At 30.3% G+C, this 144,179-nt stretch overlaps 10 protein-coding genes and 2 long non-coding RNA genes across 16 annotated transcripts; 6 read left to right on the forward strand and 6 right to left on the reverse strand.

Annotated features, from left to right (window-relative positions):
* Nucleotides 1-10,721: 10,721 nt before the first annotated feature.
* LOC113392963 (mitochondrial transcription rescue factor 1) lies at nt 10,722-11,928 on the forward strand. Its single transcript, XM_026629614.2, has 4 exons — nt 10,722-11,010; nt 11,105-11,247; nt 11,364-11,436; nt 11,638-11,928. Exons 1-4 carry the CDS (start codon nt 10,825-10,827, stop codon nt 11,839-11,841), a joined length of 606 nt encoding a protein of 201 aa, XP_026485399.2. The 5' UTR covers nt 10,722-10,824; the 3' UTR covers nt 11,842-11,928.
* Nucleotides 11,777-20,892, reverse strand: LOC113392961 (DNA helicase MCM9). Its single transcript, XM_064216336.1, is given in 19 exon segments — nt 11,777-13,099; nt 13,212-13,357; nt 13,464-13,593; nt 13,882-14,112; nt 14,114-14,259; nt 14,440-14,549; nt 15,082-15,238; nt 15,395-15,614; nt 15,715-15,821; nt 16,055-16,284; nt 16,442-16,794; nt 17,357-17,380; nt 18,193-18,473; nt 18,587-18,799; nt 19,069-19,203; nt 19,309-19,389; nt 19,611-19,783; nt 20,414-20,540; nt 20,620-20,892. Coding segments are annotated over 19 exon segments (4,053 nt in total). The 5' UTR covers nt 20,683-20,892; the 3' UTR covers nt 11,777-11,973.
* A 2,561-nt stretch (nt 20,893-23,453) lies between these two features.
* LOC113392976 (chymotrypsin-1-like) lies at nt 23,454-25,779 on the forward strand. The gene is made up of 5 exons (XM_026629628.2): nt 23,454-23,644; nt 23,718-23,865; nt 23,939-24,182; nt 24,266-24,412; nt 25,549-25,779. Exons 1-5 carry the CDS (start codon nt 23,596-23,598, stop codon nt 25,738-25,740), a joined length of 780 nt encoding a protein of 259 aa, XP_026485413.2. The 5' UTR covers nt 23,454-23,595; the 3' UTR covers nt 25,741-25,779.
* A 123-nt stretch (nt 25,780-25,902) lies between these two features.
* Nucleotides 25,903-31,980, reverse strand: LOC113393115 (DNA mismatch repair protein Mlh3-like). The gene is made up of 11 exons (XM_064216562.1): nt 31,888-31,980; nt 31,448-31,795; nt 30,964-31,374; nt 30,576-30,897; nt 29,897-30,025; nt 28,544-28,617; nt 28,305-28,475; nt 28,087-28,228; nt 27,771-27,964; nt 27,509-27,628; nt 25,903-26,135 (listed from the first exon to the last, which is right to left on the reverse strand). The coding sequence occupies exons 1-11, from the start codon at nt 31,978-31,980 to the stop codon at nt 25,950-25,952; spliced, it is 2,190 nt and encodes a 729-aa protein (XP_064072632.1). The 3' UTR covers nt 25,903-25,949.
* A 1,697-nt stretch (nt 31,981-33,677) lies between these two features.
* LOC113392958 (glutathione S-transferase 1-like) lies at nt 33,678-53,611 on the forward strand. 4 transcript variants are annotated; one of them, XM_064216409.1, is made up of 6 exons: nt 33,678-33,875; nt 49,316-49,496; nt 50,521-50,579; nt 50,923-51,064; nt 51,560-51,724; nt 53,406-53,611. In XM_064216409.1, exons 1-6 carry the CDS (start codon nt 33,784-33,786, stop codon nt 53,544-53,546), a joined length of 780 nt encoding a protein of 259 aa, XP_064072479.1. In that variant the 5' UTR covers nt 33,678-33,783; the 3' UTR covers nt 53,547-53,611. The 4 variants fall into 4 exon arrangements, with proteins under 4 accessions (XP_064072479.1, XP_026485393.2, XP_026485395.2 ...); XM_026629608.2 differs by lacking the exon at nt 33,678-33,875 and adding an exon at nt 47,630-47,926; XM_026629610.2 differs by lacking the exon at nt 33,678-33,875 and adding an exon at nt 47,648-47,701.
* On the forward strand, nt 36,167-38,477 carry LOC113392959 (uncharacterized). The gene is made up of 4 exons (XM_064216489.1): nt 36,167-36,794; nt 37,042-37,139; nt 37,503-37,590; nt 38,180-38,477. Exons 1-4 carry the CDS (start codon nt 36,489-36,491, stop codon nt 38,468-38,470), a joined length of 783 nt encoding a protein of 260 aa, XP_064072559.1. The 5' UTR covers nt 36,167-36,488; the 3' UTR covers nt 38,471-38,477.
* Nucleotides 53,612-53,825: 214 nt separating the features above from the next.
* LOC113392957 (angiotensin-converting enzyme-like) lies at nt 53,826-68,197 on the forward strand. Of its 2 annotated transcripts, none has more exons than XM_026629604.2 (11): nt 53,826-54,143; nt 54,765-55,172; nt 55,251-55,412; nt 56,417-56,522; nt 56,797-57,132; nt 57,451-57,697; nt 57,983-58,116; nt 59,995-60,232; nt 63,200-63,298; nt 66,281-66,403; nt 67,661-68,197. In XM_026629604.2, the coding sequence occupies exons 1-11, from the start codon at nt 54,132-54,134 to the stop codon at nt 68,034-68,036; spliced, it is 2,241 nt and encodes a 746-aa protein (XP_026485389.2). In that variant the 5' UTR covers nt 53,826-54,131; the 3' UTR covers nt 68,037-68,197. The 2 variants fall into 2 exon arrangements, with proteins under 2 accessions (XP_026485389.2, XP_026485390.2); XM_026629605.2 differs by having other exon boundaries at nt 54,768-55,172.
* A 1,737-nt stretch (nt 68,198-69,934) lies between these two features.
* LOC113393062 (probable peptidoglycan muropeptide transporter SLC46) lies at nt 69,935-91,691 on the forward strand. Its single transcript, XM_026629756.2, has 8 exons — nt 69,935-70,198; nt 84,603-85,480; nt 87,875-88,034; nt 88,914-89,015; nt 89,634-89,771; nt 90,050-90,133; nt 90,387-90,543; nt 91,060-91,691. Exons 2-8 carry the CDS (start codon nt 84,620-84,622, stop codon nt 91,313-91,315), a joined length of 1,758 nt encoding a protein of 585 aa, XP_026485541.1. The 5' UTR covers nt 69,935-70,198; nt 84,603-84,619; the 3' UTR covers nt 91,316-91,691.
* A 2,209-nt stretch (nt 91,692-93,900) lies between these two features.
* LOC113393019 (uncharacterized) lies at nt 93,901-97,560 on the reverse strand. The gene is made up of 5 exons (XM_026629712.2): nt 97,322-97,560; nt 96,471-96,770; nt 95,931-96,142; nt 95,243-95,392; nt 93,901-94,436 (listed from the first exon to the last, which is right to left on the reverse strand). Exons 1-5 carry the CDS (start codon nt 97,329-97,331, stop codon nt 94,350-94,352), a joined length of 759 nt encoding a protein of 252 aa, XP_026485497.1. The 5' UTR covers nt 97,332-97,560; the 3' UTR covers nt 93,901-94,349.
* A 5,030-nt stretch (nt 97,561-102,590) lies between these two features.
* Nucleotides 102,591-106,297, reverse strand: LOC113393059 (uncharacterized). Its single transcript, XM_026629755.2, has 4 exons — nt 104,886-106,297; nt 104,729-104,803; nt 103,309-103,456; nt 102,591-103,221 (listed from the first exon to the last, which is right to left on the reverse strand). The coding sequence occupies exons 1-4, from the start codon at nt 105,003-105,005 to the stop codon at nt 103,055-103,057; spliced, it is 510 nt and encodes a 169-aa protein (XP_026485540.2). The 5' UTR covers nt 105,006-106,297; the 3' UTR covers nt 102,591-103,054.
* A 370-nt stretch (nt 106,298-106,667) lies between these two features.
* LOC113393061 (uncharacterized) lies at nt 106,668-109,202 on the reverse strand. The gene is made up of 3 exons (XR_003368467.2): nt 109,046-109,202; nt 107,869-107,972; nt 106,668-106,786 (listed from the first exon to the last, which is right to left on the reverse strand). It is a non-coding gene; the product is annotated as an uncharacterized LOC113393061 (long non-coding RNA).
* Nucleotides 109,203-111,767: 2,565 nt separating this feature from the next.
* LOC113393060 (uncharacterized) lies at nt 111,768-118,650 on the reverse strand. Its single transcript, XR_003368466.2, has 3 exons — nt 118,497-118,650; nt 112,442-112,559; nt 111,768-112,058 (listed from the first exon to the last, which is right to left on the reverse strand). It is a non-coding gene; the product is annotated as an uncharacterized LOC113393060 (long non-coding RNA).
* Between the last annotated feature and the right edge of the window lie 25,529 nt (nt 118,651-144,179).

Below are 144,179 nucleotides of genomic sequence, written 5' to 3' on the forward strand. Positions count from 1 at the left end.
TCACCATCATACACCCATGATGTTGTTCTTATTTAGAAACTATAACGCCATGCCTAATGAGCTAATCTCCACCATGAATGATATGATAATTAGTGGATCGTATTCAAATTTATATATTCAAAGCAAAGTTAACACTCTACCCATTTCGTTCGGAAAAGATAAATATTCTGATCTGAAAGGAACTGACTTAACTTTGTACAATGTATTGAATTTAGCTTGTGAAAAATAAATAGCCTGAAGGCGATAGTATTATTTACAAGGTAAGCTCACATTCATGAATTGCCTACTTGTGAGGTTGGACTGGATTTCACTCGATGACTTGATTGGTTTTGTGCAAGCAAATCTCTGTAGGTTCCACTTAAATCGTATACCCCCAAAAAAAAATATTGTTTTGGTCTGATTTAAAGAGTGACTAAGCCAGTAAAACTACTTGCACAAGGGAAATAACATGTAGTTCCCATGCTTGGCGATAAAAGGGATGAATTTTTCTCACAATTCCATTTTCCAATTCTATTTGCCGTTATTCATTAACAAATATGATTTATACAGCCTTCATCATTGTTACTAAAGAATTGTTACCTCCTGTTGATTTTTTGTTTAATAGATATTTAAAAAAAACATCCTGACAAAACATTTGTCGTGTGTCACCATAGAAAATAATGGAGAGAAACGCATTCTATCCCTTCGTGACACTGATATAGGTGTAAAATATGCACTATCACAATTAAATTTATAGACCTTATGTATAAAAGCATAGGGGTTATAATAAAATAAAAAAATATTAGCTCATACTAGCCCCTGAGGAATAAATTATAGTTTCAGATAAATATCTTATGGTCGCTTCTACCCGCAGATTTGTCCCCTCGGAGCAACAATAGCAAAATAAATGCCACTCAAGAGTGAAAATTGAATTAACTCCAACATTAAGCGGGAACCGAGAAACGTCACGATGAGTTTTACAAGTAACCGTCGTTTTTTATTAAATTATCAAGTATAACAAGTCACTTGAGATGAATTAATAAGATGGGGGTTTTGTCGTTGTGACTTTATAATTACCTAAAAATATTTAAAAAATTTATAAGCGTTTATAAATAGACAATATTTTTCCATTGTTACAAAATTAACCGTTAGATAATATTCGTTTTAAATTAAGATCATCATTTGTTCACATTATACAAAATAAAGGTTATATTCTTAATTTGCTAAATTACTCCTTTAAATGTGACACCTGATGGTACTTAACATCGTCATAGCTATTGTATAAAATAATAACCAGTTCTGACTATATAATGAAACTATTAGAAGAAAGATGTGCTACTTTGTTGTTGTTGTTACACGCACGTCACACACACATTTAACTTAACAAAAATACACTATATAGCCAATAAAGTATTAATTTGTTTAAGCATACAGCTATTTAGCATTTTTATTCTTCAATAATAACATTTATTGTACATGTACATATTATTATGCAAGAAAAACTTATATGTATACATTTTATTTGTTTCTTTAAAACAATTCCTCTCCTTTCTGAGAGTTCAATTATAAGTTTTTTTGTTTAAATATATTCGATATTTATATGTTTTATAAAGCTTTAATCCGTTTCAAAAACAATTCAATTATAATTTAATAAAAGCGACAATAGGAACCAATCGGCATCAGCTATAATAACCATAAGCGTTAAACAGTTCAACGGAATGGTTCATAAAGATGGCGATGCGCACAACAATGAAGCTGAGGACATTCAGAGCCAGTTTTATTTTAGTGTGCAGTAAACCCGCCTACGACATGACACTCATGATATCCTGACCTCCGCCCTCCATCTTAAACTTTATTGGCATCTACGAACCCTAAGTTATAAACAATTATTTAATCTGTGTGCAGTTGTTTACTTCGTTTCCATTTTATATCTTAAATATTATTGGAAAAAATATATTATAATTTAGCTATTATTACCATAATAATTGAGTTTTTTTTTATATTACCTTTTAGAAATATTTTATTAGTATATGCAATTATATCGAACTGGGCTATTATAACGAAAGGACTGGATAAACTAAAAATATAGTCGCCGTTAAAACCCAAATATATTATGACTGTTTGATTAGAGTAAGAGTACGTGTTTAATGGGTTGTTAGTGAAAATAAAATGTTTATATTTTCCACTATAATTATTTGAATGTAATAAATTAACAAAATAACTTAAATCCCAGATTCATGAAATATTTATTTTTGTATGGAAAACAAAAGTAGTGCAGCAATATGTTTTGGATTCGTATTGTATTTTGATATCGTATGGAATTTATTCTAACACCATGGAATTCAAAATATACTTTTATCGAGTAGGTTCTGACAAGCATGAATAAATGACATATAACGCTGCCAACGATTCAAAATGTAGATTCCCAGTATCTGAAGCTTAGTATCTTTTTCTTCAATCACTACATCATATACGAATTTCTCTATCGTGCATGAAAATCATTCCTTTCATTATACTACGACAAATAACTTGCCCCGGGATGTATTGAATTTGCGGAGTCGGAAACTTTGTGTTACAAGTTTATATTTCCTTCTTGCGTTTGTGCCATCTATATGTCACTGTTTCTATCAAATTTATCAAAATTATGCTGGACATACAATACATAATAATTTGATTCTACGATAGTCAAGTTTCTAGCTATCAGATTATAAATCACCGCAACAGGTATTTTCTGAAAATTAAACATAGTTTTTCGTCTGAAGATTTTACTCTAAAATATGATACTATAAGAATAATCAAAACATACTAATCGAACACTATTAATGTCAAATAGTTATCGAACATTCTTAACTGCGCGTTCTACTTCCTTCTTATTCTACCTTTGTTAATTGTTATATAATCCTAAATTACAAAACATTTGCATCTCAAAACATTACCCATATTCGCAATTCAGTGCGCACAATCATTTGAATTAATCGTGACAAAATAGAATTGGCAAAAATATTAACTTATAAACTAAACTCACGGGCTATCTTTGTATCTACACGCCAATACACATTTGATAGCGATTCCTGGTCGAGCAAATCTGAAATGCATTTTCCAGATTCTACAGAGTCAATTTTAAGTGCTGTACCTCCCGCAATGCAGTTGTTATGCTTTGGCCACAATCCAGAAACGAAATTGTATATAAAAATATACATTCAAGAAATCTTTTAAATGAGATTGCAAAGAAATATTAAAGATTAAAGTTATATTAAGAATTCAACGAAGCTGGTCTGGTTTAAAAATTCAAATTAGAGTATAAAATTTAACATAACCTCTTATTGGCAAACATGCAAAAGTCATAAAACTGTAAAAATATACCGGATTTACTGGAATGTATCCCGCAGAATATTCCCGCTTAAGCCGAGTTAATATTCCAGCTTAGTATGAATCACGTGAGTCGGTAAACAATATTCTGTTCAAACCGCATGTCAATTACAGATCTGTCTGCATCGATATTATTCATGTCCTTAATGCGCCCAATTTGTCTTTCGGTTAACATGAAGGAGGTAACTTAAATATCATTACGGGATCGTCATACAGAGGCGGTGGTTTATTGCCCGGAGTCGTTTAACTTGTTTAGTTTTATTGGCCTTAAGTCGTTTATCGTATTAAGTCACTCCGTTTGTTACATTATCTTACTTTCCGTAGGGCGTTATGATAAACTGAACAATTTCAAAAGCATTAAACTTCCTTTGATTAAGCTTCTACAGTTAAAGTTACTTAAGATACTACTTTATTTAGTTCTTTTATATTTGTTGTCGATTCGAAATATAAACAATTATATTCGAAAATCGTATCAATTAATTTTGATAGGATTTGCCAAGAATACCAGTGTCAACGGTTCATAACTAATTGATAACGGACAGGCAACGCGCCAAATGCACGTGACACAAAATCAATAATCCAATGATGGATGGTGCAGAATTTTAATTAAGCTCACATCACCCTGTTAGCTGACAAAATGAGCTTATAATGGCATACATCGTATACGGATGTTATCTACGCAAACGAGCCTTTACTCATAATAAACATTAACAAGGAATCTTCGCGTGTTAGTATTAGATAGTAAATAAGCAAATTGTGGGCTATAAGTAATTTAAATTTTATATAGTTCAAAGTCCAATATATTTTATAATGTGAAATTCCACGATATTCTAATATATTATCATTTGACAATGATTTTATGAGCTTACATAAAACCTTTTTACTATTGCCACCGATGATTAAGAGTACTTTTACTGGTTCATTGACATAAAAAGGGGTCGATATGAGATCGTTTCTAAATATAGAATTGAGAAGACTGAAAGCGAAAACACAGGGTGCGACGAATTCCGTTAACGCCTAAAGATCGCCCCCTGCGAGGCGAATGAATAACCATGAAATTACTCGTAAAACTTACATTAGTGAGGCAGTTTGTGATGTCCCATACTCCATGTGGTTCACTCGTAAATTCATAACATAAATTCTACTTAAATCCGTAAAAAATTGGTAGGTATATATTTGCCAGAGTTTATTATACGAACTATATCCTTTTTTTGTCGTCAAATCTTATTTTATAAATACCCTCAAACACGTACATCCCGTATAATTAAAGTTACTGTTTATACGATCTAGTTTGTTGTTATGCAGATTTATATGTTATATCAACTTATAACTTTACAAGCCAATTACATCACCCTATATTTTTTAAGTTCATTACAAATAAGTTTATGATAGCCAATATTTTCTACATCGTAAATAAAAACTATGTCCTTTTAATATGTTTAAATACTAAGACAAATTCCAGTATGACACTGACGTTTTTATTAATCCTCTTAATTTTAATCTTTAACCTAGGCTAAAAATATATCCACAATTGAAACTAACATTCTAATTTAACTAAAAGTTTTTATGGTTGTAATTTAAAAATAAAAGATTTAAATTACGGTTTCGATATTGGTAAAACAGATAAAAAAGCATGTCAACAAAAAAAAAGTTATCTTTATTCAATCAAAATAACAACCAATTCCCGATGAAATTCGATCATTTAAAAACCAACATTTTATAAATCGACATCAATGACCATCATTCGTAATTGGACGGTTATTTTTCATCATACGTTTCGGCTTCTTAGCTGTCAGCCGTTTTACAGTCCAATGGTTACACAAAGCAGACCGGGCACCGTGACATGATGAGGTGTCACCTCCGGATGATAAACGATACGCCACCTCGCGCGGCAAATGAGAAATCTAATTCTCGACTCCCGATACTTCCTTCATCGAATAACTAGTTGTTACGTAAGATGAGGAACATATTAAATTCATATTACGTAAATATGATTCTCACTTTGTATATTTAAAGAACATATGAATATAATTATGTTAAACTTTAGTTGAAATTATAGTACAGTAATATCCACCTTTTTCTGTGCCATAGACATAGTTATATATTATTGAGAATAGACAAACATGTTAAGCTCAAGTGGAACAATTTTTTTTGTGAGCGTGCGAAGTTACTTATTCTTATTATAAAAATTAGCTGTAACTTAACTGCTATACAAAAATTTTATGAATATAAGTAAACAGTATTCATTCTTTTTTATTTATATTTTAAGGTTTATAATCGGATGCAGCGTTTGTTTGTATTACAACATATTATAACAAGGCAACGTGAATACCGATGTATTCATAACTTCCGTCGTCGACGGCCATAAAGCATCGTACACTTGCATTGTTCAAGAATGCGATTTTAATAATGTAACTTCATCGTGTAACTGAGGAGAATAGGAACAATGATATCATTCACTTTTGATAACGATAACGACTCTATGATTTAATTATCATGCTTCCTTTAACTACATGTGTTCATTGTTCACGTGTACTCGAATATACTGCAGCTATTTAATGAATATTTTATAATATAAAATAAAAGATTAATAGAAATTATCTTTAATTTAAAGTTTTTTTTAAACTTCGACATTTATAATATACATTATTATACAATATGTCTCATCAAAAGTTAAATATCTAGTCAGTTTATTTTTTATATTATGTACATAAATACTTTATTTAGATTGTATAGATAATACTGATATTGAGGTATAAAGGTGGAAATACTCGGCATCGTAACTAACCATAATAATATTTTATTAATTTTGGAATATTTTTCTCGTAAAATTCAGATTTACCAAAAATACTGGTAAAACAAAGATCGCGAGTTCTAATTTGTGAAAGTATAACTAAATTTTATTAAATCTTATATTTATTATTATATTTTAATTTACAGAATTGTATTTAATTCAAATTCAGCCATTGATTCAACTGGGAAAACTAGCATGAAACTCAGTAATTACTTTTTTCCAACATTTGATATATAAACTTATGTCAGTTAAATACAATTAAATTTATATAATATTATCTGTCTGTAAGTCTGCCTAGCTTCAAAATCACCCAAAATGTAATATGTCTTGCTGTATTCTGGTTAAAAAGGTGATTGAAATCTGAAATCTTAGATCCCGTGGTTGGCGTTGGTTGCATTGACAGTGTAACACGTGCCCTTAAAGTTTCAGTATATAGGTATATTGGCGAAAGACCACTGACCATTGAGTTACCCCATCTCCGACCTTAAAATATATCTTTTTTAAATGTGTCTCGTGGATATTCACTGCTGTGTGGTATCGTGGAGAAACTGAGCTTGTCCTTAAAAAGTGGCTGCTTTGCCCAGCTGTGATAAGCATTTTTTTTAAGCTGTGATAAGCACTTTTAATTTAATTTACTTACAATATATTATTCAAAAGCCCACACCCTTTTCGCAAAATCCGGTTATATTAAATCTTAACTACAACAAATAAATTGCTTAGGCCATTCATTGGTAGGTATTGTATAATTCATTTAGTGGACAATGGCTATGGTAAACAATCACGCATCTGGCTTGACTGATTAAATATCCAATTAAAAGGCGAACGAAGTCTGAATTAGCCTACTGTTCACTTCCTTGTGTGTGTCTGAAAAGGGTACAACCAAATTAGCATGTGAGCTTTTGGTTTAATCACACAAGTTCACATCGTATAATTAACTGATATTATTATTTCCAAATAAATAGTTTTAAAACGCTCCAAATATGCAGTCTTCGTAAAACTGACAGAACTACTTACATATCAATTCATATTATAAGCAGTTTGAATTTAAAAGGTTTTTATATGATATCATTATCTTGATTATGTGTAAAAGGTATTACTCAAAATACTAATAAAACTGTACGTTAAAGACTCTTTTAAACGGCAGTAAATTTAAGAAACCCGCTCTACCCGCAAGTCGTTACTTTGCAAAATGCAAAGGCATAGACGGCAATGAACTTTTTAAGTGGTAAGTCTGAAAGCCGTCCTTGCATTCATAATAAAAAGCCTGAAAAGAAATACGTATGACGGTTATACCTTTAGTAACAGTTTTTGGTATTTCTAAACTTATAAAATTATAAAAAAATATGACTACATTGCTTCTTTCTAAAAACTTAAGTTTTCGTAAAATTATTTATCGATATAAATATAAATATTCAGTAGCATCAGAAAGTAATATTAAAAGCGATATTTTTTTAATTAATACCATCCAGTTGCATATCTATTCCACCCACTGCCATGAGCCATCAAACGGGACAAAGCTATAAACTGTGTCAAATTAAAAAACCCTTTGAACCCGCCGTGAACATAATCGTATACTAAAATAAAAAAGATCGTTACGAATTCGAGACATGTGTCCACATGTTACTAAGAGACAAACCGTGTATAATGTGATAAACTATAGCTGCGTACCGTTGAGACGGCATTTAATTACCGTATTTTAAGATCTTGCTCTTATTTTTACACCGCATAGTGCTGACTTAAAAAACTTTTGAACGTTTTTAAACAGATCGTGATTGTTTTTCAAACAGCTCTTTTATCTTCATTTAAAAATCGAAGCAGATTAATAAAAAATTATGACAGCTTAGGAAACTAAAACATTAGGAACATTATTTTATAAATAACGCTCGTAAGTTTTAGTTATTGTTTGTTTAACCAAATTTAAACAAATAATCCGTTTGAAAAATAATAATAATACAGCAATAAATATACTTTATTGAGGAATAGGTACATATATAATGTATAAGAACATAAATGTTTTAAGATAATAGGGATCATATCATTGCAAATTACATAAACGATAAATGTTCTCTGTCACTATTCTATTGCAAAAAAAATCATTTAAATTACACTATCAGAGATGTCTCGTGTTTACTATGGAACGTCTTCCCGTCGCCAAGTCAAGATAACCGATATACATGCAGTAAATTTGTGCAGCTCGTCCTCTAAAATCACTACATACCATTTTTAACTCTATTTCATTACTATAAGTATCATATTAGCAAAACAAAGTACTAGTACAATGAATTATATTGAAGGTTTGGTGTACACGCACGCAACAGTCATACACGAATCAAAAACGCTCCCACGTCTTCGACATGCACGCCCTAAAATGACTTAGTTATTGACACTCTCTTAAAACAAGAATCAAATAAATCAACTTCTGTAAAATAATACACAATTGTGTTGAAACAAACATCCACTATAAATATTATTATTAAGTTTATTAATTAAATATGTATCCATTAAAAAACACACATAAAACACACACAACCAACAAGCATATCAACTCATCAAGATGATTAAAAGTCATATTATAATCAATGAAATATATATATAATATATGTAGATATTATTTTAATTCATTTGTCACAATGACAAATAAATTGTTTTTAATTGAAATATCATATTTATTTTTGAAAGGCAAATAATACCATATATCTTTAATAATGCTAAAAATATCTATACTAAAGAATTAGTTACTCCATGACGTCGATTTCAAAATTCCTAGACAGATTAGTAAAGGCAGAAGCTTGGGGGAAAATACAGCTACTGCAATAGCAGTTCGCGCTCCTTGAACTGCAGGATTGCACGTCAACCGCGCACAAAGATTCAGCAGATACCTTGACGGGATGTTGACACTTGGTATTTGGGTTACTTTTTTCTTTCAGTCGGTTGAGGCAACATCCTTGGTCTCATACAAGTCCGCTAGTCATGTTTACCTCTATGAATTGATATATGATTATGATTCTAAGGACTGAGGTATCCCCAACTCTGCAGGATGCACAAGAAGGCTGTTTATATCCTGATAGGTACAGCAATAAAACGAAAATCAATAAAGTGACGAGAGGAAACTTATAACTAACGCTAACCCTCTGTGACAAGGGCACTCATGGTCATGGTCTACCCTAATTTATATGCATTTAATAAGAAATTAGAATCCCATTAAAAAAGGTATTTATGCATTTAAAAGTAGTTATAAATATAACCCAGTGAATAATTTCGAAATGTGAGTTCATGTTTTGAATATAATATGCATATTAAAGACTAATAATATTTCCAAAATAGTTATAGTACGACAAAAATGTTACCTGCTTATAAAAAATTAGGCATATTATGTAAGCATTTCTTTGTTTTTATTTCTTACCTAAGACTTAAAAGTATTTCATAGACAATTATAACTTTAAAATCTGTGTTGTATTCGATACGTAAGTGATGGTCAGAATGCGTCCATTGTAACCGTTACGTGAACCAAATGTGATATTGTAAACAAAGGGAAGGGGTGTTTACCATCAACTCGAGTATTCTGTCTATAATATTGTTATGGTAAGCATAAACATTTGTCTATTAATAAATCGTTACATATACCTTTTTTATTATATAGAATATTTTTACTTAGGTATTATATACAGTACCTATTCTATTATATTATGTAACAAAGCATAAATAATCTTACATGCAAATTAGACAAAAATGTTTGTATATAAAATATTTTACACCGCTTTAATTATTTATTTAGTTAACAATAATTGTATAAAGATACTTAGCAATTGTTTTAATAAACATCCCATTATAAACTATAATTTTGAGTGTCGGTGAACCAACCTAAAGCAAAGACAAACAAATATTTGATACCTATCTTGTTTTGTTTTATTTTTGTAAAAATATATTATAATAGGAAATTCTTGTTATTTCTACATAACTAAATTTACTTTTAATAATGATGATGATGATGATGATAAAAATGAGGTTTTTTTCAATAAAAGGAAATCTTGAACAACTGAGTTTCATAACAATTATCCTAGTGATCGGATGTTTTTTTTAATTTGTATTGAAAAAAATTTTTTTTTTTATTTAATTTAATACGCATCGATACCACAATTTCTTCAATAATGAACTTTCTATAAACGCAATGAAAATTGATGTTTTACGACATCTAGTGAAGAGCTGTAGTATTAAATATATGTGCGTATACTTAGGACGTATTAATTAAATATAAATACTCGTAAATAAAATTGTAACCATAAATTGCTGTTTTAATTCTTAGATAAGTTATTAGTTTTGCAATTATAAATATAACGCTTAATATTAATTAACGAGAAAATGTTTCTTAGAAGATTGTACAGATACAGACAAACTATTCAATTATTTATTTTTTTTGTTATAAATCAGGCGTATGTCTTGTTGTTATTTAACTATAAAATAGTCCGCATAGCATCTGTTATTAGAATTCTGTGGTCGAGCAGTTTTTTGCCTTATTATCAATGTTACGTTTCGGTTTCTGACATTTAACAAAGACTACATAGTGAAATGTCAATACACACTTGTCATTTTTCTTTTCAAAAATCAAAATAATATGTAAGAACATAGGTTATTATTAAAAAATATCACAATTAAGACTTAACTATCTAACAAAAATAAGCACAATGAATATTATAAGGAGACAAAGTCATATTACCAGTAATATATTTCGTGTAATCGTTAATGAAATAAGAACGAAACCACAAATTATGAATTTTTCTGAATGTAGTAAATCTTTAACTAATTCTAAATTGGTTAACTCGAAACTAATTAATTTTTCCTATGATATAACACGTTCTAAATCCAAAAAGGTAAAACTCTTGTTTATAAATTTGTCGTAAATTTAATTCATGTGAACTGAAAATGCGCCAATTTAGCAACATAAACAATAGTTTTTTTTTTTAGAAAACTGACGCAGATTCTGATGATGAGGCCGAAGTTTTTGATGATGATATTTCATTGTCAAGAGATTCTAAAGTTGTTAAAATAACAACAACATCTTTAAGAACTGATGCTGTTCTTAAGTCCGCTTTAGGAATAGCGAGAAAGTAAGTAATATATGTATCACCTAAATAAATTTATTGATCACTAATTAAACTGACTGTAAAATCTTTTTAATAATGATCCTTGGGCTCTTAGTATTTAAATAATTTAAAATTTTCAGCAAAATTGAAAAACTATTTTATGAAAGCAAAATCAGAGTTAATGGTAAGAAGATTTTGAAGAAAAGTATGCCTGTAAGTTTTTTTTTATATAGTAAATATAATTAATACAATGGATTACTGGTAAAACTGTATAGAGTTTACCAGCATTTCTTTGATTTTGAAAACTAAATATGAATTTTGATATTCAAAAAAAAACATAAGCTATGAGATGATAGGATTTTTTATTGATTATATATCAACATTTTAATTATAATTCATTTAATAATTTTTAAGGTACAAGTGGACTATGAATTAGATGTAATTAAAAGTATTAGTCCAAAAAACCCAGAACATTTGTATATATCGAGAGTTGAAATATTAAATATAGTGGCAAAAGAAGAGAGCATCATAGTGACAGCGAGAAGATTTAAAACACTCCTTATAGAAAATTATGAAAATGATCCTTACAAACCATCTACATCAGATGAAGATCAATAAAAATTGTATTAAGCAATTTTTTATTTACAATAATAGACAAAATGTATAAATACAACTAGAATAATAAAACTATATACATTAATATAATCTTTTCCATTTTTTCAACCATGATACAATAATTTCATTTTCCTTCTATATGTCTAAATCTATATCACAGTCGGAACTCTCAAAAATAGATATTTGAGAGCTTAATCCTGATGATTTTTGACTTCCTGAAGGATTGCTTAATCTTTTATCATTTGTATTCAATAATTTAACTGTTTTTTCTGTAGACGCTAAATTATTAATTTCACATTTTTCTCCATAAAATTTATTAAAGTCATCTTTTGCCATGAATTCAAACTGTTTTAGTTTATTTGCTGTTGTATTTAACTGTTTCTTATCATGATTTATTTTAGACTCAATTTCCATGTTATTGATATTGGATTTTTTTTCTTTTTCTGCAACAATTTCATTTTGTGATTTTTTTTCATTTATACCACCAGTATCTATATTAATGTCAGAATTATTGAGAAAATTAAAATCAATACCCAGTTCTGTAAACACATCATTTACACTAGGTACTACTTTTAAGATTTCACTTTCGTTACAAACATCACTATCAGATTTATTACTATTGGATTTAACTTTTTTATTCTTTTTTGTATTTTTTTGTTTTTTATTTCCAAAAAAACTAGTATCAATTGTTACTTCTTTTCGTTTTCGTTTAATTACTTTTTTCTTTTTGCTGTCAAGAGGGGGTTCTTTTTCAACTTTGTTTAAAGTAGCATGTTTCTTCAAGGTTGCTGCCAATTTATCATGAATAACTTTAACATTTGTATTTTCCTTGTAATTTCCATGCTTCTTATCATTTCTTTTAGCATCAAAACTAGGATTTTTCTTGTTAAAATATGAACTAGTTACAAGTGAGGCTGAGAGTGGTATGTTATCATCTGTGACATCATCATATTTGACAAATACCTTAAAGTTTTCGTTATCAATATGAGTTTCTAAGGTTTTATGATCTACTTGAAGCAATTTTCCATAGTAAAGCAGCTCTTCTCTCCAAATATCAAATAAACACATTTTAGTCAACAATTTCTTTGCTGTGCACAAATAATTAAAATCTGGATAGTCTAGGAAAGTAGAATGTAAAGCATCAACTGTATCTTCGAATGTACAGTCTTGCATAGATAAGTCAACTAAGGAAATTGCTACAATAGCATCTACTGGTAATATATTAGTTCTATACATAAGGCGACAATGAGCTTGTGATAATCTGTAATGAAATTTTATTAATTTAACTTTGTAATCTTCAAAAAAAACAGTATATAGTTATACATTCTTAAATTGTAAAATCTCATTTATTATTAAGTAATTAACTTTTTTACCTTATTAAACTATCAAGCATTCTGACAGTGGTTCTAGAAGGATCTCTGTATTCTGACTTTCTCTGCATCATATAATAACACTGTAATATTGTATTTGCTGATTTTGTTATCTCAGTATGTCTTGGTCCTATTAATCCTATGTACATCTAGAATTATTTATAGCATTTTTTTTATTAATCTCGATAAATAAAAATGTTTTTAATCACAGTAATTTTAATACTATATATGCCTATTTTCATCAAATAAATTTACCTGAAGCTTTTCAATACTCCATTTCTTTTTTGTTTCTTTATGATTAGCATCACCGAAAAGTATGTAGGATGATACTAATTTGTCCCATGTTTTGTTTTTTGAATCCAACAAAATAAATATCAAATCAAACCTGTAAGAATGTTGATAAATTGTAAACTGTATACTTAATAATACTGTCATAGATTTTATTTATAATCAATATATGGATATAGTAAATTAAAAATCAAAACTCCATTACTGTACTAGTTGGTTACTTAAATTATGTTTAAATTTCATAATTGAACATGTCTTCTAATTTATGTTAGAAACTTTTTGAGATTATTAAGTAAAATTAATTAGTAGGCCTATTCTGAATATAAGATATTGTGCCTATATTAACTTATTTCTGGATTATGTATTTATAAAGAATATTATTTACCTACTTAACAACGGTGTTCCTAAGGATACGTTGACACTGAGTGGCTCATCTTTTTGATACTGCCCTTTCGGATTACACGCAGCTATAACAGCACAACGGGTGTTAAGCTTGCATACAATTCCAGCCTATAAATTAATTTATAATGACTATGTTATTTAGACTATGTATTAAAAATATGGAGATAAACTGGGCTTCTTAAATTTAATCTAATTAATTATAATATATAATTGCCTTTGCCACTGATATGGTCTGTTGTTCCATAGCTTCATGTATAGCGGTTCTATCATGATCTCTTAAATGCGATATCTCGTCTATGCAGCAAACACCACCATCAGATAATACTAATGCACCAGCTTCTAATTGCCATTCACCTTCCTCCTAATAATTAACAAATAATGTACTTTTTAGAATTATAAAACGAATGAAAATAATATAAGTAACATAGAAAAAAAATATTTTTAAGACACAATTAAAAGCAATAATATTCAAAAATTTGGCTAGCAAAAAACCATATAGTAGGTAGGCAATTAATTTGAAAGCTTTGAATATCACACCTACTCTAAGAGCGGCACATGTGAGTCCAGCTCTTGTACTGCCAGCTCCTGACGTAAACACTGATCGGGGGGTTAACTGTGCACCCGCCTTTAATAATTGTGATTTTCCTGTACCTGAAATTAAAATCGATGAGTTGATAATTACCAAAAGCATAAACACATCTATTTTATGAGTCAAAGTGACTATTACAAAAACAAATGTATGAAAACGACACACATTTAAAACACTTTTCACATACATTCATAAAAGTAACAAAATAAATACATTCTATAGAACACATGTCACAAAATGGGCGGGGCAATCTCGTGTAGACTATAGCCAGTCCATTAATGCCAAAATATAAGTATTTATTAATGGTCAACAAACACAGTCAAAACACTACATTTATGTTAAATGCAATATTATAACGAATCAGCATTTTTAATATTTTGTTTTATATTTTATTGGATAGCAAAGCAACTAAATGGGAGAGCAGATATATTTGCAAATTGCATGGAATATGTTAAACTTAGGTTTTTTGTCTTTACTCCTACTTTAATTTAAATGGCTTAAAACTAGATAGAAATAATATGATTTGTATGTATATACACAACATAATATTCATATCAAGATAAAAAAATAAATTGATCAAAATGTTTACTATACCAGGATCTCCAACAAGTAACAAATGACATTGTCCTCTAACATGTGTTGCTAGTGCCTCATCAGATTTTGTTTTGTTACTTTCACCTTCTGCCTGGTGATCAGAACCTGTTATAACAGTCAGTAAAACAGCTAGCTTGACTAAATAAAGACCATATACCTAAAATATAAAACATGGTTTAAAACACATACAAATAGGTACAATAGAGTATCATTAATATATATTATATATATATTAATAATAATCAATAATTTTGATTAATATGAATTATTACTTTTACAAAATATACATATTATTTAGCTATTTGCAACAGACCTGAGGACAAACAGATCGCAGTATTTGATCCCTGCCTTTCAAAGGACACTGTTCATACTTTCTCCAAAAATCATCAAAACAGTCCTTAATGTCAGGTGCCATTGCTATGACTTCTGATCTTTGAGCATTTATAACTTCAATATAATTGGCTTGCAAAACAATTTCTACCTCTGATTTTTTATTTTGTACTGCAGGACGCCATCGTCGCCTTACTATTCCACTGTAAATATAAAAATAAATACTGTCTTCAAACTGTAACCATGTCATATATTATTTTATTTTGTGACACATTTTTCTGTTTTGAATTTTATTAAACTCACCAAATTATTATGTCATCACCTGGCTTACAACAGTCTACCAAGTCATCTTCCAGAATAACCCACATGGATCCTGGTATTGTTCCAATACTGAGTTTGTTAACTTGTTCCTTTAAATTTAGTCACAATATGATTAATGCCCTGATTGAAAATTAAAGATACTCAACATTTACCACTTTATCTATAAGTGTTGTTTGTGGGGTGATTATTATTTAAACACTACCAACATTTTAATGTGACACACAAACTCACTTTTAAATCCAAAGCACTTAACTGAAGTTAATTTGTAATACTAAAACTGGAACATATTTTAAGAAAAAAATGATAAACAGTAAATATTTACTTGTATTTTAATTTCTTGATAATCTTTACAATGCTCTCTAGAAACAAGATTGATTTGTGTAAATGTAGAGCATTTACATCTTGTTTCAGTATTTCCACACTTTGATGGTGCTTTTAATATATATCGGTATTCAAAATCTGCTTCCACAGAATTTTCATATTTGCATTTCATACATACATATTTCCTTTGATATTCTAGCATTTTTGCCTGTGTTACACGCACCACAGTGCCTTGAATATACACAAAAAAAAAATTAGAACAAATTATATTTAAAAAATACATATGAGCAGTGAAGGGATTATTATAACTTTATTTTATTGATATGTAAACTAAATGTAGTTAATAAGTAGAAATCCTCCATATATTAAGTTAATTTAAAATATTTACCTGTGACTTTTAAAAAGCATCCTAAATCCACATTTTTAGGAAATATTGTCCTATGTAACTCAGGACATACTGGTAAACCAAAAAATCTTGCATGTACATTTCTTTTTAAATAACTGAAAGGTAACTTTAAAACCGTGGACTTGTATTCTTCTTTTTCTAAAATATTTTGTTGAACTTTTAATATATCTTTATTACAAGCCGGTATAGTATCTACAGGACTGCATAACACCTTGTCGCCAACATCAGGATAAGTTTCGAAAAGTTTTAAAAAGCTATAACAAGAAAAACATGTGTAAGAAAACAATATATAAATATTTTACAATATTTTTAAAAAAACTTACTCTATTTTGATACTGTAATATCCTAGAATGTCATGTTCCGATAATATATTTATGCAATCTTGTAAATGAAACGTCGTGAGATACTCGATTATCATTGTTAAATTAATTTTAATATAATATTTTTCTAACAGTAAATCCAATTTAACAATATTTGTTTTCAAATAAGTCAGTCACAGTCAGGACATTGTTTTTATACATAAACATTGATATGAAGAGATTAAAACCAAATATTATGCATTTCTTGTTAAAGTTCCAGGTCCTATATCAATTTCTCACTCAGGATGTTTGTTTATTTATTTTAAAATTATATATATTCAATATAAATTATAGGTAAACAAAGTTCCTCTAAACTCTCAAAACTTATTGAGGTATTTTTAATTTTAATTAAAAAATCGACAATTGACAGCCTTGACAAGCATAACAGCTGACAAGTGACAACTATGAACTAACGTATTCTTATTAAGAATCCGTCAAAAATGCGTCAATTTGGAATTCCACCGCCATAAGCATGGCATTAATGTTTCGAATATAATTTTTCGGTTTGGTAATTCTAATTCAAAGCTGGTATCAAAACTGCGAAATGTTTGATCTTGGTTTACTTAGAAAATGGTTGAGGTTTACCTGCATGATCGTCTTCAATCAATTATTTTTATTTGATCGCTGAGCATATTTGAAAAAACTATATCATTAAATAAAACAGCACATAAAAATCGCATTTGATATTTTAAAAACGAAAAAACTCGAGAACACTTTCTAATGACTTAGAAGATAATGTTTTAGAATATGTTGATAAAAATGTAGTATGACCTATGTTAAATAAATATTACAATACATTTTACGAATTTTAAAAAATCAAATCAAGTCAAAGTATTTTAAATCTTTTCTTCAATATTTCAACTTTTCGGAAAACAGCCTGGAGCGAGAAGAAACGACAAAATACTCGCATAGTTGCTCTTTTGAAATAACCATACCTATTTACAATGATGTTAGTAGTCAGTGTAGTCACAATCATGGTTCAATCTATCCTGTGATGGAACCTGGACCTACATCCAGACGATTTTTTTTCGATAATTATTATTTTAATGAATAATAAAATTTGTTGATTAATTTAGTCTTAATAAACTTTTTAAATTTCTTAATTGACAAATTTAATATAATTTCCGGTATTTTACAATATATGCATATACCATTGCCCAAAAAATTGAAAGATTTACATGATATATGTTTCTTAAGCTTATATAATTCATTTCTACTTATATAGATACCGGCAGTGGCCCATTCTGAGAACTGTATTTGATTGCTTTGGTTTAAGGTTTTGATCTGAATTATTAGTCATTCATTAGTTGTATATTTCAAATACACCACAGTTAGTATTTATAGAAGTGTTAAGTAATATTTTTTAAATAAAACAATACAGTTTTTCTCAAAAATTATGATTTATTTATTTACTTATCTTGTATTTTACTGTATTCTACACATCGAGATGGATCTGTTGGGAAGTATTCTTGGCATTTCGTCATAAGTCTCTTCAAAGCCTGAATGTATTTTCTTTGTGTTTCATCATTCATTACATGGGCGACATTTTTGGAGAAAATTTTTTCACGACCAGTACGAGCGTGAATTCCAACCATAGTTACACCAATGGGCCATGGAGCATTACCTATTGCCATTTGAAGATATGCATCGCTTGCCTAGTAAAAATATAATACACAGAGACATTTATTAAGGTTACAAAATTATATTAAATTTATTGTTTATTAAGTACATTGTTATTTATGATTTCAGTTTATGTTAATAAACTTACCATTATGTAATTTCTTTCTAATAAATGTTTAGTTATTTCCATAAGACTATCACAAATGTCTTCAGGAAGAGTTTTCTTTTTCAATTTCCTCATTAATGGTTTTAGATATACTTGTGTCTGTGTATATGTTGCTCGTACCATTTTGTGTTTAGTTGCAGTTTTTTCTGAGGCATTTGCAGAATTGAGCTGTTGGCCCCACAATTTTAGGAGAAACTGTAACATTAATTTATGATTATAATTTGAGTAATATTATACCTACTTATAGATAAGTAAATCAGACTGATAGAAAAATAATATTTATATTATACATGCAAATAGATCACAACTGATAAGTTATCAGTTGGGATTACTCACTATATCACTTTTTGTTCAAATAAAAAATATTGGGCTAAAGATCCACTGAAGATTTAATCAAAAATAATTTCAAGGAACATCTTATGATTTAATATATGAAGATTATTTATTGTAATACTTGCACTTACTTGTAATAATGTCATTATTACATTCATATCGTGATTTCTGTCACCTTGTCCCATAGTTTTGGCCATCTCTTGGATCAAGTCATAGGTTACAGAATCATCAAACTCATCATCCTTCTGAGATTTCTCATTATCATTCTACAAAAAAAAAATATTTTACCACATAGATATTATACAATGTCATTAATTTTATGATATTATTATTAAGTAAAAAAACACATTTAATGATTCTTCAGATATTACCTGTGTGCCCAGAGCTAATATTTCGTTTAGATAGGCTTGATCTACTTTTTCCATAGCTTCTTGAAAGTCATTTCTGAAGCCCTGAAAGAACACATACTCATATAATTATTTTGTAATTTGATTTTTATGGTACTAAAAACTATTGACACTAACAACACTAATCACACTTGCCCGTGTAGGTGTGTGTGTGTAGTGATTAAAAATTACAACTCCAACAAAAATTTAATTAATCAACTACCATTGATGATAGTAAACAATATTGAAATAAAATGACATTAGAAGTAATAATATAAATGAATTACCCTATTTGCTTCAGGTTCTTGAATTTCTATTCTACGTAACCGCTTAAAGGATTGAAGTTCACTTTCACCAAACAATGCAATTGGATGTCCTCTTTCTCTTAATCTTTTAATTACTTCAAATCTTGGCAGGGATACACTTTCTGTATGTTCTTTTTCATTTTCTACCTTATTGACTGAAATTGTACATTCATATCTTGAGAATTGGTTTCATTAGGTGTGATGGTTTTAAAATAAAATATTATCTCAGTATATATTGTTAATTCTTTGTTTTATATAAAAACAAATAAATTAAAAACTATTCATACACAAGGAATTTCAAGAATTTCAGTATAAACAATATATTTTTTATTATAGTACAATATTTTATTCTTCAAGAACAATATGAAATCAAAATAAGTACTATTATATAAATTTACTCTAGGTGCAGTTACTTAAAATGACAATGATTCTTGGGAAACTATTTAAAAAATTATAAGTAGTTTTAGTTCATAATGCTTTGCAACTGCAAAACATCTAAATTTGTACAAACCATCAATAACTAAAAGAGTACCCATTTGAAACCATTCAGGAATTGTGACCATTTTTAGTTTTGATCGAAATGAATATGCTTATATAGAATTCTTAATTAAAGCTTATTACAATATTAGATATATGTTTTTAGATAATGATCAGACTGTACTTGGCAGATGATACTAAACTTTGACAAGGAACACCATTTTTCTGTGATAAATGCATATTTGTATGATAAAATGTGATAAAATACTCTACTAAAAATACAATGTAATATATAAAGCCATCCCAACCTTTTTCAACATCCTTTTTTTCCTCACTCTCATCTGCTTCGGTGTTATTTGAATGATACTTTTTAAAGTATTCTTCCTGTTCCTTAGCTAGAAGATCACCCCTTTTAAAATATTTCTTTGTTGGATTCTATAATTAATAAAAAAAAATGTATTATGTCCAATAAACATATAAGATAAATCAAAATTATCATATGTAATGCACATACCAAAATATTTTTTTCTTCTAGAAGTTTCCGTTTTTTAGCAATTTCTGCTTTAAGAATATCCATATTCGGATCACAAAATATAGCAAATAAAAAGTTTGGGACATATATTATGGGCCAAATAAATATATTTTTAACTTTAGCCTTTGAATGAATTTGATTTTTGTATAGATACAGATTTACAGAATGCTATTGTTTATTTTCGTCAAGAATATAATACAAAATGAATACAGTTGAAAACAAAGTTTTTGTTTTTGTTGAAATTACAGCATCAATATATGAGCGTACTAGTGTCAGATGAGAATTATGACAGTTAACTTGACATATCGAGGCAACCATAAAACAGAATCAGTGCTATCGGAGCGAAAAAATATTGGCTTGCAATTTTAACATTCTGCCTAATAGCAAGAGCTAAATGGTTTAATTTTTAAATTACGTCTTAAACCCAATCGGTAAAAATTGCTTTCCCCGGAAAAGGTTGAAAAAAATTGTATTCTTCTGCGTTGAAGATAAGACTACAAAAAACTTCTAAATAAGAAATAAAAATATATAAATGATTTTTACTATTGGACTACTTCCAATACTATCAATTTCAATATCTATTCGCCAAGAAGTTCCACTTTCTATTTCAGATTTCCATTAATTAATTGATTATACAATTTCTTGAAGCCTCGCCTGGGAAAAAGATAACAGCTCGTAGTTACTTTCTTTAATTTTTATAAATATCCCTGTTTATTATATTAGTCTATTCCTTTTATTATCTGTAAACTTTTGACATTAGTATCAGCGTTGCAGGACTATCGATAGTTTGACTATCGATAGTTGACCTCGAAAACTATTCAGGATATCGATATTACTATCGATAGTAATTATTGATCAATACTATCGATAGTATCGTATTGATCAATACTATCTATAATATCGATAGCTCTCCGTGAACAATACTATCGATAGCGGCAATACTATCGATAGTATTGCTTACACCTTAACTATCGATAGCCTATCGATAGTGGACTATCGATATGCAACACTATTAGATATAATTTACATAATTTATTTCTGCTTACCTCCACTACACCACAGTAGGCTTAGCGGTAGTTACAAATTATCTTCCCTACCGCTCTTTCCGCATTGTGCCTCATTTTCAATTTAAGTAATTTTCTTAGTAAACTAGGTTTTGAAAAATAATGTCTGTTACTTTTATTGACAAATTTTGGAATATTCTGACACCGGAACAAGTTATCTACTATTCAATTCAGACAGCCCGGTAAATGTTGTAATACTAAATTTATCTAGTAAGCGTTGGCCATTTTTAAGATCAGGGTCATTCCAACAGAGTTTAAAATTTGCCCCATTCTTTTTAGGTAAGCGCAATGAGATTGTCTGATTGGATTAACAAAGTTTTATTTTTCAGCGAATTGAGTTTTAACGACATGGGTTCGTAAACAGCATGAAGCTCTTTTCGTGCGATAAGGAGTATCATTGCATTTGCTTTCACGCCTGCCTTCCTAATAATCTGTTATCATTCTAGATCGGGCCCAACCATGATCTGCAGCATCCGTTATCAGATAATTTGCAATTTGTGGAATATAGATGAGTGAATTTTGGTGAATTGCTTTCTTCCACCAGAGCAGTTCTGAGAGTATCTCTTGGAATCTGCTTTGTTTTGGTATATCTCGCAGTTGATTGCAGTATATTTGAATTTGATGACAGTGCAGCCTGCCAAGGTGAATCACAAAAAAAATCGTCTAAGAAAATGATTATTCTAATGTCCTTCAATCTAAACTATTCAGCTAACCAATCGGTTAGTGATGCAAACACTTTTGGTGCACATGAGAGGTCAATGGGAAGACAAGTCATTTGGATAATCTTTCCTTTATATATTATCTTTAGTAAACGTCGATGGTCCTCCGACACTAGCATATGAAAATATGTTTAGGTTATATAACAAAACTGACCAAGTAGACTAACTCTAAGTAATATATGGGCACTAAACAATCTTTCACGGGTTTTTAAATTACATATTAATGTACATTCTTCCTGTGATGATAATTTAGGTAAATTCCTATCACAGTGCGCCTCTAATTTAAGTGGACCATCTAAAGTATCTTTTGTAAGTTGAATAATGTGTGATATTTTAACTAACATGACTTATAGTGATAACGATAACTTACTGAAAAAAATTATCATCTATCGTGTATTTTATTAACAACACGAAGAGTTTAAAATCACAAAGAACTAGTATTTGATAATATAAATTTATACCTATTTGTAATATAGACATTATATTAGCAAATTATAAAGATATCAATTTCAATTGATTTCATTTTATATTTTTTAAAGCAAGAAACAGAAAAATAATAATTTTGAAATATCTATAAATTTTACCTGTTTTGTTTTAAATAATTCGATGGACATTGTAGACAATTCGTATAATGCTTAAGGCAGCCTGCAAGACTAAAGATAATCTTTAGTTACGTATTTCAAATGGAAATTTTGGAAGAAACTAATTAGTTATTATACTTGTTGATAGGGCATTGTGCAAATCGTCTGGTACCACTCACTCAAGGTATGTTCATGAGTCATAATATGACATCTAAGTTCCCAAGGCTAGTGGTGAATTGGCAATGTAAGGAATGCTTCTTTTGGTGCCATTGTCTAAGGGCAGTGGCCAAACTACTTACCATCAGGTTTAAATCATTTGCTCGTCCATTTACCTATACCAAAAAAAGGTATATTAGCAGAACAAAATTATTTTTGAGAAATAGAACAAAGTCGCAAGACACAATTAGTTTTTCGGAAATTATGCTTCTAAGTGATTTATTTTATCAGTTTAATATCAAATAATTGTACTGCAATAATCAGATAAAAGCTGAGATTTAGGCAAGATTTTTAAGATATCGAATAAATTGAAATATAATGAATTTGTAATTGCTTAAATAATCAAAACAGTCTTGTAAACAATATTGTTAAGTGAAAATGTATGGAATATTTTTACTTATTTTCTGTTTTTTGTTCGACGCAGAAGGTAAAGTTTATCTTTATTACAATAACTTACATGTACGTGTCTGCTTGTTTACGACTTTTTTTTATTATTGTAGGAAAATTACGAGTAGTGGGTGGTTCGAAAGCTCCTCCAGAATTTGGGAAATTCAGTGTATCGCTTCAAAATATTACAGGGCATCATGTCTGTGGTGGTGCTATTATTTCACATAAGCATTTGGCCACAGCTGCACACTGCGTATACAGGTACGTCACAGATGCATCACAGACCAAAATTAATATTGCTATATGTCTTATGTTTAAATGTATCTTATTTCAGAGCTGATGCAAAATATATAAAAGTTGTAGTTGGAACTACTGATTTGGACTATAAAGGATTAAAATACAATGTAGAATCAATACACATTCATGATTGTTATAACTACACCCTTAAATTAAACGACATAGCAGTTTTAACAATAAATGGGTTATTTGACTTACGAAAAGTAGAGATGATTAGACTAGATGAAAATAATTTAAAGGAGGGAGAAATTGTTCAGTTAACAGGTTTCGGAGCTCAAAAGGTATCGTAAACTTGGGAAAGTAACAAAGTTTTACATATATATATATATATATATAAAAAAATGATCTGAACTTTGTTAAACAGCCTCACGAAGAATCAAGCCGGAAAATGCACGCCCTGAATTTGACAGTATTCGATCAAAGTATTTGTCAATACGCCATGCGTTACACGCGAAAAGTTTACGGTAGTATGTTTTGCACATTTACAAAAATTGGCCAAGGAACATGTCATGTAAGTTTATTTATTATAAAGTTTTCAATGTTTTGAAAAATCTTTATCTTTCAGTATTTAATAATTAACTTCAGTGAAATAAAATAAAGAGCGATAAATTCCACAACGGTTAGTGGTTATATCGTTGAAGAATCTAGATTAAGATAAGAGATTAACGTAACCATACATTACAAATAATAAGACTAAAGTTGCTATAGCCTCTATATAATTATAGTCACAGAAATATAGATCTACGCAATTATGAAGACAATTTCATGATGTGCTTGCTAAGAATTAAATATCTGATATAGTATTTCATTATACGTTCAGACATTTTAATATGCGACCTATCGAATTATTTTTGAAGTTTTACTTCTTTTGGTTATGAATAAATTATGAGCATGAACTTTTATAATGCCGGCACACAGGGTGACATGCAAACTACATGATGAAGTTGTTCTCTAAAACCTTCAATAAAGTGACCAGTCACTCGAAATAGACAACTTCACACCTTTTTTTTAAAAGTTTATCTTATTACTATGTTTTGATTATAGTATAATAGTAGTATTGAAAAGAGAAGAAATTACATTTATCATCATAATTATTATTACAATATTATAATTATTTAGTACCGTACAGTTAAAAACTATTTTTAATAAATACACATATCCTTTTTTTATTTGAAATTAATTAGCCTACGAATAGGAAATAATCAGAACGTACAGTATAAACTGTCAAAATTAGGTTCGTGACTGCATCTATTGATTAGTTATTAAGTATCATCATCATCATCCTCCTGTCCTTATCCCAATTTTATGTCTCTGTCTCTATGGGGTCTCTGTCTGACGTCATCTCACAAGTAACATTATTTCTATCCATATCGTCTTTCACACAATCAACGTGTATAAAAGTATTTCAACTGTGTCGCAGAATTATCGATAGTATCAATAGCTTTTCGTGAGCAATACTATTGATAACGGCGATACTGTCGATAGTATCGCTAGCTCTCTGTAAGAAATACTATTGGTAGAAGGGATACTATTGATACTATCAATACTCTCGCTAACACCTTAATTATCTATAGACTATCGATTTTGTATCGATAGTGGACTATCGATATGCAACACTAATTTCAACAATACAATTTATATTTCTAGGGAGATTCCGGAGGACCCCTAACCAAGGATAATAAACTTGTCGGAATAGTTTCATGGGGGATACCTTGTGCTGTTGGATTTCCAGACGTGCATACAAGAATATCACAACATGTTAAATGGATTCGTAAAATCATAGATAAAAAAGTTTGTAGTTATTGCAATTTCGTAAAAACAAATCTACCTCATAAATAAATATAAGGACAGATTTGAATATTTTATATTGATGTTAGGTGTAGTAATAAAAACATTTTTTCTTTTTTAATCATGTAAGCATTTAATATTTATTTTAATATCGTTATTCCTATTAAGACATGCTTTTTTTAAATTCCTTTAATCTGTTTAGGTTTACCTATAAAAAAAAGAAGCTAAATATCGTTTTTAAAATAAAATTTAATTTTGCCTCAATGTAAGAATAAAATAAGTACCGTATAAGTAAGATTATTATTCGGTATTTCCATGATAATTGCCATAACAGGTCGACCATGTGCGCATTGAAAAGGAGTCTTGCAATTTGCGAGAGCACCGATCATATTAACACAGTCATCTTTAGACAACTGATCACCAAACTTAATTGCATATCTGCAAGCCTATTTAATAAAAGCTGTATATTGACGATTCAATAATATATGTAAGATCAATAGTCTACTGCTAACTATTAAAAGGTATAATTGGCGCGCTATGAGAATGAGATGGATCTGTGTCAAAGTACCTACATATACAGGGTTATTGGTAATTCGACGTATTCCCGTTAGGAGGTGATAGGGGTGACTATTTGCGATAATTTTAACCCCCATATCCATTTTTGAGTTATCACGATTTTTAGATTTTTTCAAAATAAGTCAAAATTGCAGCTTCGAAAAATTATTTAAAAAAAAGTTTCTATTAAAATCTACTTTTTTCTTCTGATTTATAAAAACGATTAAACACTGGATATTTTTCAATATTTAAACAATAATTATCGGTCCAAATTTAAAAATGCGAGACGGAAAACGATATTATTTCAATATTTTTTTTATTTTTTTCTCTCAAATATGCCTCAAAAACAAAAATGGTTCACTTTTGCATTATGCATATGGGGGTTAAAATTATCGCAAATAGTCACCCCTATCACCTCCTAACGGGAATACGTCGAATTACCAATAACCCTATATATATACTGGCAATTCTCGAGGGAAGGAACGTCAGTAAATAATTTCTAAAAAAAATTTGGTATTCAATTTTGAAAAAGGGAATAAAAATTAGCAGAGTATGTTCAACTGCGCGAATTATTTCGTGTAATTGACTTTTATAATATTCACCTCTCTTTCTAATTTAATAATAATCTTATCGGTAAAATAACAAATCATCAAATTGCTAAAATAACGCGATAGTAAATAATGCGCGAAAATCCACTGTAACAAAGAACTAATAACGTCTCGCAGATTATAAATGCGTAACGTTACTACTTGTTTGTTATCCGGACGCTACCGCTTCCGTGACCGGACCGCGCTTGTCATTTCCATAAGGTTGGATGGTCCCAATCTGATAGCGCACTGATTATATATATAACTATTTTAGTAAGTTTTACTTTAAAGGTTTAAATTAATTATATAAACACATTTGTTGTTACTTATTAAATATAACACGTTCTAAATTTTTTTTTTCTTGCGTTCAATGAACTCATTTTTTCCTCATTTTCATAATCCGTTGGGTCGGCCATTCCAACATAATTTAAAGTTTAGGTACAACTGTACAAGCCACGGTTTTCCCATGTTACGGATGCACGATAATGTAAAAGCTGTCAATATCTTAACTCAGGGTTGCTACTGAGAATTTAATGACATAATAATCCAATAACATAGCTCGGCATTGGCAGTTTTATACACCAGCCACTAAACTAACGATACAGCCATATTTTCCAATAATATGAATAAGAAACCAAATATTTGTCACCATTGAGTTACCTATTGTATGTACTGACCTCACTAAAAATAAGTTCCATTATACACTTTGGGTATGAAGAAACATTACCTCTGCTTGATTGTATTAAATCAATCTGTTCAGAGATAAGCTTTTTAATAGCTGTGAAAATAATTTCCGCCTGAAACGTGTACATTTTAATCGAGTAAGAGAACGATTGAAAATAGCCTGTATTTTGCATGTAAATTTCTTATAAACTATTGACAAAGAAGATATAATACTAGTTAGGCCTGGAACGGGTGACTGCTCTTGGCTATCCTTACCTTTCTAGGATTTTTACCTAAAATTGCTTCCGGCACAGCATGAATTAATACATGCTTTTCAGCGAATGTCCACTGTAATCCAAATTGAGTAAATTTGTCTTTATAATTGTAAAGATAAAAATAATCATCATGACTAAGTTTCAATTGAAATTTCTCGAATGCGACGCTTTTCCATTTGTTTCCGTCGAAATAATCTAGGCAAGTAAATATTTGTAAATCAATAAAATAAAATATTTTATATACAAATATTTTTTGCATTTCAAGCTAGAATTAGATGGGCTTTCATAAAGAAAATCGCAAGCAGTAACTAAGGTACCTGATAAGTTCCTTTCAAGTCTTACTCTCTCATCTACAGCATGTTGATCAAATAAAGTTAAAAAATGGGATGATTTTCCACCGCTAGAATATCGACTTTGCATTCTAGCGGCTATAAATTTCTTATCTACTTGTCCCAATATCTGTAACCGAGAGAGTTGATTGCTTATTTAGCTCACTTTTAAATAAATATAGATATATATGTGAGGTTGTGCCTACTTGGGCTTGCTGCAATGATTCAGAACTAAATATCAAATCTGCATTATCTTTGTTGATTTTGTCATTTACTTTATTTAGGTTCTTAGAAACAATTTCTTTCACATTTTTAACACGTGGTTCGAATATTTCAAATTTATCGTGAACATCTTCTGCAAAATGATTGTAAATAGCCTAAAAAATAATCACTATCAGTCAGTATTTAAGAAAAACAGTAAAATAAAAAAGTTTATAAATCTTACGTCTTCATAATACTTTTCGTCATCATTATAATCAGTATTTTTTTTTAATTTTTCCTCGAAAATTTGAGACATACCTAAAATAAAGTTATGTTAAATACCTTATGAATTTATTGTGTTATTTTTATTATAATTAAATTGATTCCTATCGTTTAATTTCTAAATACCTTTGGGTACAAAACGATGACGACTTTTTAGCTTAAAATCCTTGTTATTAGCCTGACTATTGAATATTGGCAGTGAAGGTTGGTTATTATCTAGTTTACTGTCATACCATACTATATTTGATCCATTTCTTTGTTCACTGTTTAATGTTAATTGATCGTTTTGATCTTTGAGAATATTGACAAATTCATTTCTTCCAACATCGTCAAAATAAAATCGAGTACAATTGTTATTATGTTTCGTTATTAAATTTATTTTCTCATAATCAAAAAAACTAGTGTCAAATTCGTGTTCAATATCTCTCATTTCAGTACTATTTAATATAGCTTCACAAAATTTTAAAGGTTCTAGTTCTTCACTGTTTTGCGATTTAGGTGTAAAAATTGATGCTTCGTTTTCAATTCGTGTTAATTCTTTACACTGTACAGTATCCTCAATTGAAGTTGATTTATTTATGATATGATTACTTAAACTTAAATTAGTTGTCATTTTTACTGAGTATGTTTTATTAACTCCATCATTGACACTATATAATGAATTCAAAATATTGATCGTGAAAGTATTTTCAAAGTTCGAATTCATATTATTCAACGACATTTTACTAATTATGCTATTTTTCATATTATGAGAATTGTCAGATTCACTATACGTAAGGTTATTTTGTCTCATTACGTTTTTATAATGAAGTTTATAGCCATCGTAATAATTATTACATTCTGTTAAAATTGCAGATTTTAACAAATTTAATTTGTTAGCTTTCTTTTGACGTTGATTTTTGTCCGCATAAGCACTTGGACATAAAATTGGGTTCCGGTGGGATAAATATTTATGTGATTTGCGAATAGAACATTTTTGAATTATTCTTCTATTGTTATGGCTGTCAAAAGTGGAGACAATTTTTTTGCCTGAAAAAAATAACTGATTCACATATTGTTATATTAGTCTAATAGTGATTCAAGCTTATTTTCAGAAATAACTCAAAACACTTATAGCTGATGCTGAATAAAAAAAATGACAAATGACACTTAAATGTAATTATATTATATAGTCTATGGATATGAATGACATTTGACATATCCTCACTTGTTTATAATTTATAAACTAATTAAAACTAAGCTTTTAACTATGCAACTAAGCCATATTATTCTGAAAAAAATATATACGAGCTCATGTTAAATGTAAACTTCTTACAGGAGTCGATACTTTCTTCAATAACATTGTTTTGAGGATCTGTAAATATATTGATGGGATTTTTTTCTTTATTCTCGTTAGTTTTTAATAAATCATACGTTGTTTTAACTTGTTTGGTCCTTGAATGTTCTAAAATTTTAGATTTTATATGCTTATGTTTTGCTTTTTTCTTTCTCATTTCATTTTGACTATTTATATGAAAGTCTATGCATTGTTTTTCATTAGGCTTGTGTATTTTAATATTATTGAAATATTTTCTATCAAGTATACTCTGAACTTCAAATGATAGCTTCTTACATCTCTTCTGAATAGTTTTTGTTTGCTCTTCAAACTTCTTTAAAAGAGGTTCATCAGAAGCATGTAATTTAATATTTTTTTTTGGATTACATTTTGTATATTTTTTTTCTTTTCTTAATAGATTTCTTGTATTATTATTGTTTTGACGTTTTATTAAATTGGTTTCTGATTTATGCGACTCAAACAATTTACCATTATTAAGTTTTTCGTCTCTTTCATTAAACATTAAAAATTGCTTAGTTTTCTCTAAAATATTTTGTGCATTATTATTCAATATATTCTTTTTTTTAACATCTCTTTTTATGTTTTTACCTATAAAGTTACTTTGTTTCAATATGAAGTTATGTTATTTTAAAAAACCTTAAAATTAAATTATGGATACCTTTTATACCATTTTGTAGTTGTGTTATATTGGCTTTTCTCTCATTTTTATTTAATATTTTCTCCATAATTTCTTTGACTTTTTTTCTTGTGTCATTATTATAATCTTCATTTATTTCTTCTCTAACAACTAATGGCTTTACTTTAATGTCTCCATAGTATAAGTTTATTAATTTTTTAATGAGGTTATTAACTTCTTCACAGTTTTTAAATTCAACAAAAGTTTGTCTTTGATTATAGTTAAAATCATAATCATAGTTAGGACACATTATAAAAATAAAGTAAAATGGAATTTTACAATTAAAATTGTATTCATCTGTAAACTATATTTAAAAAAAAAAGTAAAAAATAATGTATCAAATGTAAGCAGGAGCATATTAAATATTTACCTTTACTTTTGTCTTGTTGAAGTTTTTCCTAGTAAAATTTTCATGAATTTTTATATGTAGAAATGTTTTTGAAATAAATCTTCCATTTAAAAAAACCCATTGATACTTCTTCGATACCAAACAATCCTTACCAATGTATGCTTTCACCTTATATTGATTTTTTTCTACTTGAAGATCTTTTAAATCATTCCTATTTATTTCAAAAAGAGACCACAATGTCTGGTATATATTCCTATTTTTATGAATTTTAAAAATAATTTCATTTTTAGAATCATCTCTGAGGCTAAATGAGACATTACAATGAGCCAACGATAGCTGCTCTAGAGCCAATTTGATATTGCTTAATTCCTTTAATAAATTTATAGATTTTCTTTGAATATTAAGATTGTAAAGAAAGCCTGAGATTTCTACCTAAAATCGTTATTATGTTAATTAGGTGTCAGCAAATAAACTAAGCAAAGTTTAAATGTAGATAGGTACATACAGTGGTTCCTTTAGATGGTCTTGAAGTTGTTAAAATAAATTCTTCTACACTGCCTTTACAAAACTTCTTCATCCAGGTTTCTTGCGAGTTTTTAAATTTTGAAGATATTTTTACATGTTCAGAAACTTCTATAATACTTGCCAAAGAAATACCTTTGTACCCATATTTATCTGATGTACATTTTAGGGAAGTGACATCTATGAATTTGCTTGTAACATATTTGTCTCCTAAAAGCCTAAAATTATCCTTAGTAATACCTATACCATTATCCAGCACTTGGATATATTTATTGTCTATGCAAACTCTAATTGCTATCGAAGTAGAGTCTGCATCAAGTGAGTTATAAACCTACAAAATATTAGTTAATTATGTAGATTAATACTTAAATATGTATTTTAATACTTAATTGCGTTAAGTAATAGTATTTTTTTATTAATTACCAATTCCTCAACGACTCTTTTGAAACTGTTTATATATGTCGAAGCCCGTAAAAGGTTTTGATTCCGATCAGATATTTTCTTTAATAACGCCATGTTTTACTGATTTGTGATCGTTGTCTTTTGTTTTATAAGCAAAATATGCAGTTTATCTTAACTTTCAATAAGGATTACATTTTAACGTAGAAAATAATTAAAACAGTAATAAGTATTATAATTAACTACATATGGATATATTATTTCCGTATAAACTATAATGTAAGTAGGTATTAATATTTAATAATCTCTTATGTAATTTATCACAATTATCACACTTCACAGTCACGGAAATATTTTGATTAAAATTTGTTTTTTTTTAAATATATTTAAGAATTAAATAGAACAAAGGTATCGTTATTCTATCGACCAATCTTAACCTAGTTAATATTTTTTTTTTCTTACGTATGAATATATTATTTCTAAAATTTATTGGCCAAAAATTAAGAGTTTTTTTTTAAAGTATACTTAAAAGTTAATTATTTTTCAAATTTTATTTAAATCGCAGTAAACTTTTTTAGGGGCAATAAGTGCACTGTAATAATGCAGCTCCATTATCGATATTTTGCCGAAAGTGGATAAAGTTTCGAACAACAGAATGACTCATTCATAGATTTTGGAACATAAGAAAAGTATTTTTAATAACGCTAATACTTTTTTTTATCATCCTCCTAATTTTGCCGTCCCTTCTAATTTGCCCACTAGCCCCGAGCGCACGAATTAGAAGTTATAATCGATATTCAAATTTGAAATCACCCTTCAAATCTCAACAAAACTAAGTATTGCTACTACATGCTAGTTGCCTTATAGTAAGATTTAAAAATTTCACTGAAACAACTGATTTCATGGCTTAACTGGTTAAAATATAATAATAAAAAAAATAGATAAATATTTTCATATTTTGTAATATATTTAAGTGAACCCAATTTTAGATTTATGGTGGCATTTTTATACCTTATTTATTAAGAATTATACACATATTATATTATAAATATATATATTTTTTGTTAATAAAACACATTAAGCAGATATCGTGGTGGAATCTCCATATCCCTTTATAGGTTGTTATATTTTTATTGACTTTATAGTAAATTATCAGGCTTAAATATGACACTCAGAAAAAATATAATTTGCTACAAAAAAGTTTCCTATAATCGTTTTTGAACAAGGAAGAGAGATAGCATGAGATACTTTCAAAATACACGTTATACTAGATGGCCTATCTCAAAAGACGAATACTTGGATTTGCATATAGAAGTGACATTTAAAAATATATTAGGTAAATTAAAATATACCATTAGAATATTTACGCAAATACTTATATAATTTTCCTAATTCCTATTTTCCAATATACGAGTAGGTTACGGTTAGTTACGTTTATATGTACACAATAGGTACTTTCTTGAAAGAAAGATATATTATTGAACACAGTTTCGCTTTTATATTATATATTATTAAGTATAACTATAATTATATTAAATATTGTAATATAATAAATTTGTATAGTACATTACATACCTATTCTTTTTTAAATACTGTTACCATAACATCGGTAAAAGTATCCTCACCCCAAATCAATCAATAATAGAAATAGAACATTAATACTTCATGCATGATACGACTTCACTAATGGTCATCGATTGCCGTTTCAACCCTGAACTCGTAAAGGGGCTGAAGCGGTGTTTGAACATTCAATAGTCAAAGTATGAAACATTTGAACGCTACGCTATCAAGTAATATACTAACTATAAACTTTTTAATTGATCTGATCTATTTTTTAGTATAAATCATGTTTCATTAGTTCAAGTTAAATTTATTTATAGTTTGTTTAATCGAACAAAAACATTAGTGCTAGTTAATTCAATGTCAATAAATAAGACATATTTATCGGTTTTACATATGATGAACGTTTCTTTGGAGGAGGAAATCAAATTGTTTTGGGAATATGTGAAACGGTAAGTTTTGTAAAGAACTATTTTAGAGCACATTTTTTTGCAGGCCGGTACTGTTAAAATACAAATGAAAATGTTATGTCTATTGACTTCGATTGGCGGATGAGGTGTAGGTACATACTCACTAAAATAATTATAGCCCTATTCCAATCGAAGTAGAAATAAAGATAAACAAACCTTAAATTTATTTATTTAATAATTGGTAATAACTCAGCTATATTGTGCACTACTAAGAGTCTATGATGAATATATCTTTATTTATAATACAACTACTTATATCCACTTTAATTTTACAACCAAAATTACGATAACAGTTTCGTTGACGTTCAGAACGACATTTTTTGCAAATCCATAGTGAATATCATAGATTAATTAAGCTTTCGACCAATGATATCACCTCAATTTGCTTTCAAATGTTGTTCATTTGGCTTTTCTCCTCTTATGGTTGCAATAGAGTTTAATTAATGATTAGGGTTGTAAGTAAAAAGCCACAGGGATTCATATTTATGTGATACCAGAAAATTGAAATACACGATGAAAAAAAAATTACCTAAACATTTTTTAAGTAATTTGTCATGTAAAGTTAAGTCCATAAAGATACATTCCCAAGTTTTATACATAGTTGGAACGTTATTTATACATTTTAATCGAGAGGAAACTCCCATAGATGAACATTGTCAAAATTGTTATCCATTCTTTATTATATTTTGTCGTAGTCGGAATTTGAATGCGAACAGTATTATTACTCTTGCGTCGATTCCTCCCAGATTACGAATACATATATGACTCAGATTTATGTATCTTTATTTACATTGTTATAATACGAGCTGCATTGTTGGTCAGGGCAATCTGCATATTGTGATTTATTTTAATTAACGTAAATAAAGGACGAGGTCCAATTCGCAGGCGTTTTTATTTATTTAGTTATGCGGTCGGGCTAGTAAGCCACCTGATGGTAAGTGGTTATCACTTACCAATGCACATAGACATTGGCGCTGTAAAAAATATTAATTATTACTGTGTTATGGGCATCGTGCCTGTAGTTACCGCTATATTTTAAAACATTTATTTTTACTAATTCTAAATAAAAACTGATATCGCATAGTTTCTTAGAAAATATATACATAGGAATTTCTTTAAAAAATCTTCATTTAAAAGAATGAACAAAACTTTTTATTTTAAGGCAGACAAAGTATTTATTTGGCTTCTAGCTTCCATTCAATATTATCTTAACTTTTACAAACAATGCAATTGGGTAAGTGAAACGTTCAAACACATTGAATATCATTTTCTTAAAATATTGATGATCATTTAGATAGTCCTGGCGACATCTGATAAAGAGACATTGGTGACTAATGTTTGAAGTAGTGATTTAAAAAAAATACTATATATATTTTTTAATAATGTCAATTTGAATAGTAAGAATTTTAAATACTTACCTAATTATTCATTTTTAAGCTATTGAGACTATTTCTTGATACAATTATCTTTATTTGACAGGAGTAGACAAAAAATTTTGATTTTCATTTACCATAGCTTAAATAGCTATAAACGGCCTTGAAAAGTTTTTAAGTGTATAAAAGATATTATGTTACATCATATGTTAATAATCATCAGGCACTCAGTAAATATGAATTAAAAATGTTATTTATTTTTAAATATTATTCTCTCTACTGTTACAATTATTTAGACATCACAATGATACTTGTAATTCTTATTAAATAAATACTTTAGCATACACATGCTATAAAATTAAGTAAAATCTCCTTCTCTTTAATTATTTAGGAACCAAAAATCAATCGTAAGCGATGCTCATTTTTAACGCAAGGATATTATGGACTACCATATTTAATTTTTGTGTTGGTTATGCGTATGTGTGTATAATAAGTTATATATTATGTAGACAACAATTCAATCAACAATTGTTGACCTAAGAGACATCATTATGGAAGTCCTATGAATATCGTATAAGATTTTGTTATTTTGCCAACGATTAACAGAAAAACTTCCGACAGCGACGATTTTTTTATTCTACGTTGACATGATTGGCTTAGTCATCTTATAATGTATGTAACATACGAACACGCTATGTATGCCTGTATTTGTCTCATTGTATAGAGTATTTACGATCAAATATTCCATATTAATTTTGCTATGAATGATAACCATTTTGAGTAAATTCGAAAAATCTTACTTGTTTACAATATTGTACGATTGTATAATTATGACAATGAACAATGTTTGTTAACAAGAGTAATGTAGTTCTTGAAAACAGTTTTAGACAAAAAAGCATTAGATATTTCTAAGGTTTGACAAATTTCTTATCTACCCAGTATAGTAGTCATCCTTATTGTTGCAAAACAATGTCCTGCCGATAAGGTTGAAGAATTTTCGCCTCTTTTAAATGGTATACCTATAAATACTTTAAGAAAGTGTTGGACTACATCATTTCTGTCTCAAATTTTGGATAGTCAAGAAAACAACACAAAAGTAAGTACAATTTGACTTTTGAATTTGAATTTGACTCTAGGATTTTTAATCCTCGAAATATGCAATATATATATTTTATTATTATTCGTGATAGAAGTATGTTAGCTACTATTTATTTTGTTCCAGATGCTTAAACTTTTAGCTTTCTTGATGGTAATAATATCAGTATTATCAGCTGAAATACCATCGCCCGGGATATTTAATAAAGATGACACATATAAACCTGAAATTGAGGAAGCAATTGAAACCCATTCTATTCATAGTAAGATTACAAACTTAGAACCAGAACATCACCCAGTATATCGATCAGAAGAACATAAGGATAAAGGTCGAGCAAGAATTGAGCCAGTGAAGCCTAGAGGGCCTATAATTAAACATGATATGTTAGCTGATGAACCTGTTGCAGTACCATCTTCAGACATTAATAGAAACGTAAGTACGCCCATTAAAATGTATTGAGCCCTACATACAATCTCGCTAGAGCTATCTGAGTAAAAAAGCGAGCGAGCTTATAGACATTTCTTGTTAATTTTTTTTTTTTTGGAACTTTATTGTCAAAAATAAGAAAGGTCTGTGTCAGCGTTAGAGAGGCGATAAATTGGTAGTTCGATGGGCATAAATTTGTATTTAACGTCCAATAACTTAGCTTTTGAATTTTTATAATTTGATAAAATTGCAGGATAATTATGGTTTCTCGGGACCAATGGAAGTGGCCTATCCTGATATTCCGTATGCTCCTAGCTATGGATATAGACACGGATACGCTGGACAAAATAAGTAAGATTTCTTTAATATATACTTGAATGTTCATATTCGTAAAATGCAAAGTGACATGGTAATTTCCTCATATCGTAAGAAAACAAAAATTGATTTTAAAAATCAATGATTATTACACGACTACCCAAAAGAGGAATGTTATCTATTCAGGGTTCATGCATGAATGTATATGGGATTCTTTGTTCCACCAAAACTTTTTAATGTCTGAACAGATTAGGATCGTTAGAATCCTTGCATCATGAGTGTCACTGGCTCTGTGTGTGACAAATAAATAATTATAATTAATACACAAATAAATATAAATAAAAAAAAAAAAAATTTTTTTCTAGTTTTTTTTTTATATTACGTCTGATTTTGTTACAGCTATGATGTGTATGGAATTAGTGATGATTTGATGGAACCAGATACTTCATCTTTTGGACTGCTTTGGAGCCAAGTACCTGATTCTAGGGTATTTATATGTTATTTATTTTGCATTGATTCTTTATATTAATAACTAACTGGTTTTGATGTAGTGACTATATTAAATTAATACATATAATCAAATTGTAGTGTCTGTTTGTAATATTAAAATAACCGCGTTTAACTAAATGTATATGTATGTAAACACGGTACATATACCAAAATATTTTTTTTTTAAATTTTTGGCCGTCTGACTGTTTGTTCCGGCTAATCTCTGGAACGGCTGAACCGATTTTGACGGGACTTCCGACGGAACTCCTTATTACATCAGAAAGCTGATGTAATAAGTAGTAACTTAGGCTAAATCAATAACTTTTTTGTTAAATACAAACGCGCACGAAGTCGCATGCACATCTAGTTTTTTCATAATTTCAGTATTCATTGTTTATGATTGTATGTATGTGGAAAAAAAATCTTAGTCATTTCTTAGATAAGTAGAACAGATGTTTAAATAAGAATTGTTGATTAAATATTAGTCACCATACATATAGTGTAGACCACGTAAACAAAATAAACCATTCTTAAAAGTGTGCTATTCAAATTATAATTGCCAAATTTATGAATCTATTTATTTTCAGACGTTGGTGAACTACGCTGGCAGGACTATCAGTTGGGTATTCAGCAGCATTTTCGTCCTAATGCTCGGTTCGTTCCTAACCATTGGACTTTGTACCTACACTGATCTGTGCAGGATTACGTTTAATGGCGTTGGTCCAATTCATGAAGAGATGAGATCCCTTATAACCCCAGAACGCTTGGAGAAAATTAGTAACGCTGCTGACTTTGTAAAAACTGCGATTAATAAGTATCAAACCATTCAACATGTACCCGAACCAGGTACAAGGAAGCGACGTTCAATCTTCTATTAAAATGTATTTAAATAATTATAAAATAAATATCTGCTTTATTACATATTATTTGTCAATTTATACCTTAAATATATACTCATGTTTTAATACAATTCTGTAATGCTATAATCTATGCTCATAATTATACTAATATATATACTGCTGAGGAAGATAACAAGTTCTAGAATAAATTTATTGCTGTCATAAAGACAATGTACACTTCGCAATGAAAGTGACTAAAGTGTAAAGTGACGTGTAATCTTAAAATAATAAGGCATTAGTAATAACTCAACAACGTTTGTAAACATAGATGTACATATATCCCCTTAATTCCATAAAAAAATCGCTTAACATGAACAAAGTTCAATCGCGAATTGAAATATTAGCGATTAAAGTTGCACTCTTTAATCGTTTTTGAGGTAATGATTAATTAACAAGATAAAATTGAAACAAGTAACAACTTCTTTCACAATGAAAATAAAAAATTAATAAAAATGTTAATATAATGTTTAGTCACTTTATTCTAAAGTAAACTTTTAGTAAACATTTGTGTAAATACGATACAACTCTTCATCTCTATATTGAACAAAAATTTAATAAAAAATACTGATCTAAAGTCGAACTCAACTATTATGATTTATTACAAAAAATAAATGTGCGTTGTTCCTTCTTCTTTTAAATAATAAAAAAGTGTCACTTAGGGTTTCTTGGAATTTTAATGAAAGAGTGTAATTTAAATATTGTATCATTTGCAATTTTAATGATTTTTGGAAATCACCTTAAATTATAAATCGACATAATTATGAACGAATTAGTAAAAAGTCTTTCGTATTTATTGAATGTCTAATAACTTTTTTAGTCATTCTTTAAGTTACCAGTAATAGGATTATATCCAAAATTATTTGATATTATTTAAAATGAAGGTTAGTAATGTTCATGTCGAAAAATATTTTGAATAAATTAAAAATTAACTGGTTTTGTAATTTTACAGATATTAAAAATTGTAACACTTGCTTCAATTTTAACGATTGTCCGTGGAACCAGATACGCATATTTTGATAATAATATTATTAAATACGAAGATAGACCGATACAGGTAAGTGAATTTATTGTATAATTTTTTACCTAATTTTAATACCGATTCATGAATTTTAAAAAAAGCCCAGAAGGCTCTTCTCTTGAGGAGAACATTTGTAGCTTAACTTAACTATTGCGGTTGATTTTCATTCAACACATGCAAGTTCACTTATGATATTTTTCTTCAACGCCGAGCTCAAGATGAATTATAAGAATAATTTTAACCTATGAAAATTCACTGATGCTTGCCTGGGTTTGAACCGGTTGAAATTCACATGTTCGAATCATTTTACCACGTTGACTCTCGACATCAATGCTAAATGTGTAGCTGAAAATTAATTTCACTGCGCGCTGATTGCCATATTATTATCATGATATATCAAGCCTTTTATAAAAATCTGTAAATTTACATAATTTAAATAAAATTACACTAGACTATAAATATCACAATATATGTAGTAAGTCACATTATAGTAAAACCTTGATGAAACTATAATTAAAGTAAATACAATAATATGAAAGAGTTGTCGTTTCCAGTTGTTACTCATGAAAATTACTGCCACTGATTGGCATTTTCCATAATCGCTTATACTACTCAAACATCACGTCAATTTAGTAATCAGTATAACAATTACTCTCTTAGAACATGGTACATTAGGAATGACATAAAAACTGGTTTATATAGACGCATCTTACGAGTCTCTATTTCAATTTATAAGATTTTTTAAAAAAATTGCATCTGCCCGTGGCTTTGATCGCGTTTTAGGGATTGGTCATTAGGTAATAGGCATAAAAAGTTGCATTTGTTCCATCCTTTGTTTTTGTTTTGGGAGTTCAAGCTTGCTTTGTACCAAATTTCGTCAAAGTTGGTTCGATGGTTTGGCCGTGAAAGAGCAACAGACAGATAGAGTTACTTTAGCATTTATAATATAAATAGAGACAATCTCTAACTTTTATGTACATTGTACACATATATCAGTGGCACTATTCAACAATATGAATATTTAATCCTCGTAGAAAATTCTCTCTTTGAAGAACGTTTTGGAAAAAATAAAATATTATTGTTCTAATAGATTGATTTTTTATTTACTGTAAGAAGAAGGAATGTTTTTTTTTCAAATTTTCTTTGAAGGAATGATTTTTTTTTTCAAATAACATAATTATAGTGTAGTATATAAATTGTATATTTATATCTCAAACTTTATACTTAGTCAGTAACTGAGTATAAAGTAGTGGCTTACGTAACGTATCTATAACATTCAATAATAATTTGGGGTGAAACACTTATTTTAGATAAAGATTAGACATTGGTGAAGGTCACCTAGAAATTATTTTTATTTCCTTAGATTGCGATTTTGTCTCTTTAGTTTTATACATAGAAGGTTAAACAAGTAACCTTATAAATAAAAACTTGCTTTTTAAAGCCGTCAATTTTGACTGTGTAGTTTCTACCGAAAAAATTCTGTATGAACGAAAAATCTGAATTACGGCTGAATTGGCTTATTTTCTATATTTCCTAAATAACGTAATACGTTATTGATTATATCAATATTTTTACACTCGCCTTTAATCGATCGAGATTTTGATATTAAATATGTGTATTTTAAATTTTTGGTTGGTTATGTTTTCACATGATTTTTCGAATATTTTGTGTAAAGATATATTCCTGGTTTATGCTATTTTATCGAATAATTATTTAGCATGAAATGTATAAATATAATTTGTTTATTTTTATTTTAGACAATTTCATTACCTTATCCTTATCAAGAACCTAAAATAATGACAATCGAAAAAAGGTCACCGAATTACGCTGCCTCAAATTTAGATGTACTCGTATCAACTGCAACGGCCACAGCAATGGCAGAATCACAACCAACTCCAACGCCCATAGAACCAAGTCCATTACCCGTAGAAATAACTCCATCGCCCATAGAACCAAGCCCATTGCCCGTGGAACCAACTCCATCGCCCATAGAACCAACTCCATCGCCCATAGAAACAAGTCCATCGCCCGTAGAGGCAACTCCATCGCCCATAGAAACAAGTCCATTACCCGTAGAAATAACTCCATCGCCCATAGAACCAAGCCCATTGCCCGTGGAACCAACTCCATCGCCCATAGAACCAACTCCATCGCCCATAGAAACAAGTCCATCGCCCGTAGAGGCAACTCCATCGCCCATAGAAACAAGTCCATCGCCCATAGAGGCAACTCCATCGCCCATAGACCCAAGTCCATCGCCCCTAGAACCAAACCCATTGCCCCTAGAACCAAGCCCATCGCCCCTAGAACCAAGCCCGTTGCCCGTAAAACCAAGCCCGTTGCCCGTAGAACCAACTCCATCGCCCATAGAGCCAATTCCATCGCCCATAGAAACAAGTCCATCACCTATAGTACCAACTCCATCACTCATACTACAAAATCCATCGCCCATAGAAACAAGTCCATCGCTCATAGGAACCATTTACCACATTGTAACAGTAAGTGTAAAAAGTTTCTTTTTTCATTTTATGAAATAATATTTCATATACTATGATGTAACCTGTAGTTTCCGAAAAATTATAGGCAATTGACCAATAAATTATTTTCACTACGAAATTTTTAACTAAAATAGAATGATTTCTGTAACTATCATTTTTCGTTTAGAGTTTTATAGAAAACTAGCAAATAGGTCGCTTGAATGAGCGGAACATGCGGAACTAGCAACTGCTTATTATATTTTATCATACATTTCAAATATTAGATTTTTATTTTATTCCTTTGCCTGTCTTCATCCATAAAAATACTACAGTAATTAATGACTAAGTGTTACCATTAGTAAATAATCACAGCATATTCCACATGGTATAATTTACCGCAACGACTTTTTTATATTTCACAAATGTTATTATTTTTGTTTACAGCTGTTCACCGGTTTCGTGAAAAGGATTATAATGAAAGTCGTCACCAACATAACTATGTTTATATTTCGTTTTTTTAGCATATCGACGTTGCACCTAATGTCACAGAATTAAGTTCCTTTGAAACTCCAGGACGTCTAAAAAGAGCGACTAAATTCCTGGAAACAGAAATTAAAAGATTGAAATATGTGTAATATTGTAATCTATATAAATATAGATGTAGCCGCCTAGTATTGTTGTTATTTAAAAAAAGTTTTTTAGTGATTTTTAGTTATTATTCGTAATTATTTATATAAATCCCAAATCCTTTTCGATCGAAACTCCATGTTAAATGTAATTTAATTTAAATCATCCGGTTTGTTATAATGACATAGCATACATCTTTCGTATTTATTATGATTGGTATGAATTTTGAAATGTTTTAAGATTCATTATTGTAATTCTGACCAATTTCGGCAATGGCGGCCGATAATCTCAAGGGAGACAACTACGCCGAACTTATAGTGCACAAGTATGTGTAATCACTCGTGCATTCTCTATTTCCTCACTCTGAAACTGGACTGGAAGGCTGGAGACGTTCATATCATAGAATCGGACGTAAGATCCGGACTGAATAATACATTTTAATACGAAGAGCAAAATTATTGATTTGTAATTTATACCTAGCAATTAGTTTATATTCTTTGATAAAAAAATAAAAATAACAAGACAGTTGCGATTTAATTAATAATATAGAATTAAACACTTATTCCTACTACAATATATAAATACAAAAATATCTCTTGTATATATGTACATATCTATTCCGAATTAAATCACTGAACCTATCAATATATAATTTGTCCATGTGGCAGCACATGGGCCTTGGACCTGAATAAAAAATAGGCAAATAAATTATGTAACATCGTCAAGAAAAAGAATAATTCCAGGGAAATTAACAAATTCTCAAAAACTGTGTAGGAGTTTGTACGTCTTGTTTTAGTTTGACTCATCGGTACTATTAACGTTAGAATTATTCTCGTCTTCTCCTCAACGTTTTTCGAGTAAACTCACTTGATGGGTATATCGAAATACTTAAGCGACTGACATTTTATGTATCTAAAATATCTTCAGAAAATTCACACTGTTAAAAAATTTATAGCATTGTTGTTATGTTTTAAAAATGGGAATTAATAATGAATTGCCATATATTACTCAAAATTAACAAAATATTATATTTTTGAAATATGTGTATAAATAAGTAATTCGAAAAATTATAGAAACAATAATTTTATAAATAAAAATAGCGAGAAACAATATTTTGTGCGATGAAAACAGTAAGAAAAGATCGACTGGCAACCGTTGTTATAATGTTATTTTACCCGAGTGAATTCGAGGAGGTTGTACTTTATAAATCAATATCGATTTTCCACTAATTCAATCCGATAGTATAAATATGGTTTGATTATATCAGATATATGAAAAAAACTTAAACGGAATAAGCATTTTCACGCTGATATCATAAACAATTAGCATAATTAACATTATTATCGGTAAATGGAAATTGCATGTAACAGACTGATTTTATATATTATCTGGATAATCAATTATGACATTTTACTAGTGATAATTTTAATTACTGTTTATTCAGTAGTACGTTTTTGTTTATCATCTTGCAGTTGCGGTCGGCTGTTCGAATCCAGGGTTGGGTTAAAACTTTAGTTTTATTGTTAAGATATTCACTATACCTTCTAACTTCTAATAATTCTAACTCCAGTAAGAATACAGAGAGCACTTGCACACACGCATACCAATGTCTCCTGCGCAGTTGCTTAATCTCTGTTTTGATCAACATTAAGATAATAAATATTAATAGCCGATACTTTAACATAAAAATGTCCAGCAATTTTTCAAAATTATTCTAGCAGTAGCAACTCTAAATAAGTAAAAGGTTATAATAATAGTCAATATTCATTTTTTTTAAATTGGTTATTGCTTTTGGTGACCTTGAATACAGAATAATTGATTGGGAATTTGTTTTCAATCGATTTATTTATTGAGTTGGCCCATTAGAGATTACTCTAATGGGCCAACTATACCTATACCTAACTATATATGGAAATGCATATATGGAAACAAAACCTGTCACGTTAACCAGCCCAACGTGGATCAGCGTGGCGGAATATATTCGAAACCTTCACCTTAAATGGAGACATCATTTCTATTTAGGCAAAGTTTTTAGTTGTTGTTTATTTTAATAACAAAGATGTAAGTACCAATTGGTTTTTCGAGTAACATATGTTAAGACTCGAGTTTAAATAGCCTTGCTTTTATATGAATGTGATGTCATTCTGTAAAGAATTATTTTCGTCCTAGTGAGTCACGAGATAACAATAACGCCAGACTGGCACATGAATTTAAATAAGCATGTTGAATTGAATGCAAAATTGTCGACAATGTAATCTTAAAGTGGAATAGAATCTGTGAAACTTCCTTAGTAGCAGACGTGTATTGATAAAAAGTTCACGTTATTTGTATAAGTTGGAAAAGGACAAAATCATTTATGTAATGCAATTCTCTTTGTGCGTTTCATAAGAAGTATGTTAAACTTTAAACGATTCGAACTTGCAAGCGTCGTAAGCCGTGTTTTTTAAAGCGTTATTCAGTATACCTATAAATAAAAAAATAAAAAACAATAAGTTAAAGATAGTAAAAATGTTATTTTAAATGACAATGAAATTAAAATATATAAACAGTCAATGTTACATTTATACGGGCTGTGTCATTGACGTCTTATCTTGTGAGCAGTGCGATACCACATGTTTTTACTAAATATTTACATCAGTTGCAATTTTGCATTGTGAGTCCGCGGTACACTTACCGTTTAACTCTTATCAAAATACCGTCACGTCACGAAGAATTGTTAATTACAAAGATTTGACCGTTATCACGATTTTATCTTTGCGGATAGAGAAGCGCATCATAATATCAACAACCAGTCACACATGAGATCAGCTTCATTAAAGACACGAAATGGGGAACTCGAAGAGTAAAAAAATGAAAATTAACCAAAGTGAAACGCAACAAAGTGAAGAAAATAGAGAACGGATAAATTCTATTAAGACCGAGTCCCCCGATGTTAACGTTAAGAAAAGCGGTGACATTGAAACGATTTCTGAACAAATGGAGGAAAAGTGTACCGACAACGCGAGCAGCGCGTCGACTGTAGAAGTTTTAGATGATAAGTGAATTAGTGCCAAACTTAAGTTACTATCTGTTAAACCACTGCAATCTCGAACTAGGTTACTATTTTATGCATTTCGGTAAATACTTTAATGTAATGGTTTTATAAATATACTCATTTATCTCCAAAATTGTTTTATTGTAATAGAATTTTTTTTACGTTAGAAATGTTTAATCTGCGATATATATAACAATTATCCATTGTTAGTCTGTTCTAAGATATATTTAAAAAAATAAATCAATTTTCAATTGACATTAACCTGAATATATTTTTTTAATAATTATTAACTGTTTTGAATGTTATGTTCGTGAACGTTCTGAGTAATACTGTGTGCTGTTTTATTAGGTTCAATAAAAGTAGGATAAAACACTTATAAAACACGATATTTACAATGATGTTGTATTTTCCATTTATTTGTCGCGTTTTTATTGCTTTCTCGAATAATAGTAGTTATTTGCTAAGATGTTTTATGATTAAATTATGACAAATTATGACAAAACTATAAATTGGGTATATAGGTGCTCACGGCATATTGCAAACTCTTAATAAGTAGAAAAATAATAATGAATGAAGTACTGGGATTACTGATGATGGAACTCTCCTAGAAAATTTAATAGAACTTTTTTATCAATGCATCACTCATTCTAGCTGATAGTGTATCTGACTTTCCATCGACCTTTGTACATTATTGCAATATTGATTGCAAGGAAGTAAGAACCTTGAACGAAATTATATATCTCATTATACAAACAAGAGCTATCAAAGTATAATTGCCATTGTCATATTATTTACTTTAATCGGTAGGCCTTTAAGCACAATCGCTTGGAATTTAGTGTTCAATGGCAGTAATGGTCACGTTTAGAGGCTTCATTATTGTGACTCATTAGTCCAATAATAGATGATCTCTTCATCTAATATATCCGATTTTGTTGCTCACGCAATATCGTTTAAATTAATTATTTCCAGAAACTACGTAAGATTGTTTTTAGTCAGATAAAATGAAATTTGTTAATTATCTTGTGTTCATACAAGGATTATGTATGACACAGTTGTCAAAGTAAAGCCTAATATTATTTTTTTAAGTGTTCAAATATTCACGGAATAGAGGGAACATTGATGTTATGATTTAATTATAATATGTCCCAAGATATCGGTGGTTAGAAGACGTGTATCTTATCCGATGGTTCTGTTTAGGTATAAGCATATATAATATTAAAATAATTGTAACTTCTCGGGGGTCCAGTGGCTAGCTTATAGGGCTATGGATTCTGCGTTCTTTAAATTGGTTGGATAGTTCTGAAAACAATGTTTTAAGTTGTCTACTTGGTGGTAGAGATTTGTGCAAGCCTGTCTGGGTAGGTACCAACTCATTAGATATTCTACCGCCAAAGAGAAATACTTCGTATTGTTGTGTTCCAGTTTGAAGGGTGAATACAGGCACAAGGATCATAGCATCTTAGTTCCCAAGGTTGGTGGCGCATTGGTATTATTTAGGATTTTTTATTATTTTTACAGTGCCAATGTCTATCGGCAATGGTGACTACTTACCGTCAGGCCCATTTACCCGTCTGCCTGCCTTTTACATAAAAAAGATCTATAAAAAAATCTTTGTAGCAGTTTCTTTGGTCGAGTCAGATTTTAATTTGTAAAACATCTACATCGATTCAACATTTAGGTAACGTTAAAACAGAACGCCAGCTAAACTACAGGGCTCAGGTAGTTAATGTAATACTTCTGTGCATACATATAATATAACTATACACGTAGAGTTCATTTGTTCCTCTTCGTGGTATGAAATTGAGGTGGCAATTCGTTATTGGTCACGCGTACATTATTGAAAAAAAACGAACACCACGAATGACCATGGATATTGAGTGACTTGCGTCGTCATTCTGACTGGTCATTTGTTCGACCCATCGTTACCATAGTCCCCGTAATCATAACACCGTAATAATACATGGGTATAAAACAAGCTGTATTCATAACTTTACTGATCGTTGAGGTGACAGGAATATTACCAACTTAGTGATATTTGTGCTCGAAACAGCGTTGTAAGAAGCGTATTTTAGAAACAATTTACAATACACTTAGATAATATTTTTTAGTAGATAACTTTGCAGCTAAGCGGAATATATTGTAAATAAATTCATTTTTCTATTTTGCATTATCTGAACATCATTTAATCTATAATTTTTGTGTGAATAGAGTTTGTAATAGTCAGTCAAACTGGGGCAATGTATGGATAAAACTGTTGTGGAAAAGATAAATGCGGCAAAGTGAGTCACAAAATTCAAAATTCAAATCTGGAAGATTTTTTTTTTAATCTTTGTCTCGGTTAATGGACAATGATAAAGTAAAACTCGGCTTTGTTTTCAGAAGAAGTTCACAGTGACTAGGCTAACATTAACAATGTTAACTTTTGTTGTTTAATTCTTTATATTATCTTTGTTTTTGAAGTACACTTGAACTTGATGTCTTATCACAAATAACACTGAGTCAAACTTCTTCTTAAAACAATCAATAAATAAAAAAGAAAGTTATTTTTAATTAGCTTGAATTTTTTATCTTTCTCAATTGTTTATATTGAAGTATTTTAAAATCTTTTAAAATGAAAATATTGCTTGCAATAGTTACAACGTTTCTTGTAATTCAAATAAAGTGGTGAGTTATACCAATTATCTAGTTCGGGTGATGGAAAACACGATTGATTATAAATCAGCAATTATAGATAAACATAATTTTTTTTTTTACTAATCTTTGCACTTAAATAATAAATAGACTAAAGAGTAAAATGATTTATTACAATTATAACATTAAATTTATAAACACACCACAATCAAGTAATCAATTTTTAAATTGCACTGTATATTATTATTAGTGTTGTTTTTTATATAACGTATGTATCAATGTGTTACATAAACATGATTATATACATATTTTTTGAAAGAGCTTTTCAACTAGATTTTTTTACCGTTTTTTATTTATTTTGTTCAATTGCAACATAATATGTAATGTGACTAACAATGATACGACGTTGATTATTGTTGCAAAATATTTTGAAAATACTTATGTGCACTTTATCACTATTTTTAAATAAAAACTATATTGCAAATTACAAACATGGTAATATTTATTTCTAATAACAATGAAAGTAAAATGTAACAAATAGTAAGTGTGACTCTTTTTTTAAATATCACTCCAAAGCTCAATACTTAAATTCTTAAAATAACAAAATACCAAAATTTATTAAAAAAAAGTACAAACATGCAAAAAATAACAAATGAAGCCCGAATTAGTTTTTTCTATAAAAATATATCAAGTATCTCAATTGATAGATTGATATTTTTTGTTTACCATAAGCTTGCTTTAGTTGGTATATTCGACCTTTACCTTTTTTCGTAATGTTCAAAGTTGAAGGATTAATGGTTTTTTTTTTCTAAATCAACAGTCCGCCCATACTTCCACTATGCGCTTTTAAAACAAACACCTGAACGTATTAAGTATTACTGTATTCACTTATAGTTTGGTTATTTAAAAAAATATAATTTGAAAATATCATAAACAACTCACTCGACCAAAATATATACAAATATCTGACAATAACTATTTTTTTTCATTTTATTTGTAGATAATGAATAATAATACTTACATATATTTTCTCTCAGTAACGCCGCGGCAAGATCTAAAGGCAACAGGATGCCGACTCAACCTATAAAATTGTACTATCTACCACCGTCGCCCCCATGCCGTTCTGTGATGATGACGGCCAGAGCACTGGGAATAGACTTGGAACTTGTGCTTACGAATATAATGGAAGGCCAACATAAAACTCCAGAATATATAAAGGTCTGTTGAAATTTATATAGTATAGAGTTTCTTTAGCTCAAAAATGACGAAATGATAAATTTAAATTTAATGTAATTGTTGACATTTAGTTTCTAATTCTTTAAAATAAATTATTGTTATATATTATGTATTGTATTCCATTAGTAAATTTAAGCTTGTTTTTGATATGGCATCTTATTGTATTATTTTTAATCTTAATAGTACTTTGTAATCTTATGCTTAACAAATGATAAAATTTTGTTGTTTTGATAATTTTGTTGGCGTTAGTATTGTAATAAATTTTTGCATGTCATATTGTTGACTGTTTCAAAGTCAAAGTCAAAAATCTTTATTCAATATAGAAGTGTTTACACTTGCTTATTGATTGTCAAAAATCTACCACCTATATTATAAAATTATTATTAAATATGAGAGCTTATGATGCAATCACGCAAAAACTAATGCAGTAGAGATTTTTGATTTGAGTTTCAGCAGAGACCTTTTATACTAAAATAACGCATAGCTCTTTTAAAATCTGATTTGATTAGTTATATATCAGGTTAATGACATAGAACCCTTATAGCTCTGTAGTTTAATTCCGTAGTATATAAAAGTATTAATAGTTTAAAACTCAGCCCTGGGTAATTCTGTGATAGCGTGAATTATTACGTGATGGTAGAGCTTTGTGTAAGTATGGTACCATAGATCAATCATATATTCTACCACCAAAAAGCAATGATAGAGCCAGTGTAAATACAGGCACAAGGGATAGAATATCTTAGTACCCAAGGAAGGTAGAGCATTGGTAATATGAAGAATGATTAATATTTCTTCTAGTACCAATGTATTTGATTGTGGTGACCACTTACCATTAGATGGCATATTTGCTAGTCCACCTACCTATAATTAAAAAAAAAATACTATTTAGTCTGAGTAGAAAATTACAAAATATAATTTAAAATTTTTAATCTGTGTCAAACATACGATTTTTAAATAATATTTAGGTATGCAGGTTTTATATTTAACGAGGATATTTGTTTTCTAGATGAATCCGCAACACACGATACCAACAATGGATGACAACGGTTTTATACTATGGGAAAGGTATTTTAGTTGAAACAGATACTATATTAAATATTTACGACGCGTATTATGTAACCTTTTTTATTTATATAGGTTTCCTAAAATGCGATAAAATATTATTTCACCGTTTGCTCTTAAGTTATCTATCGAGGAACGGTTGACGGAATTCCGAAGGATGCCGTTTCCGTTTATCATCCTCACCGAAATGAGGTCAACGAATTCCATTGTTTACCCGAATCGTATAGAGGATTATTTGATAAATAATATAAGTAAAACCGGATTAGTTCATAAAAAAAAATCTCATTGTGATTCAAATCCATTTTGTTTGCTTTAATTACTAAATGATTCATATTTTTATTCTCAGTCGTGCCATCATGTCTTATTTCGTTAATGCATATGGACGCGATGACTCTCTGTATCCGAGGAATCCACGTCAAAGAGCGCTTGTTGATCAGCGGCTTAATTTTGATCTGGGTACATTATATAAACGATATATGGATCTTTACGTACGTATCTGTTGTATTTCTATGTAGCGTTTATTGTTTTATTGATGAGCAAGATTTATTTTGGATTTATTTTATGTAAAAAAGAAAGTATTAAAAATCATGGTTAGAAGTATTGGAAGTAAACATAAAGAAATTATACATTTCTTATAAATAAAGCTTTTAAACTGGTTGTTCCTCTCACCTTATGAGGAAGTCTTGGACTTTATGGCACAACACTGCTCTAATGCGGGTTGATAAACACGTGGCAGTTTTTCATCCGACACAATACGCAGGTTTCCTCACGATTTTATCATTCATCGCTGAGTACGTGATGAATAAAGTTCAATTAAGCAAATGAAAATTTAGTGGTGGTCAGGACTCGTCCGGCGATTTACGCTCAAATTCGTCAGCTGAGCCATTTAGGCAATTTGATTTTTAAATTACGTAATAACAAACATGAACTTAAATATAGGATGCTGAATGTATAAAAATATTAACCTGTTTTATTGTTTACAGGTCCCAATGTTGTTTAAAGGTGAAGCATACAATGACGAAGCAGCAGAGAAGTTAAACGAGGCTTTGGATTGGTTGAATATCATGCTAGGAGGCCGAGCATTCGTTGCTGGAGATAATCTCACCATTGCTGATATATCTATTGTCGTCACTCTTTCTAATTTAGAGGTAAGATATTGTCAATGCAAATGATTTTTTGTGCTGATATAATAAACTTTATATCAACTTTAGTATAGTAATTTCAGATATTGTAATTCTTAAATTGAATACTTGTTATAATAATAAATATTGGACAACATCACATACATAACTCTGACCCCAATGTAAGTAGCTAAAGCACTTGTGTTATGGAAAATCAGAAGTAACGACGGTACCACAAACACCCAGACCCAAGACAACATAGAAAACTAATGAACTTTTTCTACATCGACTCGGCCGGGAATCGAACCCGAGACCTCGGAGTGGCGTACCCATGAAAACCGGTGTACACACTACTCGACCACGGAGGTCGTCTTACTTGTTGGCTTTGTGCAAGCTCGTCTGGGTTGGTACCACCTAGTCATCAGATAATCTACCGCCAAACAACAGTACTCAGTATTGTTGTGTTTCGGTTTGAAGGGTGGGTGAGCCAGTGTAACTACAGGCACATGGGACATAACATCTTAGTTCCCAATGTTAGTGGGACATTGGCGATGTAAGGAATGGTTAATATTTCTTATAGCGCCATTGTCTATGGGTGGTTACCACATACCATCAGGCCTATATGGTTGTCCGACAAAAAAAGGTTCCATTATAATGCTTATCTTATTATTTTCTATAACTCTATTAACTCTATACATGAGAAAGAGATAACAATTTTAACTCAGTAAAATTTAAGATTACATAAACTTGTGGACAGAATACTTGAATTTAAAAACAAAGGTCGCAAGTTCAATTTTTTTTATACCAATGTTTATTCCGACTCAATGTGTATAGGATACATTGAGTCGGAATAAACTTGTTGAAGCAGCGTGTTGGCTCAAGAACATTTTTAAGAGAAGCGAGCCCCCTATCTTTCTGCGATATATGTATAAACTTATTCCAATAAATATGATATAGATTCGACATCGCCTACAATATATTAATAGCAGAAAAGTGTAAACGGTTCGTAATAGCAATAAAGATACAGGAATAAAAAATAGATAGGTCTTGCTCAGCGAAATAGTGATGTTTTGTATGAAAAATGAAGTTAAGACGAGTTTAATTACAAGCTTTCATTTAACTTCACTTATTAGTGTGTTTGGGTGAAATCGTTTTATTTATTTTTAGCAAGTCCACCCTATAGATTTTGAAATTTTGCAAACTTGTTGGTTGTGATAATGCAATATAGATGTATAAATAAACTACAAATTATAATTCTATTTTATTCGTATATATCAGATCCTGTTTTTTTTTTTAAATCGACAATCGTATTCTGTTTACAAACGAATCTGGACGTCACCTCGGTTCATAAGTACCGAGATGATAAAAAGGATGAAACAATTTAAACACGACATAGGTGTAAAATTGAATACGGTGCAATAGCTTCCCTATACTTTGATTATTACCTGTGCTATTATAGGGATAGGTATAAATTCAAAACGATCTGCTCTCGACGTTCAAATTGGCATATCCTAAAACAAAATACATCTCTGATATATGTAATTGAATTGTAATTTGAAAATAAAGTACAGATGCAATATTTATAACATAAACCAAATTAATTAGAATGCATTTCAATTCATAGCATATAATTAGTCTTAATTATTTGGTCATTAGTAAAATTAATTACTATACTGGCTGCAATCAATCAATAATTTTAATTTTACAGGCCTTCGGATTTGACTACAGCGCTCATGAAAACGTCGTAAAATGGTTCGAGAGAACGAAAAAGACTCTTGAACCTTACGGCTATGCAGAAATCGATCAAGGAGGTGCACACATTCTTGCATCATTCTTGAAAAAAGAATGAATATTAAACACATTTTATTGTTTATTTCATTACTAGTATACGCAATAAAAACTTTACCACACAAACCATTTTATTATTTTCCTTATCAGCTATTACTCAGTACGCAGAATTTGCGGTCGGTCTAAATTATTTGGAGTACGGTAAAGATTATCGATTATAATAAATTAGTAACGAGGCCCTTTCAGTAGCTCTGATGATGTCAACAATGAGATAATAAGGTGTTAGTTGTAATAAAGTTTCCGGTCCCACGTGAACATGTTGACAGTTTGAATTGAGGTGGGCATCTCTGTCACAGAACAATGTGCTGGCGATCGCGGACGAGTCGCACCGCGCTCGTAACGTGCCAAAGTTTTCAAAACATAACCGACGGTCGATTGTTTCAATTAAAAAAAACACTACAAAACGAACAAACATAAGGCAATATTCACAAACATCGTGACTAAATTCCGCCGGAGAACGGCGTGTCAACAATTGCTGTAGTAACGCGATAGTATTCTTCACAAACGTATAATTGGAAAAATGTAGTTGGTGTTGTGTTTCGTTGTGATATTAAAGTTTACATCTGGATCGAGTTCGAGTAACATAATGCTGTACAATGTAGGTATTTATTTTAAATATAATTATATTAAAAAATATTAATATTTGTATATACGACGCTTAAATTTAAAGCGCAACTAAATTTATAAATAATCTAGAATAAATTAGAAAGATGAGAGAAAATTATTTAGACCTTAAATATATTTTATCATGTTAGTGGGTTAAGGATTATAGACGAGAAAATAATTCAATGCCAGATGCTCGCGAACAACTGCATAAAGGATGTAATCATTATTTAATCACTAAACTTGGACCTTTGTTATACGTTTATCATACGTTATTACATCTAAAACGCGTACATAATTAATTCCATAATTAATAACACGGTACTGGTACAGAGCTACGTTACAAAATAATTGTCCAGTACATCTATGAACTTGCAGGTCTTCATACCTATTGTTTAGCATTCAGAGAACATCATTACAAAATACGACGTAACATGTTTTAAAAATACAAAAAATAATAATATAAAAAGTTAAATTTTAATAACAACTATAAACACGAAATAGAAGTTTGTTTTTAAAAATTTGTAATGCAATCAACTATTTTTTTATGCAGTATATTTTTCGATAGTTTAAGACTTATAATTCAATACTTGTATCATATATTTGTAAATTTCAGAAGGCCATAAATTTGATACTATTATTTACTGCCACAGTAGCAGTTCAATTTCCAAACAATCCAACATCAGCCATGTCAGCCGATGAAAGACTGTTTTTAGGAGAAAATAAAAAAGGCGAACAATCAAACGAGAGTGCTCATGAAGTGGAAATTGATGCTGAAGATAATAAGAAGTTTTTAGAAGATGCCATGAAAGCAGTGTTAGATCCTGCTACAGTAATTATAAAAAATGCCGATATAGTTGAAAATTTTAAAGTTCAACTAGACGAAATAGATAAAGAAAACTCTACTTTAGAAATATTTATCGAAGAAATGGATAAGCTTAGCTTGGAAGTATGCAAAGCATCGCAAGAATCTTTATGGGCTTTTGTTACAGATATAAATAGTGAATATAAGAAAAAGAAAATGGTAACGATTTGTCTTGAATCTGAAATTTAAAAATTCCGTGTCGTGTATACAAAATTAGTATAATTTGCAATATTTCAGATTCGTGTAGCTGCCGAGGAAGATGAAATTAAGAAACAATATTGGAAGATATTAAAGAAAAAATATGCGGATGACCAGCGAATTGCAAATGATTTAAAATTAAAAAGAAAATTCATAATTATTAAAGAACGTGGTACTAATGTTCAAATGCCACAAACTAAAGTAAGCATCAAAGATTTCACTCGTTGTAAAATAAGCTGAACCACTAGTTTTTAAAATAATCAATTCAATATTAATATAAACAAGAAATCGATTTCCTCGACGGGTGTATTAACATACTCACTATTCTATAAATTTCTTGGTGCTTTTTAATTTTTCTCTTCACGTTGAGAATTCCATTTACGATGGATATATGTGGTCAAACAAGTAAATTAGTTGAATGAAAGAAGGCGTATTGGACGTATTTAGTTCGCATTATTTATTAATATGATCTAGAAACATTCTTATTTTAATATTATTTGTGATAAGGCTTTTATCTAGATATTTTACTGGTAGGTGCAATTCTACTAATGAGTATCTTATTTCTAAATATATGTTGTTGTCCCACTGCTGGACTAGGCAACCTATACTGTCGAGGAGAAAATTTGAAGTTTATTCTATAAGTTTATAATCTAAACATTTTAAAATTTAAATCATTAGAAGGTGATCTAGTAAGGGAGGAGCCCTTCCTGCTACTAATACATATAAAGTCATAATATCAAAATAATTACACAGTATAATAAAATTTTTTTATTTGATTCTTAAGAACGGTATTAGCTTGATATATGTTTCGAAACCATTTCTGTAATTATAGATATTTACAAAAGCAAAAAATATTATTGCATTAAAAAGTATTATCTTGAACTATTCTTACACAGTAGGACATATGCATACTCGTAGCTTATACTTAGAATATATATATAAATCATGACAACCACAAGAAGTAATAGGTATTCTGTAAGCAAGCATAATTGATTTTTACCTGTACATTTGTTGTCAAGCGCATAGGCTTAGACCCATGAATTAAAAAAAGAAACGCTATTAGTTATTTTTATTAAACCAGAGATGTATGTAAAAAAGGTAATTTCATTTCCAATGCGTAAATGATCAAACGAAATGTTTCGTATTTCGTATATACATATATAAATATAAGACCAAAGTTATATCATAAACTTTCATTATTTCAGCAAAGAGAGGAAATAGATACAATGCAACGCATTTGGAGTCGAACTACTGTATGCGCCTTCAATACGACTGTCTGTGACAGCGAGAATGCTTCTCGAACAATGAGCGGTTAGTTACAAGGCAAAATAATGTCACTTTCCTGTTATTCAAATTTACTTCGTATTTTGATATATAGTAGTAATTAATTTTAAACAAAATTTGAAGTATTTTTTACATACTTAACGAATGTTACAATAGATTTTTTTTTGTTACATGATTTCTTGGAAAAAACATGATTTGATTTTGTTTCTATTTAAAAAAAAAAAAAATGGTTTAAATTTATATTACTGATTGAATTTTCTTACAATTAAGATTCATGAGAGATTGTATTTTACATTTCCAGATATAATTTCAATATTCAAAACCAGTAACGATACTAATGAACTGGTATATTATTGGAAAGCTTACCGAGACGCAACTGGAAGGAAAATCCAGCCCATCTTTAAACATTATGTAGCAAAAATGAATGATGTTGCGAAGGCAGAAAATTTCACTGATGCAGGTGAAATGTGGCGATATGCATTTGAGGATGAAGACTTTCTTGGAACTGTGGACAGACTTTGGGGAGAAATTAAACCTTATTACGATAATCTCCATAGTTATGTTAGAGCTAAACTAAAGACATACTATAAACAAGAGCTAAAAGATGATAACAAGCTGATTCCAGCTCATATTTTAGGTATCATTCTGTTTTCCAATATAATATTTTATGGCAGAAACAAATAATATTTTCGATTTATTTAAATTGTCTAAGATAAAAATTTGGCTCATTAAATTAAAAAATTCGTCCCTTAATCTGGACTAATGTATACTGTAGAGTCTGTAGAGAGTGTAGAGAGAGAGTAGAGGTATCATTACTTCTGAATATATTTTTTTTCGGTTTTTTGTTTGCAATCGGCGAAGATATCGTATACACAGAAAACTGTAGTCATATATTTTACGGTTTCGAATAGCGCCTACATAAATTACCGAAGCAAATAAGTTTTTCTGTTTTTAGGTAACTTGTGGGCTCAAGAATGGCAGGCGACTTATTCGAAAGTAGCACCATATCCTGACGTTGCAAGACCGTCAGTTGATGAAAACGTTGACATATTATCAATAGATCTTTTTAATGCGGTGGATAATTTTCATCAATCGCTTGGTTTTGAAAGTTCAAAAGATGCATATCAAAATATAAAAGAATCTTTACCGACAGTCAATTGCTTACCATCCAGCCATGATATGTGTGACGGTGTTAACTATAAGTAAGATATTAAAACCTTTCATATTACAAAAAATATTGTTACTAAATAGATGAAGGTAGATTAATAACATCATATGTATGTTTAAAAAAATGTATATTACCAAGTAAAACATGAGTATTGTTGATTTATTCGATAGCAAAAGCATATGCATTAGTTAATATTTCAACATTTAATAACTTAGCTTCGAGATCCATCTATTGACTAATTGAGCCTCTGTCGCAAGTCAACGCCCAGCTTAAATTTGTAAATAAAATATACGCTTTAATATGTTAATAACTATTACAGGATAAAATGGTGTGGTGAAAGGGTGTACGATATAACCGTAGGGCTGTCAAGAGCAGCCAGACTACTGGGACATATTCAATATTTTAAGCACTATCGGAATCTCCAACCACTCTATAGAGACGGACCAAATCCTGGTATGAATTCGATTATTAGCCTTGCCAAATGGAAACATTAAAAATGACACTGACTAGTGTATAGTCTTAGAGATACTCTAAAGAGTGTTGCTTTGATTTGACTTCAAAATGAAGCTCGTATGGCTAGGTACCACTCAATCATCGTATATTCTATAATATTCATTTTAAAAAATGAAACGAGACAATATACCTACTTTTATTTAGTGTAAACATAATTAAAAATTCTCAAATACTTAGTTTTTTTTATAATTATGAGGTATGAATGCCTATTCCAGTTTTGTGGATATGTTATGCTATTTTTATTTAAATCTTAAAAATAAGGGCATTCACATCTTTGTACTTGCTTTTTTTACTCTGACCCAAGTTTTGTGGCGCATTGGCGATGTAAGGAATGATAAAAAAAGACGCCTATGTGTAAGGGCAGTGATTACTTTAGCATCAGGTGGCTTTTTTGCCCGCTTATCTACGTATACTATAAAAAAAGAAAAATTGACATCGAAAATAACGATTTGTGCTCATACTACAGGCAATTCCAATATTTATTTCAAAAAATGGTCACTTAAAATGGGAAAATTTGCATGCCATTCTATATAATTTAAAACATATATAAAGCAGAAATAAAGTCAACCTCTTTCTAAAGTAAAAAATATAACTAATACAGAAACCTTAGAATTAGTTCCAGTGCCTAAATCCTAACAAAAGCGGTTGACCACTTGTGCATTTTATTGATTCAATGAAGGCCTTCGCCGCATAAAAATCAAACATTCTCTTTTGTCTGAGCTTTAAATTACCACGATATAGCAATATCGTTTTCAATGATCGCAGGATGCAATAAAGTATTAAGTCCTAAGTTTTACTCTCAATATAAAACTAAATTATAAGGTACTGAGTCTTTAATACTAATATTGGGTTTCATTAATCATTATATCCATGTACACAGAAACTTAATTTTTGTTTAAAGTTCGAAATACATGTGACATTTAATCTTTCAACCATTTACTCATGAATGCCAAATTGTTTCTTAATGAGAATAAGTTCCTTAAACCTAAATATTCTGTTCGAAGAATTAAATACATATTGTACTTTTATTGTGAACACATAATTGTCCAGACTCGCCAAAATTTTGCCAAAAATTTCACAAATCAAACATACGAACGGTAACCATAGACTTGGGAAGAACAGGCTAATAAAAATACCTTTACCAAAATTTTCTGCTTACAATAATTGATGTGGATAATTTTTATTTTTAATATTGAAATAAAATGTCACATCATAATTGCTTTAAGGTTTGTCTTATATTTCTTAACTTAAACTCTATGTATTGATAATTATTGTTCGGCTACTGGCACAGACCCTACTCAAACATACTTCTGGTGTACTATCAAATTTTATAGATACTGATCAGTGTACAGTATAAAAAATGCTATTTTATGTTGATGTTTAGTCTACTTCCTATGTCTCCGTGATACTTTATTGTTTAACTACCTAAAATATTACTTCGATTGCTGCACATCTTCCAGTTCATTGAAGTTAGTGAATGTAAGCGAGATATATCTATTTGTATATTAATAGCAGAAGGGTATTTATATAACATTTGATCTTTACAGACCGCACCGTAATATTATTTTATTACAAGAATGCTTACTTTCGATAGGAATAAACTTATAACTTCTAAATTAAACTAATTTTGCTTCTTTTTTTTTCTGATTTTACATTTGTGCAAAATCATATTTTTTTTGGAAATTAAATCTTTGATCATATTAATAAATATAAATTTTATGTTAGGTATTATTAGCAACGCCTTAAAATTTTAGAGTTAATTAGCGATAATTATGAAGGTTATATATCATGTCACGTGAACAATAAGCTTTATTTTAGCCTTCCACGATGCAATCTCTGACATCGTAGCAGTGCAGCTAACCTCGCCGAAGTATTTGCAAACCTTGAGCTTCGTGAAGGTGACGACCGGTGTCGAGTCAACGATCAACCATTTGTTTTGGCTTGCTCTCGAGAAGTTCCCTTTGATGGCATACGCGTATGTTCTAGATAAATGGCGATGGGATATCTTTGCAAATAGTAGCATGGAAAATTGGAATGAACATTGGTGGGATCTCAGGTAAATACAATATTATATTCTTCTTGATGTTCTTAGAGCAAACTCTAGTATGAATTATATTTTACGGAACCCTCCCAAAAATTGTAAATCGGCTTTATTAGGAATTTTCTCGTAACGTAAATCTAACAATTTTAGACGGTACACTCATAGGACACCAATATATACTAATATTAAATTGTGTTTTTTTTTATTCGGGTTATAGAGTAAACTCCTTATAGTGAGTGAGTTTATAAGATACCTTAACAAGAACATGTTTGTAATGACACGTACCTACAAAAAAGAGATAAAGATACGGTCAAACCCATTCGCACGGATGTTAGGGTTAGTATGAAGGTTACTACAAACGGTTTTGTAGTACCTACATATGTATGTATATTTGAGTTATTTATCAAATTATTGAGTTCAGCTTAGTAAATTGTTTTCTATTTAATAAACTCTCAACATCAAAAACAAAATAATTTAAATTTAGTGTATTAATTTATATTAAGTTATCTTTTTCAATGTATATGTAATTTTTTTTATGTAAAAGGTTGGACCGGCTAATGACTGACCTGATGTAAGTGGTCACCACCGCCCATAGACATTGGCGCTGTTAGAAATATTAACCGTCCCTTACTTCGCCAATGCGCCACTTTCCTTGGGAACTAAAATGTTATGTCCCTTGTGCCTGTAGATACACTGGCTCTGGCAGCAAAATATCTGATGAGCCCTACCACCACTAAATTTGTATACTAAGGCAAAGTGATAGTAAGTCTTTAATGATCGATATTAGTTAATTGTTTATCTTTACCTACGTACAGTTTATTTTTATTCGTGCCGATCAACACAAGAATGATGTTTTGTCAAAAGTTACATTAGCATAATAAATGGTTATTGACTGAATAATAACTGCATTAAAACGTTTATCTAAGCGTTTAATAATTAATTTGAATGTACACAAGAAATAGATAATCATTAAAGTCAATTTTAGTTTGTCCTTATACGATTTATTTGTGGTCGCAAAATGTAGTAAACATTTGTATGGCTGACCGCTGCCTGCCAGTCTTCTTTGGTATTCTACTTTTAGTATCTTATAAGTGCTTATAGTGATGAATAGGGGTAGGTACTGTGACACCTGGTACCTATCCAGTAATGTAAGCGATAGATAATATTTCTTTTAATACCTATGTTTATGTAGGTGGTGACACCATCAGGTAGCCATTTTACCAGTCTGCATACCATTTTTAAATAAAAACTCGCAGGAAAAACGTATTAAAAATCGGAATACCCACGACGTCTTTTCAGCGAGCGTCACAAACAAAAACAAAGCGTACAAACTACCGTGTCACCCCGACTGTTGACCACAAGGAGATATTTCACTTGGCCCTTATATTTTTAAACGCTATCTTAAGATCAAAAATTAATTTTATTCGTACAGAGACGAGTAGCTGTGTATATAAATATTATTTTATTAAAAGCTCCATAACATATTCACGCATTGAAAGCCAATTAAAAAAATGTAAGGAAAATATTTGTAACGGTATTGTATTATTGTTGACGTTATCGAAGCCTGGTTAGTTCGGTTTTGTTATTAGATGTTTCAGTATTTTTCTTTGTAATTACTCAAACTCAAAACTCAAACTCAAAATTCCTTTATTCAACATAGAAGCATCACACTTACTTATTGATGGTTAAATTAAACACTACCACCGGTTCGGAAAAAGGAACACCCTGACCTGAGAAGAACCGGCGTAAGAAACTCAGCGGGTCTTTTTTTTTTGTCAAATTAAATAGATACATAATTGTATATGAATAGAAACAGCCAGGAGGCGATCGTTTCATTCCCAAGGTGTGCTATCAAACATAAACTCACTAATTGTATAGTAACCTTTCGCACACAAGCGTTCTTTAACATTTTTTTTAAATTTGGCAACAGAAACATTTTGAACGCTTTCTGGAATCCTGTTGTAGAAGCGTATACATTGCCCCACAAAAGAGTTACTGACTCTATGCAGTCGAGTAACAGGAGTAACAAGATTGTGTTTGTTTCTTGTACCAATGTTATGAGAATCACATTTTCTCATAAAAACATTAATATTTTTCCGTACATACAAAACATTACAGAATATATATTGAGAAGCAACAGTCAATATCTTAATTTCTTTAAATTTATACCTTAATGTTTCCTTGGCTCCTAGGTTATAGATTGCGCGAATAGTCCTCTATGTACGTACGTACATACAATGTACGTATGTTTTAAGTATATTACAATATACTTAAAACATACGTACGAGATACAACACGTAGTTGTGTTTTTCTTTATTTGCCTATTTCATAATATTCAACATTCAACATATTTTTACATGAATTTAAAAGATACAATATATTAAAAAATAAAACGACCTACAATAACGATATTTTTTTTTAACAAACATTGCATTATAAGTTTAACTTAGTTACTTTATTTAAAAGTATTTTGTTTTACAATATAATAAACTCTTAGTAATATATCCATATAAAATCATTGTATTTATCAAATTCGATTCGATTTTTACTTTATTCATTTGGTGTATTCCGGTTAGATATTATAGAGCGCACATGTATGTGCGCAAACACAATGTCAAAGCCAAATATTTTTACTCAATATAGAAGAGTTACACATTCTAATTGATATTCAAAAATTTAAAACCGGTCTTGAAATAAACACACCGGATCTGAGAAGTATCGGCGAAAGAAACTCAGCAGGATTTTTTAATGTCATATTTTACAATCATTGTTTTAATATTATATAACAAAAAAATATGTTTTCGTTATTTGAAACAGCCTGAAATCGATCATCTCGTTCCCAAGACGAACAAGTGCACTCGTTATTACTTCATTTTCGTAATGGGCAAAATTTTAAACACTATAAACTACATAACTATAGAAACTAAAAAAAAAAACAATTTGAGAAAATAGCTAGATAATAATATATCATTTCAATTTCAGGATAAAAGAGACAGGTATATCGCCACCTGTTCCTCGCAATGAAAGTGACTTGGATCCTGCTGCCAAGTATCACGTGGTATCTCACGTACAATATATCACGTAAGGATTTCTTTTTAAATATAGTGTACATTTATACATTTATTTGAAAGTAAGATTTATATTTGTTACTTTGTATGCAATGATTACCTTCCTATAACTTTGGAGGAGGCCATAGCCTAACATTGGGACCTTTAGACGCTGTTTCTATACTTTTGCTTATGCAATACAATGTAATTGTATTTTGAAAAAGGTTATTCAAAAATAAGGTAAGTATACTTATAATGGATACAATAATTAAATAATTATTCATTAAATTTATACGAATGGATACAGTAAGGGATGGTACATAAGAGGAAGTTTGAAAGTGGCACCGGTAACCGAGAAGCTATCTGGAAACCGGCTGTCATGGTATGGGCATGTTATGCGGAGGAATGAGGACCATGAGGAAGGTCTTGAGCATGGATGTGGATGGACACACAGGTAGGGGACGACCAAAGAAACGATGGATGGATTGGGTGAAAGACGAAATGGATAGAACGTCCGACATAGAGGTATGAAAGAAGAAGACATGCTGCGCCGACCCCAAGTAAAATTGGGATAAGAGCAGGAGGATGATGATGACTTATATTATAAATAGACATAGGTGATTATTTAAAGAAGTTGTTCTTATATTTTTATCGTATGGATATAAAACAATTTAGCGATAATATAAGTTGTATATTTTTATTTTAGTAGAGATTGTTTTTATTGAAATGTTAGAATAATCAAATAAATCTTTCGATGGTAAATGTAGGTAGATATAATTATAACAATAATAAAATGACTATTAAAATTTATTATATCGTTCTATCTGTAACATTAATTTAAAATTTTATTATTACTTTTTCGTTCATTGAAATAATTAAATAATAGAAGATTTTTATATGCCTTACTAAAAAAGTCGCTAAAATAATATTGATAAAATTTATACCACAACAAGCAGTACTTTTCGGAAAAGGTTTTTTTATACGACATCAATATCTGAATAATGTTCTTTCCAGATTAAAATATAGAACATTAACGTGAAAAGCGTGACTTTTTAAGCGTGGCTTAAAAATATACTATATCATGTTCCAATTATACGCAGAAGGAATTGAAATAAGTAGTTTTTTATGACCAAATGATTCAAGAACCATACGTAATCGTGTATTTGATTTATATAATATTAAATAAGTTCACATATACATACATGTATTCTTATTTAATGAAAAAAGTGGTTAACTAATGTGTATAATATCAACAATAAAACTTTAGCTTTTATTTAAAATGTGAAAGTATTGATATGTGTATCTTGTTATTATGTGTGTTTATGTGACGGTATATTTTCTTCCATTTATTATAGGAATAAAAATCGACCAACCAGTGTAGGTACATGACATTCACATTCGGTCAATGCCCATTTGTAGTATTATTAAAAGTTTGGTTTGCAATGTTATTTGAATATAGTCTCTTGCTTCGATATACAGTTACCTGATTATGTCTGATAAAATGTTATTTGAATCATAATAACGGATGTAAGCTACTTCTTAGAGTTTTATGAATATCCATCTTCAGATACACTTACTGAAATAACGTTTTTATCTAGTTTCTGAAATAGAATGTTATTTTTTTTAATTGATCATTTTATCAATATTTAATATAATATTGATATATGCTGTCTTGAACGGTGAGCAAGTGACATTAGCAATCCGATCGAAAAATTGGTATGGAAATCTTAACTAACTGAAAAAAAAATTAACTGAAGTGATAGGGAGCTGGTCATGTATGTCGAAGGATCGATGGATATTGGAGCAAACGAGTCCTAGAGTGGAGGCCTTAAAGTGACGAACGCAGCGTACGGGTGTAGATGTCCTCCATTCGAGTGGCTCGATGACCTGACGAAGGGGGCGGGACCTGATAAGATGAAGAAGGAGCGAACTTTGGTGCACCTTGTGACAGGCCTTTGTCCAGCAATGGATTGTGATTGGTTGATGAAGATAAAGAGGATGCTGTGTACTAGGAAAGAAAATAATGCCTTCGCTTTTTCATTTTCTACGCATTCTTATATTCAGTAATTTTTTTTTGTAAATTGAAGTAAGATTTCAATTTATTAATAATTTATTAATGGTTAGATTAAATATCATTTCAAAATGATAACTATTTGATGCTTATAATCGGTTAATGCTTATCAGAGCGTGCTTGGCGTGACACATTGCGTTTACATTATTTCAGAAATAATTGATTTGTTAATTAAAACACCTCAAACTTCAATGAATTGTGCGAAGTAAGAGTTATGGTGAATTCATAAAATTTTACGTATGATTTTTTTCAACCTGGTAAAATAAATTATTTAGATTTGCATTGTACCGTAAAATTGAATATAAAATACATACAATAACACTAGAATAACGTTTACATATTTTATAAATTACATGTAATCGTGTATTGTTCACTAGCGATCGTCGCAGGCTTCAATCAAAACTAGTCCATTTTTCGAAGACACTATTTCATAAAAAATAAATGTTTTTATAACACATTTAAATTCTTCTATTTCGTATTCGTCTTAGTAAAGAATGTTTACAAAGTTAGGCTATGTAATATGTCATCTAATTCGAAATTGAAGTATAATATATTATAAGGAAAAGATAAAAAATCATAAATACATATATAGTTAAATATTTCAATTTAACTGCGCCATTACATATAAGATAATATACATATATATTCATATTAGACATTGTAGATAAATATAATATGATTTAAACGTAATTTTTTTAAATGTATTAGTTGCAATAAATAGTTGTGTTGTACTAGTTTCCGACCGCCGATTCGCCCGCGACTGCGGCCGCATGTTAGGAGGCAGGGAGGGTGCTATGTATGTCCTTTTACATACCCCCTGTTAATCTGTATGAATGTTATAATGATAGGTTGAGTATCTAAGACATAACAAATTACTCAAGACACTTTTGTATTAATAATAATAGGACATCAAAAACTTAGTTTTTAACAATATATTTTTTTTAGATACTTGATTTCACATATTCTGGAATTTCAAGTACTATTATCACTATGCAAGAAAGCAAATCACACGGGACCTCTGCACGAATGCTCCATATACGGCGACAAGGAAACGGGAAAACTGTTGAGGTACGAACTTACTTCCTTAAGGTATAGAGGAAGCATCTTATATTGTTGAGATTAATAACGATAAGTATTTTAATATAACCATGACCCTAAATATGAGATAACTTCCTCTATAATATATTTTAACATTGCCAAGGTTTTTTTATTCGCTTTTTACATAGGTCTGGGTTGTTTCTAAGGTCATGGTATATTTTAAAAATTAATAGGAAAGTCTTATACTGATTTATTAATAACAAAAAAATATATCAAAGTCATCACTTAAGCGAAACAATAAAAAACAAAGGTTTCATTAACATTCTATAGCAAGAAGTTTTTACTACCATTTTTTTAAATGGGTCGGTATAGATACAAACGATACATTCAAATATAATAAAATTCGAGCAAGTGTAATGTGTAAGAGTAAGCACATTAGTAAACTAATATATATAATCATATACTATTTCCTTATATATTATTTACTTGGTGGTAGGGCTTTGTGTTAGCCCGTCTGGGTAGGTACCACCCACTCATCAGATATTCCACCGTCAAACAACAGCACCCAGTATTGTTATATTTCAGTATAATTGCAGACACAAGGAACATAACATCTAAGTTCCCAAGGTTGGTGGCGCATTGGCAATGTAAGGAATGATTAATATTTCTTACAGCGCCATTGTCTGGAGGCGGTGGTGACTAATTACCAACAGGTGGCCCATATGCTCTTCCTCCTACTTATATCATAATATATATGTGTATATATTCTTAGGGCTTTGTGCATGCCCGTCTTGGTAGGTACCCACTTCCACCACTAACCAATTTCTCTATCACTTAACAGCATTAATTAGCATTGTTATGTTCCGGTTTGAAGGATGAGTCAGGGAAACAAACACATGTATAACTTCTTGGTTTCCAAGGTTGTTGGTCCATTGGCGATGTAAGAAATGGTTGTTATTTCTTAAAGCGTCACTGTCTATAGTCGGCGGAGACCACTTACCAAAAGGTGGCCAAATAGCCAGTCGATTAACCTGTTATAAATTTTAAAAAATGAACATCGACGATCTTGAAAAACAACAAATAAATCTACTATTTTAGTAGAAACAAACATGCGTAGATGTCTAGTTCCTCAACATTTTCCTTGACCGTGTAGTTTCCAAATCAATTCACACATTGACATATAAACGAATTTTAGGTTATTCCAAACTCTGAAACAGTACTTAAGGCGTTTTAATAATGTATACCGAAATCGTTACAGTCGTTTTAATATATTATTTTTCGTTTTAGTAATGGCATGTCTCTCGGTGCAAGCGAAGACTGGCAAACGGTATTATACAACATGACAGGGGAAAGTGAACTGTCTACAAAAGGTATTATAGAGTATTTTTCAGGACTTAATGATTTCCTCAAGGAAGAAACCGCTAAATTAGTAAGGGATAACGAAGATATGGACACAAGTGCTCCAATTGTTGTTGGAATTATTGTTGTTATATTAACCTTATTGATGTTCATATTATATTGCGTAAAAAAGAGAGACGCATCCAGTAGATTATTTTCTCTATGTGGATTAAGTAAAAATGGTTCGTTAGACATAGCCACGAGTGAACTCTCGCAGTGTAAGACCAATGAGAGCGCCGTTGGAGTGAGCGAAGCTAAACTGTGAATAGACTATTATTGATAAATAATTTTAATGTAAATTTTTCATTTATGTAAATGTTTAATTTTAATCTATTTCGATTACCATTCCCACCTATAAAATCGTTGCGAAAATTGAAAATACATGTTGAAATTCTTAAAAAACATCAATAAAATTTTATTATTATATTTTTATTATCGTTTTATTACCTCTATATTATATCCAATATTTAAAGTTCATATGTTGTGTATATGAAATTAACAACCTGTACACAATAGCCCTAGCCATCTTGGTGAACATGAGGCAGAATTTTAGTTCTTAAGATGTTTTCCTTCATCGTCGAACATGAGATTAAATGCCTGCTATTTGGATTCGAATCCGCGACCTCGTGTTAAAGTTTTCATGGTCTAGCCACTAGACTATTGCAGCTTACAGTATGGCTAAATTAATGTTATTCTTGTTTAATTATTTGAAACTAGTTTCTACCTGCGGTGTTGTGAGTGTTAGGTATCCTTGTCTTAGTCAGTACGTTTGACAACGTCTAAGCAATATTTCGTAATAATCGGTCGATTACTTAAGATTTGAACGCTTTTCATACAACTAAATAAAGTAACTTTCGCATTTATAATAAGATAACTTGAGTATAATTATATAACCTAAGATTAACTTGAGTGGCGTAATTCAAATAATGAAATTTCACACTCAATTGTGACTACAGTTCTATATTATTAGATCACGTCGAACGTTCTAGAACGAAGAAGACCGGGCTAACGGGTTTTCTCTCCTTACATTGAACTAAATTAAAACAACCGGAGAGCTTTCTGTCACAAGACGAGCAGTCTTACTTGTCTTCTCTAATTTTATTCAACGGTCTAAAAGTTCGGTCTGCTATTAAAAATATCATTGTAGAAAATACAAAGATCTCATTTTTCTTCTTGACCTAGTATTTGAACCTAGGACTTCTGAATACGTATCCTCATAGTATAGCCACTAGACCAATAGGGCAGCTTCTTTTGATTATCAATCAATGAACAAACAAAAAACCTCGGGATGGAATATTATTAAATAATATGTCACGGTCTGTTGCTGTCAGAGGTTCTTCGCGTAAAAGGTTATGTATTGAATTGTCTGTAAATATATTAAATAAATTTAATAGTAATATAAAAGCTTTACAAAAAAAATTGTTGTCATTAAGAATCAATGTTATCATCCAGGCTTGTTGCCATGTCATAATATTGAATTTTTGGAAAGAAATACTTCTAAAAGTCAATATAAAAATAATCATCAAACAAAACATTAAGAAGGAAAATGTTTATATGTCAAAAATGTATAAAAATTTTATTTATTTTAATTACCCATATAGAACATTAGCTGTTCCCCGTGGTTCGGTCCACGTCAATTTTTTTCCGTTAATTACGTCCTGTATTTATCTAGGTCATCTAGGTAGGCCTATATCATTATCAAATTACATTTTGATCTATTCAATGGTTTTCGCGATGTGATTACAAACAGACAGATAGATTTACTTCGGCATTTATAATAGATATAATGATTAAAAATAATCTTCAAAATTATTTACTTGAACTCTCGACCACTTAAATAAGCTATAACATCCATACGTATATTGCAAATGTGAAAGTGAGTTTGTATGTTTGTCCTCATTTTACATTTTATCGCCTGAACCTAAACATCATTATAATCTTCATGATATATGAAAGTTAGTTTGCCAAGGTTGCCAAAAAAGAGCCAATATAATTATAATGTCCACCCTGCCAAATATACCTATGTATATCATCATAGTATATTGAAAATTTAACACATAGTATTCTAATCAAACATTGCGTATGCAAAAGCAGTGATGGACAACACGAACATCAATATGGACATCCGCTAAATGGCGACCTGTCGAAATAGTTAAGAGTACGAGCCAGTCAGAACCACTGCAATCATCCGACGGTTACCACTTGCAGCTAACGCACACACTGCGACGCGACCCGCGAAACTGACGCCGCGCGCGATTTGCAAATCGAAATTCGAATGCAAATTTTATTTTAGTGACAGATAAAAACGAGCCCTGGTAAAAAAAAAATAAACACAATAAGACGAATAAATTAAATATAATAATAATTCGGTTTTTATTTAGTGTTTGTGATGAAACTTGGTTGTGAATAGAATTTAAAAATTTAAAGGTAAGTTGAAACATGGTAAAACATTTTAATAACTTTAGTATTATTCGAATTTCTTTGTTTACATTGATACAACTGTACGAATTTAAATTCAAATTTGACGATCGGCGAAAGTAAAAGTTTATTTGCAGTTTTTGTACCACAAACCTACTTTAATTTGTTATATAAATAAGTTGATTTGCAAGAAATATCAATTGATTGTTGTACGCCAATTTCTTGCCGCTTTTTCTTTTCTTAAATTGATTTAATACATTCTGCGTTAACCTGTGGTAATTTTAATTATTCGATTTGTAAAGTGGAGCAATCAAATAAAATAATATAATTTATTGAATATAAATTGTTATCGAAATCATAAAAAGTTTTATTCACAACTTCTGAATAAGAAATCTAAATTTATTTTCGAAAGATTTCGAAGATTGTTTTTATATTTAAAAATAAATAAATACTTTTTGGATATCAGCTATTGTCATAACCACATTGTATTATTTTATGACTATTTAAGATGTATTTATCAGTTGACTTCAAAAAAGAAGGGAGTTCTTAACTGATCTTTATTTGCGTGTTCTCGTTCGATACATTCGCCGGTTGTCAACCGATTTGGATGTTTATTATTTCATATATTGGTTAGATTTGACATAAAAGTGTGCCAATTTAAAAAATCGAACTCCAGAATGTAAGATATATATGTAAAACTGGAATGACTTATCACTTGTTTCTGAATTTATCATTTTATGATTTAAACAAAAAAAAAAAAAATTACGTCGAAAAAAAAGTATATAGATGTTGCTTTACTCCAGTAAGATATTCATTTACATAATTTAAAAAAAAATCTTAAGAAATCTTAAGAATCTTTTGTTGCATAAATTAAAATGCAACAAAAAACATTTAAAGGTTAATGTTAACAACGCTGACCTATGCAAAAACTACTTTTTATGTAAAATATTTTAAACAAATATTAAATATTTTCGACAGATCTATCTTTTGACTTAATATGATTAAGAATATATCTTAATTCTTTTTTGCGCACGAGTAAAGTCAAAGGTACGTATTCTATTCTTCGTATTTGCAATATTGTTTGATTCCTTAACATTTTCGCTGTGAATTATAAACTCAAGACAAGCTTAATGTCAGATTAATTGCGTGCAACGAGCCATGAACGGACGGTCGTAACGTGTACATTTTTTATAAGTAAACTTATTTTTAATTTTCCCAAGTTTTCAGTCATCCATTATAATAGGAAAAGCATTATTTACGCTTAGACTTTTCATATTTATTCTAGCACTATAAAGTACTGACTCATTTCCGCACTGGGTGATGTTTTTATAAGTCGTTGGTTTATGTAAATAAATAAATATTGGTCAACATCACATACATTACTCTGATTCCAATGTAAGTAGCTAAAGCACTTGTGTTATGGAAAATCAGAAGTAACGACGGTACTTTTTCTACATCGACTCGGACGGGAATCGAACCCGGGACCTCGGAGTGGCGTACCCATGAAAACCGGTGTACACACTATTCGACCTCGGAGGTCGTCATACATACATTAGACAAGTGCCAATCGATTTCTCATACTGAGTCCTGTCAGTCCAATTCTGGTACGCCTTATCGCACGCAGATGTTATTTCGAAAGGCTTACGAATAATGTACATATACATAAACATATATAACTATTGAAAGCTGCAACAAATAATTGTTACAAATATTTGTCTAAATTTGATTCCACTGGTTACCAAGTTAAAGGGGCAATTTGTATATGGATTGTTTTTGGCTATCGCAAAAAAATATATATTCTTAAATCTTCATGACCGATTTTATGAGATAAATCGCATTCACTGGTGGATACAGATAGCGCAGCAGGAATGTAAGGAAGAAGTCACTACTGAGATTCATTGTCAGATAAGACGAGTACCACCCTCGCCTAAAATAAAGCACACGTGATCTTTACCCTTAGACTTCTTCTAAGTAATGATAGCATAGTGAAGTCAGTCATCAGGGTGTCATGGCTGCTCAGGGTTTTGGTATGACGAGATGATCGGTGGTAACTGTTGACAACAGTACATACGTTAATAAGAAGTGATAGCGTCTGTATTTTTTAGACTGTTTGTCTGACTTTTAGCTGGAAGACATTACTTTTTTATCATGTAATGGAAACCTTCAGAAGCCGGGGAACCGCGTTATTCTTATCCACTAACGCACTAGGGAATAGTGCGGGGGGGGGGGGGAGAGATCACTTTCGTATCCTAAGAAGAGCTTCGCCACGTTTCCGACGTTACGGCTTCTTTAATTCCGTCATTAGATAAAGAACGATGGGGGTAACGGGTGCACTTGCGAAAAGCGCAATTTGGTGTAACTATGTAGATGTAATCATGTTAACGTAAATAATTTCGACATACTGATATTGAAAAACAGCTCTACAATTACCTATACGTTGCTTTACTGTAAACTGTAATTTGTATATAATAGGTATATGGAAAAGGACCACCAGGTGGTAAGTGTTCACCACCACCCCCAGACATTAGCGCTGTAAGAAATATTAATCATACCTTACAACGTACCAACGCTCGAACAATCTTGGGAACTAAGATGTTATGATCCCTGTACTCGTTATTATAGTAGCTCACTCACCTTTCAAACCGGAACGCAAAAATAATAATTGTTGAACGTATGACAGCGTTTTTCATTCATTTATATAGTTTATTTTTTACCTAAATTGAAATAGTGTGACGATTCTTACAATAAATATTTTGTTATGACGGAAAATGATAATTTAAGATTAAATGAAACGCCACAGTGATGATGGTATCTGCTCCTAATAGTCTCCTCGTGGCCTTGTCCGCTATGTAGCCCGTCATTCCATTGTTGCCCAACTTCACATAGAAATAATATAATTGCACTACACTTTGTAATCATATAATTGTAAGCTTGTCATAATGTAACAAAGAATAAATGTAGGGTTTTATGATGGCTCGAAGACTGATACAGATTTCATTTACTTTTTTTATCTCTTTTGCTTGTATGTGCTTGTTCGTGTATGATATTGGTGTGTGTGTATTAAATATTGAACTTAAGTATGTACGAGTGAGTGGCTAAAATCTGTTCAAATATAATTGATTCCAATTAACATGCCTGTAGAAATTGAAACAAATAGTTTAATGAACTAAAACTAATAGGCTTCATGTAGCTGATTAAACATATTATTATAAATATATTTAGAAGAAAACACATATTAATATGTTATGTCCCTTGTGCCTGTAAGTGTAAGTACACTAGCTCATTCACCTTTCAAACCGGATCACAACAACACTAAAAATAAAATGAGGTTAACTCTCATTTTATTTTTTTAATTTATAATTAATATTACTAAATGTTTATTAAATTAATTTACATATATCAATTTTTTTTTTATTAATATAACATCCACATACATACATACATTAACAGCCTTTAAATTTCCCATCGCTGGGCTAAGGCCTCCTCTCCCTTTGCAGGAGAAGGTTTGGAACATATTCCACCACGCTGCTCCAATGCGCGTTGGTACACATGTGCCAGAATTTCGTTGAAATTAGACATATGCAGGTTTCCTCACGATGTTTTACTTCACCGTCGAGAACGAGATGAATTATAAACACAAATTAAGAACATAAAAATTCAGTGGTGCTTGTCTGGGTTTGAACCCGCAATCATCGGTTAAGATGCACTCGAGCTAAGGATTGGGCCATCTCGGCTCATATATATAACATCAACATTATCATATAAATTCATATTGAAAGACTACGCTTTATAGCTTGTCTCTTCTTAAATTACTTTTGGTATTCTTAAAATATTAACCTTAATAAGTGTGTATATACAGGGTTATTGGTAATTCGACGTATTCCCGTTAGGAGGTGATAGGGGTGACTATTTGCGATAATTTTAACTCCCATATGCATAATGCAAAAGTGAATCATTTTTGAGTTATCACCTTTTTTAGATTTTTTCAAAATAAGTCAAAAATGCAACTTGAAAAATTTATTTAAAAAAAAAGTATCAATTAAAATCTATTTTTTTCTTCTGATTTATAAAAACGAATAAACACTGGTTATTTGTCAAAATTAAAACAATAATTATCGGTCCAAATTTAAAAATGCGAGACGGAAAAAGATATCATTTCATTTTTTTTTTGATTATTGTTTGTGGTGTACAATAAAGTATATTAACAATTAACAATTTATGTATTGCATAGTCGTTGGATCGTAGTTACAATTAACAGTTACATACAATTACATGCTTTATAAACTAGTAAATATAAAGTGCTTATTAAAATCTAATAAGATATTCGGTAGGGTAACATTTTTATCTAATATTCATGTTCAAAAACAAATACTCCTGATATTTACACCAATCCATTATCTAATAATTAATTACAATAACAGATTTGCAGTATTATTTGTTCATTTGTCAAATTTATTATTGCAAATGTATACGGTTCTTTTCTAGAGCCGAAATGACCTTGAGAGTCTCGGCATCTGAAGCGTTAACCAAAGGTTAACCAAAATTCCACCAACCAGCAATATATAAATACATTTCATAAAGTTAAAGTCCACGGGCAGCGTTCTCTTAGTTCGATTGAGGTGATGTTGTGATCGCAGCATTATATAGGTTCTATAAAGGAAATAAACACAGTAAAAGCTCAATGGAGGTAGACGAAGATAGCTTTTGCACTCGACCTAAGATAGCCTGTTGTATCTCTATTATCTACATTTATACATTTATAGACAACCAAAAATTTTATACCGAGTTTCTCCGAATTTGCATCAATAAACAATGCCGATAGTTTCTGCAGTTTTATTCTGAGGAACAAATAATGACTCCTAACTGGGAGGTGTTAGGAGCTTAGGAAATATAATATTGTTTTACCATTCGAGAATCGTGGTAATTCTATCCGAATTAGACGTTCAAATTGAAAATTATACATTGTTATTTTTATTTTGGAAAAGTTTTTGATTAACGTACGTTTTCTTAATTTTTTTGTTTTCTTAGTTTTCCTTAGTAATAATACTACACTAGTGTATCGAATTGCCGTTCCGTTAGACTATGAGCACTCGCACACTTTTTCCGTTTTAAACTTCTTGTGTGGTTGAAGTAGGTATTCTACAGTTTAGTTTCCAAGGCCAAATTGGAGATAAATAAAATAAATGGAGCCTTTTTGCAAAAATATTATTTGAAAAAGGTTAGTTTGTTTCCCGAATACTACGAAAACACGGCTTTTTTTATTTGCACTTGCGAAAAGTTAGCACGTCATGCGTGAAAACTCATTGAATTAACATTAGAACACAAGGAACGGGGAAGTCCGAGAGTGTTATTAAAATATATTTTTTGTACAGAATAAATAATGATGATGAAATCATAAAAATTGTATATTTCCATTTCAACTCGATAGTTACCATGCAAATTATAATAAATTATAAAGTTGTTTAGCTCTACGAAATAGAAACGTTCTACACGCGTAAATATTGTATTTTAATTATAAGTACATTTAAATAATATTAAAGGAAAATAAATTTACACTTGTTATGTTGTTATGATAAATAATTATGATTTTAATGAAATACATATGCAAATTGATACATTAGCAATAAGTAGGTACGTGAACATTTTAAAAATGCAGATGAAAAGGAAAACATACGGCGTAACACATTTGTGAAAGGGCTTTGACTTAGGTGTGGCAATTTCTACGTTCCCATTAAACGCTACCAGCATTCTTCCGAATAGATAGCAAGCGCCAAGTATGTAAAAATATAGTTTTTATGATATTCACAATTAAACGATTTACATTAGCAGCCTGTATATTTCCCACTGCTGGGCTATGGCCTCCCTTGAGGAGAAGGTTTGGAGCATATTCCACCACGCTGCTCCAATGCGTGTTGGTGGAATACACATGTGGCGGAATTTCGTTGAAATTAGACACATGCAGGTTACCTCACGATGTTTTCCTTCACCGCCGAGCACGAGATGAATTATAAACACAAATTAAGCACATGAAAATTCAGTGGTGCCTGCTTGGGTTTGAACCCGAAATCATCGGTTAAGATGCACGCGTTCTAACCACTGGGCCATTTCGGCTCTAATTAAACGATTAGTATTTAATAAGAAATAAGATGTAGGTTAGTGTAGAAAATTTCAATCTATACATTGCTTACGGTTCGCATGACTTCAAAATTGATTTATTCAATTTAAACAATTTTTTTCGATGTGTAGCATTAAGTCACACCTTGATCGAGTCAGAGTCAACCATATCAAGGAATAACTTATATTAGGATTTGTCTGAGTTCGAAAGTAGTTAATATGTTCCGCTATTCGAAATGTTTAGGTTGTAGCGTTGAGACAGGCATTTATTTGTCAGTATTATAATATATTCTGACAAGTATATAAGCTGATATGTTCGTGATATTGCAAATGTATTAAGTATAAGTACTGTATGTGCTCATTAACTTTACTCACACATAGAACCATTTGTTGTATTGTTATGTGTGCAGTAGCGGTGGCCAGGTTTATCGGCCACGGTTATACATATATCGCGTACTAGTCTAATAAAAACTACATACACAAACACGAGCTACGACACTTGTTGGTGAAAAAAAAACTATTTCCATTGATGTTATAATCATATTTGTAGTCGATCGACCTTTTAAAGGTCAATAAACTTTAAATCTAATATTATGTGAGATATTTGTTTAATGTTTGTATGTATATTTTTTTAAGTTCTATAAGATAATTGGATAATTTCAATTATAATTTAATTCGAAAATTATCGACTATTACATAGAGGCAAAATCAAAATATTCTTTATACAAGTAAGCTCATGAAAGTACTTTTGAAGCATGTCATGTCATATTACAGTGCTGAATGTGAAGCTACCTCCGGTTCGAAAAATAATGCAGTTATCAATGGCAGACCATTCGAGACATTTTAATTGGCAGTTGGAGATGCGAAAAATATTTCTGTAAATCTGATTTGAGTTCATTACATAAGAAAAAATGTCTGAAAAATATAATATTACGATTCCAAGAAACGATAATCAATTCATACACATATGTATTAAAACATACAAACAAAAGTAAAGAAATTCTTTTCTTAAATAATATAATTATGTATAATCAAAATAAGATCATGAAAGGATATGTTGAATGATTCATATTAGTCTCATTTTCGGGCACACATTGCAACTGTAAAATTCTTGTAATGATTGTATATAGATTTGCATTAAATATAATTATTTTTTTTCATTGTTTTATATCGCAATTTGTATAGGTATTTAAAAACATATATGTATTAATTACAACGACACCGATTTTGAGTAAAACTGTAGAAATGATGACCTTGTCGAGTAAGATCACGACAGCGAGTGATCAGTGAATTTTGAAAAAGTGATAATCAACATTAACGTAAATCATCGTATTTCACACGTAAGATGTAACGAATGAGGAAAAAAAAAGAGTTCTTACAGAATACCACTGCAGTTCCCTATACATGGATACTAGACGATCTGAACGTGAATTCGTAAGAAACAAATGTGCCAACTTAATTTAATGGATGATTTTTGTTGTAGTCTTATCACTTATATTTTTGTTTCGTATGGGAAAATCCTGACAATAATTTGTTATAAGTTAAGTAATATATTAAAATGATATACTAAAAAAACCTTAACAAAAACTTTGCACATACGTGTTCGTTGGTAAGTCATGTTTATTACTTTGAATATGTGACGTAGTCAATTAATAAGTTAACACAACCTGAACAAATATGCTTGACCACAAGCATTGTATGTTTTATATATTAAAATTTGTATTAGCAAATAAATGGATTTATGTGTCTAAAACAACAGTTATTTAAGATATGGCAATATCGATTTGCATGTCTAAAATAAAGACCTAAAGTTTTAAATGATGTCTTCTGTTTTTTGCCTGACAACATACGGAAGATGTAGGTACTGTATGGATAAAAAAGTAGCTGATATGTTTTTTTTAATGACAATAGGCATGAGCTTGACGACACACATGCTTGATGTAAAGCAAAGACGAATCTTAGTTGTTGAAACGCGTTTTTCTTCAAAATGCCTATTCCTTGAAGTCACCAAAACTAACGGCAAGGTACATTATTAGCATGATAATATTTGATTTATATTAGAATATATATTAGTATATAAGAATTAATTCGTTGTAATGGAAATAACAAGTATTATAAATATATCTTGCGTCAGACATGCGTCAGAATTATTATAAAAACTTCGTAAATATTTAAAGTGTCCATTTAAATAGTTCGACCTGTTTATAATAATAGTGAACATTTTAAATAGTTCATTGCACTATACAATAGAATTATTTTTTTTCAAAGAAGACGACACTGGAGAACATTCAATTCCAGGATTACACTCCTTTATTAACTATAAACTACTACAATACCTATTGCTATCAATAGGATGTAAATATCACATTACAGCATCTTATTTTATTATACGACCTTTTGGATTTTTTCATTCATGATCACGACATAGTTGTTCATACATATAAATGTTGCGTTCAATTAATCAATGATCAGATAAATAATCTAGAAGCACTCGTTATTATGTATTATATGGTGTAAACAATACTTAAATATGGTATTCCTACTAAATACGTTGCAAACTCCTTATTCCAGTCATTATACACATTTTAAAATGCAAGTTAAAAACAAAGGCAAATTTTTAGATATTGTCATTGAAAAGTTTAACTTTAAATTGTTGACCAAGATTTCCTACGAGTTTTTTCCGCCATCTTGAAGAGGATATTTATTTTTTTTTGGAATAACTCGTTTCTCCGTCATGATACTAAAATTGTTATTGTATACTTTTTTGTCGCTTTAGGTATAAAAGTTGATAAATAAATAATGATTATTGTGTGTACAAGTATATTATTTTATAAAACCTGGAACTAAAGTTTTTATAGAACACACAGTACACACCAATACACACCGCGAATTTCCTGTGAATCGTTCAACGATTCTATTTAATTCTATTGGTTGTTTTGGATAAGACACAATGACTGCGGTTGATCGAAAATGTATGCATAGGTAATCATCTTTTTCATCTTCTTTAAATGCCAGAGTTGAACTGAACCATTGCAAAATATAATTTATAATTTCAGCTTTGTCACGAGGTATTATTTTGTTCGTGAACTTTAACTTTATTTATAATCGATTTTTAAAACACATTTCATTTTGTGTAGTATTATATTAGTTATAATAAATTTAATAACTATTCCATGTGTTTCAAAATGTGTGCTTTAAAGTTTTTTTTTTCAGTCAGTCAGTAACGTTAGCGTTATAATAAATGTCTAATATCCGCTTGAGGAAATTCGGCCGTGGCGACAAATCTTATAGATTGAATAGTGAGTTGGCCAAGAGATATTAAAGTATACCTACAAGTATACCTTATACCTACGCAATCGCAGGTGCTTACTTTTTATGCAACACGGAAGACAGATAAGGTACAGGAACAGCAACTTTTCGTGCTTTCCGAAGCATGGATATGTAACATTTATAAAATCCTAACTTGACGCGCTTGGGACACTCTGGGCTGCTACCGAGATTATATATACGAGTATATATGGCAATATTTGAGCCACCGGATCCGTTAAGCTAGCCTCTAAAATAACGAAGAAATAATATTTGTACATTTGCGCAACGATTGTGTATTATTTAATAAATGTAATACATAAAATACGAACTTTGATATATAGTATTACTATAATTTATAGTTTTGTTACAGTAATCAAATAACGGTGACAAGGCCACAGCAATTCTTGATACTTCAGACGTTCAAGTGAATGGATTGCCCTATGCAGCATTTGCGTTCTCTTTTCAGTGTTTTTTTTCAAAGTTCATTTAAATTAACTAAAGGTTATGCAGGTAGGCTATAATTAGGTTTCTGTTTGGACAAACGATAAGGGCATTGTCATTGCTTTGTGACAGCTATCGACGGAGAATGGTAGATTATTGTATTTATGACTAATATAAAACTGCAACGTGTTTGTCTACCAGAAATTAGTATTACAGCCCAATTCAAATGAAAAGGCTTCTCCAATTGAGTTTTGATTTTCATGTTTTTTTTTATAATGTAGTCGTGTTCTTACAAACTTTCCTTGTAGGTATATTTTAATTCTTTTAATAAAATCTATTTCTCTTTGATAAACGACACACGAAAACTGCTCCTATTAAGAAAATGAATAAAATGTCAACATTTTCAGCTGCAGGTATATATATGTCCACTGCCTGATATTGGTGGAATACTTGAGTATTAATTTTATTGTATATCCTGCTACCTAATATCCGGTTGACATTACAACTCTGTAATGTTCACATGTAAGGTCTATTTACCAATTAGATAAATATTATAATTAAATATCAGCTCGCTGTGCACATACACCGTCTTTACCGCGCGTCCATTTTATATTTTTCTCTTTTCCCGCGCTTTCACGATGTGTGTCACTTGAGATGACAGATGCATAAATACACAGATAATATATGTATATTTATATAAAATATAAATCTAATACTAATTAATATGTTATTATAAATCTGTGAAAAGATATCCAATACGATTCATATGCTAGTACACAATAGTTAACACGATGGCACATGAACAACCATTTCGTCACGTAACCTACTGGATCACCAGATTCTTATAAAATAAAAAGAAACAACGTTTACCATTCATAATATTAAGAACAGAAGTAACTCGTAAATGAAGCTTTGACAAATATCTTATGAAATGAAAGTACGTTAAGTTATTTTTTTTAAACAGTCATACTGAATGCAGATCCTTTCAAATTGGCTTCCCAACGACATTGACATAAGAAATTGCAAGTTAATTGAGAAAACGTAGACCAGACGAACCGCGTTATTAGTATGGATTAAGGTCAATTTTAAGGACTTAAATATGTCTTGGCGAACATTGAGTCATTAAAAATTATTGTCAAATATGTTTTTGAATAATTGTCTTTAATGACCAAGAAAGGTGCGGTCCGAGAGGATGTTTAGAGGAGTTATAACCCGACTGGTAATAGACAATTTATGAAAATTTAATAAATTATTAACTTCCATTGTCTAAATAATAAAATCAAAAAAGACGCGGCGATGTCGACTTTTTTTTCTACGTTACGATGTATAAAAACTTGGTTGGAAACAAGCATACTATAAGGAGATATCTCTAGATTTCTTAAATATAATTAATCTTTTTAGCAATAAGAATAGAACCCTATCATTTTGTAATAATTTTGTTAATTCTGTTATATAGGACTTTAAGATTATAATTTAAGTTAATGGGAAATAAATGTGCTTAATTTTTTAAAATATATCCGAAAACTCGGCACAGGGCTCGACATATAAAAATACTCTAATTGATTTAAATAAATGTATTTCAAAAACGATCAATCATGAACCAGTTAATTCCAATTTGTCCCTGTCGTGAACCCTTTTAAGACGCCCGTAATGATTTTTTATATAAATAAAAATGATTGCGCCATATTTATCGCCAGCCATCGAATCTAAGATTTATATTTGAATAAAAATATTTTGATTTGATATTAGAGAAACCACCTAGACTACATTGCAAAATTTTTTTTGATTCCTCAGGCAAAGCCAAATTGAAATTAATCAAAGTAGAGTTAAAAGAGCATTAAATAATAATAATGTATGTCTATTTAAAGGTGTCACCGTGTATGACTTGTTCTCGTTCTCATTAGACGACTTATGAGCACAAGGCAAACGTTCAGTCAAAGCGTGGGGCCATAGGCCCTTAACAAAATCGATTCATATTGATCTGAACTTCCATACCAGAATATATACCAGAATACTCGACATTATTATTAATTATGCGGCTTTATGACCGCGAAATTTATAAAACTTTACTTATCGCACAAAAACCATGGGTTTGGTTTAACTCCTCTCATATGATGATGAATTTAAAAAAATAGCATATGTCGTTCCCCGAGATTTCATGTAAATCGGCTGAGCGGTATGAAGAGGTAAGAAAAAATGTTCTATTTTGTCATTTAAGTTTCAGTTTAAGCATACGGGGAATGTATCTATCAAACAATCATGGACCATTAAAAAAAACTCAACGAGGATTTTGTAATATATGTATCTTATAACTTACATGCGGATCACGTTTAACTTTAGTATCGCATTTAAATACGACTTTATATAATTTAAATTGCTCCTTGTAACATAGCCAGAATAAACGTTAAGCACATTATGTTACATTTGACAGATTCTCTTTTCCGAATTGACCTTGATAAGGAACACGGAATCGGCCGAACGAGGCCATTTCAGTTTGTCATATTATAGTTTTTGTTGGCGCGCATTGTGGAGATGTCCTCAAGGTTCACTGTACAATATCTCTACATCCGTATATAAGATAATATATATATTCATATCGAATGATACGTATATTTTGCTTTATGTAAATTATTTAAGTAATTGTATAAAAATGTAATTTAATATTGCTCATGACTGCGAAAGGTAATGGTAAAAATGCTTGGAGCAGTACGGTATTAAATCCATATTTCAATTATATAGGCGGGAAATTAATCTTTGTTACATCAGTGGAGAAAATAAGACAGGGTGTTATATCTCTTAGAAATGTTTTTGCTTTATATACATTTAGACGATTGATGATTCTAAAGGTTCCACCTCTTTACCACAGTGGAATCTCAAGGCACAGGTTTGTTGCTTGGTGAAAAGATTGATTATTTATCGGAAAGTGTTCCAAGACTATTAGAGGGTTTCGTGTGCTATCGATTTTGACCTGACGTTGATAAATCTAGAAGTCCTTGTTAGGTGGTGTCTAACAAGACCCAATGGGCTCCCTAGATTTTTTTGAAATTATCTATAGTATCTGTAATATCTGAAATACGAAGAATTTAATTTTAAATTTGTAAACGAAAGCTTGTAATTTTATGTACAAAAGTCAAAAAACCAGAAAGGGTAACACTCAAAAACTATTAACATTTTCTTTACACCGATTCCCATCGTACCGAATAGAAATAGTAGCTTGGGTAGATATCATATGATGTTAAAGTCAGCAAATTTATAAATTGGGCTTGCACGTCTAATGTAACTTCCATACGAAAACAAAAAGAAAACTGTCTTTTATAGAAGCTAGTGTCAGATACAAGAGAATTAAACATTGACTAATTTATTGATATTATCCAAATATATTTTTATTTTAACATTTAGAGCTGGCCTTGAAAAAGTTCATCAAAAATGTATTCATCTAGAATTCAGCAAGCAGTGTAGATTTTTATGAAATCCTAATTGTAATTTTGTAACAATATTCCGTTACAAAACTAATACAGCTAGTAGATAATTCATATGTGAAAAAAACATCTCACTTGGAAAAATAAAAGACATTAATGTTATTGGTGATTTATTTAATTCAACTGCAATAGCATAGTCGATTTATCTTATTGTTCCATCATATATTTACCTACGTTTAATTTAAATGTAGGTATGGATACTTAGGCTGTATAGAACAGCAGGTTCAAATGGATTTACTTGGTGAATTGTAACATTGCCCGATGTAAGCATCAATTTCGTGTAAGTTAAGAAAGGTTGCGCTATCTTATGAATTATCAGCAACACTTCTGCAACGTTTCTTTTTGGAAAGGTATACAGAATATTAAACAGAATGTACCTTTACTTCATGGTCGCCAAAACTACCAATACCAAGTTGTATTGATTTCATTTTTATATTTAGGGTGGAAACAACTAGGGTGGAATAATTGCTTATAGTTAAATGGAAAATAAATTAAAAGTTCTATTTTGTTCTTCTCGTATCAATTAAATTGTCCATAAACAAATGTTATACAAACGGAAATGTATTCACAATTTTTTAGACCGCTGTATTTACTGAACCATTAAATTAAATTCCGTTGAATTGAACGTCAGCGTTTTATCATTGTTTTCTCAAAACATCCGTATCATGTCTACTTGTATTTAATATTTACAATACCTTCGACGAAATTATACATTGCTTTAACTAAAAATAACTACATACACAATACATACCTGGCTAGTGTGGTATTATGGTACTGAAGCATAATAAAAACCATTGCGACTAGGTTAAGCTAATTCTGGCCAATGTTCAAACGATAAATAAGTATGCTATAATCATGAGATGATTACCACGTCCGGCATTAGCTACATTAGTGCATTAATCAATTAAAGGTACAAATTTTTGTGATCATCGAGGCATTAGAAGTAGCTATGCACACATTAACTTTTTGTCCCCTCTGAAATATAACATAAGTCTAGTGTAACGAAATTTTAGGACAATAATTAAGGATAACTTTTAGGTATACTACTAATTGTTCTTTATTTGTTACAGATTTGTAAATCACAGTCATGATGGCTGATGAGAAAAATGTCGAAAATGGGAACAATTATGTCACAGAAAAACAAAACAAAATCAGCGGCAAAAAAAGTTTTATAAAAAGTAAAGAAAAAAATAAAGTGAAAAAGGATGATATAGACACTGAAAATTTAAAAGAACTAAATATATTTCAAAAAGCAAAACTTATGATGTCTCTCATAACAGTGGAACCAATTTTGGCTTGCTACGTTATGCCATCTGTTCTTTCAGCGTTGGCTACGCAGAATTTATATTTGGATAAAGCTTGTAGAGTTAATTTGGGCTTCGATCATCACATATGTGATGCTTTGACTAAAAGACAAACTGCCAACTATACATTTGAAGAAGAAGCAGTCCAAACGCTAGTAGCTTCTGTAGCTGGATGGAAAACAGTATTACAATCATTTTTACCCTGTGGAATATTAATATTCCTCGGAGCCTATAGTGATAGAGTTGGGCAAAGAAAGTTTTGTATGCTTTTGCCTATTGTTGGAGAATTCTTAACTAGCATAGGTCTTATTATTAATACATATTTTTTTCACCAATTACCGGTTGAGGTTGCTGCTGTAACAGAAGCGATATTCCCAGCCTTAACTGGAGGCTGGTTTACTATGTTCATGGGCGTATTTAGCTACATAGCGGATGTTACGACGGAGGAACAAAGAACGTTGCGGATTGGAATTGTTAATCTATTCTATTCTGTGGGAGTGCCATTGGGTGCAGCTCTTAGTGGAATATTGGTTCGAAAAATTGGTCTATATGGTGTATTCTCCTTAAGTGCCACTATTTACGTGCTGAGTTTCTTATATGGCTACTATAGAATCGTGGAAGTCAAAAGAACCGATCTTAATGTGGTATGTATATTTTATGGACTAGTATAAAATAAAGTAAAACTCGTATTGTATAGTTTTATATTAAAAAAAAAAAACATCAACTACGTTTAAAGTATTAAAGTAATTTTTTTTTTAATTATTTGTAATAGATTTGTGTTTCTTTCGCCTGAATGAATTGAATTTAAAATATGTTTACACTTCATGAATCAATTTTTAAAATCCTTATTTTATAATACAATTCTTTAAAAATATTAGGTACTTACTTGAAAATGTAGCGTTTATTTATAATAATTTACATTAACATTAAATGCATATCGATATATCTTACTAGAAATCGTTGAATATTAATATGAATATATATCACTTGTATCGTTTTGCTGGGTAATATTTCGCTTACGTAATAAATCGTTCCAACTTTCACTAATTACAGCAACTATGTAGTTAGAAGTATTTATGGCAGAAGAAAAGAAAATGTAGGGAAATTAGAAAGTGGTTTTCTGTTTTACGAAACGTAAATGAACTGAATATATTAATAAAAAACCAGCGCTGGCACATCGTATTAGAATTTGTTTTGAAAAAAAAATGTAAAAAAATGCAAGAAGTTAAATAGGAAAAAGATACGGCCATGAATAATTGGCGTTGCATCTTCGGTTACATAATAGGCTACGAGTTCAATGACTAAATCAGATCATCGAGCGTAACAATAGAAAAAGTCCGTCAACTTGACCCACTTCGGTGTCAATCTCGCTTGAAAGGAAGGACAGTTGGTAAATGATATGCTCCCGGAATGTATTATTTACCAATAGTGGTAGTATACTAGATAATTAATCATTTGGTTCAATGGTTCTGACATTTTAAATGTTTTCTACCTTTTTTATGGGACAACGACCTCCGTGGTCGAGTAGTGTGTACATCGGTTTTCATGGGTACGCCACTCCGAGGTCTCGGGTTCGATTCCCGGCCGAGTCGATGTAGAAAAAGTTCATCAATTTTCTATATTGTCTTGGATTTAGGTGTTTGTGGTACCGTCGTTACTTCTGATTTTCCATTACAGAAGTGCTTTAGCTACTTACATTGGGATCAGAGTAATGTATGTGATGTTGTCCAATATTTATATTTATTTATTAAATATAAAATGGTGAAGAGCTTAAGATCTTAACGATACAATACAGAATAAGTAAGAAGGGTATTTTAAGAAAATACTCGTACTAGATTATATTGCTTAAATTGAGCTCTAGCACGATAAAGACTTCTATTAACTAACTAAGTGTACCTATATAGTTTTGTACGGATATCATGAGAAACGTATTGTTTTTTTTTTATATTTGTAAAAGCTACTTAAGGCTATTAATTAGTATTTTTTCTGAGCTCGACATTCTAAGAAAAACAATAGAATAAGGTCACTGATACTTATCTAATGTAACCACTTATCACCTCAAGAGGATCTCGAATAGACATAATTGCAGTAATATCCTTTAGTCGATTGTTTTATGAGAATTTATTTCAATTAAATTTTAATGTAACTGCATCTGCAGTACACTGAGAGTTATAAAATGACTTTAGTAAGATTAAAAAGTTATCTGATACTTTTAAATTTATCTGATAAATTGTAAAAATCACAATTTATTGAACTATTTAGTTGTAAACTGTATTTGGTGTAACTGTCTTTGATGCTCCATAACAACCAAACCAACCGAACCTACTTGGTGGTAAGGCTTTGTGCAAGCCCGTCTGGGTAGGTACCACCCACTCATCAGGTATTCTACCGCAAAATAACAGTACTCTGTATTGTTGTGTTCCGGTTAGAAAGGCGAGTGAGCCAGTGTAATTACAGGCACAAGGGACATAACATCTTAGTTCCCAAAGTTGGTTATGCCTGTTGGTGGCCTATGCGCCATAGGTGATGAAAGGAATGGTTAATACTTCTTACACGCGCCTTTGTCTATAGGCGATGGTGACCGCTTACCATCAGGTGGCCTATATGCTCGTCCGCCAACCAATGACAAAAAAAAAAACCTTGTCTGAACGGGCCTTAATATACAAACAGAAACAGGCATTAAGGGATTTACGGAAAAATACTGATACAATAATTAGACGCTGGTAGAATGTTTTCCGTCAGTTTGACAGAGAAGGTTCCTGGCCAAAAAAAAACCAAGATTTCTATATATTTGTATTTCAAAACAAATGTTTTATGGGCTGTTATTGTATCCGTATGAAGATGAGAAATACATATTTAACTATTTATAATTATTTATTTCGAAATATATTGTTCAGCTGTGTCCGTATCACTAGTTTTAATAAAGATTCCGTTAAAATAAATTACTGTCATAATATTATCTTGTAATGATTTTACAAACTGTAAACTTAAAAATTGGTAACAACATTTTTTTAAATATTGAATGTTTTTTTTTTTAGAAAAAGACCAATAATTGTTGTGAATGGACGCGAGATTTCTTCGACACGCGTTACGTGAAAGATACTCTGATGGTCGCCTTCAAACGTGGTCCAAACAATAGGAGATTAAGAGTTATTATGCTTGTGGTTGTCTTGTGTGTTGTAATTGGACCAATATACGGTAAGTTGCAAATGATTGGCTTAATGGAGTAACCCTGATAGTTTGGATCTGATTTTGCCGAAAATAGGTGTAAATAAATAGGTCTAAATATTTGGAAAGCGCATTTAATGCATTCAAATTGATATAAATTAATTAATCTACTATGAGATACATTTGAGGTGCTTAAATTTAGATTGTTATATTCTAAAGGTATGGAAAGGTCTATGAATAATAACTGACTACCATTTTTGTACCGTATGTAATTGTTTTGTGGGCTTGTATGTCAACAATTATGATCCATAAAATTCGTACGTGAATACTCAAATATACTTCATACTGTATTACTTTATTATTAACATATTGTTTTAAATCGTATACAGATACGCTTTAATTATAATAAGTAGATTAAAGTAGTATTCTTTAAAAGTAAAAAGTATCGTCTATCTGTTTAAAAGTCAAAAGTCTCGCCTATCCATTTGATAAAATATTATCCTTGTAATATCAATTGAACGTATTTTGCAACGTAACGCGACTCTCGACTGTCCACAATTTCCTGCTATTGATACCCGCAAATTGCGTCATTCACGTACGCTTTGCTATATTTGAAAAGGTGAAAAAAATCCATGACTGAAAAAAAAAATGTCTTGATAATTAATATTTCAATTACTGTAGATAAATTGGATCGAATAGTTCCTTAGCTCGAGTACGATTGTATATACATATTATATTTAGGTTATTTTCTTATAGTGCATTGTGCACTTTTCTATCAAAGATCTAAAAATAATTTTTGATCTATTTGATTAAGATCAAAATATTTTAATAAACTTTAATTGATTTAATATATAAGTTTAGGTATTAAAACTGAGTAGCTGTATTATAATATGTGTTTAAACATTTCAGGGGAGATATCTGTGATGTACTTGTTCACAAGATACCGATTCAACTGGAACGAAGTGGATTTTAGCATGTTTTCTACTTATGCTATGTGCACTTCTCTAGTGGGTACGTAATATGACGATAATATGCCTATTGAGATTCTAACAAAGCCTCCTTGTCGACTCTTCAGTGTACATTGTATTGCGTAACCTCCAACCTGCGATACTTATAACAAAGTATTATTGTTATTATGTTTTCGAATGACCTAAGTCATATAATGATATAATAATAAATAATGAATAGAGATTGTATCGCATCGTAACGATATTGTATTTTTATTTACACTAAGATTATTACGATTTTAGCCATTATCCCCATTTTCATCATACATAGGTATATCTTCATCGAAATGAAAATGTTGTACCTTTCTTATCTGTACTAATATCATAAAGCGGTAAAATTTGTCAGTATTATACATTATTTATATCATACTATATATACTAATAAGCTGTACCCGTGTAAAGCCGGGGCGGTCGATAGTTTTTGAATTTAAATACGATGATTTAAAAGTTGTTCGATTAAATATTCGATTCGAACAATGATTGTGGACGTGTCACATTTTATAATTGAATTAATTCTATTTTAAATTGAAATTGTTTTAATATTTTACGTTAAAGGAATGCTTAAACTTACTATGACTTGATAATAATGTATTTATATAATGAACGTTTGCATACTTCACAGGGACGCTTTTTTCCGTCGGCGTGTTCAGCCATCTGTTAAAATTTGACGACGCCATAATTGGAGTGATCTCTTGTACGAGCAAGATATTATCTGGTTTTATGTACGCCTTCTCAACAAAGACTTGGCAAATATATATAGGTAGGAAAATTCTCATATATTTTTATTTGCAATTTTTTATTTAAGTATTTAAATTAAAAAAAACAGCTTAAAAATAAATTTCTACCGGTTTACTTAAACTAACATTTTTCGAATAACCATGCTGTCAAGGTGAAAAGTAAATTTAAAAAATTGTGAATGTATTATAAATTTATACTTATACTTATTTATACTTATCTTAAACAGATAATAGCCTAAAGATTGAAATACTTAGTGTTCAAACTTGATGTAACCTAATCATTGATTCTTTGCCTTTTTAGCCCCACTTATTGAAATTTTTAATGGCACTTCCTTTATTGCAATGAGGTCGATGGTTTCGAAGTTAGTGGAGAAAGACGAATTAGGTGAGCAATAATTTTAATTAACTTAAATCTAATATAATACTCTAATATTCCATCTTATAAGTAGAACATCATAATTTGATACAATTTCAACATTGTCGTTAGAATGAAAATGTATTTACTTTTAACCGTTTTGCTTTACTTACTTTGGATACATTACTTTAGAAACAGAAACAAAATTTGGTGAACTCAAAATGGGAGACTCACTAATGAAGTCAAATATAAATTAAATATCGTAATTGTTACTTATTTTTAGGAAAGGTGAACTCTTTCTTCGGCGTGGCAGAAGCGATGATGCCGTTGGTATACGCTCCGATGTACACCACGGTATATACTGCGACTTTGAAGACCTTCCCTGGAGCCTTCTTCCTTCTCGGTGGAGGGCTAACTGTGCCCGCTGTACTTATATTCTTGTGAGTATCATATTCTTTTAATTAAATGTGTAAACCCATTATTTTAAGAAAAACAAGCTTTTGTAATATGCAAAAATACAAATCGATAGAGTCAATAAAGTCATTATTATATTGTTATGACTACAGAATTATTGTCTCGTTTAACTACTTATTATTATTACAGTGCCCTCCGGCACATACCTTACTTTAACATAGCCATTGGTGTACTGAACTTTACTAATTTGCTTAACATAAAAATACATTGTCATTGGAAATGAACTAAAGTGACTTCAAATCCGTTTGTGAAGGGAAAGTGATTCTAATTCAGCTTGTATGAAAAATATAACTCTCAATTATTTTATTTTTAATAATGTAAATTATATTACTGTGGTAGGGATATGAGCAAGCACATCTTGGTAGGTTCCATGCTACCGTTACCGTTTCGTAAGAACTCCGCGTATTGGTGGAATAAGTTCCACGTACTGCGACATTTAAATGCTACATATTACTTTACTTTACTTTTAAATATAATTCCAGATGGTTGTATATGGCAAATAAGAAGCATAGTAATGCAAACGCTCAACAAAAGGCTACAGAGAATCCAATCCCAGACGAAAAGTCCGAAAAGGTTGGCATTGAAAATAAAGCTTTTGAAACTGAAGAGAAAAATAAAATATCTTCTAAAACAGAAGACACAGATAAGAAAGAACCAGAAAATGAAGACATTAACACTAGTCAGTCGCAAATTGAAATGGGCTTTACAGAGAGTATGCTTTGTACCAGTAAATTGTAGCACATAAATTTACTGTACCAAATCCGAATTTATCTACCTGTTAACGTGTAAATATGGCGACTTGGCGGTCCTGATCGCCTTCATAGCGCAGTTTAACATAAACTATCAGTACCGAACTAAACAAAGCTTACAGTTTTAAAATGTAAATTATTGTACATTTTGCTGTATACAGTATTAAAACTTAAGCATCCATTCTAACTATATGTTACAATATTGATATAGTTTCAAGAATTTCGTCCTCGTGACTGATAATAGAAGGCAATTGCTTAATTTCATTTTAGAATAACCCGCTTTTGACTATTAATATTAGTTATTAAAGTGACAAGAGGCTCTTAAAATATAAAACAAACTGATTTAGGCTAGCTAACAAAGTTGAAAAAAAGAGCAATGAGTCTTATCAGGTGTAAGCTAACGGTGAGATTATCATTTATCATCATTGTTTTAATTATAAAGAGAAACCGTTGCTTGAGTTTGAAGTTCTTCGAGCCTGTAGCCTAATTATGGTGCGGTTTTGTAAAACAATTCAAATGCTAAAGTTAATCGGATGATGACATTGTGGTTTGTCAAACACGACCGATCCAGTTGAAAAGTTAAGAAAAATGGAGGCTGTTTTGCAAAACACTACCAATCCTTGCATAAGAATGAAGGATATTCCTTATTTATTAATTATTCCTATATTGTACCATTTCTCCATTCCATTCTCTTACTTTCCGGTGCAATAATATTCATCTAAAGTAGCTCATATTTTACAAAACCTTACGAACATTATATATTTTTTCAAGTGTGTGCATGATAGTAATGAAAAATCTTCGTAGGAAAATATGGGTCATATCTCTACTGAAAAAATAATAATAACAAAAATAATAACCAAGTTACATAACAATCTTTTCCATTTATAATTTTATTATGACTAATAAAAGTAGCAGTAATTGAGAGACAAAACAAATTACTTATGTAATATACCCACCTAATTGTATTTATTTTTGTGGTCGCAACTTTAAAAAAGTATCTATATTAATGCAATACACAATAAACAGTTAATAAAACTATATATCTATTATGGTAAATTATAATTAAAAAGTTAATTTTTAAGGTTATCGTCGACCATTTATGTTTTGGCACTATAATGAAATTACTTATTCAGTAGTTATTTTTTTTGACGTTTTAGAATTATTTTCTGCAATAATTTTATTTAAGAGAAATAATCAAAAATAGGTCTGTGATAATTCTATGGAAGCTAAAATATGTATTATATTGAAGATATAGTTATTAGGTACTGTAATTCATTTATGACTGTGATGGGAATCAATAATTTTATTCAATGAAATTATTTATATATTATTGTATAATACATTTTTTATATATTAGGTACTTCTGTGATTCTAATTATGTAAACATATTTTAAATATATTTAAATTTAGGTACTTAAGATATTAATTATTTGATATTTTTATTATAAAATATGTAAGTTTATAGATAGTCTAGTAATGGATTATTCAAATGTTGTTACAATTTAAGTACTTATAAAATGACCATTTTAAATATAGGCGTCTAACTTAAGTTCAAATAAATGATTTGTTTTTAATGGTTTTTTTTTTTGTTTTTTTGATATGAAACGAAATTGAAATATATTGCCTTAGGTAAATGTTCCAAATATTTAATTATTCGAAGTAATTTTGAGGAAATACAAAATTTTTGAAATATCTTACATGTATGTACTTGTTCCCCTGCCTTTGCGCAAGCTCGTTTGGGTAGTTTGAAACCACCCACTAAACCGCCAAACAGTATAGTATTGTTGTGGTTGGAAGGGTGAGTGAGCTAGTGTAACTACAGTCACAAGTGAAATGGCATCTTAGATCCCAAGGTTGGTGGAGCATGGCTAATGTAAGGAATTGTTAAAACTTCTTAATGCGCCAATGTATATGGAGGAGGGTTAGGTTAGGTGATCTCTTAGCATCACGTGGCCCATTTGGCCGTAAACGTAACAATACAATAAAAATTTTAAAAAAATTTGAGCAATTATATTTTATTGCCGTATTGGGTTGGCCTAAATAAAACTAATAGAAAAAGATCTTCAATGGCAAAGAAATGCCTATAACAGTATTAATAAAATATATCAATGCGTTTATCTACAACAGTTAGTTGCTGTAGCCATAGTCAAGTACATTCTTTTGAAAAAAATAAAGTTTCAATCATATCTATTAATTAATGGATATTCATATTGGAATATATTGTACATCATATGTGCCCGGCGGTGAAGGAAAACATCATGAAACATGTGTATCCACCAACCCACGTAGGAGATAGTTACAGTGCAGTACAGTAACATTAAAAAAGAAAATAATTTAGACTTGATTTAAAATATTAACTGAAAAAAATTATATTAAAGTATATAACAACATTTTGTATGCGAGGCCGGACTAGTAAACCGTTTTCCTTTAGGAGACATGTTTGTAGAAAGAAAAGGTATAAAGTTACAAAGTTCTTGGGCCCTAGAACGAAGTTGCCACTTAAGTCCTTACATTTATCAGTCAGAAGACCCCTAAAATTGTATTCTATCAGGTATATGAGTAATATAACAATAATTTATTACAAACGATTTATTAAAAATGCAACAATGCTTATATAAATACAAACATTAATTTTATATTATTATTTAAAATAAAGTTTTTCAACTTATTTTGAACAATCATGCGATTTAGAAATATAAAGACACTTCTTGTAGTATTTACCTAATATTGTCTTTTATACATGTGTTTTTGTGTCTATTTCGTACAAGCGTAAAGAATCATTCAAAATATAGCAAACATTTTTTTTTATTAAAAAAGTATTCTTATTTTTAGCATAATATACCTTAGTAATATATTTGAATAACCAAATAGCATCTAAAATTCTTAAAAAAATGTATAACATCTCAAAAGTTTTATGAAAGAAATGAATCAAATCATTTTGGTTAATTTTCTTAAATGTATAACAATCATAATATCATGAAAGGGAGACTTTTCTATATTTAAAAAAAAATAGATTATATCTCCTAAACTGTGCATAGTATTTCATATATTTTGTGGGCTACTTCTTTGCCGGCAAAAGACAAGTACATTGCTTTGTGACTCGGGTGTACCTGGAACAGAAACGAAAAATACATTAATAAACTAGTTGAACCTGCAGCTTTACCCACGCAAAGTTTATAAAACAAAAACTTCCAACCCCTGTTTTATCCCCTTAGGGGTTTCATAAGTTTCATACGTTCCGTTCTTAGTGGATGTCAACATCCTATAAAGAACCTACCGGCCAAATTTCAAGTTTTTAGGTGTAATAGTTTCTGAGATTTTGTGATTATTCAATGAGTTGTATTTCGCTTTTTTCGCATATAGATGAATAATTGCTTAATAACTCGTTGAATATTCAAATGTGTCAAAAATTATATTATTGAATCGGATGTTTACGTCATTTTAAACTATCTGATAGCTGACCCGCATTATCGCCTCCATAGAATTTGGTTTGTGACATATCTACAGCTGAGTGAGTTGGGCGCATCTGCTTTATTTGACTGTTGCAATGTTCCACACATTGCAACCGTCAAAGCTTGCAAAGTAAATCAAATAAGACACCAATACAAGAGCTACTTTTGGCCAATCTTTAATTGAAAACAGCATTATTGTTCAAAACGTCATCAGCACAGGTAGGGTAAAATGAAAGGTTATCAAAATGATCATGTGTGGTTTTTCATTTTAATGTGGTGTTTGGAATGTATACTTTTATTTAATAAACAGGTAATATACTATAAATTATTTGTAAATTGTATATAAAATAATAAAATGACATTGTTACTGAAGTTCAAACATGGCAATTATATGGCTCTCTTTTTGTCTGTGGTATTTCATATAATATAAATATGTTAGTAGAATTATAATATTACAATATTACCTTTCCCGGGGTAAGAGATCCTTGTTCCCTCGCCCTTCCAATGTACAGCGGCTCACCGGCTGACGTATTGCCACCAATAATAGCATTTTGTGGAATTATACCATCTCTGCTCTCAACCCAACGAATTTTCTCCGGACGGGCGCAACAAACCTAAATTGTTAAAAGTAAAAAGCACATTTAAAATTTTATTCATATTTATGCATGCAAATTTTAATGCCTTATCTTTGTTGAAGAAGATAATGAGTTGAAAATAATGATAATCTTGAATATTGCAACAGTTTGATATAAAATATATGCAATTGATAATTATTTAACTTTTTTTTTAAGTAATAGTGTACTTGCATTTAAAATTGCACACTATGCTGTGAGCAATTTTAAAAGTTAAAGACTACTTAGTTGTTTTAAAGCTAATAATAAAAACGACTACACAAATGAGAACCACAACATATTTAGTAAAGCGCATAGAGCATGTTGGTTTTACACATACACCATGCTAGTGCAGGTTACATATATGTTGAAACGTGTACATGGGTGCCCAAGTAAGTACGCGATGCATATGCATTTCTTCACTTAACTTCGACCCTTTCGAGGAGAAGTCGATAAGATTATTATTTCAGATTAATTTTGATGTATGTAAAATAAGTTATGCTAAGAATGGTGGGGCAAAAAATAGTTGATAAAAAATTACCTCAATGTTATTAACAGCATTTTCACGTCCACCCCATGGAACATATGCAGCTTTGTGTTTAATAGCCAGTTTACCCGGAATCATATCACCTTCATACCTTCCCCGTATGACCCATAGTGGACTCTTGTCATAGCCTTCAAACCCAGCGACAACTGCTCTATTGCTTAGAGCATGGGCATCATTTGGTGTAGAAGGAATCCATTCAATTGGTGCTGAAATATTTAAAAATATTCTGTTAACATTTTATGTGTATTAGAAAAGAGCAGAATATTAAAAATATTTTTTAATAATTTTTAATAGCACACTTTTCATAAGACCATAGTTAAGTACATACAATATTCAATCATTTACTAACTATGAATCATAATATACCAGGCGTATATTAGATAACAATTTTTATAAACAACTTGAATCTTCCAATAAACACAAATGCAATTAGGTAACAGTAAATGTCACAACATTAAATATCAATAAAAATACATTACAATATATACATGTGTACAGAGTATGAATGATACTTTTTATTTTTTATAAACTTACCTTCATAACTAGGCTGAGGGGTAACTGTTGGAAATCCTTGGTATGCATAAGGTGGAGGAGCTGTAGGACCAGATGGATAAGACATAGCAGCTGGTGGAGGTGCTTGTCCAGGTTGTAATGGCTGCGTAGGGTAAATAGCAAAGCCAGGTTGGTATGGAAATTGAGGGTTTTGGCCTGATGGATATCCTGGAGCTGCATGAATGGGCTGACCAGGTGGTGGTGCATTGGCTGGATTATAAATTTGGGGATATATTTGGTTTTGTGGAGGTGGATATTGAGGAGGGTTACCTCCATATGGATCTGAAATAATTGTGCAATTATGAATCATCAATAAATTATTTCACTCAATAGAATACTATGTTATATTTTGAAGTTAATCTATTACTCTAGTTCTAAATTATTTTTAAGTTAATGAATATAACATCATATTATGTATTGTTTGAACATGATATATTAACATAATAGATTACAAAACTATATGTACTATTTAGAAATATCAGCAACATGACTGGCATGAAATATATTACATTTGTTAGAAAAAGTATATGAATTTCATGAAGATTATTTTCCCTAATCCCCCTAATAGTTAGTACTATTTCATTTATATCTGAAGTGTAATTTCATTTATAGTAACTATTTATTTGTATACTCTATATTTGAGTACATGCAAATAAGCTAGCTTCTTACACACCCACTAAAAGCAACAAGTAGTTGCTATGCTTATTATAAACAAATTTACAACTTTAAATATATTCTGTTAACATTAATTTTAAATAAAAATGAATATTGACTTCAATTAATGAAGTGAAGATTAAATATGAATAAAACAAATAAAATAAAATTGTACTTACATCCGGACATATCTATTGACGCCGAACGGGGCAAATACAGTTAAGCTAGACAAAAGTTAACAAGTATGTATTCGTAATTGTTTTAAATTCAAGTAAGAAAGTAACTATTGATAAAATTTATGCTATGTGTTTATTACGTTGGAAACGATTTAAAAGTGAATTATTTAAATAAATAATATAATATAACTGATACTATTCTGTCTACGGCAGCAAGAGTCGAGCCTAATGACTAAAACATAAACGTTACTATAATACACGAGAATCTGAGTCGCTTAAATGTCAATGTCATTGTCAATAATTTATCAATGCATTATTCGGTACAGTCAGTAGTGGTGCCTATAAAATATGATGTTCTAAATACCTATTTGTTTGGATTCAAATAAATACAGCAGTACACGGAATATTTTTTTTTATTATTTGCTTATTTTTTCTAACCTTTTTTCGTTCGAAAGAAATACAATTAAAAAAACACCTCAACTAACCACACTGAAATGAGAATAATATGCAGACCGCCAAGAATATTTCGGCGCGTGGCTAAAATATTTGGAATCAATAAGATGTCGATATTAATTCCGGTTATGACAATGTCATATTTTGATAGTTATTGTAACAAATAAGTGATATCAAATCTAATTGGCCAATGATAACCATCGGTATGTACGCGCTAGATTTTCTGACCCGAACACTCTGTTCAACTAAGTTGAATTTCAATCCATTCGCCTGACTTCAGTGTGGGTCGTAAGACGTACGGCGCTAGTAATTTGAAAATCCGAATCAAAGCATCAAATCAAATCAAATCTATTTTATACAATAAAACATTTTTGTATATTTAAACACTACCTTTTACATTTTAGAAAGCAGACTCTTGCGAATAGAAACGGCAAGAAACTTGCAGTTTATCTTTGTATGTAAACAGATTTACAATGTCGTTACTTGTAGCGTATTCTATTATGTTTGGAAAAGTACTTCAAAATGTTGATTTTCCTAACAAAAAGCCACAAAAAATATATTTCGGCAAAATATCATGTTTTCTTGCCATCAATTTAAATTAAGTGTTAAAACTTTTAAAATCCCGCAAAAACGTTGTTAGTCATTTTGGTGACTCTTGTTTGTTGACGTTCAACGTTAAAACAGCTAAAGCAAATATTTGGTGATTTTTGGGAAAATAATGAATTACAATCGCTATCGTTTTGTGTGTAGTGTACAAATCCAGAAAAGTTGTTTATCAAATTCAATTTAATTCTTAGTTTAATGGCTTTTAGTTGTGCTGACAGGGTACAGATTATTTCGCCAATGTCACGTAAGATGAAGAAGACACGAAAGATATTGATCGGTATAGTATTGCGTATCAAAGTGCCAGATGATATTGAAAATTGAAATTACAGTTTTTGCGAATATGACGTTACACCACGGCGGTTCGTATTTTAGGTCACGTGATATAAAGACTAAAAATTACGACTTTTAATTTTAATATAATAAAATAATAATGTGCTTTATAACTCAAAATATATTTTATTTTTATCAAATTTCATAATTTATTTTTCATTACCGAAAGTACCCTATTATTGTTCAATCAGTCTCAGTCAGTAATAAGATTTATTGATTTATTTAATCTTAATAAACTTTTTTAATTTGTTAAATAATACATAAATGACAAAACCATAAGAGAGCTTGGCTTTAATTAACTTTAAGAATTGGACATAATAAAGTGACAATATATATATGACAATACATTTGACAAGATAATTGAATACTATAATTTCTTCATAAATTATACGTCAATAATGGTAAATTGATTATATTTTCCGGCATCGTATTGTGTCAAATGCGTATACCATTGCCCAATAACTTTCTCTGTTGGTACCGACTGTATGCAAGCGGAAAGCAACAAGTTACAAGTTTATTTTTATTTCTTGTATATGTATACAAGCTAAAGATAGGATAAACTATGTATATAAGATTTTATGGCATGTTTTTGTATAATCTTCTGTATAAAAGTTATATTATTATAAAAATATTTCGAAGCAGCCTTAAATATCCTTCAAATTTTTCGCGTTATGATGTCCTAGAACTAATGTTGTAAATAGTTTGGGGGAGCTCTTTTCAGTAGAATAAATACAAAATCTGCGGCATTTCATATGACATAAGTAAATATAGCGTTTGAGAGAAGCACGCTAGTCGACAACGTTGTTTCCCACTCAATTTTCTGATCTAAAGAATACAGCTATTTCTAAAAAGTTTTTAGTTCAATCTCAGGCTTAGAGCTAGTGAACCCACTATTTCAAGTTTTAAGTTTTGTCAGATCAGGCCTCCCAAACATGCGAGCAAAGACTTACGAATTCTGGAGCTTTGATCTTTGATTTTTAATAGTTCAGTTAAAGACCCTTTCTGCAAAAAAACCATGGTACTTTTCGTCTCGTTACTTCATGAGCTCGAGTGTTTTAGTAGAGAATTTTAATTTTTAAGCTTTCTCTTCTCTGTAAGGGAAAACGCTTCGTGTTTCCTGTTAAAGTATTGCAGTATTTGGACTTAGGTTTTTTGGTTAATACTACCAACTACTCCATAGTCGGAGAAATACTGACTTCAAAATAGTAAACCTCGACCATAAACGAAACTTGGTTTCCCTAAAATCACGCGGACGTGCTTCTTTGTGTGTGTATGCGTGTATGTATGTGCGAGTGTATTGACAAGAGAGGAAAGCTATACTACATAGACATACTCGGTCGTGGGAGAAAATGACAAAATTCGATTTCTCGTAAAATATTGTATCGCGCCAAAAATCCGTTTCTTAGGTATTCTTAAGAAAGTCTGTGCAAAATTTATTTTTCATTTCATCCCTGGTTACCCACAAAAGCGAAGCTCAAAGGAGTTCCATCTTTTGTCGTACATGTAAACTACTAGAGTAAGTCCTGCGAAAAACTGTTTTACTCAGAACTTTTATATGATGATACTAGATGGAGCCACAACGATATTTTTTTTTTTTGGTTCATACAGCTAGAATATAAAAAGACACTGGTTAACAGGAATTAACTTGCCTTTCGTCTTGATAAAGGCTTAAATTTTTAGCTCAAATAAGAAAGGCCATGCTGTAAAAACCCCTTCAGAAGTTTTTGCTAAACTTAAATAAAGTAACTGTAACAAGTCACAGGCTTATTGATTCCCCGATTACGTTTCGTATAACCTAGTTTTTGTAAAGGAGATAATTTTATAGGTATATTAAAGTGACACTTTTTTCGGTTCATGCTAAAAAAAGTATCGAATTACTAAAAATAAAGGTATAAAATAAACTGCCAATAACACGTAATGGATTAGAATTTGAAGTTGTATGGATTATTTTTTTATAAAACAAAGATGTTTTTAGTAAATCATGATACCTTTCTTATTTTAACATTAATATTTTAAGGAAGATCTAAACATATATGTACCTACCCCTGTAATTAGTAACTTTGTGCAAGTTTATCAAGGTAGATACTATTGTTGTGTTCCGGTTTGAAGGGTGAGTGAGCCTGTGTAACTTCAGGCACAAGGGAAGTAACATCTTAATTATCGAGGTTGGTGCCACATTGACGTTGTATGGGATAGTTAATATTTTTTATAGTATCGAAGGCTATGGGTGGCCACTTATAATCTAGTGACCCATTTGTCAGTCCGTCTAATTATTTGAAATTAAAAAAAAAAGCATTCGATAGATCATATCAGCTCACTGTTCGATATTATAAGTATCGATAACTTAACAATAGATTAGAACAAATTTTATCGCTTTGCAGAATGTAGGATTAAACAAAATGTAATTCTTGTTTTAGCTTTTGTTACGTTTTGGTTCTGGGGTTCATTTATCTCCGAGCAACTAACGAAACATTTTTTTTTTAAATTAATTTTTCACTACCTTGGTAAACATCTTAAATTTGAATTTTATTAATTTTGTCGGTTTCAGTTTTATAGCATTTGAATGTTTACTGTCCATAAATGTATTCTTATCTAAAATATATCTGATGGCACTTTGAGTTAGCATTCATTTAGTTACTAAATATTGTCCGACACAACCACATCACAATAATTATTATGGTTATTACTTGTAACATTCGAGTTGATAAGTATATACTTATGATATTAAAATGTCAAACATAATATTACACCAAAAAATCAAATATATTTCTATTTTCATGTCATCATGCATATAGAAAAACTTCTGATTGCTTTCCGTCGAACATGAAGACAGAAGTTGAAGATCTTAAAAACAAAAATAGAACTGTACATTTTTGGATAGACAAACGAGCAAACGAGATATCTGAAGTACTTTGTTCATAGACAGGCTAAAAATATAGTTATTGATCTAAGGGGCTCTAAGCATCTGAGATCTTCCATTACAAACCTTTAAGTACACACTTTTTTGTTTATTGCAACATAATATAATGCCTTATTATGTTTTTTAAGCTCTAGAGGAAGGTAATATTGTGTTTTGAGAGTAAATGGATTGCTCCCATATATTGACTTGATGATTGAGAAATAAGTTTTTTCGAATGCAGATTCACACTCTTTAATTCTCAATCTGTCCAACTAAATTTCATAAAAAAATATAGAAAATCTGGCCTCGATAATGATTTACCTGATCCTCTCACATTATTGGGAGAAATGACTCTTTAGAAGGCGCGTTGAAGTAATTAGGAAAATCTCCTCCTAACAGCAGCTGAAGCGTATTAGACACAAATCAGTTTTTTCCAAATATAAAATTATCTACATTATCAGTAACCACTTGCGATGTGGAGCGCAGCTTCTCTTCACTTAATCTACTAAAATTGTAAGTTATTACGATAGTGACTGACGACAAGTTAACCAGTTTGGCTGATATTTACCGAGATGTCTCTGGTAGGTTACAAAGTTATTGATGTCCGATACATACAAAAACAACATTTTTTAGTTGGTTGGCTAGCCGATCGGTTTAAAATATACGATTTCTTTTTTAAGATCTTGGCACCTAGTTTGCCTGGGTTAAAGTTTACCTAGTTTGCGATTAAAAACAATTTCGCGATTTTTTATGGTTTCTATATCCTCTGACAAACCTATATAGTAAATATACATTTTTGAATGCAAATTTATGAACTTGTAATAGTTAATATAGTTTATTAAACACAAACAAGAACTACTAGAATTTTACAGTTGGTTATCTGAAAGATTATTAAGATGTACAGGACAATTTATGTGTATACCATAATCATAAAATGGACTGAATTATATCGATATTAAAAATAAAAGACAAAAATTTTGTTTTAATACTTTGATTCAATTCGATACACTTATTTTATAATAATTATTATAGTAAAGGAACACATTTATTTCATAGAATGTTCGTCTCAGGAAATGTGGATACTGCGCTTTCGGCATTACCGTCTTTACCTTAGGGCTCATGGGGCACGTGCCCAGGGCCCCCATCCTGAGAGGGCCCCGAAGAACCAACAATTTACCAAATTAAACCAAAAAATATCTAGCAAAAGGCGCCCAAATTCATGGGTGCCCAATGGCCACCATATCTTGAGACGGCTCTGGCTTTCGGTGATACATAGATACATATGGCGGAAGAAAATGGCGTCAATATTCATTTCTTATTCCAGATTATCTCTTTATGATGTTTCCTTTCAAACGTTTAGGATCTTGGATTGATTGCAACAATAAAGATAGGACAATTTTGATCTTGAAACCAATATGAATTAAAAAAAAACACTTAGTATATTATTTTTAATTTGTGTAGAATGTCTGTATCATTACAACCGTGAAAGAAAGGATAAGGCCCGCAAATCCGACTAAACCTTCTAAATTAACTGGACCTATACTTGCTGACAATTGAGTTTTTCTGGTTTCTAATAAATTAACCATAATTTTTATCTGTTCTCGGTATTCTGGATCTAAAAAAGAATCAAATAATGTTTAGTTAAAATTCTGTGATTAATGATTCATTAAATTCTAATTAACAATATCTTTATGTTTCATACTCAAATCATGGTAAATTAAAATATGTTCTATAATCATTCGTGATTTTCTTCTTTCGTCCATAAGTTTTTCGCCCATACCAGTCATAAACATTGGTCGAAAATTTATGAAAGAGTAATAATAGACATCCGCTTGAACAGAACCGATGTACTGAAAAAATAAATTATTAGTATTTTGCCTTACTCGGGTTTCTGTAACTTGCTTATTTAGGAAAAAACTTAACATTGAAAAATTTAGAAAACAGTCGGAACAACTTGTTTAACATTTAAGAAACTGTGCTTTTAGTACTTAGTAGTACTTTTAAATTTTCTACAGGCTCGTCAATAAAGGTTTTCATTCCTTTGTTTATTTTTAAAATAATAATATTAAAAATTAATTTATTTAAAATCCGTAAATAAAAACGTATTTTTTAAACGTTTGTCACGTGACATAAAACGCTCCTGATTGATCGGGTTTATGATGACGTCACTTGCTTGTAAACCTCGTTTGCCTACTTGCACCTACTTGCGTTATATTGGCTTTTGAAACTGTTTTAATAAGATTTTTCTATATTCTTTTAATGCGATCTGGCTGGCAATGAAATTTAGAAGCGAAAACTTTATCTTTCAAAATTATTTTCAGACTGAAACGCATTTTCTACTGATAGTAATTTGGTATGTCATTTTCCATCTGTAACAAACAAAAAAGATAGTCGGGATCTTTTAGTGTAATGCTTATTGAAATCATATAATCATAATTATAGAAAACAGCGGCAATAGTCTAAGTGAGTTGAAAGAGACATTCTCTTAAAATCATTGTTACATAAATCACTGTTAAATGTAAATGTTTAAGGATTGTACGCGCCACAGATTACAATACAGGCAAGTGACGTCATCTATCCACCCTAATGCAGCGTTATATTGTCAAACTAGCGTTTTGGCGCGCTATTTTAATATTGAATTTTTAATTTGATATTTTTCAGCAAATATGTAAAAGAATAAAAAAAAAATTCTACTAGGTTCCTTAACCTCTTCTAAATAATATAAAATGGATTTTAAAAACCTGTCTAGTCTATACTAGTATCAGTTGATTGCGGTATGCCAATATAATGCCGGCTACTATCAAATGCAGTCTATGAGATTGTTTAGCAGATCCTAAGCATATTATTAGTAGGTACTTAGCAGTCAATTCGTAGAGTTAAAATAAAACAAATACTTTATTAAGCTACATACGGATATTAGGGTCAACCTAAAATGTTGCTAACAGTTCTACTAGCACTTGTAACAGATCCTAGCCAGTTGAAAATATAAAGCTATAAAACATACTGAGCTCAAATATCATATAACAAAGGATAAGTGGAAGCAGTCGATGATGAGGTAGTGGTTCGGAATCAATGTTACATTAAGCTATACTTAGTTTATATAAGCAATTGTTTTACTTTACCTGTAATGTCGGAGATAAAAACCTGAAAAACAGAAGTATAGTGGATAAAAGCCATGTGCTGAACATCAACATCATCTGTAAATATATGAAATAATTTTAGTTTTAAAACTCCTGTTACTGTAACTTATTTTTTTACGTTTTCAACTAAAATAAACACCTGATTCGCGTATATTTTGTTGAAAAGATAAATACATTCAGAGATTTTATCATATATTTGCATGAGTTCAAACCAACAATAGCCATTATGGGATTCGGTTTGAACCGGATGACTGATCATTTTCTGAAAAAACAAGAGAAGTTGTTAAAACCAAAAAAGTGAAAATAAAAAATCGTCAGACTTCATTGAAAAGATTTATAATAATCGTTTTTGTAAATTTTAATTAAATATCCTACGACTTACATTAACAACTTTCGCAAACATACTATCTTTGAAGGTAAGTTCTTTTGATGTTGATATTTTCCCAGCTTTCTTTAACAGTATCGTATTAAAATTTAAAAATAGTGCATATATCACGATTATAAAAAAGAAACAATTTACGCCTTGAAGCATTTGAAGTATAAATGAGATGGCGGGTATTAAACTCCATGGTTGGTAATTTTTAATCATATATTTACAAGAAAAAAAGACAAAAGGCAATACGGTCAAGACAGTAACGAATATACGGCGTTTGAAAAAAAGTTTTTTATTTGTTTTGTAAAGGTCATCAATACTGTCCATTGTTTTAAGCAATCTTAAGTAATAAATGCTGTTTACAAAGTTCACAACAAATATGCTATGTATGACTTCAAAGGTTTGAGTCACTCCAAAGGTTTTTGATAAATTCTTCAAAGGCAATTCTGATTCCGATTCTTTTAATTCGATTCTGTCCATTATAACAAACAAAGATAAGTACAATATGATAATAAGTAGGCCATAAATTTTGTTAAATTTATTAACTTTTTTGATACCAGTTTTGCTGTATTCAAAATAACACATTCCAAATAACATCGATAAATATGAAAGAGGCTTCAGGGTATACGCTAACGAATATGGATTAATAGTATTATTTATCCTTTTATTATTTATAGTTACGAATGTATTTCTATTAACAACGAATGGTTTTAAATTTAAAGATGGATGGACAGCAATATCACTTTTATAGAGCATCTTCGAATGTTCGTTATGAATAAATGTTGGATGTATGTAATGTACTGAAATGGTTCTAATGAAGTGACGGAATTTATAACATTCATCAAATTAATATTAGTTAATGGATTGCGTGAACTGATACGAATATGATTACCTATAATTTCGATTGTTTCAATATTTAATTACTGTTTTTATTATAGGAATGTTTTATTATACCAAATTTATTGGAATTGTATAAGGTACTATTTGTAATCAGAAACATATATTTATTAAACTATTATATATTTTAATTGCTTAAAAAATGTTGTCATTTAATATTAATACGGGTTGAAGGTAATAACAGCTTATCCCTAGATCTTGGATTCGATCCTCGGATTGGTTCGATAAAAAATATTAGGTTTTTCTGTTAATAAACTCTCAGTTGCAGTTCACCCCCGTGTTACGGAAAATAATACGTAGCGTAATTATGTGACCGATAAAGAGTGCATCTGGGTTTTGTGCACACACTAGTGCTCGATATATGGTCGAAATCGATCTGGACATATAACAACAATATTAATATGCTAATACTTTTTAACGAGATATTTTAAACGAATATATTTCATAGATAATAAATCACGTAATGTAATTTTACTATATTGAAAAAACAGCTGTTAAACAAATATAATAGGCGTCAGTAGCCGGGTTTAAAGGTAACCGTTTCAAAATTTCTTGAAGTCTGTAATCTCGAAGAGTAGTTACAGGATCGATTTTGCTAATAAGGTTTCTCAATAAATAAGTTTTACGAGTATTTAAATAAATATATTTTAGTATTTTATTAAGTATTTAAAACTATTTACACATATCATAATATCTTACAAGTACCATCAATTAATCATTTATAGCTGATATTTTCTTCTTAATTGATGTCGACACTTCAGGTATTTAATCTGCAATAATATATATAATTAGCACATCATAATTTAATAATATATAATTAATAATCTATTATATTTTTACGAGAATTTCTTGTCTCTTATCTATATGATGTATTAATTTTAAAATTACTTAAAGGCTATTTAAATTCTAAAAACAAAAATTTGTATGTACCAGTGTTACCAGATCATCCACCTAAGATCCACCAAATAATTCACATATGATGATATTTTGGATGAATATCAAAACTAAATTATATTATAACATACTTAGTGAGGCGAACCAAACTGCACTGAGTCCAAACGAATTATTAATTTGTAATATCGTGTCATCGACCGTACCACGTATTTTTTATAAGGAGTTGGATGGATCCGATTGATATGAACTTTTCGAATTACGATTCATAAGATATATAAATATTTAGGAAGTATAGAATTAAATATGACTAAAAAGTGAAATATCGATTATTGATCGTCTCAAAACTGAAAGAAGCTTATTAAATTTTACCAATAAGTATAAATAATTAATAGTTTTCTGTAAATATAAAACAAAATACATTAAGCTAATACTCTGATAAATTAAATAATCTTATGTTCTTTACAGTTATTATTTATATTACTATGCGTGAAAATAAGTTATCTAAGAATACTCTGACAAAATAAATTGGCTGGGTCAGAGCCTTTTCAGGTACCCTTCGTAAACTGTTTACTTGTGAATAAATAAGTATTTATCTTTCTATCTATTATAAGTACTTATTACCTTTTTAAAATAACTCAAATAGCGTACCTCACTTTCCATTAACTTCTAAAATTTTATGAAATTTCGCTTAATTTTTTCTTCAGATTTATTTAATTTTTTAAAACTAATGAATAAAAAGAAAATTAATATTTCTTTGAATTAAATAAACTAAAGTAAATAACTATATGTAAGATTTCAACAACGTTATGATAAATACAAAAAAATTCAAGACTTAGACAAGCCCAGACTGGGTTGCAGATTTAAATTTGTATGTTGTGAAGATATTCACGGACTCATGAACAAAGATGAACTTTGTCTTTTGAGTCCACATCAAAGGTTATAAATAAATAATACTTACTTTTAATATAGTCACCAACGAACAGTACTATTAACACTATAGCAGCGATTATAGCCATCATTATTAGACAGCTTACAAGTTGACAAACCAGTGAACAAATACAACTGAAAAAAAAATACACTTAGACTAAAATAATTGACATTTAATCAAGTTTTTTACAATGTCTAGTACAATGGATCTAACGTGTGTAGTAATCCGTGCCTTTAATACTACTTTTCCTTGAAATAGAAGAATTGTCCAAGAACCCTTTAGATATATTTACAACACACATTATTTTGGCTTGAAGTTTGTGCAATTGTAATTACAACAAGGTATAGGTGCAGGATACCTCGCAGTAGAATAAAGCATTTTAGAAAACACATTTGGTATTGCGATTAAACCTTCTCCCCTTGTGTCATATTGACATCCCTTCTGATGGATGGGTGATTGATAGTAAGTTGCCACCATCCGTAGATATTGATGCTGTAAGAAATATTAACCATTCCTTACGTCACAAAAATGCCCCGCCAACATTGGGAGCTAAGAAGTTACATCCCTTGTGCCTGCACTTATATTTTGGCTCACTCACCGGAACACAGCAATAATAAGTAGTGCTATTTGGCGGTAGAATATCAGACGAGTGGACGGTACCTACACAGACAGTCTTTGCACAAAGCCCTACAACCAAGCAATTATGCACATAATACACTATAATAATATTTTCCGCGCAGTTGCCTAGCCTCCTTTGGCAATGGCCGTCGTGGTAATCGGTATCGGGCTAGAGGACATTCTAATACTTTTGATTATAGGCAATGTAAGGTAGGGCAATAGTATAAGATTTGGTTTTTACTTCTATTCATCATCTATGAATACGGATACTTGATGCTGATGAAAATGCTATCATCTTCAAAGTTGATATTCAATATTTTGTACAAAATAAGGACCGCCTTTCAGTACATATTATCTCACATATGTATAAATATTTAGCCAATATCTAATAGATAGTATATATAGTAGTTGAACATCACGAAACTCTTATAAATACCCAACCCGTGGAAGAATAATCGCCCTCTTTCCTACAAATTTATTTTGGTAATGCCAAAAGTGTACACACAGAATTTTCTTTTAAAAATGGAATTCATTTTCTGTTCAATGAGATGAATTTAAATGACAAATAAATACATAATAAAGTACTTACCACATATTGTATTAATGTTATATTGATTTAATTTTAAAGTAATAATGCATTTACTTAGTAGCAGCTTTACTGTGTTCACAATACACCTGAATGTGAATTATGAATATTATTATAGAAGTAAACTCAAGGGTCTATGACTTATTTTGCTTTTTAATTAGTAAAATTAAACTCTATTGTTAGTGTAATTAAGATTGAGTATTGGACATTCATGAAGAATCATTTATGATGTACAAGATAACATTTTCTATTGCATATTGTCAACACCGAGTATAGTTCTTGCTAAATTAATGTACCTATTCAATTGTACAAGTCTTTTTTTTAATTTTTACCAATTTTATTGTAGAAACACTTGTTATGGCTTGTATTCTATTGTGTATATGGCTTTTTGTGAGTTACCAAAACCAAAACATCCCTTTTTTATTTCAGATTACCGGTTTTAATTTAAATATTTTAGTATTTTCGTCACAAATTGAACTGATTCATCACCACGCTTATGAAGCCGCGGATTTTGCTAGTAATTACTAAAATACCCTTTTAATTAAATAAAAATGAATTACTTACTTATTGTTATATTTTATCAAAGCACAGATCAAGTGACAAGGCTTACCAATCTGTCAAAATACTGAGCTCTCATTGGACGCGCATATAGCGTCATTGGCTGTCATTGACCAATGACCACTCACCTTCAATTCAAATTAGTTAATTTGACTATGATTATCATTTCAGGTTATGGACGTATTCAATACTATAAAATTAAATAAACATGACAATAGATACTTTCGGAACAGAAGAAGTGTAGCGCCAAAAGCACTATAAAATCATGTCAAACTATACGAACGCAAAAACGCAAAACGAAAGTAAAATAGTTACGTTATTAGGTACATAAAAACAAAACACTAGCAATAACAATTATATAAAAAAAAAAAAAGAATTAAAAAGCTAATTTAATTGTTCATAGCGATCACCTTTATCAGTTTCAACACTATTATCGGTGACGCAGAAATCAATATAGATAAAAATGTGATAGATAAATAGTTCGAAAACACGAAAGTATGGCATAGATATATTTGTATGCCATGATTGCTAGTTATAAAAATATTATGTTCTTAAAATGGTATAATAATCATTCGATTGCAAACAGCACAAAAAAATTTGCAGCGATCTGCTTAGAATTTACTACCTAGAGCATTTTTGATGACATTGCGCATTGCGGCGTTTGCCTGATGTTGTATTTGTTCGTAGTGAACGATAAAAACGATATCGATAATTATTAAAAAAGTTTGCTTTCAAGATGGTTTTTTATTACAAACTTATTACATTTATCTCTAGTTTTTATAAAAACAAATATATTATTAATGTAATTATTTTTATTTTGTCGTGCCAAAGAATGCCATCGCATCTTTATAGTAGGTATAAATCCCACATAACCCAGTACCCTTAACAGAAGCAAAGATTGTTTCCCTCACCGGAACACCGTTCAAACCAGAACACAACAATACTAAGTACTGTTGTTTGGCGGTAGAATATCTGATGAGCGGGTGGTACCTACCCAGATTTGCACAAAGCCCTACCACCAAGTAAAATATAAAATGAACAAGTGATCGTGATATTATTAGTACATAATTCCTTACCTTAAACAATTGGTTTAACGTTACTTTGAATGCTACAAAATTACTTCTTCACATATTGATATTATAAAACTATTAAATGTATTTAATAGTATTGACGAACACTATATTATACACATTTTTCTGAAATGAGAAAATATTATAATCTTTATATTAAAATTATTACGATTTAATGGAAATGTTTTCGGAGTTTTCTTTTTTATTGAAAAGTTCATAAATTTCGTACGGAAAATGACTCTTAAGTTATGTCAAATGTCTCTCAGAATAAATTGGTTTGTCATGTCAGTTAATAAAGAATAAACATTTTTGTTGGCTATGGTTAAAAGAATTAAATTTACCAAAACTTTACGGCCTTCTTGGTTCCTCACTTCCTGACATTATTGATTTGAAATTTGGAAGAGTGATTGTTTAAAAAATCACCCCAGAGCAATATTTAAAAATAAATGCATTTAATGCATTCATAATTAATCTAAATTCATATTATACGAGTAAAACTGAAGACTTTGTTTGTTTGTTTGAACCCGTTAATCTCAGGAACTACTGGTTCGATTTGAAAAAATCTTTCAGTGTTAGATAGTCCATTTGTCGAGGAAAGCTGTATACATCATTACGCTATGACCGATAGCCAATATCTCCAATATAACCGAGGTCCGAGCGAAGTCAGGACAAGCAGCTAGTATTTGATACCATGGTATTAGAACAGAATATGTTCCACAATTATCTTTAAATTATTACATTTATATCATTTTTATATTTTCAATTATATTCCGTATACATCCATCAACACACAAGTGATTCAGACAATAATTTAATTTACGAAAATACGGATATTTATTATATTATATTTATAGTAATAGGATAATAAAACAACAAAATAATATTATAAAATGTATTTCATTAGTTTTTTTACAATTTAATAAGTTATAGTTAATTTAAAATAATTGTGAAGAGATAGAATCGAAAAAAAAAAGATTTATACAAGAAACAGACATTAAGCGAGGTAAAACATTAGCGTGTTAAAATAAACCTTCACAGTTAACTGTTTTATTTTAAAAAAATATCACATTTTGGACAATTCTTCTGTTCGTTTGTTTGTTCAATTAAAGTTAATTAATTAATTAATGTTATTTAAGTTAAATTGCTTAGTGAATCAGCGGCGAAAATTGTAGTTAATCATTATATTTGTTTCAATATAACAATAACCTTTTATTACCGATTACATATCAATAGTATTTTACATCCGCTTAAAATTAAATATTAAGTCTATGATAAATTATTAATACTTAGATTATATTACGCATCTCGTGCTTTTTTCTTGTGTGTTATGCTCCATTCCCCAATCTCAGAGTGCTTCTTAATACGTTATTCACATTGCCGTCAGTGCCCTATTAAAAATAAAATATAAAAAAATTATAATTCGTTGCGATACGGGATTACGAATTATCATACACGCTTTATCAATAAATTCTTTAGTAAATTACTTACAAGCGGTTCCAAATGCTACATTTTTGTGGACGGTCATATCGTATACGGTTTGTGGTCACTAACACCCATAGACTATGGTGCTGTAAGAAATATTGACCATTCCCTACATCGCCAACGCGCCGCAAACCTCGAGAACTAAGATGTTATGTCCCTTGAGCTTACACGCGCTAACTTGATTTGGCGGGCTCGAACAAAGCTCTACCCCAATTTTACAAATTTTAAATTGTATATGTACAATACAATACAATACAATAACACACTAATAAAAAAAAAGTTGTATTACCTCTTTTACGAAGATCACTCCCGTCGCCCACAATATAAGTAGGATTATACCCACGATGACTATTAACGAAAAGAATAAACTGATGATCTTGCAAAGAAGACCGCATACACAACTTAGACTGAAAAAAGGAAATAAGTAATTAATTAATTATTTTTATTACAACTAAAATAAAAAGTTAATTTAATAGCTTTCATTAAACCCATGTACTTAAACAAATAAAATAATAAACTAGCTTATATTATTTAATTTTTGTATGATATTGGTAGGCGGACGAGAAAATGGGCCTGATGGTAAGTGGTCACCACCGCCAATAGATAATAGCGCTGTAAGAAATATTAACCATTCTTTACATCACCAATGCGCCACCAATCTTGGGAACTAAGTTGTTATGTCCCTTGTGCCTATAGTTACACTGGCTCACTCACCCTTCAAACCGGAACACAACAATACTTAGTACTGCTGTTTGGTGGTAGAATATCTGATGAGTGGGTGGTACCAACCCAGACGGGCGTGTACAAAGCCACCATCAACAGCGCCAACAATATACACAGTTGAAATTAATTCGGTTTGTTGGAATAATATTTTTCATTTACAATATTTGACCCACACAATAACGATCGGTAAAGTTAAACAAAACATGTAAAAGAAAAGATATAATGTTTTTATGGTCAGTTTTTATATTCAAGAAAGTGATGAAAGAATTAATGTCTTTTAGTTTGTGGAACTTTATTTACATATTTATACATTAAACATACATAAGTCCTTCTATTAACAAAACTGGCAATATTCGTGTCATAAATTATTTATTAGTCACATGTGCTTTCTTAAGAGTTAAAACGGCTCAATTGCCAAATCACAATTGCTTTCTAGCACCATATAAATCATAATCTTTATTAATATTATAAATTCGAAAGTAACTCTATTTGTCTGTTGCTCATTCACGGCAAAGCCGCTGAACAAAATTCGATGAAATTTAGTATAAAGCAAGTTTGAGCTTCAAGAAAGGACATAGGCCTTTTATGCTTTACACTACCAACAGGTTGAAAAAATATTTATGTTTATAATTTAACTAGCGCACGACGGTAAAGTAAGCATGTGTTACTTAATACATGTTTATCAACAGCCCACATTGAAACAAAATTGTGAATTATTTTCATGAAACGAGGAAGGCTTGGCCCAGGAGTGTTGGTAACAGCACCTGCTGTTTTTTTATCTTGATATTATTTAAAGTACAATTACATGCTCAATATTTTACATTGATTTTCAAACTAACAAGGCTTATCTCTTTTAAAGATATATTTATATCTTATCTTATCGTACTGATAAAGTTGAAAATGGTATACTGACGACAAAAAATGCGATATTCCCGACACGGAATTCAGCTATTATTATTATTATAGATATTATTATGTTTAATAAAATAATTACATTACTTTAATAAGCTATATAATATTTTACATTGTCTTAATGGAATGCAACTATGTTATATATATCTGTATCGATATGCAATATTGATATGGAATGCCACCCACCATTTCGTAGTTGTATAAATTGCACAGAATAATGTTATGAGTGCGTTGAATGTTTCATGCACGATTTATAAATTGTATACAATACATGTGACATTGTTAGAAAAAAAAAACTACTGACGACTCACATGTTTGCCAGCATTTCTTTGTAGAACCTACAAACAGTCGAGCGTAAGATTTATCTTATATCATAATATAATGTAAAATGAGTATGTAGATTTATTTATAATGTTAACTACAGTCTACTCGAATAGTATTATGAAATTTATAACTACATTGTATTTTGGCGAATAAGTCTAGTATTTTTAGTGTTTTAACTAGGCATGGTTTGCGATATAGTACGTTATCTTGAGTGTTGAGCAGTGACTAACTTGTGCGTCTCTAAGTTTATTACTCATGACTAAAACGAAGGTCAAAAATATTTGGGCAGAAAAACTGAGCCTGCAGACGAAAATATGAAAGTTGGTGGTGTCTGTCTGGTGAAAGTCTATCATTATAGGAAGCCAATTCAGCTGTTTTTCCCTATTCTGAAATTTATTTGTTGTTATTGTTGTTTAAATGTATTTATTGTATATATTCGGCTAAGTTTGATATTCTATCAGACAATAACAGTAAAAGCAATAGAGTGCACAAATCTTTGCGTACACACTCGTGTACTTAGTATAATCTCCGGCATTTATACCTTGTTTTGAGATTGGCCGCTTTGATTGAAACTCGGGAGGATATTGAGTCGATATTTCGGTCAAATAATACTCATTTCCAAAATTTGGAAGTTAAATGTCTTAGGATTCCTGTGCCTCGTAAAGCACTCTCCTCGTGTTGAATTGTCGTTCCATCGGAATGCTCTCATGATCCAATGGGAAGAAAATTCGCAACATTACTAAATCATGTATGTAGGTACGTGCTTACCGCTAAAGTGTAGCACTACTTATTCCTTATTCTGTACTGCAGTTGTTAATACGCCTAAAACCCTAAATAGTGGAGAGAGCTCCCGCGTGTACACACTTGAGCACTATAATAACTCATTGATTTATATCTTGTGAAATTACGAGAACTTGCAATTTTGTGGGCGTACTAAGTGATATTTTAACAATAAGCTTACATTTTCTCACCAAACTATTCAATCAAAATTATTAAGTTCGGACAAACCCACGGATAAAGATCTTATTTTTTTACATAATGTGTCATAAGATATTACAATTGTTAATTAATAATAGATAAAACTCTCTGAAGTGATAACATCGGACAAAGATATAAAATGGGATTATAGTCGACGAAAATATATTAATTAAAACGTGCACGTGAAGTGATCATTTCAAACGTGACTTCTTGGAATGTAACAGTTATTATTATAATCACGCTTTATCATAAAATATATTACATGAAAATAATAATTATTAACGCACGAATTAGTTTGTTGTTTTCGTTAAGTTTCATTCTGTTAGAACGAAAACTAGCCGAAGGTTATGATTTATTTTATTTATTATATTCATAAAACCATATACGTACATGTGACATCCACTGTCACAGTTATGACGTCAAAAGGATATATGTACGTATAGCCTATTCTAATGGAAGTATGTCATATGATTTGCTAATAACTCAGCTATATTGTGCACTACTAAGAGTTTATGATAAATAAATCTTTATTTAAAATACAACACAATTACATTTATCTAATTATTTCCACTTTAATTTTACATCCAAAATTCTGACAATAGTTTCGTCGACGTTCAAAACGCCATTTTTTTCGCACAAAAGTCGGTTTTTTATGTATCTAAAAAAACACTCGGCTTTGTTTTTATTTATTGTTCGAATTTCATCTCTGAGGAAGAGAAATTATTTAGTTGCGAATGAATTAAATAATCCTATTATTAACAGTTTTCCTGTTGGGATACCGTTATCCGATTTTAATGAAAAACTTTAGGTAACAAAAGCTTACATGAAAAAACAACAGGAAAATTCGTTCTGTAGTTTTCGAGATTAGCGTGTACTACAGGCAGGCAAAGAAAAATAAGATGAAGTTACTTTGTTTGTACTCTTTTAATACATGTACGGATGTATTGTATGTATAGATTTGAAACTTTTTATGTATTGATGTTTTTTACTTAATTACTCAAAAACCGTTGACGGATTTGGATGAAATTTGGAATAGAGGTATTTTATACCCATAACACGTAGTTATGGATATACAAATATTTTTCTTGTTTGCTAGTAATACAAGGTAAGCATTGCGATGGATCTTCATTTTTTTTTTTTTTGTAATGTAATATCTGATATTGCTTACCTATTGATAGTACGTTGTTACGTAACAGATTGTGTAGAAAAACGTAAAAACTAAAAAAATGACTATGTCTGAATTTCATTGTCATTTTAATGTATATCTATAAGATTGATATTGGGCTATGATACATAGTGTATTTAATAATACAATAATAAGACAATAACTCTATAGTGATATGATACGTTGAAGGTTACTATGCAAAATGTTGACAAGGCATGTTTAAAAACACGTACAGAGCCAATCAGATTATTGGCTGGAACATAACAAATTAAAATTCACAAGTTCCAATATTAAAATTGCGGAAATGGGTGTTGGATGTTCGTTATACATGGTGTCATTTAATGGCAACATACTCCATATTTTACGATACCCATATTTTGAATTAATTAAATTAATGAAAACGTTACGTTTTTATTGACACCTGTCAGATAAATAATGATATTGGCGAAATAATCTGTGCCGTTTTGGAACAAATAAAAGTAACAAAAAAATATATATATTACAATAAATACAAATTCGGTTCGGTTGCGGCTCGTATAAACCTAAAAGCTTGTTTTAGGAAAAGTTTTAGGATTGGTTAGATTTACCATACTAACAATAGAACGATTATTGCATAAAGTGGAAACATCGTATCGTAATTCGAATAAGTTATTGATCTCAGTGTGTGTTCATATTAAGAGAAATTTTTCAAACTAAAATATATGTTCTATTTTTAAAGAAGGTACGCAGACTGGGAAACGGACCATCGGAGGGTCACTACCAACCATAGACATTGGCTGTTACAAATATTAATCATTATTTACATTTCCAATGCTCCACTAACTCTGGGAACTGAGATATTATGCCCTTGTGCCTGAACTTCACTAGGTACAGCTTACTACAAAATACATCAGGCACTTTTTTAATTACCTTTTAGGGTGTACAATACTGTACATTATGATCTATCTCGTAGGGTTCAGCTAGCGTTTGCAATGTAAGCGCATAAAATGTGTTTATTTACGACATCACTTCAGAAACCTCTAAAATTATCAGTGTTACTCTACTATATTGTGCAAGTATTATACATATAAAACTTCCTCTTGAATCAAACTATCTATTAAAAAAACCGCATCAAAATCCGTTGTGTAAGTTGTGTATTTAAAGATAGGGATAGACAGCGGTAAGCGAATTTGTTTTATACTATGTAATGATGATTATATACAGGAAGCTATAATTGTCGGTGTTATTTTATTGTTTAGTAGCTGAACTTGCAGCTTTACCTGCGCGAAATTTATAAAATACAAACTTCCAACCCCTGTTTTACCCCCTTAAGGATAGAGTTTCGTAAAATCTTTGAAATAAAAATATCTGTAGTTTTCGAATGACGTCACATCAAAATAGTTTTCTCGTTATAGTGTCATATATGACGTATACTGATTATTAACCACCTGCTTGTTCTAGTCGTTAGCTTGTACGGATGTAGATAGTGGGTTTACGAGTTCGAAACCGGGTTCGGCCTATAAATTTAATGGGGATTTCCATTATAAACTTCGTACTTAGTTTGTCTCCGTTGAAAAGGGGTATTAGGACATAATTATTATGATGATATTTAGTAAGTATTTAACACTCTTTTATAACTATACTTTACATTTTTACATTAATTTTGCATATATGGAATGCCTTTAATCTTGCACATAAAGGCTGATAATTTAATCTGTAATTAGGCTAAATTGTGTCTACTACGAAAAAAATAAAATCTGATTTTTTTTTTATTTATAAGTTACACCTGTGCTACATTTTAAGTACTGCTATTAAATATTACCTATTTAAATAAAAATATAGCAGATATACATATATGTATATCTGTAGCAAAATAAAAGTAAATTTAATAAAAGTAATCCAGAAAACAAGACGAATTAAAATATCACATTTATAAAGTAAATCGGTTTAGTAATTATCGTTTTGTACGATAGGTTCGTTAGCTAGAAAATAATACATAAAAAAGTGAAAAATAAAAAAATATAAACGACCTTCCTAAGAGCTGGTGCAAAGCATTATCCACGGCACGTACCGAAGTAACGGTTAAACAGGTCGCCTTGAGAGTGAAAGAGATGGAAGACGAATCTCGTACAATATAATATTGTAAAATTCTTAATATTATTTAGAACTAAAACGAACGTGTAATGTTATTTTTAGATGAACGCTTACTAAACGTTCACATCAAGCTATGACTGCTCATTTGTTTTTAGTAAATTTTACTTACCACATTTTGAGTTGATTTATTTGTCACGTGTTCTCACTAGTGCCTTTCACGAGTTACTAAATATCTGGCGAGTATTGAAAATATAAATAATATTTACGTTGATAAGAATAAATTAGATATTCCGAAAACTGTATCTACAAGCAAAATAATGTAAGTCAGGAAATGATTTGTTTTTACTAATGCGTAACACAATTTACGCGTAAGTTATTTGAGGTTATGTTCAAATATTATGTTAAATGCTGTAAGCCAAGCAATATTACTAATCATTTTATTTTCTTACTACCCAAAGATATATTTTAATATGATGAAAGTATGTGGTTTTAGAAATTGCGTTTATATAATTGCTTACTGCCAGTCCAAATTTCACTCAATGAATTATATTATTTCTGCTAAAAGTGATAACTCCTCGCTAACTATTGAGCTATTGGGACTATTAATGCTTTATTGCAGCATAATTAATATTTAATAAATACATAATAATAATCCAGTATAGGTAATTAATATTTTAATTTTCTTTCAATGTGACTTATTACCAGTTGTCAACTACGACCTCGCTCGTATGTTAGTCGCCAAGTTGACTTTATGCCTAAATTTCATGAAATTCGATTCAATGGTTTGGCTGTCAAAGAGCAACAGACAGACAGAATTAATTTTGTAATTAAAATGTTCGTATACATAAAGGGCTTGCTTATGTGACAACCTAAAACAGATGAGAGATACACAAATAATATTTACATTATTAATTTTAAGGTTTTTGGTAAATTGCGTAATTTAAAATATTCTAACTTGTGAAGTTTATATTCTGTCCAAACTTCTATTCTTCTTTTTAATTTATGTGGTATAAAATTAAGATATAATATTCATAATTTTGTAATTATAAATAATTGCTTATACAATGTTTTGATGTGCCATTGTTAATTATTTATAAGAAATGGTTTATTTTGAGTGTGCACTTTATAGAATTTACCGATTTCGTACGAGTGTTCGAGAAAACGATTTTGAGTCATATCTCGTAAATCCGTATCGCGATATCATCATTGGCATAAAAAGGTATGTGAATGTTTTAAAAATCAAAGGAGTGATATGATAAGATAAAAAATTTCACAATCGTTCCCAAATATATTATGTGTTATTAAAATATAGCGTTAGTTTCAGGGGATCAATTCCATTGACAAATTTCTTATTTATCGCGAATAAAATGATAAGTAGTCGTTGCCGTTTAGCCGTTTACATATTATTTTATTTAATTATTTACTTGTAACTTAAAATTGAGCCGAGATGGCCCAGTGGTTAAAACGCGTGCATCTTAACCGATGATTTCGAGTTCAAACCCAGGCAGGCACCACTGAATTTTCATGTGCTTAATTTGTGTTTATAAATCATCTCGTGCTCGGCGGTGAAGGAAAACATCGTGAGGAAACCTGCATGTGTCTAATTTCAACGAAATTCTGCCACATGTGTATTCCACCAACCCGCATTGGAGCAGCGTGGTGGAATATGCTCCATACCTTCTCCTCAAAGGGAGAGGAGGCCTTAGCCCAGCAGTGGGAAATTTACAGGCTGTTTATGTTATGTTATGTTTATGTAACTTAAAATTTGTGTTCTATAATTTATTTATCCAGTATTGACATAAAAGTTTACGATTACGTCTAATTTTGATATAACGGTTTATAGTGACATCTACCCCTAGTACGAGTTTCAATACTTCATGCGTTAATAACGTATCGACTTCTCGAAAATGTTTACGAAGTATTTGTATTTAGTAGTATGAGTTTGACATTACAGGTTTGCGATAAAACCATGATAACCGTCGAACTACTCGAAATAGACTACACCACAATTTATATTTCCATCTCACTTACACGCGCAAAAAAAGGTGAGAAAAATATATTCGGCCATATTTATTGTATTTGACATTTGTCGCAAAGTATTGTCTCTAAAATTTTGAAGGTTATATTATCTTATTTTACAATGTTTATTTTATTAAAAGAAATAAAAACTCTGAATGTATTAATTTGTAAGTGTTTTAGTAGTGGTGAAAAAATAATAAATTACATTGAAACATGATTGGCTTAAAAATTAATTTATCGGAGTTTGAAATTATTATAAAATTCATCAAGAGGTATGTAAACATAAATTTATTATTACGCTTAATATACAATACGATCCGTAATAATTGTAAGGACCGTGAATTTAGTTTAGAAACGTTTTAAAAACTTATAAACAGTGTACCTATATTGTTTTTATATAGAGGAATTTGAGTTAAACTGTAACTAACCTAACCTACAAGTATTGTAAATTTAATTTCTTTACAATTTTACGTTGATATACTTATACATATTTAAATTGTTGTTCTAATTTGTTTATAAAGTTTAATTTGAAACTAAGTGGCTTACTTCGCGTTTAATTGCGATGTGTCTTGTGTGTTAATTTAAACAAACATACATAGATTAATTTTATAGATAATATCCTCTTTTTTTGTGTGAAAAATTCCATAATAAATCAAACTTAACCAATTCAAACTTATGTTTAAATGATTATGTTGTATTGATAATACCCAAATTATGTTTGCGTTTCAGTATATTATAATAATAAACATATATAATTATCATTAAATATATAGACCTAATATTTCTATTATTAGATTATAATTATTCTGTGATCATGATTATTTTATATGTTTGTGAATGTTTTAATAAAAAAATATTGTTTTTGATTAGAGTTCCAAAGATGAAATACAAACCTAGACACTACTACAAATATATAGGTCCATGCTGCATTTTCCAGTGTGACGCTACATCTATAACTTCAAGAACCTTTGTAAAAATATAGTTTAATATATTTAAAACAAATAATAATTATTTCATAACTTGTTTTATTTTTCCTAAAATATAATTATATGTACTACATATGTACATAAACTTTTTATTTCAATTAAACAATAAAGAGTTATCAGTTTTAATTGTCTGTTTTAATATACCCAATTATTGAAAAAGTATAAATAACAACAACATAGTATTTTACTAAACAATAAGAGTGTTTTTGAAGTTGATTATTTATTATAGTATTCATAACAAATCACAATAGTGAATAGTATTTATATGTATGTATGTATAAATGTTTCTTATATAATGATGCAAAATTTTTAAATAATTCTTAATTCAATTTCATTTTATAAAATCACAGGAACCATATATTCAATAAAGAGACAAATCCATTTTTTAGTATATTTATTGTTTGAATTATATAAATAGGAAATTATATAGAAATGTAGATTGCAGTGCAATGCATGGTCACTTGTTTTTTGGATGTTGTCTGCACCAAATCATCATTAATAGCGTATCCGCTCCAAATAAAGGATTGGTACACTGATAGCCTGAAAAATATATTTATTTTATTTTAAAATGATTACACTAAAGAATAATAGTTAATAATACTATGCATGATTCCCATCATATCTTAAAAGCATTCTCAACTGCCATAAACCAATAAATATAAAAAAAGTAAAGTATTTTTATTGTTTTTGAAAATAGCTACTCATTTAAACAATATACATATCACAATGATATCTTTTGTTTTAATATTTAGTTCTCTAATATAAGCAAATTAATGACATTGTGATAGTAAAATTAAATTCTTTTACACAATTATTATTTATTTTCAATGTAATTAAATAACGTGTTAGGATGCCATTTAAAAATAAATTTTAAATTTAGACTCACCTTGCGTTTGTATCATATTTGTAAATATATTTAAAATAAATTAATATTTATTATTCATTTCTTTATCACATGTTAACACAAAATTACTTATTAACTTTTTTCTAAGGCAATTCTCAAGAAAATATGTTCGTTTAAAATACGGCTAATTAAAGATAAATTTCACCGCAGAATTCAAATTTGTTGCTTTTTATTGTTATAAAAGGCTACCATAACGGTTGTAGCTAGTCTTCAAGCATAATATTGCCTCACACGGTTAATAGTTAATTTTTAAAATGATGTTTCACTTGCTCTCACCTAAATAAATCAAGTGAGTTCAAACTCGATAAGAAATTAACGAAAACGTCAATTTACATGCGTAAATCTGTCAAAAGTGTTACTCGTACTACCAAAATGTCGAAAACCGCCCGTTATTTCGACTTCAAACTCGATAACGTTAATTATAAAAACTCGTACTATTGATTTTAGTTCCTCTGCGTTTACGCTTGGGGCGCTGATAGGATTTGTATGAAAAGAAAACCGAAAGTAAATTACTTGAAGTTAACTGTCAAACTCGTACTAAGGTTACGATCGTGGATAGATTTGCAACCTATCGGAAATCGTTATGAATTAGTAGAATTGCTCCCCATAATATTACGTTGGGTTTTTCGATAATAAATACAGGTTATAAAAGATGTTATGATGATGGTATATATATGTAACGTATCAATTTTATTATTGCTACTTAACAAATGTACTAAAATTTATTAAGTAATTACAATTTTTGTATCAAAGAGTAATTGATAAGTTTCTAAGAGGTTCTTCGCAAGCTGTCACTGGTGATAGTTTTACATTACTTTAGCAGCCGGTAAATTTCCCACCGCTGGGCTAAAGCCTCCTCTCCCTTTATGGAGAAGGTTTGGAGCATATTCCACCACGCTGCTCCAATGCGGGTTGGTGGAATACACATGTGGCAGAATTTCGTTGAAATTAGACACATGCAGGTTTCCTCACGATGTTTTCCTTCACCGCCGAGCACGAGATGAATTATAAACACAAATTAAGCACATGAAAATTCAGTTGTGCCTGGGTTTGAACCCGATATAATCGGTTAAAATGCACGCGTTCTAACCACTGGGCCATTTCGGCTCCACTGGTGATAGCTTGTCATATAAATGACTTAATAATATAAGATTTAAAAGTATCTGCTAGAACTTATTTAAATGAACTTTTTTTTTATTTATATAACTGTATAATCTTAGTAATATACTTTTATAAAGAAGAACGTATAGATATACACATTTTTATGCGTACGTATTTCAAATCAATTAGATTATGACGTCTGGATGTTCTGGAAGCGATGGTTTCTTTCCCAAAGATTTGACCATCTTAGACATAATCTATATTATTATTAGTTATTATTTTATTATTCATAATATTATGAATGTGAAAGTAACTCTGTCAGTCTGTCGTTCTTTCACTACCAAACCAATGAACCGAATTTGAAGAAATTTGGTATGAAGCAAACTTGAACTCCAAAGAAGGACATAGGCCAACTTATTTGTCTAACACATGACAATAAATCCCCTAAAACGCGAGCGAAGCCGCAGGCGACAACTAGTAAGTTATATTAATGATTTGCTTAAATTTCGAAATTGAGTAATTTTAAAGGTTTTCTGTCAAAAAGTACATATACATCAACAATGTCCAACAAAGGAATTATTAGCCATGTATATTTCGGTATCATTTGTAAATAGCTTGATTGTTCCTAGTACTAATAGTGTCTAACGTCATTACTTATGCTAAAGACTTTTATATACCTATTTAAAAAAAAATACATAACATTAACAATTATATATTGAAAAGCAAAAATCAATATTTTAATTTAAAAGCAGTACCAAGAAATAAATTAAAATATAATGTACGTAGATTGTAGGTAGATTATACTTAGACGAACCGAAATAAAATCAACAAATATTTAACGGCACGATTCTCTATCATCATTATAATCTAGTACCTCAATACAATATTATATTGTTGATAAAAATGCGTATTTATAATTCTACCTACTACTCTAATGTACTTACGTTTAGTGAGGAAATAAGGATTTAGATATTGCACATAATCGAATAAGTTTTTTGTTTTAATCCGTCACACTTTTATTGTTTCTATTGTAAACAAAACAAACTTAGCATATCTTTTTTAATTTAAATTTAGTATTTTAGTGTTTGTATGAATTTAACTTAGAATACAATTTAAGTTAGACTTTAACTTAGAGCAAGGAACGTATCGGCGGAGGAGGTCAGCGGAGGTATTCTCCTCACTCTTCCGTTCTGCGGACTCCTTCTGCGACATGACAATTTCGCAGAAAGAGACTTATCTTCATCCAGCCCCTCCGAGTGTGATTAACGGTCGCAAGAAATATTTGCCGACTATCGACACCACGGAATGAATGGGGTACCCATGCGGCATACTCCATCAAGGCATACGGGCTGTGTCCGATGACGATTCACACTCCTGTCAGGAGGATGTCACCTTCCCCCGCGCTCTCTGGCACAACCTACCGAAGCAACTATAGTTATAAACAGAAACAAAAACACCGATATTCATATTCCTAACTACAATAATGACCAATGACTTAAGTGAACACCTTCTCTTAAGGAATTATTTGCAGTTTCATCTCGTAGATCCCCGTAGGGAGCAGCAGGTTGTGAGTTGCATGTCAGTCAGTCATTTAATAATGTCATGAATTAGATTATTTAAATGTACGTTATGTCATATCTTTAAGATAGGTAAAATAGAAGAAATTTATGAACACTATATAAATATATATAATAATTACGAGACGATTTACTTAAGGTAGGTAAGACAACAACTGGGGTGCCTGTCAGTTGCCTCCTCGTGGCTTACCCTTGGCAACGGGGCCGGCTTGAGCTTGCTCGTCGGCCACGGCTAAGACTGGCGGGAGGAATGCCGCGGGGCTGCTCCTAATAGTCCCTGATCGGCGTCAGGGCGGACCATGTGAGTGGCCTCGTTGGCTAGGAGGGAGTGGGAGGGCTCGCTACTCGAGCCTCCCAGGTGTTTTACACCGGTGGTCAACGGCGGAGCCTACCATCTTCTCCGCCGCAGGGCGTCAGCTTCGTTGACGCCCAGCCTCCAGTGGCGGACTCGGGGGGGGTTCGCCAAATTCGCACGTGGAGGATGGGGGGAAGGCGCACACTAGGCGCGCTTGTAGGGTCGCGGTTGCATGCCCTTGGCGATCCCGTGACCTCACCACTCGGCGGCATGGTAGAAGCCCGAGGATGGTTTTAGTGGGTAGGACAGGGCATTAGCATAAGCGTGCCCTGGCATGGGACATTAGTTTCCGGTTGAGTCCCACATACCCGTCCCGGTCGCCCCACCGGGCGGCATGCGTAAATGCATTTCCTCCTCGTTAAACAAAAAACAAAGGTAAGACAACTGCGCAAAATGTGTGCGGAAATAAAAGTGCATTCTCCATTCCCTCAATATCATAATCTAATGGAATAGCCGATCAGACCCGACTGGAATGATTTCAGGGGCAGGTTGCGCCTTCCATGGTGCAGGAGTGTAAAAAATACCAACTTCCAACCTCCAGGCTGTTGTTGTTGTTATTGCCCAATCTGGGGTTTGAGCTCAGGACCTCAAAATATGCGGCTCAGCTTTATTAGTTACTCATTAAAGTAACGAGTCAATCTTTCTAAAAATAGAGACGTATTTCGGGGCCTGAAATACGTAGAATAGTCAGAATCAGAACTTAAATGAGAATTTTAAAAATGTGTTATTATTTTAATAAAAAACATTATTATGTAATATAAAAGAACTGTATAACAATAGCTTCATGCTTGAACAGAAATACTAGGAGAGGTGAAAACAGGGAAAGCAATTACGGTTTAAAAAAATAAAACAGAAAAAATATTCCAAACCTCTAACTCTCGCGGTCTCGTTGGCACAGAATAGTTACACTACATCCGCGATGAAACCGTCGGCATTGTAATAAAAAAGTTTTGTATATTTTTTTAACTTTTTCCATTAGAGCGCATTCCCTCGAGGGAGGTCGTTCGCGTGAGAATGAGCAATTTCCTCCAGACCGCCACGATTTCGATCTGGCTTCCTGTCTGAGTAGCGATTTTAAAATTTATAGAATCGCTTAACATTAAATTAAATATAAGAACAAACATGACTTTAGTATGCCAACGATTTTAAATTTTTGTAAAGCACGGCATTTGAATGTTGGAACATCCTACATAATTTAATGAATTGAACAACCAAGACTTCCAGTTTTGGTTAAAGACAATCTCCTCATTTTAAAGGTCTTGAAAATCGAAACTGCTTGTGTTTACAAAACTACAAATAGTATTAATATATTTCGAGTGGTATTTTTTTAATGTTTGCGCAATTTAATTGAATATAGTAACTTCCGAAGTTGTGCCTTTATTTTATAGAAAACTGAGCATATTCTAGTTGTGTCTTTTTATTTCGCAACTCAACAAGTTGTTAAAAAGCGGATTATTTAGTTGACATCTGTACGACTGCTGAACCCTATATCTCTTCTTTGTAAAGTGTTTTCTCTTAAGCTTATTAAATATATTGTATAGAATTTTTTAGGTTTTTGTAATTTAAGAAAAAAACAAAACTAAGTAGATTAATTATAATTGTAGAAAATATATTTAAATAATATGTAACATACATATATTATCCTGTAGCATTGGACCTAAGGCGCTGGCGCTGTTACATCTTCATTCATATTCATTACATTGTCAATCAGTTAAGGAAGGCCAATAGCTTGGCCCTTGGTTGGAAGCATTTACCTGTTTCTTCAATACTATTTTTGAAGTGCTAGCTTCTTATGGGAGGGTAAACCGCTTCAGTACGTAACGAGTTACGGTGCCAGTCTTTTTGGCGTCCCTTTTCTATGACGGATACGGCAGCGGTAGGAAGGCAATAATGATAATAAAGTACATACACAAAATTCTAATTAACATATTCAAGAATTGTAACTGAGAATGAAATATATTTTATAATCAATAAAAGATCTTATTATTATTTACCTCTCCTTACATTATCATATTAATATAACTTACATAATCTTTAAGTAATTGCGTAACATATGATGATACCCACTAACGAGCGAATTTTTGAAAAAAAACCCTTCCAGGGGTGAAATAGGGGTTAAACGTTTGTATGGAATGCATGAATGAAAACAAACATGAAACTTTATTTTTGGGAGACTGATTAAAAAGGAGTAGATACTTATTAAACTGTTTCTGCATATTCACCCCTACGGGGGTGGAATAAGGGTTGAAAGTTTGTATAGAAGTCCGTCATTTTTTAAGATAGAAACATGAAACTTTATTTTTGGGATACTGATCAAAAATGAGTAGATACGTATTTAAGCGTTTCTAGATAATCTAACACTAAAGGGGTGAAATAAGGGTTAAATATTTTTATGAAAGTCGTCAATTTTTAAGCTAAAAATATGAAAGTTTATTTTTGGGATAATGATTAAAAATGATTAAATACGTATTTAAGTGTTTCTAGATATTCTACCTCTAAGGGTAGATATTAATAGGGGTTGACATTTCTTATATAGATTAGTCTGGAGGTCCGTCATTTTTTTAGTTAGAAGCATGAAATTTTATTTTTGTGTTACTTATTAAAAATGAGTAAATACGCATTTAAGCAGTTTTTGATATTCTACCACTGAGGGGGTGAAATAAGGGATGAGAGTTTTTATGGAACTCCGTAATTTTTTAAATTAAAAACATGAATCTTTTTTTTGGGATACTGATTAAAAATGATTAGATACGTATTTAAGCGTTTCTGGATATTTTACGCCTAAGGGGAGAAAGAGGGGTTGAAATTTCGGATACAGGTTAGTCTGGAAGTCCATCATTTTGAAGTTAGAAGCAGGAAATTTTTTTTTTGGGCTACCGATTAAAAATGCGTTGATTCGCATTTAAGCGTTTTTGGATATTTTACGCCTATGGAGAGAAATTGGGTAGACATTTCGTATATAGGATAGTCTGGAAGTCCGTTATTTTTGAAGTTAGAAGCGTGAAATTTTATTTTTAACTACCGATAAAAAATAGTTGATTCGAATTTAAACGTTTTTGGATATTTGACGACTAAGGAGAGAAATTGGGTAGACATTTCGTATATAGGATAGTTTGGAAGTCCGTCATTTTGAAGTTAGAAGCATGAAATTTTATTTTTGGGCTTCCGACTAAAAATTAGTAGATACGTATTTAAGCGTTTCTGGATATTCTACCTTAAGGGCTGAAATACACACCAATGTGGTATACAAAGAGGTCTTACATTAACGTAATATTTTAAGTTAATTTGTAAATATATTCATTTTCTACGCGAGCGAAGCCGCTGCTAACAGCTAGTATTAAATAATTCAGCTTAGATTAGTTTAAGTTTGTCACTTCTGTCGAGCGTCCCAAGACACATGTATTTTTTTTATTAATTCTCGATTTTCAGTACTTTTATTATAAACTAAAATATCTATATGTATTTTTATGTTGTATTTTATACTAAGTAAATTTAAGTAACTGAAGCTTAAACACATTAATATAATTAAGGTTTGGATTAAGAAGAAAGATTGAAGATAACTCTTGTATAAGTTAAGATACAGATAATACAGCAGAATAATAAGCTTGATTGTGTTATGTCAGTTGCATCTGGCTTCTGAGTTAAGGTAGATACAGGTTGCATGATAACTTATCGTTTGCCACAACGAAACGCTTCTCGAATAAATTGCTGATTGTTTTTGATATAAATAGATAAAAAAAATCTTACCGACCAGAAGTGAAAATGACTTTAAATACTTTAATACATACATAATTACACTCTGACTTTATATTACATATTACATAGTATCTATATCCGAAGCACCCAATCTTCGCGCCAAAAATTAAATCCATGCTTCTGTCACAAGCGATCGCGCCCGCTTTTTTTTTATGTATTACGCTACAAGGTATTGAGACATAGGTGGTAAAAGAAAATATATAGATTAAATAAAGAACAGATTTACAGCTCTACCTATGATAAGTATTTTTTTGTAATATTAAATATAATAGTTACTATAATTTACTAAATATACTTACTTGTATTACATTACATAATTGTATTATCTGTGATCTGAATAGTTTCAAATTAATCTTCTGTATCTATAAATCCCGCTATATTAAAATATTACCATTTTATAAAATATTATTATTTAATAAAAAAATGGATTCAATTGTATAGCAGTAGTGTGCATAAGGTATTTATTTAATGAATTTAGTATTTTATTTTATTTAAGTAATAATATAAAAATATATATTATTATTTTGAAATATATCATTGGTCAAACTCTGTGTCTTATATTCTACATTATATTTTCCATTTTTAAATTACCCATTTAGTATAAAACATAGTCGTTAGCTGTTTGAATATGAATCATCCTACTTTACAGCACAAATACTACTTAATATAAATTTCACCATACCTATATTTTATATATCCAATGCAGTAAAAAAAAAACATTTTTAACTAATATTGATCTTCGTAAGTTCATTGACATTTCAGAATACGGAATCAATCTCTTCGAAAAGTTTCAAAATTTCATCAAAGTCTCGGTGTATAGGAAAAAAAGGCCACGGGTCACAAGTTGGATTCGCAGACGGAAACTTGAACCTGAGCCATCGAACAGCTCTTGATTGCACTCCCGCTTGAAAATTTTCAGCAAATACTTATATTACTCTCAGAGTTCGTCTTAAGAAAAGTTTGTCTGAGGAAAATTGAAATATTTCCGTAGCTTGATTTCAAATTCACTGAATAATATCATATAGATATTTTAGAATACAAACATAAACTAATATTATTTCAGAAATGTACTTCGAGTATGTACATTCATAACAAATAAACTATGCTAATAATTAATTTAAATATTCCATAAGCGATTTTGAAATTTATTAGTGCTGAAATATATTAAAGTTTTTGAACTGTACCTACATTATTTTGTAGGTAGGCAATATTTTCTATATTTCAATGTTTCGAGGTTATTAACATCTCATTTATTTGCATGTTGCGTAGGCTGTTATAATATAATTACGGATCATATTGTATTGCATACCGGCTTGTGCACAATGTAAACAACCAATTTGTTTAGTATGCTTCAATGAAAAAACTTCTCTCAAAAAAGTCTAGACAAAATTATTTACTTGATTATTTTATTAAAAGTTTTTATTTTAATACTATCACTAGTCGCTACCTAATCGAACTAATTTCGGTTAGCGGTGCGAGTTCGAATCGATACCTATTGTTCGTATTTAATCTTTTTACTTGTATCATAAATACGTGCACAGCTAGCTTTAGATATAGCAATCAATTTTAATTATGACTCATATGAAATACATAAATTATAATTTTTGATTGAGCGATATACATTTAAATATCATTTTTTAAGTGGTGGTTTGGGTGTCATACGCACTGAAGTAATTTCACCGTAACGCACATACATACATACATACATTTCAAATGAGAGATTGAGGGAAAATTTACACGCCACTTCTTTGTCACAAGGGAAATTGGTCACCTTCGGCGATTAGATCATTGAGCTACCTCTGAGCCGGTGGAGAACACCCTAATCCTAAATCATAGCCCTAAATCATGTTTTATAGGCTTATTTCGATTACATTATATTTTTTAAATAATATGGTTAGGTGGATATGCAAATGACGGCTACCGATTGGTGGTCATCGTCCATCACTATCACTTACATCGCCAATGCGCCACTAACATTAGGAATTAAGATGTCTGTCTCTTGTTCTGTCTCATTGTTTCAATCGGAACGCAACAATAATATGTAACATTGCTGTCTGGTGGATCATCATCAGATGTTCTAGTATATGATGAGTGGGTGGTGGTACAAACCCAGGCTTAATACTTAAGATTTTTTTGTTCTGTTAATGAATCCACAGTAATTTATATAATAGATAATGAAATGACTCAATGCCACATATCATTTAAGTAATTTGTAATATATTATGAACTTTGATTAGATAAAAGGAAACAATGACGATTCAAAGTAGGTACCTACATATGTATATTACTATAGGTACTTTTAAAAATCCATATTTTATTGTTATCTATCTTTATTTATTTATATATATATATATATTACTGAAGTCCTAAACGAGCTTCATTTTAATGATATTTTGTGTGTGTTTGAGTTGGTCCATGGATGGTTTAGCTTGAACCCGCATGGCGCAGTGACAGGATTTCAGGATTTTAGAAAACAAAATTTTATTTCACCCATATGAAGTCAGGACAGACATGCAGTATATAAAAACATAAAAAATAAGTAGTTACAGCAAAATTTATTTTAAGTAATTTATAAGCCTAAAATAATTTTATAAGCCTAAAAACATAGTCATAGGTTTCGAAATTTGTAAAAATCCGTTGAATAAACAGAAGTTTCGCGTGCGACCCACTAGTAAATATTTATTAAAGTAAAAAATAAAAATAGTTATTTTCAAAATCATGATCGCGTAGAATGGTGGCAGCATTCAACGGGAAACCGTTGAAAAGCAATGTCGATCCTCTGGGCAAAAAATGAGCCAGTCCTCCTGTCACCAGTATAGTCAATAAGGCGAAGTATTGTATATGTTATAGTATTATCATAAGTGTTTTGGTTACGTTGCCTATATACTAATTTGGAATTTCAAAATTAAATATCTCTACTTAATTTTAAACCCAATTTTAAGGAATTAATATTAAAAAACACTAACATATTTTTTTTTGCGCTAAAACAGAAGCATAAATATCAATTTTCAAATTTGCAAATTTCGATACAATCTGATGAGATTGGAATAGTATAATTACATCGTCTCAGGTGACGAACTATCAAAATTGATGTAATAGCTAACTAACTGTTGCTGTTTTAGTGATAAGTGGATGCCCTAACACCGATTTCTATATTTCAAACACTTACTTTCATCGCGTATTTATTATAGGAGATGAACTGTGAAAAATCCTTCTTCAACTCATCCGGGGTGTTCCGAGTGCTCACCAAAATAATTACTGTGCAAAGTTTCATAAATTGTAATTGTCGAATGTCGCCAAATTCCGATAGCTTATAAAATTAAACTTGAAACTTTGCTTAGAAAAACCATGTTGATATAATGTTTTTTTTTTTTAGTAAATTTGTTTTTGCTTCAGAAATGCATTCTTTGATAAACATTTCAGATAGACCGGTTTAAAATATCAGCTAAGCCATGTTATTTGAGTTTATCAAGTATGTAGAACGGGAACTTATACATTCTATTGTATAGTTTAACGTTTGAACTCTAATACCACTCGCAAACTACGTCCTAAGTATTTGTCTTCGAATGGGGGCAGAACTACCTCTTCAATTAATATTTGCTGAAGATACTTTAGTTGCAAAACTTACTACAGTGCCAACTCAAATTCAAATAGGAAGCTTATAACAGTCTGCTTTCATAGTCTACACTATCGTTGTTGATATTATTATTAGTGGGTTTTAATTGTTCTAGTAAGTTTAATGTATATTAGTTGATTTTTTACTGAGGTCACTTGTTAAATAAACGGTATAAATAATATATTTGTTTTCTCTAAAATATTTGATATAAAATTATTGTGTTATGTTTACAATAAAATATGACAGTATTGAGTCACCTTAATAGATTAGTGTCTAAGATGTGTTTAAAAAATAGTTTTACAACTCACCCTGCCTTGTGCGAACCAGATACGAACAAACAAATCGATTGATGATTTGAAATCAACATCAAGAACAAAGTAAATATTTTCTCCGTTCGGAAACTCAAGACTATCTTGTATTATAATAAAATAATTTAAATTATGCGTAATTCTTTCCTATATTACTGTATATGTCTAAATCAACTCTACTTTATAAAAAATAAAAATTAATATTAGGTATATGTTTTTAAAGAAAATTGGAGACCAAAAATAAGTAGGTAAGTACGTTTTAATAAATCAATGAAACGAAATCAAAGGTTTGCTAAATATACAAATAATACGTTTAATTTCTGTTAAGTTTATTCAATTACACGGGCTTTTTTTATTTACAAATGGTAAATTAATGTAATTTGTACATGATTTATAGATACATTATCTTGGTTTCGTTTCTAATATTGGGACTACAATTTTCTCGGCTTAGGTCTGAGTCCGCTTGAGTGTGAGCCCAGCATTGATGCGGTGGGATTTGAGCTTGTCACGAAGCGATTTCAACCTTTGTATAAACGTCCATTTCTAGCAGTGAACCGAGATTTTAGGATTAACAAATATTGGAATAGGAGACAAGGTTTAGTTTTAAATCCTGCCTTTTAATAAATAAATGTATAGTGAAGCAGTCGTGGTGTGTTATTGCTATATTTTATTATCAGGCGATTGCACTTAACAGAAATAATGTTTTCATTAATATTTCAAACATACGTTATACATTAAGGAATTGTCAAAAGAAAATCTCTTTACATCATAGTTGATAAATCTTAATCACTTTGAAATCATTTACAAAATTTTAGTTTTAATTTTAAATTATTTTGTCCGTAAAAGATTCAGTAATATCTTAGTTTATTCTTCATAAACTGCAACTAATCTTTAATTACGACACGCGGGGCACCGGTTCCCCTGAAAACGACTCAAGTTGAGCAGTTTGCCGTTTGTCTTGGTCAACGCGGACTGTGAAGTAACTAGACAAACAAAGTGTGGCTTCGCTTGAAAATTTAGTTCGAACTTGATGCTTCGACACGTTCTGAAAAACTAATTTTAATTCTTTTTCTTAAGAAAGCTTTAACATTATTTGTCATGGTGTCAAGGATTAAAATTTATTCTTTGTCCTTTGCACAACTAATTTATTTTTATTTGACATAAAAAAGGTTACATTATAAAGTTTATTTTTTCATTTCACCAATTAAATAAATCTTATCATATCTTAAGAAATATTTCATATAAGTCCATATATTCGCTGATTGTATGGTATGTAGGTTTAGTTGTATATATTTTTATAAAAAATAATAACTTGAATCATGGTTTTTTGGCGTTATAACTATATATAATACACAATATATTGAAAGATCATCAAATTTTATGAAAAACCAAGCGCGTAGTTGTTCACTATTTTATTATCTATGACGTCACTGGAGCGATCTAGTGTTGAAAAAGCACACGTACGTTTTATGCTCCAACTAAATTGCCTTTATTAAAATGTACCGAACGAATCGTGCGATATTTTGCTGGCAATAAACTTTAATGGATATCGATTAATTTTATTTAAGTCATTTTGTTTGAAAATTTTAAAAGTAGTTAATTACCATCCTTATTTTGCCTATATATAAAATATAATCTTTATTATTCAAGGAATCTTGGGAATTTAAGTAAATAAATAATTAGTAATTTATATTATAATACCATCTGTTAGTAAAAGTTAGAGGAGGAAGCTGTAGCGACCGAGCGACCTTATCTAGACTTAAATACGAAACAGACATTGCGTAAATAAATTTAAGAGAAAAGCGAAATGTATTTCATACTATTACTTTTAGAAGTCGGTTGATGTTGGCGCTCATCAGATGGTTGTTAGGGCTTATTAAGACTTTGTTCTGTTTATTAAGCACCTATTGTTGACAAAATAGTATGTTGTATTCTGTTTGTGTTTAGTGGCTGCAAGTTCCGAAGTCCTAGGTTCAGTCCCAAAAGCCAAGGCCGGACCGTAGGCTTAGAGGGCCCTGGGCTAATACTACTTAGGGGCCCACCTAAGACGTTTCTAATCGTAGACTTGAATTAAATTAATTGAATGGGTTTGATTAATTGCAGGACTCGCTGCGCTGCAAACCATACGATTTGTTTAATTTAATAAAGTTATGGATCCTTTCGCATTATCGTCTATTTTTGACTTTGACTTGTCTTAGCTGGGGGCCCCTTGAATCCACAGGGCCCTGGACTGAAGCCCAAAAAGCCATATGGTAGATCCGGCCCTTGAAAAGGGCAGGTATACTTAACATTGGATTTATATTTTGTATAATATATTGTATGTAAAGACGATTATTAAATAGGCATTTACATAATATTTTGTTATTTGAGCCTTTCAATAATAAGAAAGATAAAATAAACTAGCAATTTGAGTTTAGTCGAAATTTGTATGAATTTAATACATATTTTATCATTTAAATAGTAAATGATTATTGTCTACTGTTGTTTAAAACATTCTGTGAAACGTTCAAATAGATATTTTACCTAAAATACTTTGGAAAATCCATTTATTATCATTCAAATTCAAAAACGCTTTTAGAATTAAACAAGTTTTTCTGGGACCATTTTCATTAGCCGAAACATTTAAATATTGTTTGTAAAGGAATTAGAAAGGAGAGTGGTTCCTTCATCCACTGGATTAAGTATTTTGCGAAGGGAAATAAGCAACGAACATTTTCCCTTATCTCTTTGTTGGAAATGCGTTCATTAATTTTCCGATGCTGGAGGCGGTGTTGTATTTACCCACACTTTGCAATGAATAAAAAAAAATATCGACTCCAAAAGTCTCTAAAAATACATTAAAATAACTGAACTGGGTTTTTTAATAAAAGGTTTTATATGTATAACTGCCCCGTTGGTCTAATGGCTAGATCGTCGGGCCAATAAAACTTTTTGAGTTTTTCGGTGGAAATATTCTCAGTAGCAGCCCGGAGTAGGGAAGTTAGCAGTATACATTCTCGTACCTCGGAAAGCATGTAAAGACGTTAGTCCTGCGCCTTAGTCCTATCCAGTCGTGTCGGATTTGCCGTCCATTAGGTTATGAGAGTGAGGGAATACATATTGCACCTGTGTTTGTTCACAAACTCGTGCACTATATAATCGGCCAGTAAGACATCATCATGTTGTATAAAATTGATTGAGTGTTGTAAATATTTCAATTTTATTTTTAAGTTTTAAAAACCTCATGTCATTTTCGATCTTTCGAAGCCACCGATATCAGGATTATATTTTTTATGTAATTTATGCGGGTGGATCGGCAAATGGACAACCTGATGGTAATTGGTCAATACTACTCATTGTCAAGGATATTACTAATGTAAGAAAAAATAATCAATCCCTTCCCTTAGTAAATAAGATGTTGTGACCCTCGTGCCTGTAGTTACACCGGTTCACGAACCATTAAAACTGGAATACAACAATATACTCAGTCAACTAGACGGGCAATCACAATGATCTACCGACTGATTAAAAAAATAAATCATTTAAAATATGTTTTACCTAATGTTTTCGGGAAGTAAACGAACGTCAGTTTTAATGAGAAAAATGTTCTTTTCATATAAAAACAAGGCTAGTCTATGACATAGTTACATAAAATTATATTTTAGTAAGATCTTAATATAAAGCCATTTCACCTACAAAAATCGTTACACATTTAAATACACCTACTTACAAAATATACATTTATGGAAATCAAATAAATATAATTACAAACCAAAGAATATTTCATTTATAAAAACAAATATAAAATGATTACGTATATATTATTTTATTTACAAAGAGAAGGAAATAAAATGAAAAAGGAATATTTCTACAGAATTAATTTTAAGTTTCAGAAGAAATATATTAGCTTTCATCGCATTTGTTCCAAACTGCGAAAGGCGTGCACCATATTTTGCAGTTTGCCCTATACCAAGCATCAAATTGAGATAGATCTTTTTCTTCCTGTTGTCAGCAATATTCAAATGCGGTCCGCAGCGGAAATATTGCCTTGCAGACTATATGCAAATTATTTTTGAAATGTGGAAAGTTTCCTAGACCTCGCCGTATCCCGGAATGGCAAACAGTTTCTATAAGATTAGCGTTGAGATGTTCCACTTGCAATCGATACCGACTGGTAGCTTCCAAAGGCTTGTTCCAACGTTCACAGGATGTGTATTTTTTATCACAGATCAATCATATTTTTGCGTTTTAAATTGTACAATATTAACTTTTAGTAATCGATTTATTTCGAAATCGATTAAATCGAATGGTAAACATGTTATGGTAGTGATCTTAAACATTCGAAGCGACTTCTATCGTTTTTCTTCTGTATATGATATATTTATTTTATTAGCAATGACATGACTTTTTTAACTTATTTGAAGTCAAAATGGATATTTTAACTGACTTCAAAATACAAGGTCTTAATTCAACTATAAACATAAATGATATAATTGTGTTATGTTCGAGTTTCTTACTTTTGAAGCGATTTTGTTTATTATTTTTGCTTTGAATTTAGTATGGGTGCAAGGGACTTCATCTCAATTTCATTAGTATTGTATATTGTTAAGTTTTTATTTGAAGAATACTGAAGCAAAGTTGCGACTTTTTTTTAATTTTAGCTTTTTGTCATTTCGATAAGTAAATTTGTCAATCGTATGTATTTTGGCTAGGCTTCGCTGTACATCCGAAAAACCCAAACAAAAATTAAGCGCCCGAAGAAATATCATATAAAAAATACTTGAATTCATTCATAAACAATGTTATGTAAATAGCTGTACATTGAAGATAATTGTGTTTACGAAACTGTATGATAAGCCAACATTTACTTCTCATTACGGCTGTAACGAGTCGAATGCAGGCCGAGGTAAATATTCATTAAAAATGCACCGTTTCAAGTAAAAATGAAAAAAACAAACTATCGCACGCGGTTTTTTCTATAAATATGATTACCTACTACTTAATTTTACTTAAATTACATTTCAATGTCCCAAGATACCATTCGAGACAATTTAAAAATAATAAGCACGCTTTAATTTTATGAACACGCATTGTAATATAATTGTGTGTGTGTAATAACATTATATATCAGATGTTATCTTCTCATATTTCCAAAACCACCAGCTCGCTCATTATTCGAACTCCGATCACCATTTGTTAATGTGTATAAAATGTATAAACTCCATTCATCATTCATCTATTTTTGTACAATTATGTGCCTTTGTAAAACTCGTTTAATTTTACTTTTCTACTGTCGTTCCATCGTTTTCTTATATAGGTACAAACAACTGAGTTTCTTTCAGTGTGTACTGTAAACAAGTGTCTGGCTTTCATCTTTTTTAAAATTATAATGCGAAAGTATATTTGTTGATTTGTCTTTCTTTCACGCTGTTGATTTTTCTTCAATTTTATAAGATATAATTATGAAAGGATTTTTTTTGGCATAAAAGTTCTCACTAACCATTTTAGGCGTTGAGATTCGTTTATTTCTATATGAGGTCTATTTAATAAAAACATGGTAGGTACTTATTTTTATTCTTGACGTCGACACATTATTGTTTGCAGTAAATTTACATTTTCGCACGTGACATTGGCGAAATAATCTGTGCCTTTTAGGCACAAACGAAAGACATAAAAAAAATATACATTTTTATATACATAAGACACAGGACCTACGGGTCACAACATACTCTATTCTGTAATATACGTGCTTCTATAATAGACTGCTTTGTATGGGTTTTGAAGATTTTAAATGCGGACTAAATGAAACGAGTTTTAATAAAAAAATTATAAATTACGTTAAAGAAGCGCTTCTTAATAATCGCTAATGAATGTTTTCAAAATATTCCAGAGTAAATAATTTCAAATAAGCAGCAACGGTATGTTGCATTGGCCGTCGCAGACTTAAAGTCGTGCGCTTCTGGCGTTGGTATTCACGATTTTAATCTGACTTGGCTTTGAACGTAGTTCAGAGTTAATCTGATTAAATATGGCAAAAGCAAAACAAGAATAATATTTAATATAATATTTCAAATGTAATATGTTATTTTATTTTTAACAAATCATTAACCGCTCTAATGTTTGGAAGTTCACCCCTAAAATTTTATTTTGTGTTACTGTGTTTTAGTGTGATCTCTTTGTGTGTGCGTGTTCGATTAAGTCAACATCTGTAAAACAAATTATGATTTGATTAATTTTGTTATTTTTTTTTAATAAGTATTACTTGTGAACACAGAACATGCAAACTGATCGTTTGGCGAATGTCCTTATTTTTTCGTGATTAAAGACTATTTCTCTATATCTTAAAATTTACTATCTGAAGATTGAAAACAAATTTGATTTTATATTTTCATAACTTATATATATATTTGCTTCAAAATATAAAGACATTTTATAATTTATTTCACAATAAAATAAAATAAAATTGAATGTCGCGATAAACTACGATATAGAAATATTTTCTTTAAACTATATATGTTAACTTAAACAAAAATATTAAATAACTAGCTGTTCCTGCGACTTCGTGCACGTTTTAATTTAAAAAAAAGGTTGTAGACAGTTCGCAGATCTTACTATAACCTTGTTAATTCTGTATTAGGCAGCTTTCGTGATGTTAAGACGGCGGAGTGGTGGCAGCGCGAGTGCTGCGCGCGGTACTGGACAGTATTTGGACATTGCAGCGTGACTTTATTATTATTTTATATATAATTCTAAAATAAAAGTAAGTTACTCCTTCTTACATCAGCTATCTGCCAGTGAAAGTCCCGTCAAAATCGGTCCAGCCGTTCCAGTGATTAGCCGGAACGGACAGACAGATAGATTGACAAAATTTGTAAAAAAGTTGTTATTTTAGTATATGTACCGTGTATACGTACACGTGTATTTAGTATAAATCGCTTATTTTAATATTACGAACAGACACTCCAATTTTATTACACGTATATAGATAAAAGAAGTAATACACGTTATTTTATTTTTATCCTGACATTCCTTTTGTTGACCCTACCATTTATGGCACGCGTGCTACGAATTATTTCTTCGAATAAAAGCAACCTTGTACCGTGTATCCGATCTATAGGCACGCATGTGTAATTGGGATGCATTACAAAGGAGCATCAGATGAGCCTGTTCGGCTTTGTTCATGGCAAATTTAAAAGAGCATTGGTATTCTGTAAAAACTCTTTTCGTATCTCACTCGTGTAATGTTGAAAAAAAATTTTTACATAGAATAATTATACAGTTATTCATTGTCTCTATCTGTTACACCATGGAAAATTAAATTATGAAAATCTAGTTAAATACTGCAAAAAAAAATATCTTTCAATTTGTCACCTCACAGATAATATTTAGTTAATATATTTCTGTACAGTAATTTCCGTACATATATATGTGTATATTGTATGAGAAGGATAAAATTAATTTTAAATTAAAAATAACTTATTTTTATATTACTAGAATGCAAGTTTATTAAAATATGAGATAAAAAAAAAACGTGTTTAATAAATTACGTAAGCTATCGGAGTTTCATTTATCGCACCTTCTTCAAAAGAAACTAAATAAAGAAAATACAGGAAATATAGCGTTTCGCTAAATTAAAAAGTTTGCGATTTCAATTTTGCAGCAGCCATTCTTTATGCAACTGTAATCCCCGCTGTTTCATTATCAAGCCGAGATGCTCGTTATGCCATTTAGCTTGAAAAAGAAAAAACCTTGAATACACTTGTTTCAACTGAAACGAAATTCATAAATCAACGAAGCCGAGATCGCGGACACGTTGTAATTCTTTCATGTTTTCCGCATGGAATGTTCTCAGGCAGACACGGTTACATTGAAATTTTAATATATCGAACTTAATTACGTTCCTTTAAAACATTTTCAATTTATATTAGTAGTATTTCTAAAAACGTCTAAAGTATCGGTATAAAATGAGGTAGCGTCAGAGCAGGCGTATAATCTGTTATTTCTTGGGATCACGATTTTAGTCTAACACTTATTTTCGTCTTCCCTATTGAGTAACGTAATATACCCTAACACTAGACCAATATAATCCAACAAAATTAAGACTACTCCTATATAACATGTATGATGATTATGTATTTTTTTCTATATCAGTGGTATATTGTAGTTTTCAATAATGATTTAGTGTATTTTCTTGAGTAAATTTTACATTTTTAATAATATATTAATGCATTAATATAAGTGGAACAAAATTCCTTTAAGAATAAAAATTAGACATGAATTGTTATTAAAGCATTTTCTTTTGTATCTAATATATGTATATATTGGATAACTTAACGGCTATTGGCCTCTCCCAAGGCGTAGTAAAGTTTCCGGCCTTCCGCAGCCAGTCGGGTCCGCCGGCTTCATCCGGCTATCGGTGGTGAAGATCGTCTTATACTGCGTTAGCCAATTTCTGACTTCAATAATATATCAGGCATTTGATAAACGTGACGTGTCTTCTATAAAAATGTAAGTATAATCAAAGATTGTATGTAGGTCCCACATCCTAGGATCCTATAGAGAATATAATAATTACGTGAGTATAAAGGTCTCTCTACTTGAGGATAAAGTATTGGAGTCTGGTCCACAACTTTTTATAATACGGATAATGGATACGTATGGAGCATTTTTTATTCGAAACGTGAAGAATTCCTCACGACATGTTCCTTCACCGCCAAGCATGAGAAGAATTATAAACAAAAATTAAGAATATGAAAACTCAGCGGTTTTTGCCGCTGTTCAAGCCTATTTTCTATATCTGGTTTCATTGGATTGAAATTAATATGGCTATCCGAGTTCAACATTAATTGACATTCAAAGAAATATTAAATTTCGAACATCTAAATAATAATGACATTTGTAAATATGAAATCGCCCGCAAAGGGACATAAAACATAAATCATAATTATTATACTTTAATTATCATCTTTGTCCTCTATTCAAACATTACTTATAATTAAATGGTATTTAGTGTTGTTTAGACAGGCGGTGTTTGCAAGCACCTTTAACGAGCGCAGTTGGAATTCAGAGCTACGTAAATAATACCTGCAAGTACATTCAGTATGATTAACCGCACCATGCGGGCTTATGCCTATTTATTATAAACTGTGAAGACAAATTTAAACCGTATTTTTATTATATATAAGAACTAAATTCCATAGCTACCATTCTTTTACGCTACACGAGACTCAGAGGAATCTGCATGAACAAGTTGGAAGGCATTGCTCGATACATTTTAATTTGTTTAATGGATTTTGGTCGTTGATATTTATGCAGAATGCAGTTTAGGTACTCAATAACGAGCCAAACAAAATAAACTTATAGTTGCTTTCATATTTATTGACTCAAATTGTATTGTAAAAACGTTCTAGCACTCTTTAGGAGTATAAGTAACTTTTAGAATTAATGATGTTTTTATCATTTGTTTTTTATTAGTTGGTATGGTATTATATTGTATATGAAATATTTTCAACAAAATTTAATCAAATATAAGTTACAAAAAATCTAGTATGAATTTCATTTTACAGAAAAAGGTAAAGATAGAGTTTAGATTTCTTTTTTATAACTAGATATATCTACTATTTATAAAAAATAATTTAAACCAGATATAAAAAAAATACTATGCTATTTTCTTTTTATTTAAATAATAAACAAATTTCGTAGAAGCACTAGTAACAAACACATTGAGAGGTATTTTATTGTATATAGGAATAGTACTGGATTTTGTATAATATTGGTAATGGTGCGTAAAACAAAACGTAATTACCTAAAATGGTACCAAATTTAAAAAAGTTTTGTATTACACGTTTTATTATTAAAGAATTGTTCTGTTCAGTTATATTGTGACTAAATATTAGGATTTTACTACTAATATTATAAATGCGAAAGTATCTCGGTCCGATTTAGATGAAATTTGGTATGCAGATAGTTTGAAACCCAGAGAAGGTTAGAGGTTACTTTTGTAATTTACCCCTCGAGGGCGTAAAATGGGGGTGATTGTTTTTGTGCACATAGGTAAAATTTTATAAATTTTGTACACGTAAAGCCGTAACCTCAGGTAGTTTTGCTATGAATTGTTCAATGCATTGATTTGGTTAGTAATTACTAAGTATCACAATGATGATAACAATACTTATTGAAATATGCAATAACAAAGTTTCAACGATTGAGAGCGTATTCCAAATAATTATAATGATATGATTAGTGGATAATTGTGAGGTTTGTGTATATATGTTTGTTTGTAACTATTGACTATTGTCATCATATTATCTATTCTCATTCATAAGTACACCATATCAGATACAGAACAAATACCCATTGATTTTATGTAGTAAAAAAGAATTATAATTAACTCAATTGAATTAAATTTAATAAATTTTATTACAAATTACCCGATATTAAAACTACAACGTCTATTATGATTTTGAGTTTAAATGCAGATGCAACAGACTATAAAAAATTGATCATGGACGGGGTTCGAAATAAGTATTTATTTGAAATGTTGAATATTAGATGTCTCATGGTTTATCGTTTTTAAAATACCTGTTTCATCAATGCTGAGAAAACACTATGTTCCATGAAAAAAACATATAGAGCCTTGTTTTAATCGCCCATATATTCACACCAATAATCCTAAGTGATGAGGAAAAAATACTCTAGTTTTGAAACTGCGTGATCAGCGGTACGAGGCGGTGACCGTAGGTATGTGACGTTACAATATGGAAAGCAGACTATCTTTACAAGCAGACTATCTTTATAATTAATTTAAATATTTGAATTTATAAATTAGTATTTTTATGTCTATCAGTTGGACAGGGCTTCATTGGTGATAAAATACACCCAAAACTTAATAATACTCAAATACATTATAATTTTTGGTTATGCTATAGTCAACAGTACTATAAGGGGAGCATAAAAATGCAAAAATGTAAGAAGATATATTGTTTCACTTTGAGATAAAATGTATCCTCAAGAATATGGGGCACACATTGATATAAAGTCGCAATCTTCATTCATCTTACGGAAGTTGGTGTTTTGTCTTTGTCCTATTCGGTTGGTAGAGGGAAGGACAAAGAAGGATTCCCATTGCTGGTTCAAATTTCCTTTCATACATGAAAGATTTAATATTTTATTGCACATTGTTATATTTTCCTAAGTAGTCCTGTATGAAAAAAAGGCATTGAATAATTATGATTAATTTTTGTAATTTGTT

Source organism: Vanessa tameamea, chromosome 12, assembly GCF_037043105.1.
Source record: "Vanessa tameamea isolate UH-Manoa-2023 chromosome 12, ilVanTame1 primary haplotype, whole genome shotgun sequence".
Classification (NCBI taxonomy): Eukaryota; Metazoa; Arthropoda; class Insecta; order Lepidoptera; family Nymphalidae; genus Vanessa; species Vanessa tameamea.

Bases quoted from the DNA above. Each gene is read 5' to 3' on its own strand.
- LOC113392963 (XM_026629614.2), top strand. From the start codon at position 10,825: ATGAATATTATAAGGAGACAAAGTCATATTACCAGTAATATATTTCGT. The intron at 11,011-11,104 runs GTAAAACTCTTG...TTTTTTTTTTAG, and splicing joins CACGTTCTAAATCCAAAAAG to AAAACTGACGCAGATTCTGA. The intron at 11,248-11,363 runs GTAAGTAATATA...TAAAATTTTCAG, and splicing joins GCTTTAGGAATAGCGAGAAA to CAAAATTGAAAAACTATTTT.
- LOC113392976 (XM_026629628.2), top strand. From the start codon at position 23,596: ATGTATGGAATATTTTTACTTATTTTCTGTTTTTTGTTCGACGCAGAA. The intron at 23,866-23,938 runs GTACGTCACAGA...ATCTTATTTCAG, and splicing joins GCTGCACACTGCGTATACAG to AGCTGATGCAAAATATATAA. The intron at 24,183-24,265 runs GTATCGTAAACT...TTTGTTAAACAG, and splicing joins CAGGTTTCGGAGCTCAAAAG to CCTCACGAAGAATCAAGCCG.
- LOC113393115 (XM_064216562.1), bottom strand. From the start codon at position 31,980: ATGGCGTTATTAAAGAAAATATCTGATCGGAATCAAAACCTTTTACGG. The intron at 30,898-30,963 runs GTAAATATTTAA...TTTTAAATATAG, and splicing joins TCAACAAGACAAAAGTAAAG to TTTACAGATGAATACAATTT. The intron at 28,229-28,304 runs GTAGGCACAACC...TCTCGGTTACAG, and splicing joins AATCATTGCAGCAAGCCCAA to ATATTGGGACAAGTAGATAA.
- LOC113392958 (XM_064216409.1), top strand. From the start codon at position 33,784: ATGTCAATAAATAAGACATATTTATCGGTTTTACATATGATGAACGTT. The intron at 33,876-49,315 runs GTAAGTTTTGTA...ATTTTCTCTCAG, and splicing joins TTTTGGGAATATGTGAAACG to TAACGCCGCGGCAAGATCTA. The intron at 51,725-53,405 runs GTAAGATATTGT...TTAATTTTACAG, and splicing joins TCACTCTTTCTAATTTAGAG to GCCTTCGGATTTGACTACAG.
- LOC113392959 (XM_064216489.1), top strand. From the start codon at position 36,489: ATGCTTAAACTTTTAGCTTTCTTGATGGTAATAATATCAGTATTATCA. The intron at 36,795-37,041 runs GTAAGTACGCCC...ATAAAATTGCAG, and splicing joins CTTCAGACATTAATAGAAAC to GATAATTATGGTTTCTCGGG. The intron at 37,591-38,179 runs GTATTTATATGT...ATTTATTTTCAG, and splicing joins GCCAAGTACCTGATTCTAGG to ACGTTGGTGAACTACGCTGG.
- LOC113392957 (XM_026629604.2), top strand. The intron at 57,698-57,982 runs GTAAGATATTAA...TAACTATTACAG, and splicing joins TGTGACGGTGTTAACTATAA to GATAAAATGGTGTGGTGAAA. The intron at 66,404-67,660 runs GTACGAACTTAC...TTTTCGTTTTAG, and splicing joins GAAACGGGAAAACTGTTGAG to TAATGGCATGTCTCTCGGTG.
- LOC113393062 (XM_026629756.2), top strand. From the start codon at position 84,620: ATGATGGCTGATGAGAAAAATGTCGAAAATGGGAACAATTATGTCACA. The intron at 85,481-87,874 runs GTATGTATATTT...TTTTTTTTTTAG, and splicing joins AAAGAACCGATCTTAATGTG to AAAAAGACCAATAATTGTTG. The intron at 88,035-88,913 runs GTAAGTTGCAAA...TAAACATTTCAG, and splicing joins TGTAATTGGACCAATATACG to GGGAGATATCTGTGATGTAC.
- LOC113393019 (XM_026629712.2), bottom strand. The intron at 96,143-96,470 runs GTAAGTTTATAA...TAAATATTTCAG, and splicing joins CCCTCAGCCTAGTTATGAAG to CACCAATTGAATGGATTCCT. The intron at 95,393-95,930 runs GTAATTTTTTAT...TTAACAATTTAG, and splicing joins ATGCTGTTAATAACATTGAG to GTTTGTTGCGCCCGTCCGGA.
- LOC113393059 (XM_026629755.2), bottom strand. From the start codon at position 105,005: ATGATCAGTCATCCGGTTCAAACCGAATCCCATAATGGCTATTGTTGG. The intron at 104,804-104,885 runs GTGTTTATTTTA...ATATATTTACAG, and splicing joins ACAAAATATACGCGAATCAG to ATGATGTTGATGTTCAGCAC. The intron at 103,222-103,308 runs GTATGAAACATA...ATTCTTTTTTAG, and splicing joins TTTAATTTACCATGATTTGA to ATCCAGAATACCGAGAACAG.